This window comes from Saccostrea cucullata, unplaced genomic scaffold (assembly GCF_032062105.1).
Source record: "Saccostrea cucullata isolate Sc308-1 unplaced genomic scaffold, CSIRO_AGI_Scuc_v1 ctg464, whole genome shotgun sequence".
Taxonomy (NCBI): domain Eukaryota; kingdom Metazoa; phylum Mollusca; class Bivalvia; order Ostreida; family Ostreidae; genus Saccostrea; species Saccostrea cuccullata.
The window spans coordinates 1,437-123,332 of NW_026924659.1; the positions used below are offsets into that span (position 1 = coordinate 1,437).

Consider the following 121,896-nt stretch of genomic DNA (forward strand, 5'->3'; position numbering starts at 1 on the left):
GGAGACTAAGAAATCAATATCACTTGTTTATACAAAGCTTGTATGTCCTATATGTACATGGAAATTTTCTACAATTCGTGTACATTTTAGACACATTTGAAAGCTTTTTAATCATTTGCTCATATTAATTTTATTAACAGCATTCCCAGTAAAGGACAAATCCACCTATCTTTCAGTTATATTCCAAGTTAAGTGTTGTCATAAATTAACAGTACTGGTAGTACTTAAACTTACTAGGTTTGTTGAACTCTTTACGTCTTTATTTTCTGCTTCGATACCATCTCGTCGTGTCTTTGAGTCCTCTGAAACAATATCTTTGAAACTAGCGGTTGTCCCTGTTCGTTTTGAAATCAATAAAAATTTTCTTGTGAAATTCGTTTTTAGTTCACCTGTTCCAATTGCTTGTTTGATCTTTTTTTAAATCCAAGAATATTCATGAACACGTACATCTGCCTACCTGTCTTTCTTTCGTCAATCGAGTGTTGTTTGTAATACATGTGTATTTTTAATTACAAACTTGTTTTTAACCTACCTTACCATAGGTTATCCTCGACTGCAAGGAATTCAGTAATACCGATTTTTTTTTTCGAGAGGAGATTATAAAATAATAGTGAAATGTTTTGAAATCTAAAATCCTGTTGAACAGTTTGCATTATCTTTATGTACATGTACAATGTAGTAGAATGTACATGTATGGTCAAAGATGGGGTAATAACTAATAGTCATGTAATAATGTATATATGAAAAATACTTGTCAAAATCTAAAACTCCTATTAAAAAATCTTACCTTTGTTAACAGTAACCTGTCTTTCTCGTAGTTGGTATAGAACCACCTCGTGGTTTTTAGTTTTCAGATTCTTCTGGTGTTCAGATTTGCATTGTTTACACATTTGTTTCTGACAAGTGTTGCAGAAAAATTCACATTTTCTGACACAGTCTTCAATGCCACACTTTAAAACGTGTTGGGCCGTGCTGGGTTTCTTCGAATTAGATAAGGCCATCTACATAAGTATTTTTTTAAAGTAAGAAATAGAAGCATTAAATTCCAAAGAAGAAATACAGTGGAAATTGGAAAACATTTTTCTTACAAGGAGAAATCATAAATATTACTTGAGCCTACAATAATTTAGCTAGGATGCTCTGGATTCCATATCTCTTGAGATGCCATGGCTTTAGAAGATTTATAATGATTTTTCTATATATTTTTATATATACGAGGATTGTCTCAAAATCGCCAATAGACAAGCGTTGTTTTTTTTAGAAACCAAACGTCATATAGTAACCCCCCGTTCACACATACCCTATGGACGCCGCTTCTACTACGATCAAAGTGTGGCCGATCCTGACATATCGCAGGAAAAACGTAGTAGTCGTCATAAGCGCAGTATGATCGCGGTAGGATCTTCGTGATCGGCGAGTTCTACGCTCTCGCCACGCTTATTTTGAACATGCTCAAAACAGGTGTTGTGGGATCGTGGCTGACATAAATCTGGATAAAGTCGTAAAAAGAGCGTAGAAGAAGCGCCGTAATCGTGCGAGCAGAGCGGAAGCATCGTGGAGAGATCTCCGTGATCGTAGTAAAAGCGCAGTGAAAGCAGTACGCTCCTACAACGCTCCCACTTCGTTCTCATTACGATCTCTCTATGATCTTAACTATCCTACGAAAACCTATTATGGCCTTGGCTTACGCCGATCATACCACGACCTATCAGGCAGCAGTTTGCTTTTATAACGCTGATATATGACCAAGCATCATCTGTCAACTAAAAATGTAGGGTGACACTATACTTGACGATCATTTGCACTTGAGACTTCGAACAAGAGCAAGAACTTTATATGTTCCCTTTGTTCTCGAAACTATGTCTATGTCTTCCATATGACAAGAACAATCCAGAAGAACTTGTTCCTAGAACAAAATTTTGCACCACCTCAGTTGCAGGAACCTGGAGAACAATTAGTGTGGTGTTTGGGATGAGAGGAATTCCGAGAGAATTGGCAATGGAAAATAGAAATTAACATCTGTACATTACATTTAATTTGTTGGGGTTGACTAAAAATGGTCCTGATTAAAGAATTTCCATTTTGTACAAATTGACAAGACGATCCATTGAATTTCATAGGAAAATGTCTACAGGAACTTATCTCTCTTATCAGATTAACTTAAACATCTTAAATACATAGAATTGATAAAAGAGAGAAATTTTAAAATTTGACCATCAAGAAAATTATAGGGGTCCCTTAATTCATTCAGAAAATGGAATTACATAGCTTTACAAACTCTGAAGTGTCTTCTTAACTCCTTTTTCCGACTATATATTAATAACGAAAAAGGTCACGATAGAGTAATTACAGATTCGGTTAGATGGTGATTTTTTTGGCCTTGAAAGGTAAGCATTGCAAATAAAAGGCATAATTGTAAGCAATTAACTAGTAAATGGATTTTAGGATTTTTAAATTTTTGAAATAATAAAAGTGGGGACTTAGAAATTTTGACAATTATATATCTATAATAGTTTTCTGATTCTTTAAAAGATATTAGCTCAGTCTTCGAAATATTGGGACAACCCTCGTATTAACATTTTTTTTTCTTTTATAATTAATCACTGTTTAAGCAAATCCTATCACTGTTTAAACAAAGGCTTCTTACGTTATAAACGTTCGACGTAATTTCTAAATAACTACATAAAGTGTCCACACATTTTCAATGGATCAAATTTGTGTTGAGATTTAAAAAATAAAACATTTCATAGGTTAGAGTTTAAAATCACGCAAAAAAAAAATGTTATAAATCAGTCACAAATGTAAATATAAGTAAGAAAGTTATATTTTTAAAACAGCTGACGGGTTGGGCTACATAATTATGTGAAAACTTGATCACCTACCAACTCGTAATAATATAACGATAGATGTTCAAATATGATACCTAATTTTTTAAAAGTAAAAATTTGATTTTCAAAAGTAGTCCACCCTACCCCAAGGTTATGAGTTCAACAATTTTGAAAGTATATTACCAGAGAATTATTAACCATTTCAAACAGACCAAATATCTTATTGTTTTAGGACTTCAGCAAAAAAAAATAATTTTTAAGATGAAAGTATTAAATTGATTTACATTGTTGACAAGCTACACCCAACGCTAGCCCTATGTATTAATTAAGTAGACGGAACATATACCGTGGTCAATTCTTGTATAAAAACAAAAATTTACCCATTTGTGTGAAACAAGTCAATTAAAATGCGACACAGTGATGGAGATTAAAGAACTATATGCGGTATACTGCATATCTTTGCCCCCACAAAAGTCAAATTTTGAAAAATTCTTGAAATGTGCTGAATTCTAAAATTTTTTTAAGAAATACAAATTTGCATAAGATATAGTTTCAAAGTATTTTATTGACAATTTTTGTTTTTACGACGTGACAAACTAGTCCCATTTTATATCATTTTTAGAAAGAAGGCAAAATGGACAAAATTTCAACAATTTTAGCTTTAAAAATTATAGAGCACAAGTTTGCTCAGGAACAATATTTACATATTTGATATTATCATTCTTCACATTATATCAAAATATTGAGCCTGATTAGACCTACGCTCGGTTATTTTTACTAAAAATATCGATGTAATTTATACATTCTTCTGTAGAAATCATGGAAATTTTTAATTTACTTCATTATCGTGATGTCATTTCAAACAGATGACATCATTGCTTATGACAATATCCCGTCCTTTGAAGTCAGCATATATCCCCCCGTTAAAGAACATAATTAAATATTTCTCCGTCAAAGCACAGGAGTTCGCGTACTTATCAATTATACCGAAATTTTCATGAAATAAAAAAATACGTAATACGTATTATAATAACAGAGTTATTATTATAGGTATTACGTATCTTTTTTATTTACCGAAAATTTCGACAAAATTGATAGGTACGCGAACTCCTGTGGTCAAAGTTTTATTGGGGGGGGGGGGGGCAAATACTGGTTTTAAACAAATAAAGTTCTTTGCTCACTGCTCAGCTTCCTAATTTACTTGATCTTACCTTATGTAGTTCTTACTTTGCCTGCCACTCTGTTCAAACCCTGCAAAATCGAGGATGGTTTTGTGGTGTATTTTTTTTAAATCTAGCAATTTCTAATGAGTGTATAAGGAATTTAGGTATGCTTTGTAGGTCTATTGGGTGGTAATTGGAAGCAATTAACTAGTAAATGGATTTTAGGATTTTAAATTTTTGAAATAACTAAAGTGGACACTTAGAAATTTGAAAAGTATGTATGTTTAATCGTTTTGACTAATTAAAGAATTTGATTCTGGTAATTGAGATATTCTCAATAAAACTTTGATCCGTTGACTTTGTCTTTTTTTTTTTTTTTTTTTTTTTTTTTTGACGTTGCAGATTGCTCCTGGTGTTAGCGAACGATTTCGCTTCAAATCTTATAACAGTTCTCGAATTGTTTTTCTTGAAACATGATAAAACTTCTTAATTTATCTGCCGGGAACACGCTTTATCCACTGCAGAAAATTTTTATAAAGATACATTAATTTCTTTAAAAGTTATGAGCTTAACTTCTAAGTGACGCGATAGTCCATGCACTTTCAATGAATCAAATTTGTGTCGTTGAAAAATAAAACATTTCATATGTTAAAGTTTGAAATCACGCAAACATGTGTTATAAATCAGTCACAAATGTAAATATAAGTAAGAAAGTTATATTTTTAAAACAGCTAACGGGTTGGCCTTCAAAATTATGTGTAAATTTGATCACTTACCAACCCGTATTAATATCGCCATAGATGTTCAAATATGATACCTAATTTTTAAAAGTAAAAATTTGATTTTCAAAAGTAGTCCACCCTACCCCAAGGTCATGATTTGAACAAATTTGAACGTACATTGCCTGAGAATAATAAACTATTTTAAACAGACCAAATGTCTTAGGACCTCGGCAAAAAAATATTAAATTTTAACATGAAAGTATTAAATTTACATTGCTGACTAGCTACACCCACAGTTAGCCCTATGTATTAATCAAGCAGACGGAACATATACTGTGGTCAATTCTAGTTCAAAAACAAAAATTTAACTATTTGTGTGAAACAAGTCAGTTAAAATGCGACACAGTGATGGAGATTAAATTTGCTAATTGCTCAGATTCTTAATTTACATGATTTTACCATATGGAATTCTTACTTTGCCTTGACTCTGCAAAATCCAGGATGGTTTTGTGGTGTTTATTAAAACTCTAGCGATTTCTAATGAATGTATAAGGAATTTAAGTACATGCTTTGTTGGACTTTTGGGGGGTAATTGTAAGCAATTAGCTAGTTAATGGATTTTAGGATTTTTAAATTTTTGAAATAATTAAAGTGGGGACTTAGAAATTTTGACAAGTATATATCTATAATCTTTTTCTGATTCTTTAAAAGATATGAACTCAGTCTTCGAAATTTTGTGCAACCATCGTGTCCAAAAAGTTCGTGGACAATGACTTTTTTGTGAAAATATATGGATCTATGTATATCTTTTGTATATAAAAATATTTCTTATGAAATGCAAGTCAGATAGATTCCATTTTTATCGATGTAATTTTATATTTTTGTAAAAATCGGGGTCTTTAAAGGTCGCGGGTGGTGCGCACGGACGAAGATTAAAATGCCATGAACTTTAAAATGAAGTATTCGGATTAAAATGATTATTTTTTAAATAAAACAAGTCAAAAATCAATAGAAATTATATGTAACACAAATAAAGAGGCTATAATCATTTTTTGTTATCTTAAGCATCGGTTACTACATACACCCCTACTAATGTGTTCGGAACCTTTTATTTTTCGGTGTTCTGCAAATTATAAAACCCGATGAGTTCAGAGTAGCTCTGGCAGTGGCTCTGGCGAGAGTTAGCGAGACTTCAGCGAGATAGGGTAAATTATTCACGGAAATCTGGCTAGGAAATGACTAGCACGTGGAGACATGATAAACAGAAAAGTTATGTTGCGTTTCAGTTTTCACCACCCTGGAATCAGCTGATAATGTCTGTAGATATGTACTTCAATCAATCGATCTCTTTTACATTCATTCAAACTTCAATAAGTATTCTCTATAATACAATTGTCTGCAGTCATGAATTAAAATGTCTTTTTGGGCAACTATTTTTGAATGGGAACCGGGACTATATTTTTGGCGTCAGATTAGCAAATGAGGCACCAGCTTGAATTTAACTGACCAATCAGCTGAATGGGTATTGCATTATGGGTTACTACGAATACTACTGGAATTTTACGCTTGAAAAAAAGGAAAATCTTATGGTAAATGAAAAACATTTTTAAAAATATTTATTTTCATGCTCATAATGACAAACAATTCATTTGTTAAATAAACGGTGGAAGTCTAGGTTTCTGAAAGTCATACTGCAAAAGCGATTTGCTTCTGTATTAATTCCTTTGTTGTACTATCGGTGAATACAATTGCCAGGTGAATTCCCTGGCCGAACACGTGATCACGAATGTAAACAAAGTCTAGTCCATTTAAATGCACAAGAGATACTGCTCGTTTCCCTTACCCTTGAAGAACATTTTATTTTTATTTTGCAGTCCATTAACATGATCATAGATTGACCTGAACTACGTGTTCGAAGTAAAATATGTAAACATGCATTTGGCGTAAATGTTGCAATTCATTCAACGATTGGTCAGTTGCTCGTGGTAAGATCCTCTGTGCGCATTTATAACAATAGCCATATAAGGCAAACAAAGGTTTGTCAGTGTAGATGATAATGCACATTTTTTACCAGCGAATCGGTCACTAGTGAGTCCTTATTTTCGCGGAAAAGTATAAGATATATTGTTATTTTAACACCCCTCCTTAAGACACCCTTTTTCTGTTGAAAATCATGAAAGTCTTTGAGAAAGGTCTGGAAACATTTATTATAGGACATGTTTTCAAAAGAAACAGGCTATAGCAATATCATGTTTACTGCCAATTTTATTTATAAAACCGGTTCTACCCTATAACCTTTGAATAGATCAACCTAAACCACGTGTCTTGAATTTAAATCACAATAACATTAGTAGGGGTGACATAGACAGTGAAAATACTAAACAAAAACCCTAACGAATATGTGTCAAAACTCGACAGAAAAAGCGACGTCTGCCGTCCGAACGGGACAGCGTCCCATCAAAAAATTATATTTTAATACGGTTAAAACGACGTCAGAGACAAAATATTTGTTTAAAGAACTCAACGTTATTAGAATGTATTTAGTTTATTGATTTGAGTTAGAAATATACGATTTTTCAACTTTGCGTACAAATTCAAAGATACTACAAGAATTTGAAAACACATGTTATTTGATGAAAATGGATATTTGTTTTTAGTGCAACATCAGACTGGAATGTGCAGCCTGTGTATAACGAATTGTTCAAATTGTGATGATGCTCGTAAATTATTGTGTATTGTTTTGAATTTTAAAAATTAAATAAATTATAATGTATATTTAAAGATTATTGCTAGCACTTTGCAGTGTGACATAATAAAGAAAATGGAGTGTGTCCATGAACATGAAATCCAAATGTTTGACGTAATATGAAAATAGCTTAACGTTAGACTGGTCCGTGCGCACTATCCGCGACCTCCGATTTTTACAAAAGTATAAAGTTCCGTCAGCATACAGTTAAAGTATATCACTGAGGGAGTCAGCAAGATTCCAGTTCCCCAAGAGTAAGTCTATTTCCCGAGGCGCTTGCGCCGAGCGAAATAGGCTTGCTCGAGGGGAACTGGAATCTTGCTGACTCCCTCAGTGATATACTTTAACTGTTTTATTATACCGATACAAACAAGACATTTGAAAAAGTTATATTCAATACTGTATTCTGTAACAATGTTTAATTCCAACAGAAATAAATAAAAAAAATAACAACAAACAGAATACAGACATGAATAGAATTCCATTTTATCAATAAATCAGTTCATTGTCCGAGTTTTTACCTACTAAAATGGAAAGTAACATTACGCAAATCTTGAGATCGCCATTTCTGTTGTCATTTGCTACCAGTAAACTGGTTCTTTCTGATTGATATGGGATCAGTTGACTCGCGATGCATTTCGATTCATTAATGAATATTCATGAGTTTATTCGGAACATTTCTAAGTTTGTCGTAAGTTGAAAAAAAATGCCAAGTGTTCCGAATAGGTGTGTATCAGTTCATCAAAAAAACGTACTTTTTTTGCAGGGAATCAGTCTGTTTTGCAGGGAATCGGTTTATTCACGGTGATTTTCAGGAAATCAGCAAAATATATCGATTAACTTTTAAATAGTGAAAAATCAGTAGAGGTATAATAATAAAAATTAAATCTTTCGGACTTGGTTTTTTATAAAAAAAATATTTTGATATACAATAGATATATATGTATAAATAAAAGTATTTATTTCAACAAAATCGTCATTGTTCACGAACTTTTTGGACAACTCTCGTATAAATACAGGTTTCTCACATTATAAACGTTCGACGTAATTTCTAGGTAATGACATAAAGGGTCCATGCATTTTCAATGGATCAAATTTGTGTCGTTGAGATTTGAAAAATAAACATTTCATATTTTAGAGTTTAAAATCACGCAAAAATATGTTATAAATCAGTCACAAATATAAATATAAGTAACAAAGTTATTGTTTTAAAACAGCTTACGGGTTGGGCTTCATTATTATGTGTAAATTTGATCACCTAACAACCCGTAATAATATCGCGATAGATGTTCAAATATGATATAATTTTTAAAAGTAAAAATCTGATTTTCAAAAGTAGTCCAATCTACCCCAAGGTTATGATTTGAACAATTTTGAATGTACATTACCTGAGAATTATAACTATTATAGATAGACTAAATATCTTATTGTTTTAGGATGTCTGCAAATAAAAAATTAAATTTTAACATGAAAGTATTAAATTGATTTACATTGTTGACTAGCTACACCCACAGTTAGCCCTATGTATTAATCAAGTATACCGAACATATACTGTGGTCAATTCTAGTTCAAAAACAAAAATTTAACTATTTGTGTGAAACAAGTCAGTTAAAATGCGACACAGTGATGGAGATTAAATTTGTTAACTGCTCAGCTTCTTTTTTTTACATGATCTTACCGTATGTAGTTCTTACTTTGTCTGGACTGTTCAAATCCTGCAAAACTGAAACGAGGACAGACGACAAATGGGCGATTTAATGCGTCGAATCGTAGATTTGACACTGTTTAAAATAGTCTTTTGAGAATATCGATTTACATATAATTGTAGGATATTAATTCAGGGTAATGCTCTGTTTGAATTCTATAGAGTTCCGAAATTAAGGGAAATTTGCAAAAGTGTAACAACGAGTTATAAGAACAACGCGCTAGTGCAAGGTGAAAAGGCGCTAAATAGCGCGTTGTTTACAAGATGCCATCAATCGCGCTAACACACGAACAAGCCTTCGCGCTAATGCAAGCGATGTCACTAAATAAATGCATTGTTGCATTTTTGTATGTGACAAGTCACGTGCGCAAAGTGACAATTCGCCATCGTGTTGTGAACAGGGCGCTAGAACCACTTCACGATATGTTTTCCTTTTGAAATAAGATGAATGGGAAATAAAATGAATTTGAAGATTTTTCGTGTACATGTATATAACACTATATAGTAGTGATAGCGTTCCTAGGGAGGGATTTTTAAACTGGCGTTTTCTTGGCACGTAAAATATAAAAATCGCAAAAAAATTCCGTGAAAACGTCAGATATATCGGACTATTCGAAAACGTTAATCAATAGCTAACAATTTAAGTTATATTAGGAATTTTTTTACGTGCTTGATTGTTTAAACTTTGAACCTTAACTAGTTCATTGTTCGGCAGTAATTTTGAAAAACAGAAAAAGAGATATTTTTAATTCATATGCTGCAATTAAAAGCGTGCACAGAAAAGTTTGAATAAGTTACCATACGTACCATGGTTTCAAGTACCCACGAATTAATGTAAGTAGACCAAGAATTTTGACGTAATTTTTATTAAGTTGTTAGAACATATTTTCTCACATTTGCATGCTCCAGTTAAATGTTGTTTACAAGTTTGAGCTAAAGATATATTGACATACATGTACACAAAAACAACGAAACGGTTTACAGTGCAGTTTAGTTGTCATACTTTTGCTATATACTCATAATTTAAGTGTGCAATGTGAATGTAAATTTAAAAAATCCCAAACTTTAAAGGCAAACCAATGGGGTTTATGACGATCATTTTGTTTCTTTCTGTTTGCCCCCATCCCCCAATCTAAACATGCCTAGGGGATGAACAACGCATAAATTTTCTCTTAGTTTTGCACTCTTAAAGAGGAATTCAAGTTCCCAATTTGTAGTATATGATGACGCAGAGTGGATTGAGTGAGTGAATATCGGTTACGTTCTCAGTCACTAAACCCTCTCAGTGCCATTGGTGATTGAGGCGGTTAAAAAGGATTTCCACCTGGCTCGGTCTGCTACTGCTCAAGGTGCTGTCTCCATGGTTATAGTCCTCTGCTCTTCAGGTCTTTGAGGACAACTCTTCTCCATGTCTCTTTTAGTCTGGCCTCTAGTCTATTTTTTTTTCCAGGAGTGTCCATCTAAGGACAAGCTTGGGCAGTGGGGGGGGGGGTGGGGAGGGGGGTATGTGCGGGACATGATCGAGCCAATGCGTCTGATTTGAATGGTCTTTGATACTAGTATTCTTCACATCCCATCCCAGTTCTTTTCAATAGTTCGTTAGAGAGATTTAGAATGTCAGTTTCAACTACTACCACTCTTTGCTCCAAAATAGGCACCACTCCCATTCTCAATATAAGGGCGCAAATAATGTCGCCTCGTTTTCATTTAGAAGAAATACCACTGATGTAATTTTTAAATCAACATTATAAATAGTCATATAACAATGAATAAGAATTCATATAATTATCGATCTGAAAGGGTATTTAAGGAGTTCAAAATTCAAATATAGTAGCCTATTTGAAATGTACGTTACTGTCGCCGAGGCAAATATTATGCTGAATTCCCTCTGTGTAATATATAGTTTTGATTCTCAAGTAAAAATTTTCTGATAAGTTAAACCTTGTAGGATATATACTTCTTTTCATAACAATAAATACATTTTCTTTGTGATAATAAATAATTTTTATTGTGCAATGTCCCTGTCGCTTAATTCTATTTTAACCACATTACAAGCAAACACAAAGATTATACACCTGATAGTTTTGTTCTCCTTTATTTATTGATGGGCTAAATTTGAAATTTCAAAGGGTTAATTACTCCTACATAGATAAAGTAACATGAAATTGAACAATTTGAGCAACTTTTATAAATATGTTTACGGAATGAAAGACATTTTCAATCGTAGAGATAAGAAAGAAATGTACGTTACCTATATTCTTCCATTAAGAATATATATTAAGTAGAAAATATGAGACGACTCTGAATAAGCAACCCCTTGTGTTCTGTAAACTGGCAAAGACGTTTTGCTTAACACAATTAAAAATTATTTTTTACATGAAAAGTGATCATTTGAAATGTACGTGACTGAAATGTACGTTACCATGAAATTCGAATTAAGTGAATCTCGCACGAATTTTCATGTATTCTCATACTTTCACACACTCGAATGTGTACACAAAGTAAAGTTTCAAAGGTTGAAGGTCGGCTAAATCCCAAAATTAATGAAAAGAAACGTTTCTGCTGAGGAAAAAAAATATATTAAGGTCAATTATATGTAATATAATTTTGATACCTGGTATATATTTCTGAATACGAAACCTGTATGATGCATTTCTTATGATATGCAAGTTCAAATAGTATCAATATATTGCGTGTCTAACGTACGCTTGTGGAAGAGAATTGATTTTTATATTTGAAATGTACGTTACGAATGGTAACGTACATTTTGCACATTTCTAACTGACATTTTTTTTTATTATTTAGTCAATTAATTGCGTTTACATGAGCGAAACAAAATTATCGTTACAATCCATTTGACAAATGACCACATAAGTCCATCTAAATGCACCCCAATCCTCGTAAATGTGGTGGACTGTTACCACTTGCTAGAAAATTTATTTCTATGTGTCTTAAATTCATCTTTAGCAACCTTTTTGCAGTTTGTTTACTTTTAATATGCGACTTTTCGTCAGTATAAATTTAATTGTTGTTGATTATTTAAAACAAAGTATTCATAGGCTTATAATTGGTAAAAAAAACCAAAACGAAACAAAAAGAAAAAGGAAAAAGCAACAAAACAAATGAATCCAGAACACAAGACGGTCACGTACATTTCAAATACTGAAAGGCACACAATACTCAGTTTTATTTGAATCATTGCATTTTAGGTTGTATTTTTCCAGATCTGCTGAAAATTACGTATGTTTGTGTTTTGACAAACGATGTTGCAACATACTATTAAAATGAAATTGTTAACAAGACTGTCGATGGATATATTCGGAATAGATTTATGTTAAGTTTCAATGGCCAAACACAAGCATTTGTTAGATCATAGCAAAATACGTCTAACTCTTTTTTTTTGTCTGTACCCTTGCACACAGGTAGAAGTAACTAGGCTACGACCGGTGTCAATTTCAGCGAAACAGCACAAAAGAATGGTAATGAACTGAGATGGAGGGGACTCCCCAATAATATGTGAAATGAACGTTACCGAAGTGACGTGACATTCATGTAGTTGATGACAAATAACCACGTTTGTTACCATATTATTTCTTATATTACTGCGTTAAAACGCTTCATTGAAATGATTTTTATGTCAATAATTGTTTTTTTTTCCAATATTTTCTTATTACTAATTTACGTACATTACAAGCTTGAAATGTACGTTACCTACTCATATTCTGAGGCAATCGTGTCTTTATAGTGATGATTGTGACATATAACACAATGTGATTACATAGAGAATCTTTTTTGGAATAAACTGAAACAAAACTATGAATTTTTAGATGAATTTTAAGCTTTTTATTTAACAGAAATATATCTTGAAATGTACGTTACATTTACGTAGTTGTCTAAATCGGCATGGATATATGTTAAAATAGACAGTAACTACAAAATATAATTTTACTACATGTACATGTTAAGTTCCACTATCTATAGAAAATGACAAGATTCTAAACTGATCGCTCTAAACAAAACAGAGAGAAGAATTTAAAGCATATATTTAAAAAAATGTTTTTATACATCTGGGTCAAAAAGTAACCTTTGTTTTTTGAAAGGAAAAATCAAGCGCACGTTCGTATGCCGAGAAAATATGTTGCTGACAGAGTTGGTAGGATGTGCTGGTGTTAAGATGAGATATTCCAATTGTGATTTTAATGACTACATTTTTTTTACATATATTTTTGGACATTGAAGAAAGAGTAACGTACATTTCAAGCTACATTTCTGAATAAAATCACCCTCTACTTTACCGTCTTGTCATTATTCCACGTATTAAAATTTGATGAAAAAAAACCTGGAAACAAAATCTTCAGATACTTTCTTTCAAAGGTAATTGATAGAAAAATTGTTATCTTGAACTTCATTTTTTTAAAAATCAGAGAGGCATTTGTGCCCTTATATTGAGAATGGGTGACCATTGAAATATAACAATGTTTCATAAGGCCTCCTAGGCGCCTGGCCCCACATCTGGAATTTTCAGTGGTTCTTGCTTATGCCTTGTTTCACTTTGTATTGTTTGAATTTTGAGCGAAAAGGTTAAACTTACATAGCTTTAATTTAATTTATGTAAACCATCACCATTTGGATAATTTTTTTTTTTGCTGACAAATAAAAGTGTTTCGAGATTAGCTATATACACTATGGGTGCATTCAGCATGTATTTTTGCGTTGTTTCAGATATAAATGTACGTTTTAATGGGTTCTATTTCAAGTTTTGAACCTGAACGATAATTCCTAAAGCATGATAGTAGATAACACAATGTTTGGTGCATGTACAAACCGCGGGGATTATTCTATTCATATCTTCTTCATTACCAAAAAGCATGATAGCAGACAATACAACACATGTTGCATGAGCATACCGTGGGGCATATACACGTCTTTTTTCTTATAATTGAGCTCCTCCAAAAGAAGGGCACACACATTGTCAGCTAGCATAATACCAATATTAACCGGGTGGTCCGTTCAAACTTTCTCAATAGGATATTTACTCTGGGGTCATTTTACTGAGTGGAAAGTCTTACTATTTAGCCAGTCTTCCGGGATGGATGGGTATTTCAGAATGTAGGCAGTCTTCTTTGAAACTTGATACTTTGAAACTTTTATTTCATAAAGCTCCCACATGGGGTGTGTTAGTACTATAAGAGTTTAACAATAAAACAGATCAATATATGAACAGATAACATAATGGTCTTTAACATGGACAGTACTGACAATTGTCAAAAATTCATTTAATGTTTACATTGTAGGAGGTTCACGTACACTGTAAGAAATGTGTTTAGAATCCAAACACTTTTTTTTTCACTTCGTTGTCACCTTCTTTTTTATATTTTAAATCCGAAACATGTAAAATTTCTAAATATGGATGAAAATTCTAAACACTTGTGTGCTTCATTTGAGGTATATATAAAAAAAAATTAAGAACAGTTTTAGCTAAGCTTTTAGTTCATGTATATCAGAAATATTCATCTTCAGAGGGAGGTTTCGCTTGACCACTTATTCTGGGAACATTGCACAATAAAAGTTTTTTTTCAAAATTAAACTCGATAGAATTGTGTTTAACTGCTAAATAGACTATAAATTTTGTGGTCAAGGGACTTGAAAAATTACAGCTGCTGCGTCCGATAATGTGCGTCCGATAGTAAATAATCAGGTTGACAAGAGGGTATTTTAATACTTTTTAATTCGTAGAAGGCTAAGAATAGAAAAGAAAAATAGAAAAGGAATTTTCTTGAAACTCTAAATTTATAATAAAACAATGCATGGGCGTCGTAACCACTTTCACTCATTCATAAACAAACAACGGACCACATTTGCAGCTGTAAAGCATATTCAAAACATACTGGTTTGAAATTCTTTTCAAATTTTATTCACTATGTACTTTTACCACGTCATTATTACCGGTATCCGGTATATATATTTGTGGTTGTGTTAGAAAGTGCACATCGGGAACTGAGACTTTAATTTTTATTAGTTCATTAACATAAGTCTGAAATGATAACAAGTAAAAATCTAAGAAAAATATTTTTTAAAACTTGCTTTAAACTGAGTATTAATTGTTGTTATTTTATCTTAATTTCATTATCATTTTTCATAAGATAATTGATAATTTATGGTTATATTAAAAGAGTTTACAATATATACTCCCAAGCGTGGGCGTGTGTAAGATATGAAAAAAAATCGTCATGATTTTCCGGATACCGGTAATAATGACGTGGTAAAAGTATATGGTGAATAAAATTTGAAACGTTTTACAAACCAGTATGTTTTGAATATGCTCTACAGCTGCAAATGACACAAACATATGTTTCTTAAACCGCGGCTTCTTGCAACATAACCTAATCTGCAGAAACCATGGGCATTATGATGTGATCAAGATCCATGGTATCAGCACTTTGTTCATCTTGAGAGGACTACATCATCATTCTTATCATTCATCATTGACTTTTTTTTCCATCGATGAATCTATTTATGAGCAAATGAGGTAAAATGTATTTTTAATTTTTTTTTTTAAAATGGACGAGAGAAGTTGTTAGACAAGGTTCAGTTCCCAATGAAATAGCACAATAACTTCATGATGTGTGATCCAAACTGTTGCAGATACACTGTCTCTTGTTTCTTCTTCAACTCTCGTTTAATAACGATATCTAAAAAAGGACATTTTGTAAATTCATTTCAATATGTTTTGAACTTATTTGACTAAAACCGAAAGAAAAAATCAAATATTTCAATGTTCATAAAGATATAATTTAATGTTGCAAGCGAAGACGTGTTTTTTTCCTAGAGAAATTGTACTTTTATTACAAATTTCCGTTCAAAAAAATCAATTGAAACTGCTTCATGATCAGATCATTGTAGATACCCATATATTTGTTTCTTTGTAATATTCCATATACATGCTAAGGTTTTAAAACATGGTAATACAAAAAAGATCTAAGGACTTTGTATTTGGACAAGTTTAGAATTAAGGACAGATGATACAAACAAACTTTTGTCAAAAATATGAAAATTACGACTTGAGTCAGGTTTAATACGTAAAATGAATAACTTTCACCGAGAAGTTTTAATTTTCACAAGAACGGGATTTAAAGTAAAAAAATATTTGTATAGATAAATAAGGATGGTTTCAGAGAGGCAGAATTTTGAACATCACAGAAGGTTTACGAATTCTTTATAATTATTCTAGTTATTCATTTTTTGCCACATTTTCAATGAAATTAAGAAAAAAATATATATACCAATCCAGGCATCCATTTTTTTGTTTGCATCATTTGTCCTTAAAATTAAACAATAAAACTTGCGATAATTACTTTCCAAACTTAATAAAAGCACTTGGATCCAGGGCTATTAAACTAAGATGAATTCACTTTTTATCTAAGTTTAAATTTTCCAGTTTATTATACTTTGTGTAAAGCGAGACGAAAATCAAAAGTGAACTCAACTTAGTTTTATGGCCCTTGAGTTATGTCAAACTAAAGCAAAAATCTTTTACTTAGGTGATGGTATAAGAAGTATAAAAAATAGTTTTTTGTATGTGTTACCTCTTTTTATTATACCTGTCACGGGTGCGTTGTGTTACTGCAGGGTCCTCTAAGACTGACTTTCCTTGACAGACATGGACTGTGTCTTGTATTGCAAATTTTCTGTTTCAAGCTGTACAATCCTTTCTTTCTGCTCATTGAGAGGATAGGTGTAAAGCAAGCTTAAGATTTTAGAAAAGTTAAATTTAGTTTAATGATGGGCTGTTGTTAATTTTTCTTTGACTGTTCTTGAATAGTCTCTCTCTCTCTTTTAGGTCACATGAGTAAACTCAGGTTTCCTATTGCTATCCGTTTTCGTCTGTCGACGTGCGGTGTGCGTCGTGTGTCCTGTGTTAACATTTGAAAATTTTCCGCGTCTTTGGGTGAATGAACAAAAATTGTTAATTTCATGGGGCCTGAGTGAAGGGGCCAAGAACCACTAAAAATAATGCAATCTTTAAAACGCTTCTGCTTTACTCCTGAAAATCAAGCAGTCAAACTGTTGGCATGATTGTAATAAGCCAAAATTGTGAAATTCATAGCCCCAGGGTCAGGGATTCTAGTGCTAGGCGGGGCTGTATTGATTATATAGTAAAAATGCACTATTTCTTTGAATATCTTCTTCTCTGCTCCTGGGTATTAAATAAACAAACTAAGTATATAGTTATGATGAGCAAGATGCCACTTCCCAAACTGTGAATTTCATGGCCCCAGGGTCAGGGGTCCTGGTGTTAGGGTAAGGCTCTATTATTAATTATATAGTGCAAATACATTAATTCTTTAAAAATCTTTTTTTCCCCTTGGTATTCAATAAACTAAGTACATAGTTATGATGAGCAAGAATGCTTCTTCCAAAAATTGTGAAATTTATGGCCCCAGGTTCAGGGGTTCTGGTGTTAGGGCGGGGCTCTATTATTGACTATATAGTGAAAATACATTAATTCTTTAAAAATCTTCTCTGCTCCTTGGTATTCAATAACTAAGTGCATACTAACTAGTAGTTATGATGAGCAAGGATACCTCTTCCAAAATTGTGAAATTGATAGCCCCAGGATCAGGGGTTCCGATGTTAAGACGTGGGCTTTATTGATTATATATATAGTGAAAATACATGTACGTTCATTCTTTGAAAATCTTCTCTGCTCCTGGGTATTCAATAAACTAACTAAGTACATAGTTATAATGAGCAAGGGTGCCTCTTCCAAAATTGTGAATTTTATGGCCCCAGGGTCAGGAGTTCTGGTGTAAGTTAGTGCGGGGCTCTATTGATTATAGAGTGAAAATACATTAATTCTTTGAAAATCTTCTTCTCTGCTCCTGGTTATTAAATAAACAAAGTACATAGTTATAATGAGCAAGAATGCCTCTTCCAAATTTGTAAATTTTATGGCTCCAGGGTCAGGAGTTCTGGTGTTAGGGCAAGGCTCTATTGATTATATAGTGAAAATATATTAATTCTTTGAAAATCCTCTCTGCTCCTGGGTACATGTATTAAGCCAATAAACTACCTATATAGCTATGAGCAAGGGCCCTTCTTCTAGAATTATGAATTTCAAGGCCCCTGGGTCAGGGGTACCATAGAGGGGAGGAGCTCTACTTATCTACTGAAAATGAATTGTTTGAAATTTGCTCCTTTGTATTAATCAAAAATTTTTAAGCAAGGGTACCTTTTTTCAAAATTGTGAAATTTGTGGACCTGGGGTCAGGGGTTCATATGTGGTAGGGATACTATTGTTTATTGCATCGTCGGAAACCCACGGGTGATCTCGTCTTTACTTATCACAAGTAAAGACGAGATCACCCGTGGGTTTCCGACGATGGATTATTGCTGAATATAACTGATTAGTTGAAAATGCATTTTTGTTACCCTACCTTGCCTATAGTTATTAAGTAACCAAACTAAGGAATTGCTAAATGTATAGTTATGATGAGCAATGTTGCCTCGTTCAAAATTGTGAATACCATGGCGTCTAGTTTAAATCATGTTTCAAAACCAATCATTGGAAATTTGTTGCATGATGCTCAAGTGACCTATAAGGCCCATGGGCCTCTTGTTATAATTACTTTCACTGTATATCAGACTAACAATTAAATTAGCATTAGTTATGGTTATCATAGATTAAATGAAGTAAATATTTGTATGATAAATCAATGATTATGGTTTTAGGGGAAATATTTGTTGACCTTAATCAATAAATATCGGCACTCTATCTCATTTAACTCAATAATATTTAATAACTCACCGCTTCCTTTAACTGCTCTCGGAGTTGTTCAATCATTTCATCTTTTTCCTCAGTTGATTTGCTTTTTTCCTGAGTTTTATGAGCTTTCAACCACGCTAAAATTACACCATGTAAAATAGAGATTTCATAGGATCACATGTTTTTAGTTTAAATTGTAAAGGCTAATGATGCATAAGATGATGTGATCTAATACACACATGTATATCAGGAATACTTGCGCTGTGTTGCTTTTTTTTCAGGATATTATGACATCAAAACGACATATTTGGGGTAAATTTGTATATAGTAACTATAACACTAGCATAGTTTGAAAAATAAAGGATAAGAAGCTTAAGGTATGTAAAATTTTCAAATGAAGAAAAGCAATTCTATTTTAATCAAAAGTTTTTTTACAATCGCTGCAATCGTCGGAAACCCACAGCTGATTACGCTTCGTCCGTGAATTTCCGACGATGAATCGCTAGATATAATACATTATTATGCATAAGTTTATCATAACTAATAGTTGCTATAAGTTGCATTTTGTTTGTCTTTTAAAATTGCAGTACCAACCATCTAATCTAAAACTCGAAATGTACATAACATTCAGTTTCGGTACGTTGTCTAACCGTTTTACTTCATGTGATAAAATGCAAGGTGAAAGTATCAAACGAGAAGCACTGTGTGCAGTAAGCTCTCAATATGATACCCCTGCTCCCAATAGATTATAATTGCTAAGTCCAATCACATTACAAGATATAAAGAAGCTGCAAGATAGACCTTTGTCATAAATTTGTGTAAAAGTTTCATTATATTTTATTAAGGGCTATAGGCCTGGGGGAGTTGCATATAAGAAAAAGGTACGCTTGATAATATAGAAAATGGCAATGACAATGTTATTTATTGGGAAACCCAAAATAAGTGACGATCAAAAAGTAAATTATAAGGTGCATAATGACACTATGTTACCAGATTCGGGGAAAATTTCATTATGATTTTATTCGATGATATAGTAGAAGTTGCGAATAAAAGGTGGGTATACAAAGCGTAACAGACGGTCGTACGGACATCCCCATCATTTTACACATTTTTCAAGCGGGGGATACAAATGCCAGGTACAGACAGATTTAAAATAACATGTCAGAAGGTTTAAAAGTTCTAAATTTTTACTTACGATCCCCTTCCAGATATAGGTATGTAGACATGCATTCTTCGGGGTCGTAGTTACACTGCCGTAGGAGGGCGAGGATATCATGCCTATCCCCCCAGGTCGGGAAAGCTTCGTCAATTTGATCCACCAGTTTTCCCACCATCTCATGATGGAGTTCCCAGCCAATCGGCAGCCGCATCCATTGACCTTGTGTGTGGTCATAGTAACAGTGGATGTTGTGTTTTCTCTAAGGATTAGCAACATATTTATCGTTGAGAGCAAGCAAACTTATTTACCCACGAATATCAAATATTGAAAGATAGTTCTTCATCTTTATTTATTTTTTCTCAGTTAACTCCAGACATACCTGAAATATATAGGTGGGAATGCGGCCCCTTTTGGGGTGATTAAGCACCCCCTCCCTGTCGTCTTGATGACTGGACGATTGTTGTTGACGACCCCCGGAGGCCCCGGCTCCAGACGACTGCTGCGACTGTTGTTGTTGTTGTCGTTGACGACGTCTGTTCTCCTGAAAAAAAAACCCAAATGTATAAAAACAATTTTGTGACAAACAGAAATTCTTTATTACATTGTAAATAAATTGTCTTGGATCACTCTTCCGGTAACTTGTATAAAATTCCCGTGTGGAGCCCCTGGGTACTTTTGGTTCTCATGGTAACATAAAACCCTTGTGGGGAGCCCCTTGTTTTACTTTAAATAGTAATGTTAAAGCGTGTTCTGGTTAGTACTCGTGAAAAACATCAGCCGATAGACGTGCTCGTCCAGTGCTTCCAGGGGGCCTGTCCATAGAAAACCACCAGGGTCTTGTGCATTCTTTTTCATGCCTGTAAAGTCTCTCTACAGAATGAAGTTATAGATGATCTGTGAGCTGTCGAGTACAGAAATTACTTCAACGTATCACACCTGTAATTGACCAATCAAAATGACATACTGTATACAGGGTTATTTTCGCCCCGTCATATTTTCGCCCTTTCACTCTTGCAAACAATTTTGCTCCGTTTTAAATTCGCCGAGTCATAGTTTAAGAGAAATTATACTGTATTCTTTGAATTCACCCCGTTTTAAATTCGCCCAAATGAGGGTAGGGCGAAAGGGGCGAAAATAAAACGGGGGCGAAAATTTCCCTGTATACAGTATTTAAGAGAAATATGGAAGATGATGAGAATTAATCATTGAAGTAATTAAGAGGGTCACGGAAAAGGACAAGAATTAGTCATCGAAGTTAAGAGGGATTAGAAGTCAAATGTAGGTCTATACATATAAAATTGATTTTCTTTTCTTTTGAGACGTTTTTCTATTTTCTTCCAAGCCATTTTTACAATTTTTGTACCTGTGCCTAGTAAATTTTATGTACTTTGAGAATAAATAAAGGTTTTTGACAGGAACTATTTTTTTCAGGGCATAGAAGGCTACTTTCTGTGGTGAACTCGAGGTGTTTATGAACACAGTGAAAACACGTGGATTTGAGGGTAGCCCTGTTTGCAGATGAAAAAGGTCCGAAAATGCCGTGTAGGTATCCTGTTTTTTGGTGTTAGCTAATGTGACAGGTAATGTTTAACACCTCCTGCTAAATATTTTTTTCATGTAAACAAATACCTGATTTTAACGATTTTTTATTCTATATAGAATTAAATAGTGAAAACAATTACCGGTGTGATACCTTTATTGAAGCCATACAGAGACTGTAGAGTGCGAGTGAACTATGGCGGCCCGTACGACACATCTCTAAAAACCAGTTTTGTGTTATATCACCTGGCGATGACCCACGTAGAACCTTTTATTATCTGATTTAAAGTCAATATATGAACAAAACATTGTGAAAGTTTGATAATTATTTATATTGTGAATTTGGAAATTATTTTGAATATTTAGTTTCATTGAAAGACATTTCAAAGTGTTGAGCCTGGCGTCGGACCATTAACTCTCGTACCTGAGAGGAACCCAGTGTGCCACGTAGCCGTTTTACAATAAACATTGTTCCGTGCAGCCTTATTAAAAGAAACTGTACAAGTCCATTCCAAAAAGGAATATCCGCGCTTACTCAAGGACCAGGGCTAACGGAACCAATCTATACTAAAGGGATATGCACACTTCCTGATGTGGACCAGGGCAAACTAAACAAAAACATTCTTTCGATTTATTTTATTATACTCCCCGCTTGAAAAGTGGGAGGGTATACTGTAATCGGTATGTTCGTCCGTCCGTCCGTCTGTCTGTTACGCTTTTGGGTACCCATCTCTTATCCGCAACTCCTCTTAAACCACGGAGTGAAATTTAAAGAAACTTTCATCACAAAATCTTTATTATACTCCCCGCTTGGAAAGTGGGAGGGTATATAGTAATCGGTATGTCCGTCCGTCTATTTGTTACGCTTTGGGGTACCCATCTCTTATCCGCAACTCCTCTCATACCACTGAAGGAAATTTAATTAAACTTTCACAGAATCCTTATTACATATTGCCATTGTGCACCTCCTATTTTACTTTTTTGACATATATTTTGGATTTTCCAAAGCAAAACATGGATACTGCCATCATATTCATATGGGAGGCGGGGGTATTATTTAGTGAGCTCATTTCTCACAGTACCTCTAGTTAAATATTGCCATTGTGCACCTCCTATTTTACTCTCTGATCCGACACATATTTTGGGTTTCCCGGCCACAGCAAAACATGGACCATATGGGAGGCGGGGGTATCATTTAGTGAGCTCATTTGCTCACAGTACCTCTAGTTTTGTATATTTTTTGGTTAATTTTCTTTGTTAAGAATTTCTATTTATTTTGTTCTTTAATTTTGTTATTAAATATTATTAAAATTTTAAAGTTCTTCTTTTGATTAATGTAAGTTCATCAGGGTGTATAACCCAGCTCACAAAAAGATTAACACTTTATTACTTTCCTGATGCTCAGCTTGCCATTGTACTTTATATCAAGTTTTCCTGCTTAAATAATTTCTTTTTTCTGTTCAAAGCACAACTTGTGTATGCAAAATCTACTTTTAATATAAAAATATTGTAATAAGGCAAATTTTCGGGCTGTGGGGCTTTTTTTGCATGAAGATACCCACAAGTTCATGTCCACTACGAAATGTTAAAATTTAAAACATAAACAATCTGAAACTACAAAAAATGAACAAATATAGAGGATCATGGTTATGTTTATAAAAATATCGGAAAATGAAAGAAAAAGTGAGCAAGCTCACATACCCCACGCTCCCCCAAAGCTCAAAGAGCTGAAAATCCCGGAAAAAATAAAAGAATCGGAATTTTCCGGTAATATGCACATCTACAAAATGTGTCCTAAATATCTGCAAAGTTTGATGAAATTCTGTGCAGGTTTTATGAAGAGTAAAATGCGCTGACAAACTGTTCACCACTATATTCAAGATACCCCCAAAAATCTAAGTTGTAAAGTGCCGTAATTCCCAGAAAAATAAAGGAATCGGAATTTCCTGGTAAAATGCACATCTATACATTGTGTCCTATATATCTGCAAAGTCTGACGAAATTCTGTGCAGTGGTTTATGAGGAGTTGCGCTGACAAACTATTCATCTCTATATAAAAGGTATGGCAAAATGCCTAAGTTAAAAAGTGCGGAAATTCCCGGAAAAAATAATGAAATCGGAATTTCCTGGTAATATGCACATCTACACATTGTGTCCTAAATATCTCCAAAGTTTGACGAAATTCTGTGCAGCAGTTTATGAGGAGTTGCGCTGACAAACTGTTCATCTCTATATTCTAGGTATGGCCAAATGCCTAAGTTAAAAAGTGCGGAAATTCCCGGAAAAAATAATGGAATCGGAATTTCCTGGTAATATGCACATCTACACATTGTGTCCTAAATACCTGCAAAGTTTGACGAAATTCTGTGCAGCGGTTTATGAGGAGTTGCGCTGACAAACTGTTCATCTCTATATTCAAGGTATGGCCAAATGTCTAAGTTAAAAAGTGCGGAAATTCCCGGAAAAAATAATGGAATCGGAATTTTCTGGTAATATGCACATTTATACATTGTGTCCTAAATACCTGCAAAGTTTGACGAAATTCTGTGCAGCGGTTTATGAGGAGTTGCGCTGACAAACTGTTCATCTCTATATTCAAGGTATGGCCAAATGTCTAAGTTAAAAAGTGCGGAAATTCCCGGAAAAAATAATGGAATCGGAATTTTCTGGTAATATGCACATTTATACATTGTGTCCTAAATACCTGCAAAGTTTGACGAAATTCTGTGCAGCGGTTTATGAGGAGTTGCGCTGACAAAAAAAAGGACTGACTGACTGACATTCTGACGGACGAGTCAAAAACATACCTCACGCAACTAGTTGCGTAGGGTATAACAAAACACAATGTCTAAATGTAAATTTATCTGATGTATTTAAAAACAAAAAAATATTTTTAAATCTTAAATTTAAATTTTATATCTAAGAGGGAAAAAACTACAATTCCTATTATATACCAGGACAAGATAGATTTACATCTTTTTTTACTGCACTTACCTTTCATTAAAAGCAATAGGGCTTATAATACATCTTACATTCAATAAGCGATTACTTACTACTTCCCTACCGGTGAAGCCGGCGGAACTAGAGGTTTTCTTCTTGTCTGTCCGTATGTCTTTTTCTCCATCTGTCAATCTTTCTATGTAGCTGTGTGTCTGTCTATAAATCCAGCCAACTTAGCATTCTGATTTTTTTCTTCGTAAGCGCTAACAAGTATTGAGCTAACTTTCGGAAAATGAAACCGGTTGGGACTATATATTTCCTCCTTATATGTTTGTCTGTCTATCTCAGTATCTGTCAGTCTGTAACTCTTGGTTTTTTCCGCACCTTTTCCTAAATACGTGCAGGTATTAAGCTTATGTCCGTTATGTGATTGTATCTTGATGAGTTACAGATCAAATTTTTATTTTGTTCCAGTTCAATGATTTTTTCAATAGAATTATGGTATTTTCAATTTTCAATGGAAACAGATTATACTTATCGGTAGAGAACTAGTATTGCTAACGCAACATTGGTCTGAGGATGAATGTTGAAATAGCTTTCTTTAGAAAGAAATTTCTTGTGACTCTGGAAATGTACATTTGCACATGGTTCCCAAATACCCTTAGTCGAAGTCATGGGATTACAATGTACGTATGGACATGATAAAATTTTGCATCTGAGACTACGTCATGTTGTAAACTTATGAAACTTCCTTCTTCATTTTTCTAATGTATACTCTGAACAAGGTTTTAATAAATTCTGCTTCATAGAAATATAAAAACATGTAAAGTAATAAAGGAGCAGAATTAATGCCCATTTGAACTCTCACAGTTTGTTGGAAAATGTGGTCAAAACATTGTTGTGCAAATGATTTTAAGATATGCACATTTTCTCATAAAATTTATAAAAAAAAAAATCTTTTTTAAAATATTTGTTATCAAGTGATACTTTCTATCTATTAATCAATGATATATTTATAAACTGTAAATGTTTTAATCTTATACCACACATAGTTTTGGAGCTATTGTAAAAATTATCTTTTTGACACATTGACCTTTGACGAAACCTTAAAGATGTAAATTAATTTTATTATTTATTACAAGTTTCATAGTTCATATTTACCTACAAAGAAAAAAATCACGGATAGTTAGACTGCGATACAATATAATTCACATAGTTGAAAGGTTTAAATCTTACTATGGGACAGATACAAGACTGGAAACTATACAGAAAGGTAGACCATGTTCGTTTATTGACAGCAGCTGTCTGATGCTCTCTCTGCTCTGGATTCTCGAAGAAGATTGTAGATGAAAAAAGACCATTCATTATTGGCTTCTCATAGGTGTCGATATGGAGGGATCGGTTTCCTGAATCTTTATATTTCTATCACAAGGTGATATGATATTAATATATAGTTAGATAATATCATTGAGGGTGTCAGCAAGATTCCAGTTCCCGGAGAACAAGCCTATCTATTTCCCAAGGCAAAGCCTTATTTATTGAAAAATCTGTTGAGATTCCTGGATTTGTCACCAAACTGGAAGAGGATACCTTAGATCTAAGCTGGAAATTTTTGGATGTTATTATCAACCATGGTACTTCTTATAGAAATGTTACGCTCTTTTATTTCCATGGGCAGTTTATAATCTCCTTACAACGGAGTTGGAGGGGATATAGTTAAGCAACCGTGTTTGTATGTTTGTTTGTGAGTGTGTTATGTCCTGTGTGAAATTAAAGTGACGTCATTTACATCGGGCTCGATGTCGAATGCTGTACATGTCTTGATTTATAGATATGCTCTTTGCGAGGGGATGTGGTGCCAGAGTACATACTAGAAAAATGAAGAAGGAAATTTCGCATAAGTTTACAATATGACGTAGTTTCAGATGCAAATTTTTACTTGTTGTGTCCTTCAATTCGACATTCAGTGTTTTATCAATTAATAATACATGTAATTATTTTCATTCATTTGCTGACTCGATCGATATATCCTAGTGAACTTAATTGAAACAAAAGACAACACATAGCCTACAGCATCTGTTTCATGGTTTGTTGTTTTACTGACTATAGACGTCAAGGCCAACTAACAACTAAATTGCATGACAGACAAGATGACTTCAGCTTTTTCTTCGTCAACTTTTCTTATTTATGTAGTAATATTCCACTATCACCTGCGTATGGTGTTTGTGTTTTCCAGCTTATTCGCTATACTCAGGAGCTGGCTCTTTTTACGGTCCGCTTTTAAAGCAGGGCATGGTACTCACTGATAATCTGATGCTACAGAGATTTCAACAACCTCGTTTAAAGTCATCATTGTGTAAATTCTATGGTCTCTATGGCCTCGTTAGAAAATATTACCTATCACTGGGTGGTATTTCAGCTACTTGTTTCATACCCATTGTTAGGCCTTTGTTTTATGCTGAATTTGACAACGGAATGCTGCGTCAACATAGGACTCACAGAGGGAGACAGGTCAACAGGGGATGCTTACTCTTCCTCGGCACCTATGCCACCTCTTGGAATTTCCAATGATCCGTGTTCAATGCCCTCTCCAAAAAGTTGTATTGTTAAAAGATTTTTGAGATCGATCAATGTTAGTAATGTTCACCCTATCAGACACAAAAGTACAAAACTATCATATTCATGAAAACTATTTATTTCTAAGAAAGCTTTAAGGTAAACAAAATGTGAATTTTTCTAGTTAGAATTCTTACTTGGTCTTTGGCGATAGAATTGGTGATAAGTAGTCCTTCGTTATACCATCTCTTAGGAAAGGGTTCCCATTTCTGCAAATATTAAATGATTGCTGATTGCAATTCTGTGCGGTATTTCTGACCAACTGAATTTGAATAATAAATTGTTAGTTTTATTGATATCCTCTTATATTCTGAAAATAGAAAAACGGTCATGATACATGTTTTATTCTTTTACTTGTACTTATTTCTAAGGTGAAATCATTCTTTATTGATGGATAAGTAAAATACTGATTTTAGGGGAAAAAAAATTACCTTTGATCCCCAATCGTCTAGGTAAAATCTCATTCCATCCAGGTACATACATTGGAACTCCTTCCCGCTCTTGTGGTATAACGTCTCAAAGATTATGTCTTCACGTCCCTATAAAGAACAAACAACCAGTCATTAACTTATGTGAAGGCTTCATCACAAAGTGTAGATTCATATTTGTTCAAATCATGACACCCATAGTTAAAATCTCATTCCATCCAGGTACATAAAATGAAACTCCTTCCCACTATTGTGGTAAAACGTCTCAAAGATTATGTCTTCATGTTCCAAAGGAATAACTAAAGTTTATTATTTCTTTTTAAGACTAAGAAACCAGTATCTCATTTATACACAGCTTGTATGTTATATATTTACATGTAATCTTTACACCTTGTATTTATTTAGGATACATTTTTTATCTTTTGTTCATATTAATTTCATTAACAGCATTCCGAATAAAGGACCTAACCACTTTTCTTTCTGATATCTTAACTTATAATTAACAGTAATTGTAGTATCTGAGCTTACTTGAATAGTTGAACTTTCTATGTGTGTATTTTCTGCTTTAGTATCATCTCCTCTAGTTTTTGAGTCCTCAGAAACAAAGTCTTTGGAAATATTGGTTGCCCCTATTTGTTAAATAATTTAATCCACATTATCTAAATTAAATGTATAATTCAAACAGACTGCACTAAACGTTTTCTTGAATAATGAGGATTCAAGCTTCCTCTAATAAGTCTCTCTCTTCAGGGAAAGTTGTTTATAGCGTATATTGAAAATCTTGTCATCAACTAAAGCCAAAAAAAAACCACTTAAACAAATGCATATGTATCCATTGAGAAAATACAGTAAACGAGGGTTGTCCCAGAAAAACGCGAAGTTTTTAAATATTTCTAATATTATTCAACCAAAATTAATTAATTTTTGCATGCTTTTGAAAAATTACATGTATCTGTTTTTTATCTGTATAAAAACAGCATTTAAAGGATGTTAAATATTGGTCGCCGGGTGGAACGACGAAAAGTGACCCCCGTAGAATATTGACCGGGGGTCATTTTTCTACGTACAAATTTGACCCCCTGGTCAATATTCTACGTAGAAAAATGACCCACTTTTCTATAGAAATCATGGCCTTGGGGTCGTTTTTCTCAGTGTGCATTGTAGAAAAATGACGCCCTAGAATAAGGACCCCTTGTCATTTTTTGATGCAAAAACATTCGTTTTGGTAGGAATATACTTGTTAGAAGAATGCATACGGGTAATATCAAGCAGCCATATGATATGAATTGTTCATCTCTGAAAGCTTTAAGCTTAAATAAGATAACAAAATGAAAGCTATACTACACCTTACATTAATAATACAAACCGTCTTATCCCCATCAAATTAAAGAAAAACAATATCTGTTAAAATGTTCTAAGGCTATTAGATAAAAAATACGCGCATTTATTTGTTTATTACATTTTATAAAGTAAATTTCCACAGTTTTCATTTTCTGGTTGATGTCAGTAAAAGAATCCGAAAAAGTTTCCATGATTGTAAATCTCTTTGATTTTTACCTTGGATAAATAATTTGCAAAAATCATGCAAATAAAATTTTATTTTTTAAAACTTAAACGTTTTTAGATCCCTATTTTTAAAACTGGCACAAAAGGGAGCTTGCTTGGAAAATTTTATCTTAACAAAAATATCTAATTTTATTTTCTATGATTGAAATTCAAACTTCTCATAAAAAATAGGGATGGCTTAATTTGTTAAAATTAATACTAAATTAAATTGCCTCAGACCTATGATGCCAAGGAAACAAAAAGTGGTTTGCTCAAAACCTTTAAAATGTCTTGTCGCTTGCTAGTATCAACAAAACCTTAACAAAATGGGGGTTTTAGCATAAAATGTTTAACTGAAGAAAGAAGTTTTCGTCATACCAAAAATTGGCACATGTGTTTCTAAATGTACTTACCTGTGATGATTTTAAAAGGTTTTTTTTACCAATTAAAAAAATGTTGGATTATGAAAAAGTCCTCAGTTTACATATTATATTTATGTCCCGTATAAAAGAAGTTTCGGGGGTATATAGTTTTGTAATTGTCCCTCCGTCTGTCTGTTTGTCTGCAAAAACTTTAACATTGCCCATAACTTTTGACTGGATGAGACTATGGCTTTCATATGTCATGATCACAGGTGCATTTTTGTGACAAGACCTTTCTTTGGGTACAACCAATTTCACCTTTTGACCTTGGAATTTGACACACTTTTACACAAAAATTCCAAACTTTTACTTTGGCCTCAGGTTTTGGACGGTATGTGCTAGGACTTTAGATATCGTTGTAATGACATGATAGACTTCATAGAGTTCAGCCTAGTGGTAGAGCGTTCGCTTCTTGATCGGGAGGCCCGGGTTCGATTCTCGTTCGCGACGCCGCGTCATACCTAAGACGTAAACAAAGGTAGTGACTGTTCCTTCACCAAGCGCTCGGCACTAGAAGTGAAAGTCACGGGTATTTCGGATATGACCTTAAAAACGTAGGTCCCGAGTCACGGTAGGCGCTGGCACGATAAAGAACCCTCACTGCTCAATGGCCCTGAGTGCCAAGTACAGGTCTAAATTTGAAGCCCTTCATCGGCATAGGGTGACGTCTCCATATGAGTGAAAAATCCTCGAGAGGGACGTTAAACAATACACAATCAATCAATCAATCAATCATAGAGTTCATTTGTATTTGCAAAGTTAGTGTCTAAGAAAATCTCAGAATAGATATATGTGTAGTATTCACTCAGATGTAAATTTTTGTCCGTTTTGAGGAATTTTTATATCATTATAAGAACGTTCTCGATGTGTATGGTATTTCCCGTATATACAGAAAAAACTGTAGTACTTTATACAAGGTAGTTAAAAAATATGTAATGTAAAGCAGAATGCATACAAATATATGTAAGTTGAAATGTTAGAGCTAAGGGAATTGAATTTATATAGTTAAATTACGTTGTTTTTCTTGCTTTTATGCTATGTTTTTGGATTTGTAAAACCTTTCGAAAATGAATTAAGATGGTTAAAAGTGCTAACTTCGAGGGCCTCCCTACAAGTTTATGGTTATCAGAAACATATCATGCCATTTTTAGATTAAAACCTTCGAAAGAAAAAAGAACACCCAAAAGTATAACCATAAATTTATGCTCCTCAATGAATAATTTAATATTCGTTGGGATTCTGCAAGCCAAAATAAAATATCCATACCAGACACAATATGATGCTACTATTAAGATATGTAATCAAATATATGTTGAAAGGAGTAAAATACATAAAAAATTCCCCCTCCTTACATTTAAAAGTATAACAAGATGTGTTTGTGAAACACTGATGCCCCCGTATGGCAACATAGCAAAGATTGAACTTTTCTTAAATGCAAATTTATTTATTTGGTACCAAAAGTAGGGTATTCTCACTGGAAAACAATTGTGAAATTTGAAAGTAGGCCAATGTTAAAGATTTCAATGAGTACAAACATCTCCTAGGTCAAAAGGTCAAGGTAAATGGTATCCCATGAAAGGTCTTGCCACATAGAATACTTACTGTATACAGGGTTATTTTCGCCCTTTCACAATGTAAAACAAATTTGCCCCGTTTTAAATTCGCCCATTCGTGAGTTTTGTTTAAGAAATTGTACTGAATATTTTGAATTCGCCCCGTTTTAAATTCGCCCTATTGAGGGTAGGGCGAAAGCGGCGAAAATAAAACGGGGGCGAAAATTTCCCTGTATACAGTATGTAGAGTATGGAAGCCCTAGTCCTAACCGTTCAGAAGTTATAGCCAAGGTTAAAAATTTTTTAAAGTAAGTCATACTCCAAGGTCAAGGTCAAAGGGTCAAAGTTCTTGTTAGCAAATGGAATGTCTTGTCACAAGGATTAAATATGTATAGTATGAAAGCACTAGCCCTAACCCTTCAAAAGTTATGGTCAAGGTTTGCTTTATTAAAGTAGGTCAAACTCAAAGGTCAAAGTCAAAGGGTAAAAGTGCTTGGTATCGGAAGAAGGGTCTTCTCACAAGGATTAAATAAATGAAGTATGAAAGCCCTATCCCTTACCATTCAAAAGTTATGGCCAAGGTTAAATTTTTTTCACAGGAACGGAAATCTACAAGGTGAAGGTCAAAGGGTCAAGGTTGTTGGTATCCAATGAAAGGTCTTTCAACAAAGAACACATATGTGAAGTATAATGTCCTAGTGTCTACTCTTCAAAAGATATGGCCTAGTAAGTAAAAGTTTAAAATTTTCATGTAAAAGTGGGTCAAACTCCAAGGTCAAGGTCAAAAGGTCAAATTTGGTGGTACTCAAAGAAAGGTCTTATCACAAGGAATACACATGTGAAATATGAAAGCCATGGCTTCACTAAATCAAAAGTTATATGGGCAAGGTTAAAGTTTTTGAGGACAAACAGACAGACAGAGAGACAGCTAGACAGACAGACAGAGAGAAGAGAGACAGACAGACGGAATGACACGACAAAAACTATATTACCCCGAAACTTCGTTTACGGAAGCATAAAAAGTATCAGGAGACACAGATATCAGGTTTCATTGTATAAAAAAGTAGGGGGGCAAATTTCTATGAGGGTCATTTTTCAACATGTGTTGAGTCGTAGAATTACTGGTCTGGAATGTTTTTCTTCGGTCAAAAAATGACCCCATTTGTCGTAGAATCTTGACCCTGGGTCATTTTTCTACGTGGAAAAATGACTCCCTGGTCAATATTCTACGGGGGTCACTTTTGGTCGTTACATCGGCGCATGACAATTATTTGACTTTTACAAATAGCATCGTCAATGAATTTTACTTTGTTATCAGGTTATACGGCAAGATGATGTCAACATTTTTACCAGGCACGTAGCAACAGTCCCACTCTTGTCTTTTCAGTTTGTCTTCGATTTATTGAAGTGGAAAAGTGTAATTTGGTTTCCAACAATTTAAAGTCTTCCTAACTTTCATTTCGAAATCAATGAATCTTATAGCTCACCTGAGCCAAATGCTCTGGTGATTTTTTTTATTAGTCCCACTTGGTTTTCCAAACTTTTTTCTAAACGCTTGCAGATATTAAACTGTGATTTCTGGTGTGAAAATGTATCTTGATAAGTTACAGATCAAGTTTGCATTTCGTCACGCTTCAATGATTTTGACGGAATTACGGCGTTTTTTTTTTGTTCTATTTTTAAGAGTCTGCAATTTTTTTCTGAACGGTTGAGATACTGAGCTGGTGTTTTGGAATGTTAAGACCGTGATGACTTAAAGATCAAATATGAATTTTGTTCCGCTTCAATAGTTTTGATGGAATTGTGACATTTTCAGTTTTAGTGGGTACCAGATTAAACTTGCCGGTAGCAGACTAATATTGGTCATGCTATATACTCTCAGAATGCTTGTTAGTCTCCTACCGGTGAAATCGGAGGGGACAATAGTTTTCCTCTGAGTCTTACTGTCCAGCTGTCCCTCTGTCTCTCTGTTCAACTTGGTTTTCCGCACTTTTGTCCTAAACGCTTGCAGATATTGAGCAGATTTTTGGTATATGAGTGTACCTTGATGAGTTCCAGATCAAGTTTGCATTAAGTTCAAATTAAATGATTTTTCGACGGAATTACTGTATTTTTATTTTTTATGGGAACCAGATTAAACCTTGACGGTATAGGACTAGTATTACTAATTCGACTCTCTCAGAATGCTTGTTATTATTGTTATCTATTGACAAGAACATTCATGATCATCTCCCGTCTTCCTTTCGTCAGTCGAGTATTGTTTTTAATTTTCAGCCCCCCCCCCCCCCGGTGAATTCCTCGGAGTCTTCCGTCCTCTGTCTGTCCGGTGTAACGTTGAATTTTGAACCGGGTTGAAAATTGACCCGGGGGTCATTTTTCAACGTTGAATAGTGAGACCAAAGGTGTTGAATTTAGACCCTAGTCTGTTGAAAACTGAGCCGGGTCGTGGAATTTTGATCTTGAAACCGGTTCAAAATTCAACAGCATAAAAGCACATATTTATGACTTGGTTTTCACAACTGTGATTTAATCCATAGGCGTTGGGAACGGGGGAAGGGGGCTAGGGATGCTTACCCCATTTTTGCAAAGATAGACAAAGTATAGGCATTGAACAATGTGAAATTGGTTTAGTCCCCCCCTCCCCCCTCTGCTTTCAACAGGCACCTTACAGTGTATTGAAGGAAAGAAGAGCAAGTGGTAGTGCTTTAAAAAAAAGAAATTGGATCCTATCCCCAATAGGATTTTTGGGTTTGGACTACTAGTTTTGACAATGGACAATTTTTTTTCTTCCTGTCATTTTTTTTCAGATTTGAATTTTTCTTTCTTTTTCAATTAGCCCCCTCCCCGCGCAATTTCAATTTCAACACCAATGTAATCAATGCACACTTAATTCAGTAATTCAGTTATATTCTTAAAATAAAACGTTTTATAAATTAAATATCTTAGATTTCAAAGTTATATGACGTTGTAGCTTAATATTGCAATATTTCGTGTGATATCTTTTTTAATAGAAGTACATTTTTATATGTTAATCCTGAATATTAGTAAACATAGTTACACAGTATACAGTTTAGTCCATAAATTTGTCAATTTATATTTTTTTGCTAACAAAACTTCATTTATTTCAATTTTAAAATTCCCAAAATTAGTACTTGGTAAATGATGTGAGTTTAAGACATGATGCACGTAAGATTTGATGCTTATTTAGTTATGCACAACATTAATAACTTATAATGTCTAACTTGAACACGGAATTTTTTTTTCAAAATAAAACGTGTAGCGATCTTTTTCGCATAGTTAATCAAACATTTCAAGAACGAACCTCACAATTAATACATATTTATTTTGTTAGTTAGAGGATGTAAAAGGGGGTGATCTCCCTTTTTTGGGATTTGTACCATATATATTTGAAGAATTTTTTTTTTTTGTTTTTTGCTTTTTTGTATCTGTGACTGGGCTGTTTTCTTCATTTTTGTATTTTTTTAATCAAAAAATATTTGCATTAGATACACAACCCTACATAATATTCAGCATTATATCATTTTTGTAATAAAGTATCCAAAATATAACACTGAACTCTCTCTCTCTCTCTGTTTCTTTGAAGGGGAATGCGATTTTTTGTTGTTGAGGTCAAAAGAAGTTGCAGAGACTGTCAGTTGTTGATATCAAAGATGGTAGGAAGTGCAGCTTCTAGTCCATCCCAAAGTCTAACTCTAGTTCTCATTCTCAAGGTTATGCTCCGAAAACGATCGACTTTTAGGCCAAGGCAGGCTACTGACAGATAAGTTTGTTACAGGGATTTCACCAACCTTGTTTAAAGTCAGCATTACTTACATGTTATGGTTGCTTTATTGTTCTTTTCACAAATGTAACCTATCATTGGATTCATTTTGACCGATGTGTTTAATTCTAATTTTTAGGCTCTTAATTTTGTTAATTTTTATACTGAATTTGACTAGATGGGTTGTTCTGCCCACCTGATCAATATAATATTATATATAGGGCTCACTCTCTAGACACCAGATTTCCAGGATTTTTGTTTTATGCCCTACTCTTAGTTTTGTTGTTATTTATGGATGTGGATTTTAGAAAGTATTGTCAAAAAAAAATTCATGCTTGAAGATAACTGAAATTGTGTACTGAACAAAATGTACATATATACATGGGATGATAAGTTTATTTCTATTATTATGAAAAGGGAAAAAAATTGAAACCGAAGTATAAAAAATATAGAGATACTGATAAATCCCATAAAACCACTTCCCAGTTCAAAAAATGTTCAAACTCTGAGGTGGGGTCATTTTTCCACAGGGTCTATATTCAACTTGTTGAGGTCATCGGGGATGAGAAAGAAAAATATCAAGCTGTTGAAAAATGACCCCGGGTATAAATTTAACGACTTTTGGTCTCAATTTTCAACGTTGAAAAAACACCCCTGGTTCAATATTCAACGTTGAAAAATGACCCCCGGGTCAATTTTCAACTTGGGTCAATATTCAACGTTACACCGGCTATCCCTCTGCCTGTCTGTTAGTCTGTCCCATTTGGTTTTCCGCACTTTTTTTCTAAATGCTTACAGATATTGATTGCTGGTTTGTAAATTTATCTGGAGGAGTCACAGATTATGTTTACATTTTCTTACACTTCAATGATTTTTGACGGAATTACAAACTTATTATTTGTAAAGACTTTTCTGCAATTTTTTTTTTTTTTGAACGCTTGCAGATTTTGAGCTGATATTTGGTATGTTATAAGATCTTTGTGAGTTATAGATCAAGTTTGGATTTTGTAAAAATGTAGCAATTCAATTTTTACCGGGAACCAGATTACACTTACCGGTAGGAGACAAGTATTGCTAATGCAATATTCTCTTATCATAGAGCATCCTTGAATAAAAGGAATTCATAATATTCATATTTTTCCCGAGGAAAAATCATTGAAAGCATTGTCCTTATGAGTTAAAAATCTTGATTTTAAAGAAATGTGAATCAAGTTCAAAGATGAGACCATAACGGAGAGCCATGTAGTAAACTATACCGAAAGGAAAAAGAAACGCAGGGTAAACTTTTGAGGTGAATTCAATTTGTTTTTATTTTTACTTTTTTTTTAGTATTCCTATCTAACTTTTAAAATCATCTTTAAAGAAAATGTAAGCAAAAATCTCATTTGATTCTGTCTAATAATTAATGAGTTATTGAAACTTATATGACGACACACCCAAAAGTGAAAATCGAAAACTCTCATTATCTTCAATATTTCCCCCCGCACATCTGTCACAGCCTTGATTCTCCTTTGCATGGAATTCATCAAAGTGTTTATCTTTCAAACCCTGGCTATTTTGGGCATGGGTAACCACGCCGAAAAATGTTTGGTAGTAAGGTGGCGGTTAAACTGATGGAAGGACAAATAATCCGATCGTAACGTGATTCTGTTTATCGTTAACGTCATCGTCACGATTGGTTGGAAACCATTCCAGGCCCTCTCTGACAACAGGTAACACGTTCTGACGATTTTCCGTAATTTTCGGTCATGCTTTAAAAAAAATTCGAATATTATGTTACCCTGCGTTTCTTTTTCCTTTCAGTATATATAGGGAAACCTTTTTTTAATACTAGTATCAGGGCACTGCTTGTCTTCTTGATGAATCTTGGGTCTTACCCTCTTTAACAGGAGGAATTTGTCTGTCTCGTAGTTGGTATAGAACCACTTCGTGGTTTTTTGCTTCTAAGTTCCTCAGATGCTCATTTTTGCATTGTTTACACATCTGTTTGTGGCAAGTGTTGCAGAAAAATTCACAGTTTCTGTCACAGTCTTCAATGCCACACTCTAAAAAGTGCTGGGCTGTACTGGGTATCCTGGGATGTGATAGGGCCATCCAGAGTTATTCCATGAAAAACTAAATTATATTTAACATATTTTAGAAATAAAAAATAGAGACAAGTAAAAGTAAATGGTAATGGGGAAATAATGGATAAATGGGATTATTTTTCAATCGATTTCACATAAGATAGAATCATAAATAATTCTTGAACCAATACAAACTGAGGATCCTCTGAATTCCATATTTCGTCATGGCTTAAGAAGATTTTATTATGATTTTTCCTACATACTTTATTTTTATCGTAAAATTTGATCTTCAAATGCCATCCACCCATCCCTGGGGTCATGATTTGAACAAACTTGATCTGCACTACCTGAGAATGCATCTTAAGGACAAGTAGTATGACTTATCTTGGTCTTGCTGTTCCTGTGACGGTTTTTAAAAGATATTTCCTATTTGAATTCCTTTACAAAAATTTGACCAACCTGTTGCGTCTTCGCCATACCTCAAGGGGTCAAGATTTTACATTTAAATCTAATCTACAAGATGATGTTTCTGTATTAACATGACTAATCATGACCTTGTTGTTTCTGAGAAAATCTTTTAAAGTATTTCCTTTATAGTAATTCCTGTATAAGATTTCTATAACTTATTCTCCGTTGAGGTTTCACCTTACCCCTGAGGTTCAAGATGTAAAAAAAAAAAACTTCTAACACAGAAACTACCTGGAAATGAAAATGTTTTATATGAAAAACATGGCTTTGATGTTCTTGTGGGTTTTTTTTTTTACATATTCATGATCGTATGTCAATCTGATTAAAATCAGATACATTGATCCGCTCACACGAGATCACTATATATATATAACGATCTTTGTGAACGGATCAAAGGGTCTGATTTTAATCATATTGAATTATATGTATAAATTCAATTCCCTGTTAATATCTATCCTTACCCAAGGGGTCATGTTTTCAGAAGACCTGAATTTGCACTATGTGTTAAAACTTGACTGACAGTTTCATCTTTTCTGGATTAATGACTTTTGAGGAGATTTTGAAAGGATGTCATTTCCTTTTCAATAGTTCTTATAATTGGAGGATCCAGAGGTGGGGATGTTTCGGGTGTTGGAGCACCATTTTCTTTTTGCCGAGTGGAGAAAGAGAGAGAAGGATGATAAAACATTTTCTTGAACAAATATTTGCTCTTAGAACTTATTTATAAACGAACAGGTAGTTCTAAACAGTTCGATCCATTACTGTGAACCACCTTTTATTTGCGTGCGAGAAATGTTCCCGAGTTTCGCGACCTACTTAAACTCGCGAATATAAATCATCGAGATCGAAGCACTTATATTCTGCATTCAGTTTGTAAAGAAAACTTCCTTCGTCTCGAAAATTAATCGTTGCCTATTGATCTCAAACTGACAAATCGCAAACAAGAGGCCCATGGGCCACATCGTTCACCTGAGCATATTGGTTAGAAAAAGGCACAAATCAAATAAGTATTGAAAAGTAGGGCTTGAATTTTTAACTTCCATTGCGCAAGACACGATAATCATGATCATTATTTCTATACGTCAGAAGTATGAACGTGTATGCAAAACAAAAAAGTCTTAAAATTTCTATCACATTGGTACCCGGTGTAGGGAAAGTTTTTGTTTTGTACTTCAGCAAATTTCACAATATGAACAGCAAAATGAATTGCCTTCAAATACTTCGCTACCTAGTGTCCATTAGTGAGCCTTCTTTTTATTTGTATCCTCTTGATATTGTGATATGCAGTATAGAAGAAGATTTTTAAAGATTTGTCCTACATATTCCAATGTAAAACTGATTTTACGTTGTGACAACGCTCTACCCCCAGGAGTCATGATTTAAACAAACTTGATTCTATAATACCCGAGGATGCTTCCACATAAGTTTTATCTTTCCTGGCCAAGTAGTTCTTGAGAAGAAGACGTTTTAAATACTTTTACTATCTATTTCTATGTTAAACTTTGATTCCCCAGTGTGGCCCCACCCTACCGCCGGGTGTCATGATTTGAACAAACTTGAATTTACACTACCTGTGGATGCTTCCGCATTAGTTTCATCTTTCCTGGCCCAGTGGTTCTTGAGAAGAAGATTTTTAAAAGATGCCACCATTTGAACAAACTTGAATCCCCATCACCTAGGGATACTTTGAGGCAAGTATGCCACAAAGTATCCTTAGATGATGGGGATTCAATAAATTTGCTTTTCAAAAAGCTACCTAAATCTAGTCGTGAACGATATATGTAGTTAGCCCAAGTCCATGTTAATACAACATTGCCATAGCGCAAGACACGATAATTATGATCATTATTTCTATACGTCAGAAGTATGAACGTGTATACAAAACAAAAAAGTCTTAAAATTTCTATCACATTGGTACCCGGTGTAGGGAAAGTTTTTGTTTTGTACTTCAGCAAATTTCACAATATGAACAGCAAAATGAATTGCCTTCAAATACTTCGCTACCTAGTGTCCATTAGTGAGCCTTCTTTTTATTTGTATCCTCTTGATATTGTGATATGCAGTATAGAAAACAATTGCAGTACCTGGTCATAATTGCATTTTTATACTACATATTTCATTGAAAAACTGTTTTTTATAAAAAATTTGTTTTGCCTTAAATTTCTTTCTTTTTTTCAAATTAGGGTCTGAAAGTTTTTATTTTGCACGCGATGATACTTTAGAAAAATGCATTTTTCATTGAAATATATAGTGGAGAAGTAAAATTTTAACTCACTTATGGCCAGGTACTGTAGATAAATTAATATGCAATTGTCTTTGGTGTGAGTTCTTTGAAAATCTTTGCTTTCCAGGGGTGGTTAACTCCTAGAGCAAGTGATTTCTGTCATATTGCCTTTTTTTGGCTTTCACTTCTGAGACATTTTCCGCGACAATATGTCGAACACATACTATTTTTAATTACATATCTTTGAATGTCTGTTTGGAACTACCTTCTTAGTTCTTTCTACAATCAGACATCCACAGTGTTCTCCTTCTTGACAGCAACGACACGTATTCTACACTTTATGTATTTTTCCTAGTGGAAAACGCAATGCATTCCCCGTTTTCTTTTCAGTGTTTCTCAAGGTCAGAATGACTGGAGGTTAACGTTGGGAAGAAAATTTTGTTATTTCATATTTTCTCTCTCGTCTCTTTTTATTTTCTTAAGTTAACGGGCATATCGGATGTTTCCAAAGTATTTGAAATTAAAAGGCTATTACGTTCCTTATAAGCATAATGTATGTATTTTTTGTCCTTGATGTGAAAAACCCCGGTAATTAACCAATTATTGACTGAAGTGAAAAAAAAAACCTAGATAGCGATCACGTGACCCTGTGACGTCAAAGACGATAATGGTTGTTCAAGTTAATCTTACTTAAATATACTGTAGATTCCTAAATAAACGCGTAGAATAATTTATTGCGTAATTTCGCGAGAAGAACCACATGCGAAATAAAATTACTCGCCTTTATTTTTATGGTGCTGAAATCTATGTAAAATCTCTTGATAAACCATCCATTCCCAAATTATTATTCTCACGATTTGCCATTGAAGAGCCCATTCGCCATAATAAGTACTCGCGAAAAATAAGGAATCTACAGTACTTGATATCATATGAATTTTTTTTCTGCGCTTTAAACTGATTTTTCTATATAAAATCGAATTTCAACCCTTATAAAGAACTATATGCGATATATTGCATATATTTGCCCCAACAAAAGTCATATTTTGAAAACTTCCTGAAATGTGCTGAATTCAATAAATTGTATGAGAAATATAAATTAACAGAAAATATCATAGTGTCAAAGCAGTGTATTCACAATTTTTGTTTTTATGACGTCACAAACTAGTCCGATTTTATATCCTTTTTCAGAAAGAGGACAAAATGGACAAAATTTCAACAATTTTAGCTTTAAAATTTATAGAGCGCAAGTTTGTTCAGGGACAATATTGACATATTTCATTGATATTATCATTCTACACATTATATCAAAATATTGATCCTGAACACACATGCGCTCGGTGACCTTTACTCAAAATATAGACGAAATATGTACATTTTTCTGTAAAATTCATGAAAAAACTGAAATTTACATCATGTTTGTGACGTCATTACGTACATATGGCGTCATTACTTATGAAAATATTCAGTGCTTTGAAGTCAGCATATACTCCCCTGTTTAAGAACTTAATTGAATATACTCCATCAAAGTTTGATTTGGGGGGCAAATATTGGTTATTGCCGAATAAAGTTCTTTGAACTGTCAGCAAGAAAACATCATCAAAAATCTGCAACCATTGTAAAATAGCAGCGAAGATAGTGAGGGAGACGCGGCGAAGAAGAAGGAACTCGCCATATTTCATCATATTAACCTTATCAACCTATTTAACATCAAATAACTTTGTTGTTTTTTTTTTTTTTTTGGTATTCTTAACGTAATACTTATGCATGGTCGCCCGCATGGCGCAGTGGTTAGAGCGTCCGCTCTAAGATCGCAAAGTAAGGAGTTGATTCTTAAGTCACGAATCCCACTGGAGACAGGTCCTTCGGATGAGACGGTATAACCGAGATCCCGTGTTGCAGTACGTGCTGAAAAAGATCCCTCCCTGCTCAACAGTCCTAAGCTAGTGCCAAGTATAGGACAAAATTTTCAGCTCTCCGCTGGCAAGTGGCGGCGTCTCCATATGAGTGAAAAATTCTCGAGAGGGACGTTAAACAATATAAAAATTAAGGTATTCAATGACCATATTCGATACCTCATAAATGAATGGTCCAATATTTTAAATCATTGTAGCATTCTGAAGACATGTGATCAAATAAAAATTGCTCCACCAAAGGAATTTACAAAATTTTGATTTTTGTCCACATAATTGCCCCTTGTTGAAGTCTACGGGTGGTGCATGTTTTACAAGATGTTGTTTTAAAAGTAATATGAATTTCTAACAATTTCTTGGTGAAAATATGCATAAACTTCCTCTTTACTGAAATATTAAATAAAATGAATTATTCACCGCAGAAATTTTGAGAAATTGAAAATTTTCTTCCTTTCATCAAGGGCAGATAACTCTTCAAAAATTTTTAACGTTCAAAATGACCGTCTCTCTACATGTTATAAGTCGCGTGAATTTGGTTCATTTCACTTTTATCTTTATCTAGCAATGCATTTTTGACTAGTTTAAAATTATTTAAAATTGTTCAAAATCGCTTCATTATATTGAATACCTTAATGAAAAATTGTTTTACGATCACGAAACATGGCCGTCAGAGCTACAGATTGTAAATGTTTTGAATAAAAACAAACATACATGTATATCTCAAAAACCTTCTCATCTCTCCATCACTCAGTTGTCGCCTATGACGTCTGAGCAGTATTTCACCGATTCCCACTGAAATATGGAACCTTGAAAGTAATATGCATATTGCGATATTTGACTCTCAATATGGCTAAAGATACTAGTAGCTATCAACGACGTTAATTGCAGTCAGTATTCTATTTATTTATGCATTTACTTTCTCTGTATCCAGTTTAAACATTTCCTGGGCTTATACCACTTTTTTTTCAGGGGCAAAAGTGTATTCTTAGCTATTCCAACTTTAATTTGAGCTTTTCCTTAGTTTTTCCTTTGTTTTAAATTATTACCAGCTTTATTAATGTAAAATAAACATTGAAAATAGATTGGTTAGCAATATACTTTATTAATCTTTGCAATCAAGGGAGAGGGGTCGAAAGGGGGGGGGGGGCACTCTAAGAATGGTGGACGGGGCCCTTGGGAGTTACATATATGGTATAAAACTTTGAAAATGCAAAATAAATACTGGTTCATTGAAATAAATTGGTGAGCACTTTTTATCTGTGTATTTTTTTTTTAAATCCTGAACTTCCCTATGACCTAACTTAAAACTTCCAACTTTTAATTTAGAAATCCTTATACGAGGGGTGATCAAAAAGTTCGCGAGCTATCTCTATATTTACTAAACCACAATTTAGATGAGAATGAAATTTGGCACACATAGAGTCATACATGTTCTATAGATAGCATATGTAATAGAACTTTTTGCCTCATGTTTTTGACGTCACAATGTCAAAATTACGTCATTATGTAGATCACTTGTGACAAAAAAATGGTTGACTCCGTCGTATTCGAGAAACGAACATTTGTAAAGTTAAACGTACTTTTCAGAAGCTTGTAATCACAGGTGCCAGTAACATGCTAAATTTGAATTTATGCAATGAATATATATGCAGATGTGTATATATATAGTCATTGCATAAATTCAAATTTAGCATGTTACTGGCCCCTGTGCTTGTAATAATTTCGACACGCTTTATGAAAACGAAAGACTTGTCAGAAATTTTGTAATTGATTGGATTGACAAATTTAGTGAAGGAAGGGAGATGTTAAAAATAATGATTGTTCTGTTGCCCGGTGAAAGCAAGCTGGGGAAGAGGCGTGTCCCTTGTTAAGCAATTTGATATGAAAGATCGCCAAATAACAGTTGGAAAAATAGGCTTCCGTAGTAGACGGAACATACCGTGGTCAATTCTGGTACAAAAACAAAAGTTTAAGTTCAGACGACACGTTCCTCAAATATCTGTTTTGGATCTCTTGGTATTATATCAAAAATAATTCATTTTTGTCATTCTCTTCTGATTTTTACATTGTTTTCAAAATGTTTTATTTAGAAGAACACCAAAAATTGTGATATAGGCAATTCAGAAGATTATCCATAAGGGTTATATAAGAAATATGACCCTGTGGTATCTTGTCCAAATGCCTGGTAAAGTACCCTAATTTTTTGTGAGGAAACGTGTTTAAGTACCTATATTTCAATAACAAATTCTAAGAGAAAATTATATATTTTTGAGGAACGTGTCTTCTGACCTTAACCATTTTTGTAAAACGTCAATTATAATACGGCCCAGTGATAGGTTAACTTTGCTCATTGCTGATTAAGTTTTTTTCTTATGTACATGATCTTATTATGTGTTATTCTTACTTTGAGCTGACTCTGTTCAAAACCTCCAGAATCGAAATCAGGACTGACAACAGTCGGGTGATTTAATATGTCGAATTGTATTGGCACTGCATGTTTAAAATAGTCCTTGACGATACTGATTTAAGATATTGATTGAATGCAATGCTCTGATTGAATTCTATGGTGTTCCAACAGGGCCATTTGCAAAGTTAACAGCGAGATAGAAACAACGCGCTAGTGCAAGTTGAAAAGCACCAGCGCGTTGTTTGTTATTGCGCTAGTTAACACACAACTTACCATGCGCGGATCTAGAGGGATGGGGATTTTGCGGGGTATTAAATGTATATACTTAACCAAGTAAAAGTGACCTTGGACCCCCCTAGAAAACACGGACCCCTCCTCGGAAAGACGGATCTATGTGAAATTTGTATGAAAATTCATTAGTATGTATAGCTTTAAAAGCCGAAACTTATTGTAACACAACCCCTCACCCACGTAATACTATAGTAGTTTTTTTACGTATGGGAAATGAGTTAACGTTTTTCCCTTGTTTTTCGGTTCGGAAATTTTTTTAACTGGAGTTGACCACCCCCTGGAAAAAATTCCTGGATCCGCGCTTACATGCCGTCGCGCTTATGCAAGTGTTGTTACTGTCACATACAATTTATCTGCAATTTTTATATTTTAACATATTTTCATTCAGTCACAAATAAAGCATTGTTTTGGAATTTATTATAAATATTTGATATAAATCTAAAGTTATTTTGTTTTTGAAAACTGTGTAAAACTATTAAGAAAAAACTGGTATTGTAAATTATGTCTATTTCTAAATCAATTTTATTCAAATGTGTGAAATTCCTAAAGATAATTCTCATAGTCCAGATTTATGTACCAAGCTAATTTTTGTTTGCGACATTTGTTGTTTGTATATAGTGTAAGTCATATTGTGTCTTATTATGCTCATTTTCTTTGATGTTACTGATTTCTTTGTTACTTAGGTGTCATTCAATTAAATGTTCAAACACCAGGTGTCATACCTGAGACTCTTATTTACTCAAGTTAAGCCTAGTAGCAAAGAGTAGTTACTTCCCCATGGTGAATTATTATCACGCTTTTATTGTCTTTTTACTTATATTTGTCTAGACATCCGCAATTTTAACAATTTTCATTGGTCACTTTTTCAAGACCTAACTTTTTACGACAGGCAAGAGTTGGGCGATGCGCAATCATTCAAGATTGCGCTCTTCTTCCAGCTACCTGAACTTTGACCTTTCAAATATATACCTTACTTCAGCTCAAAAGAATTAAGATTCTTTTGGATTTCCTACAAAAACACAGGAACTCTTTTGCATCAGACTTAGGTGAACTTGGAAAACAGCTAACTACAAACACAAATTGACACTGTGCTTCGTATTCGTCCTGTCCGCTTACCATATTACCGAACAACACCTGAAAACCTGAAAGAAATCGACAGACAAGTACAAGAACTACTTCAAAATGATATCATAGAAACGTCCAGCTCTGAGTGGCATTCACCTGTACTTATGAAAAAGCCAACTGGTGAATTTCGATTTGTGGTGGACTATAGGAAATTAAACAAGTCTACAATACCTATGTTCTTTCCACTTCCACAACTTTAGGATGAGTTTGATTCTCTAGGTGCATCATCACCACAGTATTTTACCTCCCTTGACCTCAAGAGTGGCTTTTGGCAACTTGAAATGGACCCTTCCACTAAACACAAGGCTGCATTTATCACTCAAAGTGGAATTTATGAGTGGAAGAGGATGCCCTTTGGTCTCATGAATGCCGTTATTTCCTTTCAAACTCTTATGACAAGTGTTCTCCGCAGCATTCATTGGAAATTCGTCTTGTGTTACATTGATGACATTTTAATTTTCTCTACATCATTTGAAGTCCATTTGCAGCATCTCTCAGAAATCTTTGCTCGTCTACAACAAGCCAGCTTGAAACTCCATCCTTCAAAGTGCCATTTTGCAATGAAAGAACTCAAATTCCTTGGCCACATAATCACTCGCAAAGGAGTAGAGGTTGATTCTACAAAAACAGACATCATTAGTCAATAGCCAACACCAACAACGCCAAAACAAGTGGGAAGCTTGTTGGGTGTGTCTAATTACTACAGAAAATTTATCGAAGGATTTTCCAACATAGCTGGACCACTCAATGCTCTCCTTGCCAAAAATGTTAAATTCTCCTGGACTCCAGAATGTCAACAATCCTTTGACACCTTAAAACGTGCCTTATCCACCTCTCCAGTACTCTCATACCCAGATCCTTCATTCTTTCCTGTGATGCCTCCGATACAGCAGTTAGATATTCCCTAGTACAGAGAACTACGGATAACAAGGAGGTTGTCATTGCTTATGGTGGAAAATCTCTGACCAAAGAAGAAAAGAAATACCCAACATCTGAGAAAGAGCTGCTTGCTGTTGTTCATGGTGTTCAAGTGTATCGTCCATGCCTAGCCGGTAACAAATTTACCATCTACACTGACCACAAGGCCGTCATTTGGTTAAAGACAGCAAAGCATACTGGCAGGCTTGAACGTTGGGCTCCTAAGCTTCAATAGTACAATTTTGACATTGTCCACAAACCTGGAAAGAAAAATTGTGTTGCCGATGCCCTTAGCCGCATTCCAAGTTCTACTATAACACCAGAGCCAAAGGTATACACTGTCTCTATCCATCATTCCTCAGAGCCCTTACCACACCATCCTGCCCCACTCCTACAAGAGAATGATGTACAGGAAGGAGTCCAAATTATGTTCTCCTATGAAGTACCAGAAACCTTCATTATGGCCATAGAGGACGACGAAATACATCAAATACTACAAGACAAAGACACTCTATTTCGCCTACAGTCTGAATGCCCTGACTATGCTAGTATAGTGAAATATCTTACTGATGGCTCTGTACCAGAGGATCGCAAACTTCGAGATAAAGTTGTTTCTGTATCTCAACACTACTGCATCATTGATCAACTTCTTTATCAACGACGCTGCAAACGCCAACCAGTTAGCTCTTCCACGAGATCTTCGGAAAAATGCACTATTTGCCTACATGTACCATGACTACGAGTACATCCTCCTTTGTATTGATTCCTTTACTCGGTGGCCTGAAGCCTTTGCCCTGAAGTCTCAAGATGCTCGAGGGGTTGCAGAATGTCTCTTCAAAGAAATATTTGCCAGATATGGATCTCCCATAATACAGATGTCAGACCGTGGTCGTAATTTCATGTCTAGGCTCATCAATGCGTTGTGTGAAATATTTGAAATTACACAATACCACACATCATCCTACCACCCCAACACCAATGGTTTAGTGGAGAAGCAAAACAGCACCATAGCTCAATCTCTGCGAGCATACTATAACAATGACCAGGATATATGGCCTAAGCTATTACCAGGGATCATGATATCGTTTCGCAAGTCTCCTCATCTTGGATCCACTGAGTGTTCACCCTTTCAGTTATTGTTTGGACAGGAAATGCGCATACCATTTGATGCATTTCTTCAACCAAAAGACAACTTACAACGAGATGCCAAATAATAATGAAGGAACTATTGGCCAGACTTAAAATTTCCACTGAAATTGCCAAGGCTAATGATCTCCACAACCAATCGAAAAACAAAGACTATCATGACCAACATGTCAGGATCCCTGATTTCAACATAGGAGACCTTGTCCTACTGAAAAATTATAAAGTTCCTACTGGATTTTCGCACAAGCTGTACGACAAATCCAATGGACCCTATCGCATTGTTGGGAGAGGAAAAAATTTCACTTCCAGAGTGTGCCGAGTCTCTGATAACAAAGTACATGCATCATTGATAAATGCCACTAATCTAAAGTGGTATTATTCCCCAGAGGATGTTCAAGTCCGTCAACAACTCATGCCTCCTAATGACCCTGCTCCTAGAGATATCCCTGCTGACCAAGCTACTGAGGCAAACCCTCCTCAAGATCAAGACACTGATCATCCAACTGCCACTTCCTGGTCCACCAGTGAATCCGCCATCACCAAATGTAAATAACACTCAGCCTCTCCCTCAACACACTCCTGAATTGCAAACCCAAGACCCGCCTCATCCCACTCCTGCCAAAACATGGAACTATGAGAAAGTTCTGCGAGGGAAGATGAAAAATGGTGTTCGACATTTCCGTGTCAAGTGGTTAGATGGAACCACAACCTAGGAACCAGATACATGTTTTAACCCAGATGTTCTGCGAGATCTTAATCGCCGATTCACAAAAGCTGGAAAACTTCGCAAATCTAATTTCAAACGTAAAATCGAATCGACATAAACAAACCCCAGGAAACCTTACAGGCACTCTATCTTAGCGACACTTACATGCCTGATTATGCTTCCTGCACTTGCATATCTCGGACAGTGGTTTCTTTTACTTTTGCAATTTTGACTTGTACTGAATTTCTTCTTTTTGTGACTTTATAGACCAGTTGTAGTTCAAATACAGGTTGAGGTACATGTACACTGTAAAAAATGTGTTTAGAATTCAAACACTTTTCTAAACACTTTTTTGTCATCTTCTTTTTTATACGTTTAATTCCTAAACATGTTTAGTTTCTAAACACGTCTCAGAAAGTGTTTAGAATTGAAGCACATAAGTGTTTAGATTCTAAACACTTTCTCATACATGTTTAGAAATTTTACATGTTTAGAAATTAAACATATAAAAAAGAAGGTGACAAAAAAGTGCTTAGAAAAGTGTTTGAATTTTAAACACATTTCTTAAATATGTGCTTAGAAATTAAACATATCGAGATTTAACATATTAAAACAAGTGTAACTGCAGAAAAACTATAAACACTTGTAAATTTTTTTTCACAAAGAGCATTTTACTTAATACACATAATGTTGTCAAAATTTTCAAAATATTAACCGATATAAATTATTCATCATAAGGCCTCTGATTGTTTAGATATGTAGATACTTTACAATTGTGTGATGTTCTTTTTACACAAATTTAATATTTTGATCTCTATAAGTTCAATCAGCATGTCATACATTATATTTATAACGCAGGGATGAGCAACAAAATTAAAATAAGCTAGCAATTTTATATCAAAACTTCCTTTAATATTTTTAATAATGTATTATCAAAGATATTTCAAATAAAATTATAAAATATTGTTTTTATATAATATTTTGCATATGATTAATTACAGTTTCAATCGGTTGCAGAGTGTTCCATATGTCAGTCATCAAAATGTCAAACTTAATTAACTTTCACCAGTCCTAAAGCACTACATAGCACCACATGATATAATATCCCATCAGTAACTGCCGAAAAGTAATCCATTTCAAATGCACAAGGATAATCACAAAATGATGATTTAATGTACATGTATTCAAATCCATCAAACATTGTCGAATTAAGGGTAAGCCAATACACTTCATAAAAATGCGTTTCTTGGTGTTGATCACGGAACAACAATTTGCACTTGAAGATGACGCCATGCACAGATGCAGCTTCTTTGATACATACATGCTTTTAGTTCAATCAGGACTACTCACATAACCTGTAGGAAAGAAAGTTAAATTTAAGTAAAAGTACCCTATGCTGCCCATTGATGATGACATCCTTTTTTCAAGTTGCATTGGAACTACACATGTATACTTAAATTAAAATAGTTATCTTTAATGAAATTCAATATAACCTCAAGTCTATAAACGACCTCAAAGGCACTGTTTACATTGCTCATCATGGTTTAATAATGTAAATCTGAATAAAAAGAAAACATACCTTTAATATATTGCGGTAAAAAGATGCCTTTCAAATGATTTTCAATATTTCTTCATGGTTATCCGTTGGGTTGTCAGTATCTCTCCTTGATACGTCCCTTTTGTGATTTACTTTGTTTCGATGGCCGCTCAAATTAACGTTTAAATATACGAGTATTTGTGTCATTTCCGGGAAGATAACTCTGCATTTTACAGCAGAACGTGTTTAATTTCTAAACACGTTTAGATATAAAACATGTTTAGACATAAGTGTTTAGTTGTTAAACATATTTCTATACATGTTTAGATCTAAACACGTCATGGAAGTGTTTAAATCCTAAACACAATTTCTTAAGCACTTTGTCTACCCAAACCATGTGAGATATTACTTTGCGCTAGCGCGTTGTCACTAAATAAATGCTTTGTAGCAACGTGACACGGCACAATCGTACAGTGAACATGGCGCTAGAAACACTTTGCGAAATGTTTTACTTTTCAAATAAGATTAATGCAAATAACGGGAAAGATTTTCTGTGCAATTTTGATAAATGTATCTGATTGTATTGGACATGTTGGAAGCACGGGAATAAAGCATTAAAAAAGAAGATTAATGCCAATAACGGGAAATTAATTTGAAAATTTTTGTATTTATGTATCACAATCGAGTGGTGATAGCGTCCCTAAGGAAGGATTCTATAGTCATATTTCTTGTATTAAAAATTGATGAAATTTTAGCAGATCCAATTGTAAGAAGACAGTATCACTTACTTTCACATAGTAATTATATACTGAAAGGAAAAAGAAACGCATATTTTTTTTTTTAAATTAAATTAAAACTATTATTTCGAAAATGTTTTCCAGTATTGTTATCAAACATTTTAATTCATCTTTAATCTACAAGTTATCAAATTCTTCTGTGACTTTGACTGGTAATTCTTGAGTTATTGAAATTGCTATGTCGATACCCCCCAAAATTAAAATAAAAATTCTCATCATCTCCCTTGCACATTGGTAACATCCTTGATTTTCCTGTGAATTGAGTTCACCAGAGCATTTATTATTCTCATTTGATTATTATTATTCAACTCTTCCGACAATAGTCTTAATGGTTGATAGAAGCTGTATTATTCCAAAGCCAACAAATCCCCCCGCCAAATGAGTGCCATGAATTTTCATTTTAGGATAGAATTTACAGAATCCAGCTGGTTTGGTACACGTGAATGTTTGTGAAGAAGTCTCGACAAACACTGGCTACATTTTCCCAGTGTGAACATGCTAAAAACATTACGCACACGACGCGTACGTGCGCGCGTGATAGTAAAATCGACGTAAAATTTGCCAAGCTCGCGGACCAAATTGGAGCAGAGAATTTCTGTCAATTTTAGGATGAGAATATTGGTATGATAGTTTGCTGTATAAATATCGGTTTCAGTGATAATACCTTGACAACAACCGAGGTGACATGATGAAAAGCCCTGTCTTGATGTGACGTTGTTACGCGTCAACGTCACCGCCATGGTTGGTTGGAAACCTTTTAATTTACTCTCTGACAACTAAAAAACCCTTTTTTGTTGAAAAGTTTAAAACAAACTGCACAGCAACATCTTGTTGCCTTTTTATTCACTTACGCAATTCAATTACTGGAACCAGTGTAACTTCCGTCAGTCATACCATGATTGCACGAAATTTATACTGATTGCAAATGCGGAAAGCGATGTCTATAACTCTAATGCATCGATTAGCACCACAAACTGTGATCATATAATTTTCATCATCAACATGCACGTGTTTTTGGCTTTTTATCATTTCCCCTACCTGACGCCATACATTTCATGGTTGAATAATTTTGACCAGCAATTTTAGTGCACAGTAATCAAAATACATATTTGACCAATTTACATAATTTTCGGCCATATAGTTAAATATATTTCGCTATTATGCTATTATGCGTTTCTTTTTCCTTTCAGTATAAAAAGACGTTCAATAAGTAATGTCATTAGCTCGATGACATACAACATAGAAATCATATGACATTAAGCTTGGCTTTCTCTCATTGTTGAATCTTTAATGAATTGATAATAGTTTATGTGCCCAATTTTCATCGCACTATTTCACTGTGGGAAGCTGGAAAACAAGGGCTATTCGAAACCCTGCATTAAAAATGATTAGTATGCTTCCTGTCAGTTTGTCTCTATATAACCCATACCCTACTATTTTCGCATAGTGGTCTAAGGATTTATATAGCGTAATCATACTATGCCGAAATAGTGCACGGCTTTATTTACTGAATAAAATTCTTCCATGCACATGCCGGGAATCGAACTCACGACCATAAGATTGTTAGTCCATGCCTTATCGATTACGCCATAGAGACGATCATTGATTGCCGCAATTTTATTAAATATATAAACTTAATTTACACAATTGAAACAAGAAGGAGAAAATAGACAAATATTATTTGAAAACAGTTATATTATTCTAAGAACTTTAGATTAATGTGTACAACAAACTTTCAAACTAATTACATACAGATCGTTAGATGAACTGATTTTATAGGGTCATTAAAACGCTTTTTTATAAGAAGCTTGATCACCCCTACTAATGTGTTCGGAACCTTTTATTTTTCGGTGTTCTGCAAATTATAAAACCCGATGAGTTCAGAGTAGCTCTGGCAGTGGCTCTGGCGAGAGTTAGCGAGACTTCAGCGAGATAGGGTAAATTATTCACGGAAATCTGGCTAGGAAATGACTAGCACGTGGAGACATGATAAACAGAAAAGTTATGTTGCGTTTCAGTTTTCACCACCCTGGAATCAGCTGATAATGTCTGTAGATATGTACTTCAATCAATCGATCTCTTTTACATTCATTCAAACTTCAATAAGTATTCTCTATAATACAATTGTCTGCAGTCATGAATTAAAATGTCTTTTTGGGCAACTATTTTTGAATGGGAACCGGGACTATATTTTTGGCGTCAGATTAGCAAATGAGGCACCAGCTTGAATTTAACTGACCAATCAGCTGAATGGGTATTGCATTATGGGTTACTACGAATACTACTGGAATTTTACGCTTGAAAAAAAGGAAAATCTTATGGTAAATGAAAAACATTTTTAAAAATATTTATTTTCATGCTCATAATGACAAACAATTCATTTGTTAAATAAACGGTGGAAGTCTAGGTTTCTGAAAGTCATACTGCAAAAGCGATTTGCTTCTGTATTAATTCCTTTGTTGTACTATCGGTGAATACAATTGCCAGGTGAATTCCCTGGCCGAACACGTGATCACGAATGTAAACAAAGTCTAGTCCATTTAAATGCACAAGAGATACTGCTCGTTTCCCTTACCCTTGAAGAACATTTTATTTTTATTTTGCAGTCCATTAACATGATCATAGATTGACCTGAACTACGTGTTCGAAGTAAAATATGTAAACATGCATTTGGCGTAAATGTTGCAATTCATTCAACGATTGGTCAGTTGCTCGTGGTAAGATCCTCTGTGCGCATTTATAACAATAGCCATATAAGGCAAACAAAGGTTTGTCAGTGTAGATGATAATGCACATTTTTTACCAGCGAATCGGTCACTAGTGAGTCCTTATTTTCGCGGAAAAGTATAAGATATATTGTTATTTTAACACCCCTCCTTAAGACACCCTTTTTCTGTTGAAAATCATGAAAGTCTTTGAGAAAGGTCTGGAAACATTTATTATAGGACATGTTTTCAAAAGAAACAGGCTATAGCAATATCATGTTTACTGCCAATTTTATTTATAAAACCGGTTCTACCCTATAACCTTTGAATAGATCAACCTAAACCACGTGTCTTGAATTTAAATCACAATAACATTAGTAGGGGTGTTGATTGAAGGATGTAAAAGAAAATTATCAATGAGAATCGACGTCTGCAAACAAATAAGGCTTACTAACATAACAGAAAATAAAGATGTGTTGCTTTGGGACAGAAAATCCCGACTTATTTAGAGAAAATACTAGTAACCAAAATAACTAAGCATGCAAACAATTTTAGCATGAATATTTTGAATGAGTTCTTGCAAGTGCGCTGTTTAAGCATCGATATTTTCAGGGAAAAAGTCAAATAGATTGCCGCATAAATAATTACAACAGTCAGCATAATAATAACAATAGTGTTGCATTATGCATGTACTATGCCTAAATAGTAGGCAGGGTTTGACACATAGTGCACTCGCCTCCGGCTCGTGCACCATGTGTCAAACCCTGCCTACTATTTAGGCATAGTACATGCATAATGCAACACTATTATATAAATGGTCAAGAATCTGTAAACTACTGTAGAGTAAAATTAAACGTTTCAGTTTAAGCAGCTTAAAACTTGTTAATTATTATCCCAAAAATATATTAGCTAAAATATGTGAAATTTACAGCAAGCAATGTCAGGTGGATTTCAATAAATAAATATTATATAATGGGCATCAAATAATGGTTACCGTCCTTGGCAATCAATGACTTACAACAACCAATGTGTATTTGCGAAAATTCAAACAATTATTTCTGATTATGTTTTATTTACTTTAAGACACATAGCAAAATTGATAGAAATCAATTATTTAAAGAAACATTTGACAGTAAAAATGTTTAATACTCAAAGGCAACCCTATATTTTGAAAAATGAGTGAAAACGATCGACAGCGTGTAGGAATATCTAAACAATTATTTTAAAGAAATAAAAAATCGTACTTATCCACGTTTGTCTGAAATTCAAACAGATAATGAAACTTGAAACAATCTGGCTTTAAATCCTAAAAAAAAAAACTTACAATAAGATGCACTTGACAAAACTGCAAAGGCCTAAAAAAGCAAAGAATTGCAAGATCACAAAACAGTTTTATATGCTATTTTCTTAAATATTAGCGGTCTTGTTGTTCAAATTCATAATAGGGGAGGAAGTTCAATTTCTGGAGGAGTCTAGGAAAGATTTTTTTGCAAAAAAATGAAAGGTTAATGAGAAGAAGGAAACTGAATAAGGAATTCACTACATTAAATTTTTTCATGTCAGCGTCCAAACCCATAGACCATGAAGAGTAAAGGAGCTTTGGGGATAAACAGAAAGTTAAGGTTTTGTCACACCAAAACATTTTGCCAGATCTTTCAACCTTTGACTTGTTTCATTTCCCAAACTTAGATAAACATCTATCAGAAAGAAAAGCACAAGTACAGCAAATCATAGGATCTGCCATATTCCAGTATACCAAGGGTCATACTCAAAAATGTGTTCTAAAAACAATTAGAAATTGAATAAAAATGTTACAGACATGTTTTTTTTTAATTAAAAGAGAATATTTTAGTTAAATCATTCAGACTAAATCATAGAAAAGCGTGTTTTTGTTTCTTTCCGAGCCCCAATGACATTATTTATTGAACTCCCCTCGTATATATAACCCCTGCTCGATTTCAAACTCGGTTTACCATTCCCATTTCTAACTTTCAAATTGTATAATAATAAAAAGGAAAGAAAAATATGATCTTTTAAATCCCTTACTTCCAAATATATAAAATATAAATGTATAAGCAACAAAAATCTTATTGATTATTTCATCTAGTCAGAAACCAGAGAAGAATCCCTCCTTAAACAATAAAGGAGGAAAAAGTACCAAAAAAAGGTTGCCTAAAAGATTTTTTGAAGATTTGTGAAAGGATTTGGCTGTGTGACCATATTCGATATAGTCCATATATATGCAACCTCCACTTAATGTTAAAGTAACATGTAAATAAAGTGTGTCATATTAATGCATTCAAAAACAAGAGGCCCAGGGGCTACAACGCTCACCTGAGCTAGGAAAAAGCACAAATCAGATCCGAATTGAAAAGTTTACTGAGGGGGTGGGGGAATGGGGCTTGAATCCTAATACTACTTGAGAATGCCTCCATATCAATACTGCATATAACTTCTTGAGAAGAAGATTTTTAAAGATTTTTTTAACATTTTATCTGTAAATATTACTTTGTAATAATTTGAATTTGACTCTCCATTGTTTTAATCCCTACCCCAAAGGGTACTTAAATCATTTAAATCTTCAATACATGAGGATGCTTATATGTCAATATGACTAAACATGGCTTTTCTGTTTTTGGAATTTTTTCCATTATTTTCCTATGTAAAACTTTGATCCACCCTTCCCTACCCGTGGGGGTTACAGTATGATTTGAACAAATTTAATTATACACTACCTGAGGATGCTTCCATATAAATATCACTAATTATGGCTTTGCTATTCTTTAGAAGATGATTTTTTAAAATATATTTTAATGTAAAACTTGGATCCCCCATTGTGGCCCCACCATATCCCTGGGAGGTTATGATTTGAATAAACTAGAATCTACACTACCTGAGGATGCTTCCATATAAATATCACTAATCATGGCTTTGCAGCTTGAGAAGAAAATTTCTAAAGATTTCCCTATACATTCCTATGTAAAACTTTGATCGGCCATTGTGGCCTCACCCAATCCCCGGGGGTCATGATTTGAACAAACTTGAATGTACACTACCCCGGATGATTCAACATGAGTTTTATCTTTCCTGGGCTAGTGGTTTTTGAGAAGAAGATTTTTTAATAATGCCATTACTTTTTCACTAATTCACAATTATCTCCCCTTGGAAGAGGGTGTGGCTCTTCATTTGAACAAACTTGAATTCCCTTTACCCTAGCAAGGATACTTTTTTTTTGTAGCAAGTTTGGTTGAAATTGGTCCAATGGTTCTTGAGAAGATGAAAATGTGAAAAGTTTACAACAACGCAATGACAGACAATGGACAAATTTTGATCAGAAAAGCTCACTTGAGCTTTTGGCTTAGGTGAACTAAAAATCCAAAAATTTAAAGGAAAACCAATGGGGTTTAATTTGCCACGATCATTTTGTTTTCTTTCTGTTTGCCCCCATTCCCCATGCAATCTAAACATGCATAGGGGGGAATGACGCATACATTTTCCGACATTTTACACTCATATAAAGGAAATAAAGTTCCCAATATGTAGCACATGATTGAGTAACTGAGTATCAGTAACCAACTCACTCGCTCAATCTTCTACAGGTAAGCACCATCACCAGGTGCTTGAGGCAGCTACAACGGATTTCCTCCTAGTTCGGTCTGCAGCAGCTCTTGGTGCTGTCTCCATGATCAGACCTCTGCTCTTCAGCTCTTTGGGAACAGTTCTTCTCGACGTCTTTTTTGGTTTATTGAACAAGAAAGAAAGAGATCAAAACTGAAAATGACTTTATTGCATCAAAAATAAAACCTACCCAATCTGTAAACAAACATATCACAGTCATACAGTGTAGGGGGAAGTCATCAAATATCAAACAGCTAAAATCATATCGGGATCAAGGAACCTGACAAAGGCATTCCGAATGGATTTTTCTTTGAATCATGGGATTGATCACATGGTGTTGGATACTGCACAGGGATCGTGTCTATATACAGTACAGTATAAAAATAAGCTGACTGACAAACATTGATAATGACTAACTTATATCAATTCATATTTACTAAGCAGTGTGACATGAAAATGCTCTGTTAAGCAAACCCGCATTTGATACATATTATAATACATGATAAGGAAATTATACTATCAATTAAGTACAATTACTTAATGAATTTATATTTTTCAAAAAATTTAAAAATGAAACAGAAACTGTAACTATACATACGTGAAAATGTAAGAATTATCTTTATCAATTTAATAAAAATGTACGTTTTATTTTTTTTTTTTAATTACATTGAAGAAATTGAATTTTGGGGTATGATATATTATTACACTTAAAACAGAGAAATAAAAGCAATAATATGTTTACACAATGCTATAAATCTGACGTTTATTTAGCTTTATGTTGATACATGTAACTGGTTCTGAAATATTTATGTGAAGTTGAAAATAGGAAATGTAAAATGAACACAAAAGAACAAAAAATGCATCACATCACAGAACATAATGGATAGTTCTTTTTCTAATGAATACTTTTGTTGAAGTGTCCATGTCCATAAGCATATATGTAAATATATGGGTTAATATATTGGTATATGGACACAAAATAATAAATAAAAATGACAACAAAATGATATAACAATATACGTAATCCCTGTACAGTAATTAATTCATCCCTCCATATCCTTTGTAAAGTTTAATTTCTTTTACTTTGTTTTTTAAAATAAGGGATAGCACATCAGATAGTCTGTATTGAAGATTTTGTCTGCCTCTAATGTTTCATGAACACATACACATTTTCATTGGCAATCATCCCTGTACCAATCTTCTAAAAGCTGAATACACAGGTACTTTAACAATGATTTATATTTACCATTGATTTCAAAATATAAATAAAATTTGTACATTCCTTTCAATAAATCAGAAATAAACAGTATCTTGAAACATATATCTATGTCTTTTTACAGAAAACATGATCCAAGTCCATTTAAAGGTTTTATATATCAAGTTATTTTAAAATTAACAACATTTACAACAAATTGAGGGAAGGGCATGTACAAAAGGACGGAATAAAATAAATGTATTCAAAAAATAAATCTGTTATCACAGTTTGGGGATATACATATAACTATATACATGTATCATAAATACCCAGCAAAAATGGAGAAAATGTACAAATATACAGTTATATATTAAGCTGTATGCAGCAATAAATATGTATATATGTGACCCGAAATTGAAACAAGAACAAAAATGAGATTTTATACCTTCTTAAACATGTTAAAGGGGATCGTGGATAAACACCAAATCTCCAATTTAAATGCAATACATTAAGATTTTTTTTATTTGCACATCTATGGAGAGTTCAGTAGATGGGGCACTAGCTGTTATGGAGAAGATCAAATGCCTCATTGTGTATCCTTGATATAAATCAGGACAAATTAAACAAAATGTCTTAAAATAATCTAGTATATAAATAAAGGGATTTTTATGATAAATGTAAATTCTCCATACATTTTTAGAACATTAGAATCGAGGTTCTAGCTATATTACAAGAAAGACCAAACACCAGCATGAACCTGAGATTAAATTCATATTCATTCCAACTGCAGATTTTATGAAACTTCAGCACAAATAATATTTTAACTTAGACATGATATTATGATAAAATTTCCATCACTGTAAAGAAGTACATGTAGATCATATTGGGAATGATCTCTTCTTTATTTGCACCATGACACACAAAGACAAGGAATTTCTGAAACAAAAAATTGGTCTATAATACTGAAGAATAAAGGCAGATACAGTTTATCTTTTATAGAAATACCACAGACATTAAGGCAATAAGACAATATGTTCAATGTAGCAAGATGTTGAAAAAATATCCTTTATATGATTCTTAATCCTTTGAAAAATCCAAACATTTAGCAAAAGAAAAAATTGTTTATGTTGTAATTTTGAAGAAAAAAAATTAGTGCTGTTTTGAATTCCTTTAAAATTCAGTATCAAGTCAACATTGCAAGAAATTTAAGAACATTTTTTTAAAACCATTTCTTCAAATAATTGAACTCTAATGATTAAAAATGTTTAACATTCATCAAATTGAAACAGTATACAAGTGAAAACATGTACCACTTCCATCTTAAAATTACATTTATCAAATTCAATGCCACAAAAACAATCAGTTCAAAAATACAAAGAAAATTTAATACATCAACACCAATTCATAATATAATGCCTCTTCATAAGTTTCGATATCAAATCAAAATTGCTTATCATAATTCTTGTACCATGGGGAATGATACACTATTTTTCTCCTTATAACTCTTAGAAGTGGGGACCTGCCTTTCCTCTAATAAGAGTTTCAAATAATGCATTACATTTCAAAAAAGTACAACTATTCTGTCTGACTCAAGAACAGATGCCCAATAAACAATAAAGAAAGTCTCAATAAATAATTAATAGTTAAAATTTAACATTGGTGTTTTTTTTTTTTTTTGTCCATTCCCTATAAATAACCAGTCTATGATCAAGACCCTTTTCTCTGTCCATTCCCTATAAATGACCAGTCTAAGACTATGGCCCTTTTTTTTAGTCCATTCCCTGTAAATGACCAGTCTCTGACTACGGCCCTTTGCGGATGTTCTGTTTAGCCTGTCCCAGGGCTATCTGCTTAGCATTCGATCCAAAGTTCAATGTGCTCACAGTCTCAGAGAAGTTATTTACATCCGGACTGACATTAACAAACAAACAAGCCTGAAACAAGACAATTCAAAAAACATAAATCCTCTGATATGGTGTTATTTCCAAATTTGGAAAACAGAGCAAACTAATTCAGATATACCATGAAAGCAGAATTTTTAGCGAAGATTTAATTTTGGCATTATTAGGGAGGATGCTGAGATCACTAAAATTGAATATCAGTAATGAAAATTAATTTTGTTTTTTTTGTAATAGCACCTTTAGTGACCATTTTTAAATCATTAAAATTACATCTTGCTAAAAATAAAATACCAATTAAGGGCAAATCACTAAATTTTCCACTTATATGGTACTTGAAAATTTGAAAGCTCACATGTCTGTAGTATGTTGATATTAAATTTGATGTTATGTTAACTTTTCATTTAAGTGAACATTTAGACAACTAAATCTTTGAACAAGTGCCAGTCACCAATTTCCTTTGTTTGAGAGAAGATTGTTACTTACCTTAGCATCCCCTCCCAGGGAAGGCTGTAAGATCTGGGTCAGTTTAGAGTTTCTGTACGGTATATGTAGCTGACTGGTTCTTAGGGCTGTGAACACCTGTACATAAAAAGCCCATTTTTACACACAACAGACAAATACATCTGTACCTTGAAACAATGCAGATAAAACATTAATGAAGCAAATGGCAAATTTGTGTAAAATATGTTAAGATGATTTCTCTAACATTAAATGATACCTAAACAGCATTTCGATCATATGCACAGAATTATCGCTATCAATTTTTCATTCCTACTCAAGGATTTCTTACCTGCCCTAGGGCTGACAGTGACTTGTTGATGGCAGCAGCCTCCACTAACCTCTGACCTTCGGCCTCGGTTTTAGATATGCGCTCTGACCCAGCTAAATCACACAGAGTCAGCGTACCTTTGGTTATTGCACCTGTGACCTTGTCTTGACCTTCAACACTCAGCATCAACAGTAGATGTGAACGAGAACTGTAAGGAAGCAGGTGAACCCAATTTAAACATTTGAGTAATAACTACATTGAATTCAACCCTTACACGATCCAATACTTATTTTGCAAACTTTTAATTATCCATGAACTGAAATGTGAAAACTAAATTTTGTGTTGCTATAAATCACGTTCTATTCGCGTGAACTTTATTTTTGCGTTATTACGGAGGCAGTGTGCTTGGAAAAATTTCATTCTCGCGTATAAGTATTCCTTTGGGCTATACAAAGTAAAAACCACAATTAAAATTTTGTCTTGCTAAAAAAAAGTAAATGACTATATCTCGCAGAAACAAGGTGTCGCGAAAAATTAAGTGATCTACAGTATTTTTTACCTGGTTGAGTTCATTTTGGTGGACGCCACCGTTCGGTTTTTGTCTCCCTGAGCCATGGTTTTCTTGATGTCGTCCAGATTCTTAATCACGACCTCCTTAAGGTTTGGAATGGACACCTTATTCCCCGCGGTCCTCAGGTCCAGTGACTTGGCATCCGAGGTGAGCAGGTCCTGTATCGTCTCATTGTATATCTCGATCAGAGAGACCTGAATAAAATCAACAACTCAGTGAGACCTAAATAAAATCAACAACTCAGTGAGACCGAAATAAAACCAACAACTCAGTGAGACCTAAATAAAATCAAAATCTCAGCCTATGGATAAGGGTTTCATTTAAAAAATATGATTGAAGCTGTAAAATTTTTCTTGGCTCTCACTCTTTAGGTTACCTTTAATGTATAAGAGACTGTGTCCACTCTCTCTTTACAAACATCAAACAACTCCTTCATAGCCCTGTAAATGAGAAATACATCAATAAGATAACTGAAATAATTAAAGAGATTCATAAATACATGTGAGTAATTTGAGATATAATACTACTACTGACTGGTTAAAGATATATATTACTAATTTTAAAAGTTGACAGTAGAGATACATAAAAACAGATGATGTAGAAATGATGATCTACATACATGTACAGGTAATCTGACTGACTTACATTCACAAGTGTGATGAAGAGAATGATGATATAACATAACTATAGACAAACAAGAATACAGCCAAGTTAGTGTAAGAGGTACATTAATACAAGTGACTGACCTGATGTTTATTCCCGGGTTGTTCTCCGGTCCCATCATGGTGAACGTTTTACCTGATCCCGTCTGTCCGTAAGCCATCAGACAGACATTGTAACCGTCTACACAGGAAGAGATTATGGCTTTAGTGTCACCAAAGATCTGAAAGACAAAATGAAAGTGAAAGTAGGAATCTGGAGTAGAAGGTAATAATTAAGTCATAATATTTCAGGAAAATTTGAATGCAAATAATCAAAGTGAGAATATTTAAATAACAAAGCTCTCAATTTTTTTAATGTGATAATGCAACTGAAATTGTAATTTCATAGCTAGACTTATAGTAATAAGAGTTGGCATTTCCACCCTAATCCCCTCCCCCCACCTCGATCCTTCAAAGTTATCACTTTCCACAAACCTGTTCCTGTGTGGAGTTAGGTTCATACACCTTGTCAAAAGAGAACATTTTCTTCTGCCCATTGTTGTCCATAGCGACAATGTCCGAGTCTGTGGGGAACTTCAAACAACAGCTCACTCTGTCATCTCGTCTGGCGCGACAGAAAACGCGAATGTTACCCCGCAGCTCTTGTAGCTGTAAGAGACAATAAACATATAAGTTGAATGTATGTGTAAGAATGTTCACGATATATTAAAGTTTTTCAAAAGTGAAATATGTTATCAATGTATTTTTGATTTTGCAATTTACTAATCTCTGTAGAAAGTCATGCATGCTTTTAATTACACAATTTTTGTGACACAGTTTACACATACATGTATATAGTGAAAAGCAGAATATAATTACTTTTCTTCCCTACAATTTATTGTCACCTTTACTCTTAATATAACCATTTAATACATAAAAGTTTGACCTTCTGACCTAATTATAGACATGTTTGACCTACTGACCTGATTATACAGCAGCTTTCTCTGCATGGCTTCCTTTCGGTAGAGAGCCCGAATTTCCTCCATCTCCTCCATACTTCCACTGCTGGTAGATTTTATATTCTTCACACCATCTTTGGCCTGTACACAAAAGTATAAGCATTAGCAGAAACCATAATCAAAATGGTTTTTTTTATAAGGAAAAAGCAATTTTTTTGTAAACATTTACTGCAGAAGTCATTTTTTTCCATGTGGTATGTATTAATTTATGCTAATGTACGGGGTCAACAATTTTCCAAAGAAATTTTCCCCAGTCTACCTTCAATATATTTAACACATATAGTGGCAATCTAGGATATCCACTTAATTTTCTACCTGATGATTGAATAGTAACTGCAAATCCATGGAATTATGACCTAGCGGAAAAAATTATGTTTACAATTACCTTGGTAATCTGGCCTCGTAGGACATCAAAGTAACGCTGAACCTCCATTTTGAGGTGAACCTGAGCCTTTCGGAGCTCTTTCGCAGTGTTGTTAAGCAGCACAATGTCATCTGGATTTACTGTCTCCTCCTTTACAACTTGAGTAACCACCTTCAAGAGAATTAAATGAAATTATTCGTAAATAACGTGTCCCCTCTAAACTGACAGGCAATGTATTGAAATCTGCTTAACGCAGCTTGGGAAAATTACACCATCCTTCAATAAGTATATTTATATGGACATTTTTTTAATATGAACAAAATAATACTTAGCATGAAGTTGCTGCATGTACATGTATAAGTCTTTTTAAACATACCTGAGGTGTTTTTGGTCGTTGCATGGCCGTCTTGGGTCGGTTTTGTTGTAGAGACATTAACTGGGCCTCATGTTGTTTGTTTTCTACCTCTAATTCTGTTATCTTCTCTTCCTGATCTTTGACCTGGGATGGGAAATATTGTAAAATTTATATTAATTATTTTAATGAATATATTCATGTGAATGCCTTAGACTGAAACAAAGATGCCTTTGGGCCTTTTAATCATGTTAATCCAAATTAGCCACAAAGGTTTTGCTAAAAATGTTAACCTTTGAAAAAAAATTAATTGCACATAAAATTTTTCTATATTTTGTTGAAAATACATTATTGAATTAATTCCCAGTCTTTAGAGACACCTACCACTTTTTCTGCTTCTACTCTGGCTATTTTTTCTTGTTTTAGTGACTCCTCCTACAATCCAAGAATTTCAGAATGTCATAGAGTTATCTCCTCTTATATCACCATAAACACAAACATATCTGCATGAATATTTCACAAGAAATGGAAAAATGAAAAATATGATTTGAAATTTCACATTACAAGACTAAAATAAACATGTTTGCATACATGTATGATAAATAATAAACTGAATGAAATTTAATTTCTTTAAAAAAAAATTCTTAAAGAAATTGATTTTTTAGCATTTTCAGAATTAATTTTAAAATTCATATTGTTTGTTTATCTACAATTATACACTGTCAGATAAGAAATTAATTAAAGTATAATTATCTTCCTTTAAACCTTTATTCACATTCTTTAATCAAAGCAGATTAAGTCACAACTCACGGCTTCCTTTAACTGCTGTCGGAGTTGTTCTATCGTCTCATCTTTTTCCTCGGCTGCTTTCGCTTCTTTGTGGGTTTTAGGGGCTTTCAGCCATGCTGTAATAAAATAAACATTGATGTTTAAAAAGCATTAAGCTTCATTCTCATGTTTTTCTCTCTGCTAGGTACACTGTAGAAGAAGATTTGAGGTACAAATGTTCTATATTAATTTTTTTTTTTCAAATTGACTTTTTTTTTTAAATTTGCATACTCTATTATTTTTATTATTTACACTTGATTTTTATGAAATCTTGGTTTATTTCACTTACGATCCCCTTCCAGATGTAGGTAAGTAGACATGCATTCGTCGGGGTCGTAGTTACACTGCCTCAGTAGGGCCAGGATATCCTGCCTGTCCCCCCAGGTCGGGAGGGCCTCCTCTACCTGGTCCACCAGTTTTCCCACCATCTCATGATGAAGTTCCCAACCAATCGGTAGCCGCATCCACTGACCTTGAGTGTGGTCATAGAAACAGTGGATGTTGTGTTTTCTCTGGAGAATTAAATATCATTAGATAATTAATAAAGATATTGATGTCCTAAAAGAAAAGCTTAAACTGAAGAAAACCCTTACCTTTTTTATAAATTTTAGCTTCGAAAAAGTTCTTGTGCAAGTTCTTGTGCACTAATATTAATACAAAGTGGTGCTTTTATAGTTATTCTTCATTGTAATTTAAATTAGTAATATTTTCTATCATCCAAATAAGGCATTCCACAAAGATGGACATTTTTCATATACAAATCCTATATAGGACATACCTGGAATATGTAGGTGGGAATGCGGCCCCTTTTGGGGTGATTAAGCACCCCCTCCCTGTCGTCCTGACCGCTGGACGATTGTTGTTGATACCCGGGCTGTTGTTGTCGACCCCCCGAGGCTCCTGCTCCAGACGACTGCTGGGACTGTTGTTGTTGTTGTTGACGACGTCGATTCTCCTGAAAGACAACAACACAACAAAGTTGAACAAGGGCACTACAAAGCCCTCTCAAAAGGGCACTTTGTCATTGACACACACTCTCTCTCACACACACAATAGGTGTATTACTATATTCCCCTTACTTTGTTATGGGGGAATAACAAAGTAAATTCTAAAACAATTCTGTTTGATAGATCTATGCATTGTCTTAATTAATTTACACAGTGACTTTATTTTGCAATATAAGAAATATGCTCTCTCAGTTTTTCAAAAAGTGGAGACAATAAAATGGTCAATGAGGCATTCAAAACAAATTGTGGAAATAAAACACTAATATTTGAAAATATATTCTGGTTATAAAAATCAATCTTACATTTTCCTGGTCTTTGACGACTGAGTTAGTGATGAGTAGACCTTCATTGTACCATCTCTTAGGAAAGGGCTGCCACTCCTGAAAAATACAAGGTAAATACAATACCGGTAACAGCATTTGTTTGATTTTTACATAAATCTTTCTGAACAACTAAAACAGTCATTCATGGAATCAAAAAACTTAACTGAGTTGAAATTTAACATCTCATCATGAGTACCAAATATGTAGATATTATATAATGCTTTTATGCAGTGTTGACCCTAAGAATTGAATTAACAGAGAACATGAAAAAAATAGGTGGTTTTGGCTTCTTCTAAAACCAAGAATTTATAAGGTAGACTGCCAGAATAACCAGTTGATTATGCCATTACTGTATACAGGGAAATTTTCGCCCCCGTTTTATTTTCGCCCTACTTTCAATTGGGCGAATTTAAAACGGGGCGAATTAAAAGAACGCAGTATAATTTCTTATTTAAAACTGTGCCTGGGCGAATTTAAAACGGGGCAAAATTGTTTGCAAGTGTAAAAGGGCGAAAATTACACAAGGCAAAAATAACCCTGTATACAGTATAAGCGGGAAAATTCTCTTGCCCCTAAGTCTTAGGGACAACCCTTATCATGGGTATTCAAACCTTGAAGTGGTAAATTGGAAGTCCAAAGCATTTGTTCTTCAACAAATTTATTTAACCTCAGTATCTCAAATATCTAAAACAAAATTTCTATGTCCCTTCATTGACAACATCAACACAACCAGGTTTGACTGTATAAATGTGTTCTCCATCTTTCATTAAGAAAAAAAATCAGTTACCTTTGATCCCCAGTCATCAAGGTAAAACCTCATTCCATCCAGGTACATACATTGGAACTCCTTCCCACTCTTGTGGTAAAACGTCTCAAAGATTATGTCTTCACGTCCCTATAAAAAAAATAACCATGGTCAGTAATGCTGGTCTTAAATTATATCTATAGATGTAAAGCTTCAATGTCCAGGTATTTTTTTCAAATTGATTTATCTCCTCAAATGAAAATGTTCATTTAATTTTCATTGAAGTGAATTTGAACATTTCAATTGCAGTTACTGATATACAATAACTAGAAGTCTGAATTACAATATAAGAAAGTTCACCTGATCATTTATGAAAATTATGACAAAAATGTAGCTATATGTGTTGTTTTTTTTTGGACCATACTTTTGCCAATCAAAATTTAAAGTCAACTGCACTCTTTATCACTGAAACCAGAAACTGTATGTAAAAAAAAAAAATTCTTTCATTTCGACATGTGTGAATTTAAATGAACTTAAAGAATGAAAATGTGGATTCATAAACATTTTTATACTATAGCTGGTATTTATAAGCAAATCAAGCAATAATACATTCATTTACAAGGTACTTTAAATCTGAAATATGAGATTCAAAGTCATAAACATAAGTCATTATCTCACATCGTGTACAATAAGTCATGAGGTTTCTGAATTAAGTTCACGAACCTGAAATAAACCAGGATGTTTACAATACTTTTTTATAAGTAAGGCTATATGATCTTCAAATACAGGAGTTGTATATTTTAATTTATACCTGCACCTTTAACAAATGGACACCAATGAATTTGTGTTTCCTGAGGAATCTAAAATGATTATAATGTGTATTGCTATTGCAAATGGTGCATTTTAACTATCTGTCATTTATTCTTGATCTTTTCATTAAAAAAAATTTTAATTTTCATTCAGAAGTTTATCCCATCATGCTTCAGTAGCATCTTTCAGTTAAAGCATCACTTTAAATAAAAATTTCAAAACATCAAAGCATGCAGTGTGAAAGAAACTCCTGGATTATAACCTTGGGAAAAGAAAGAAATCGATGATCAAGAAATTGACTTGATATTTTTTTCCTTCCTATCCACGCAGAAATCAGTCACCCATAACGACTCTCAATGATCTCTGCAGGACTAAAGATGATGGATATGGATTTTATGAAACTTTCAAAAGGCCCGCAGCTTGCGAGAGAGTGTATTATAATTGCTGTAGTGTTAATGACTAAATCAATTGAAATCGATACCAGACACAGGCAAGACCACCTAACGAGTGAAAAAAATATCAATCATATAGACGGACGGCATATATTTATCTATAATATTGAGTAGGAAATATTTGGTTAAAAACCACTGAAAGGTGAGAGGCCAGGGGATTAGATGGATTATCAATATCTCGGGTGTTTTTGCGTTTCAGAGTGGTAGACTTGTTTACATGGATGACAATACTTTTCCTGGGTAGAAATGGGAAAAACAAAAGAACGTAATGGCATGACAATTCAAACTTCAAAACAGATTTATACATGTACTTAGCCAACAATTTAAAGTAGTCTAGAGATATATTTCCTTTTTTATTTCTTCATTTACTCATTACATGAAGAAGCTTAATATTATCATACTCAGTAATGGTGCTGTATAGACTTATTAGAACTTGGTTCCTGAGTTTATTTGACTTCCAGACTTACTATAAGTCTTGAGTTTTCTTGACTGAGAGATCAAGGTCCTGAGATAACTCACAAAGCTAACACAGACTCCTTTCTTAATGCACTACAGAAATCTATAAAACTGAAATGCTCAAAGTACCTACATTACTTATCATTAAAGATGATTTCAGGACTCCTTTCTCTATGTTTACAAAATTAGATCTAAAATGAACCTACCAGTTGATGAATCAACACAACACATAAAGACTATTACTATGCCTAGCTTCCCTAAGACTTAAAAATTGCTGGACTAACACACAAATAGATATATAGATAGAAACTTGCAATCCATGACCATTACAAGACATAGAGATACATGTAGGACTTAATACAGCCAAAAGCTTACCAAACTTAGGCTTCTATCATAGATTTTGGATATCATAGGATCTAGGATTAAATGCCAATAACTTATCAAACTATCACGGATTCACAGTCCCTAAGCATATTAGAAATAAACAAAGACTTAAAATCCATATGATAACCTTACAAGACAGAGAGATATAGAACTTTGTATCCATTACAGTCGATCCCTAGGCTTACTGAAGAATGTAATTATATAATGCATGTATATATTTTAACCTTACAAGCACACACTATATATTTAGGACCTACAGCGAAGAGCTTACCAAACTGGGGCATCTATCATAGATTTAGAGGCCCTAAGTTTATTAGAATCTAACATATATAGGCTTACAGTCCCTGAGCTCTGCTGAGCAGCTGTGTTTCCAAAACCAGATGCAGCCTCCATTCTAGTTTGACCCTGCTGACCTCTCTGTCCTGATCTCTGATTGTTTGACCCTTGTCCCTGATTCACCTGTACTGCTGAGTTATCCCCTTTTTTAGAGACAACCTGGTTTGGTTCCCCCCTTTTCTTGGTTCCCAGTAATTGTTCTACTGAGCTCTTTCCTATTTCTCTTTGTCCTGGGTTTTCACCTGCTCTAACACTGGTTGATCCCTGGTTTGAACTCTGACCTCCTTGGCTCGTCACCTGATTTGCGTTTGAACTCTGACCTTCTTGGCTCGTCTCCTGTTTTGGATTACCACGGGTCGATCCTGTTGCTTCTTTATCCCTGTCTGTTTCTTCTTTAGTTTTTGATGGAGGTTTGGAAGCTCCAGACCCCATGTTTTATCCTAATATTTGACCCTCCACTCATAGTCTTAGTTTTATCACTTAGTGACACAAGTACAAGTAAATCTTAAAAAGAACAAACCACTTTAGGTCCTTTTCCAAAGAAATCCACAAATGAAGAAGATTATATAATTTCTCTCCAATAAATCCTGATTTAATATAAGGAAGTTCCTGGTTTAAGTCAAAGAAAAATGTAAGATTCTCCTTCAATTAGTCCAGACAGGTGAGTGTCTGTATACTGTTATATAAAAGTATTGATTGCTCAATTCCTTACCAGGCATTTAAACCATTCTTACCAACAGAAGAAAAATTCTGTTGTTATACACCCTTCCTTTTGCAATCACTGTTCTGCATCGAAGCCATTTAATTCTGACCTTAAAATGTAAGGGCATGCATAACGATGAAATTTTCATGCATTCATAAAATTTGGAAAAGATATACATATAATTAGGGAATTTCTTAAAATAAATGCACATTCAGCAGAATATTTAGTTAACATATTATTTGTTGAAATTGTTGTTGAATAAGTATTCATTTAGATAATTTGGATTATAGGATATATATATACATAATTCAGATCTAAATTTTTAATTAGGTTTTAGCCCATGTTTAGTTTTTTCAGTACATCTCAGCTCATAGCTCCTATGTAATGGTTTTAACAATGTACCTAACCAAATTTGAACTTGGAAGTTCTTCATTGTTTTAGAATCCAGAGCCAGTTTTTTAAATGGCTTTTGTATTTAAGATCTGGGTCAAATAAATTGATCATTAATCCCCCCTAAAAGTGTTACACAGCCATACAGATATTGAACTTGGGACTCGCGCGCGACATAACATCATGATTAGGGGGTTATTGTTGTGTATTTTTAAGTTTATTTGTAGAATTGTTGCCAGGTTTTTACATCGACTGAGAGACACGAGGTCATTGTGCAATATATGTAAAAGTTCAATTGAATGACATATTATATCTCAATCAAATGAAGCCATGCACTTATAATCAATGCACATCATAACTGGTCATGTATGTGTACTATCATAACATTGTAAAAATGTGTGTTTCAATGCAAAAAAAAAACTTGCAAGTACAACAATGTATAAACATTTCAGAAGATGAATTTTGTCTTTCTGAATCAATTAAAAAATGTATAATTCCAATCATAAAATAGAGGTACAATATTGCACAGGAAATACTTGAAAAGATGACAGAAAAAAGGAGGGAAAAAAGCATAAAATTGTACAGAAACAGAGAAAAGGGTCTTATGCATACATTTTATATTTCTAACAGTATATTGTCTAGATAAGAGGATATAGATACAGTTTACTTATATGAACATGAACAGATTTATAAACATAAAGACGCTATATAAGCTTGCTTTACTGTATTTCAGGAACTCATGGTATCAGCAGTGCTTTACAGGAATTTTTAAGATAACAAGCAAATTCAAAGAATTGTGGTCCCCTGCTCTTGAAGGCAACAGTGATTAAATTACAGAAACTCTTGGGATCATCACTGACAGAAACTCTTGGGATCAACACTGATTACATTACATTACAGGACTCTTAGGATCAATAATGATTATATTACAGAAACTTTTGGGATCAACACTGATTACATTACAGAAACTCTTGGGATCAACACTGATTACATTACAGAAACTCTTGGGATCAACGCTGATTACATTACATTACAGGACTTTTGGAATCAACACTGATTACACTACATTACAGGACTCTTGGGATCAATAATGATTACATTACTGAAACTCTTGGAATCAACACTGATTTTGTTACAGAAACTCTTGGGATCAACACTGATTACAATACATTACAGGACTCTTGGGATCAACACTGATTACATTACAGAAACTTTTGGGATCAACACTGATTACATTACATTACAGGACTTTTGGAATCAACACTGATTACACTAAATTACAGGACTCTTGGGATCAATAATGATTACATTACTGAAACTCTTGGAATCAACACTGATTTTGTTACAGAAACTCTTGGGATCAACACTGATTACAATACAGTAACTCTTGGAATTATATGAACATTACAGTACTCTTGGGATCAATAATTATTACATTACTGAAACTCTTGGGAACAACACTGATTGCAATACAGAAACTCTTGGAATCAACACTGATTATATTACATTACAGGACTCTTGGGATCAATAATTATTACATTACTGAAACTCTTGGGATTAACACTGATTACATTACATTACAGGACTCTTGGTATCTGACTGAATATATTTGGAGCATAAGAAACTCATTTGAGCAATAGTGAATATATTACAAGAACTCTTGGGAACAATATTGATAGAAACCCATGGGAGAACTACTGTGATTGCATTACAATAACTCTTGTGATCAACACCAATTATATTATGGAAACTCTTGAGAGCAATAGTGATTACATTACAGGAACTCTTGGGATCAATATTGATTATGTTACAGAAACTATTGGGAGCAACAGTGATTATATTTCAGGAACTCTGATGGGAACAACATTGATGACATAACAGAAACTCTTAGGATGCAACAGTGATTACATAACAGAAACTCTTGGGATGCAACGGGAACTCATGGGATCAGCAAAGAGTGTTTATAATAGAGGATCAACAAAGTAGGATTTATCATAAGGACTAACAGGATCAATAGGAAGTAATAATATTACAGGGACATGATAGATCAACAGATACTGATTTTATTATGGGATCTCATAAGATCAACAGATTGATTATATTTCAGGGACTCATGGGATCAACCATGCGAGATTATATTACAGGGACTCATGGGATCAACAAGGAGTGATTACATTTCAGGGACTTATGGGATCAGCAAGGAGTGATTACATTTCACGGACTTATGGGATCAGCAAAGATTATATAACAGGGACTTAAAGGATCAACAGAGTGATTATATAAGGACTCATGGGATCAACAATGAGTAATTATAACATATCATAGATTCATGGGATTTTGTTACAGGCATTCACAGAATCAACAAAGAGTGGTTATAACAAACATACTACATATCATGCAAACTGTGATAACTGATCAAGTGTCAGGTCCAAATTCAAGTCCAAAAGTTGCAGCATGCAAAAAACTGAAATGTGAGTAAAAAAAATAGAACTCCCTGGGGATTACCAAAAAGCACACAATGGTAAACACGGTTAAAAACAATAAAGCATCTCACCGATTCCTCTGAAGCAGCATTCTGGGATGACTAGAAAAATCAAGCGAGGCATAAAAACTACTAGGTGTACTGTGAGCTAAACTATCCTCTACAGTCTATGTACTTAAGCTCTCTAATAAAAAAAACTTACCCTTAATATTTTTTTTTATTAATTTATATTTAATAAAAATTGATAAGAAATTTCTGAAATTCTTTTTATAATACACTGTATTCATTCTTATTTTTTCCTTTGACTAAAAGTTTTGATATTTAAAAAGCATGTGCAAGCACATATAAATATTAATTTTGTTAAACATGTACTTGACATTTATGGACCTCCTTTAAGCTCAATGATTCAAACCATAATCTTGACAAAATGCCTAAATATACTACAAACATTTAACTCTGTATAGTGAAAAACTACAAAATATTATCCAAAAAGCAGTTAGGCATTATTCTTCATCTACAGGTATCAATATTGTTGATATAAAAATATGCTTAAAAATTAGCAAACTAATCTATCCTCTACTTTTAAATTCTACTGCATACAGAGATTTATAGAAACTCTGCCTTACCCCTCGCTGGTTTGACTGTCTAGGGGTGCTACCCCCCGGGGCTTGTCCCTGCCTCTGGGTACTTCCCCCTGCTTGACCCTGTCGCTGGCTCCGCCCCTCTGAACTCTGACCCTGCTGACCTTGTCTGACTGAGTTTTGAGATTTTCCCTGTCTAGGAGTCTCTTGAATTTCTACTTCCTGAAAACCTCCCCCTTTCCGTCTGGACCTTTCCGGTGGTCCCCCATTTTGAGTCCGGCTGTCGCGGGGATTTTGAGTTCTGTTGTCTCGGGGGGTGGGAGTTGCCTGAACTCGGATTGTGTTGGGACTCTCATCTGCAGAAGCTCCATTCCCCATTTCTTATACACCTTTAAATCAAAAGTACAAAAATTAAAGGACATATACAGGCAAACATCTATATTTCAAACTGAATGACACGCAAGCTTATATACTTGGAGATATCTGAGGAGTTCAGATAAAGAGAGTAGAAAATATGAAGAAAGAATGATTGCAATCAAACTAAAATTAGATCTTTTGCTCCAACCTACCACTGCTACACAAATTGTGTAGCGCATTCTAATCAGAGCGGATCACTGATCTAATTTGGAATGATTGAGACTGGTAATTTTTTAATGAACTTCTAATCCTGTTGCGGAGTCCTACTTTTTTCCAAATTTTATCTTCATAAAAGAAATGACAAAATTTTAATGTATATTTTGTACCAAAAATAAATGTTTACATGCCATTGTGATGTAACCAGATCAATTTCAAGTGGAAAAGTCTGCTAGAGTAAGCTATAGTTGTCCTAATATTGACTTAATTTTGAAATTGAGAGGATTTCCTTGTACCACTTCTTCAACGTAAGTCTGACATAACTGTACTGAAGTTTAAATGTTTGATTTATTACGACTTTATGCTCAATTTCATTCTAAAACACAATAGTTCTAGTCTCTGAGTAAATATTCAAACAATTTCAAACCCACATGGACATAGAATTCATTTTAAAGTAAATGTCTAATGAGTTTTGCCTACAATGCTAAAGGCATATATATACAAGTGTATATATCAATGTATATTGATTATTTTTCCCTCTAAAGGCGACAAATAATGTCATTTTTCGGCTTAATACACATTCCTAGTCAAGAAACAAATACAGTAGATTTATTAATTACTGTATACGGGGTTATTTCCGCTCTGTGTTATTTTTGCCCTTTCACATATGAAAACAATTTTGTCCCATTTTAAATTCGCCCTGTCATAGTTTTGTCTAAGAAATTATACTGCATTCTTTGAATTCGCCCCGTTTTAAATTCGCCCAAAGGAGGATAGGGTGAAAATAAAATGGGGGCAAAGATTTCCCTGTATAATACAGTAATTATAGTGAACATGCTTATAACAAAGTGATTTTATTACCCTAGACCGTAAAATACAAGTAAGTAAATGACATTGAATATTTCCAAAAATAGTCAAATATGGTCCCATTCCCACCAATAACATATTCATGTACGTCCCCCACACCAGATTTTACAAAATGATAAAATTCTAACAGATATCCTTTTTAGAGGTAACACAGATTGATTTTTTCCTTTGTATTATTAATGGATCAATTACACTGCATGCATTAAAGGGTCAGGTTACCTGCACTTGAAATAAAACACTTAAATGGGAAATTACACAACAATTACAAAATCACTTTCGTTTGACATGCAGAGGGAAACATGGCTGTAAAAAGACCATATCAAACCATTAGGTCTATTTCTGAACTCTTTTACTACCTAAAACACTTCTAAATATGGCCATAAGATTGTTTTTTTTATTGATTTACAATTTTTAAAGGACATTTTAAGTTAATTTAAAGGAAACTGTAGTATGTTTAGACACCAAAACAAAGGTACTCAATATAATTATTAAACAAAGAAAAAAGATTACACAAACAAAAAAAAGATTACACGTACATGTATACTCCAACATTGATGTAGAGGTGCTTTGCACTACCAGCTAAATCTTTATCAATGCGTTCAAAAAGATTTCATGACAGATTATCGAGTCAATAGATACATTGAATGCATCGTCCTCCACCTTTTAGGCAAAGAATTTATTAAGGAATGCAATGAAGCATCTTTTAACATGTTTTAGAACTTTTAAATGCTAGGTTTGTACATATTTCATGTAGGAGTAATCAAAAAAATAAAAAAGAAAGTGTGTGCATTGACATTTTTTATCGTTTACCTTAAAACTTAAATATGAAAGGTATAAATCATTTTGAACAGAAAATGAATCAGAACTTCATCATTTGGTCTCTGCAAGATTCATCTCAATAGCTGAAGAATCCATTTAAACATTAATTATCCTCAATTCAGGTCAATGATCTTACGGAATTGAAATATGGAATCTCTATTAAGATGTAAGCTGACGTACATTTCAGAAATTGAATATCGGATCGAATATATAATGCCATATACTGGATATACATGTATAATAGGACGTAAAAATAACAAATTTCAACCAATCGATAGCAGCTCAATTTGGATAAAAATTTTGCAGTCCAATCCCCACACAGCTGCAGCAATAACACAAAGAGATGAAAATCAGTGCAACATTCCTTATATGGAGATCACACCATATAAGATCTTAAATAATAGCTCTATAGCTCCAGAAACGGAGCATGCAGCCTCCATTCTGTCCTATCTTAAATTCCACACATCTCACCTGTATGTTATTGTAGACAATATCAGATTTCAGAGCTTAAAATATTAGTATATTGACACTGTTTGACATGCAATTCCCTAGATGGAATCCAGTATACAAAACCTTTAGTTCTTCTTCATCAAAAATTTAACATGTCAAATTCACAGTTCAATGTACTTTTGATAAAACAAAAAATACTGTCCATCAATCAACTCTTGCAAAGTTATCACACCTTTATCATACATGTTAACTCTCCCGATTTAGGCGGGAGTCTACCGCTTTTTCACTCCATCTCCCGCCTACCGATTTAATTCAGAAATCTACCGCTTTTCTACAAAAGCTGCGTCTAAAGTATTTTTGGTTCGCTTGGGTATCCATTTTTGAAGCCACTCTCATAAAATCTCGCTAGATATCGCGTGATTTGACTCGGAATCATACAAAGTTTAACGCTTTTTTGTGCATAGTTTTCAAGCACGGATTTGACAACGACAACAACATAAGACTACCAGTAATTACATTGGTTACGATAAATTAATCAACATCCCTGCCATGAAAAAGGAGATACAGCTTTTAAGAATTAGATGAAAACACGTCCCAAATGAAAAAAAGGGGGAAACAAAATACTATAACAAACTACTTACAAAACATATGTTTTGAAAGTGTTTTGATAGTATAGCAAATCACATGCAAATGAGCTAACAAAACACTATAACAAGTTACTTTGAAAACACTCTAACAAACTACTAACAAAACGCTTTAACAAAATACTTACGAAACACTCTAACAAACTACTAACAAAACACTGTGTTTTGATAGTATTCCATTAGTATAGAAAATCACATGCAAATGAGGCTAACAAAACACTCTAACAAAACACTAACAAAGCATAAGTAACAAATCATCAATAAACCACTAAATTTGAATTTTTAAAATTATAATTAGCAAATTCACAAGTCTTTGAAAACATCTAAACACAGTCTCATATTGAAACATATTATAAACATCTTGTTTCACAGTATTTTGAATTCCATGTTCAACACACACCATTCCAACATTTAAAAACACCAATTAAGTTCGATTCATGATCACTCTCTTATATCGATCATTCTCTGCAGTGAAATCCTTTGGTTTAAGAGATATAATTCTCAATCCATTGACCATTTCTCCATTCACATACATTTTCACAGAATTTTCAAGTATAATTATATTTAACCCAGTGCTTATAAAATGGATTAAAGGTCAATCTTAAAATAATAAAAACAGGCCATATACACATCCACATTCACAGATTGAAGGTTTAACTGTATAGTCCAGTTTAAAAGAACTTTATGTCATGCAATAAATAAATACCTCTGTTATATCCTGATTCATCCTGATTCTGCTTTTTCCAATCAGGGATCAATATATATACTAACACTTTACATGTCCCTTCACCAATCTCTATGTTTCTCTCTGACCTAAATTAGTGCTGGTGGTTTGAAAATTGGCGCAAAACTAGTAACACAGGATATAAATAGATAAGTTGTTCTTGGAAGATTTTACTGCTCTTAGATAAGTCAACCCTTAACATGTCTGTTAATCAAATGAAATTAACAAAATATTAATTTGAAGTATAATGAAACACTTTCAAAATGCAATTTCATTCTGCAGAGTGTAATGAAACATTAATAAAACACCAACATTGTAATGAAACATTAACAAAATTTCCTGTAAAGTATAGCATTGATGTTTCGTTTGCAACACTTTCAAAACATACTAAGAAAATATAAAAGTATGATTTGGTAGTGTTTTGAAGATATTTTGAAAGTATTTTGTTAGATTTCTTTTTCATTTGGGACTTGACATCGTCTTTAGAAGCACAGAAGCTCACAACTTTATCAATAAAGTCAATAAAAATCACTCAATTGACCAAGCCATGTGGCACATCTCTACTTTCGTTTTCGATCATCGCGGGAAATCTGATTTATATAACGAAAGATACGAACTTATTTTAGATCTATATTAAACCATGCCATTAAAAACTGAATGAACATTCATAATTATTGCTTCTAGGCTATTTCAGCAAAGATCACTGTTCAAAAGGCTAGCGCTATAGGTAAAGCAGCCAATCCAAGCAAAATGATGAGCATGAAAAATATTTGAATTTGTACAATTTATGTCAAACTTAAGGTGCTTCTGTCTTCTTCTTTGCTGTTGATATTTAAGATTAATTAGTGTAGGTACCTGATTTCAATTAAGGCTTATAACTGTATAATATACATGTATATTGCATGAAAGATATCGATAATCCAAGCGTTAAACAACACGCGCGCAATGCTACCGCTTTTGAGGTCTAAATCTCCCTTTTTTTCATCACAATAGGTTAACATGTATGCCTTTATGAACCTGTCATTCAGATCTAAAAATATATATGCACATACTTCCTAAATTGTGCACTGCACAATTACTCTCTTTTGCTCTGCACATCTAATATATATCAAATTTTAATATTTAGTAAATATTTCATCACTATTTCCTGAAAATAATTAAGCAGGACTTTACAAGATTTTTTACTCATCATTTAACACACACCACAAACAATAATCATGAAAATGAATTAATCCTGTAAATTAATTGACAATTACAGTAACTATTTCTTTAATTAACATAAGTGTCTATAGTTTCATTTTTTTTTTCATAGTTCTTTCACATGTTGAAACAATAGGAATTCAAGAACTTGCCTCCTTATTCGGAACGAATGAAAATTTCCCATTTAATACTCCAGCATGTCCATTCTAATTTCCGTCACTTGTACGTGATCTGAGTCAAATTAGTCTCATTTTCCTAATTGGTCAGTGTAATTTTAGCACCAGTGTTAAGGAACCCACAATTTCTTATTGATCCAGCTTATTAAAACCTGCCTGCCAAAATTTAGACCTGCAACAATCAATATTGATTTTTTCAATGGCTGTGAATGACTTAGAGTCAAAAGACCCCCGATTAAAAAATACATGGCTAAATGGTTCCGTCATGTCATAGGAGCATGAAATATACTTGAAAACATTTTAGTGTAAAGGGTCCCGTTGAATACCTTGTGCCCATTAATCAGGGGAAAAGCTGTTGGTTTTTCAAATTGGAAGAGTGGCTATATAAGATAAAATGAACACACAGTTCAAACAAATCATTTAGGCCAAAGTGCATGGCCATTTTCTCCCCCCACACCCATCAACACATTCTTACAAGCATACATCAATACCTAGATAAGATTCATTCAAGTAGTCATAGAAGATAATAAATCATAAAGCTTATTAATGAAAAAATCAATATCTCTCTTCAATTAAATGTACTCTTACTTTATGGGAATGAATATGTTTACCTGGTAATTTAAGAAGACAATTTTTTAAAAAGAATTTTTAAGTTATTCTGAAAGCAGTTAATGTTCACATTAATCAGTTACACATTAACACATGACAAATTTTGAATTTGATATTAATGAACAAAATCTAGCAAAGCAAAATAAAATCCTAAATTAATATTAAATTACTAATTTAATTTGAAAGACACAAAGTTCCAGTGAAATTTGAAAAAAGAACTACTGCATGAGGAAAAAATCATGTGAAAGGCTTAGAACTGTTAAATCTATTTTCAGGTAACCTATCAGTCGAGATAACAAAACAATACACAAGGAAAACTAAATTTTAATTTGAGACCAGAAAAAGTGGGGAGGCTATTGATCATAGGATTCCCTCATAGGAAGAGTAAATGGATTTTTTCTTTGGGCCACATTTCCTATGAGCAGTAAAACTTTTCATATACCATAAATATTCAAGTTCTTAACATTTAATTCTGTTCTATGCATTGCATGTGTGCCCACCTAAAAATGCATTTAAAGACCCCCCACTCTGTTTGAGTCCTTTATATATATAACAAAAATGAGCAAAATATATTACAATAATTATCAAATATTCATATTATTTTAAAGATTTTTTTTCCTTTCTAGTTAGCATCATTTTAATAATACATCAAAAACAGCATTTTGAAGAAAAAAAATACATTCAGAAAACAGGGATTATATACTGAAAGGAAAAAGAAACGCAGGGTAGCATAATTGTCGATAAAAATTTTACCACATGACCGAAGATTACGAAAATTGGTCAGATGGGAAATTTAGTTACTGTGCATCAAAATCAGTATTCAGAATTACTCAACCGTAAAATTTATTATGTAACGTAGGGAAAACGCTAAAAAGCCCAAAACACGTGCAATTTGATAACGACGTGTTTGTTCACAAATCTTGTTGCATTATTTGATGCAGATGAGGTATCCACATCGTTTTTCAATATTAAAAGACATTATGAATTTATTGCAATCTTGGCACAGTTTACGGAAGTTCAATGGGGTCTTGTTTACGAATTGCCTCATTAATGAAAAAGCTAACAACAGTTTACTAAGCAGTCTCTTGTAAATTTTCCCCCATAAAACTTTTTAGCCGTTGTCAGAGAGGGTCTGGAGTGAATTTCAATCAACCGTGACGCTGACGTTAACGCAATACAGAGCCATATTACGAGTGGGTTATTCATCCTGCCATCTCTTAAATCGCCACCTTACTACCACAAAAACATCCATTTATAGTGTACACGATTATAATCATTACATTCATACGAAATTTGAAAGAAAACAATTCCTCAATTTGGTTTTTTGAGCCAGTCAACTTACTGTTGTATTCCTCTCACTGGCGCATGCGCGCGTCGTTTGACTTATTTTTTTGCGTGGTTACTCATGCTAAATATAGCCAGGGTTTAAAAGATAAACACTCTGATGAAATTACATGCAAAGGAGAAATAAGACTCTGACAGGTGCACGAGATGGACATTGAAGATAATGAGAGTTTTCAATTTTCCCTTTTGAGGGGTATCGTCATTTGAACTTCAATAACTCATGAATAATTACACAAAATCATACGAGAATTTGGTTATATCTTTTTGAAAGATGATTTTAAAAGTTAGATAGGAAAACTAAAAAGTATTTTAAGAAAAACAAATTTAATTCACCTCAAAAGTTTTCCCTGCGTTTCTTTTTCCCTTCAGTATATGTTTAAAATTTGAGATATCTGTGAATTCAATATAAAGTTAAAAATCGGACTACAAAATCACATTGACATATCCCTGGTATTCAAGAATTCAGCCAAGAAACAAATTTCAACTGTATTAATTTTATAAATATTGCAGAATTAAACAGTGGTTTATATGATGTTCAATAATCAGTTATGTTTATTATTTTTAGGGGATGGAAAATTTTATATTTAGAAATCATAATAATACATTCATAATGGACAGAATATTTCAAAGAGTAATGGCCCAAACGGAAAAGATTTTTAACAAACTACTATTAAACTATCAACAAACTACCAACAAACTATATTTTTGTGGTTTGTTAAAGTAGTTTGATAGTATAGCATTTAATGAACCACTAACAAACCACTTTTTCTAAAAATAGCTGCAGTGGTTTGTTAGTCTTTCATTTCTGGTGATTGTGATTTCTTTATAGTTTGTTAGACTTGGTATCTTGCAACAGTGTTTTATTAGTATAGCATTTGCATCTAACCACATGGGAAATTACTTTACAGACGTGTTTAGGGTTGAATTATCTAGAATTGTTGAAGTTTCCAAGAACAGCTTAATCTTTACATCCGGTGTTAGCTATTTGCGCCAATTTTCAAACCACCAAGCAGGTCAGAAACAAAGGAACTGGTGAAGGGACATTCAAATTGTTAGTATCATTCTCTAAGATCTCTGACTGGAAAAAGCAGCATTTAACATTATTAAAAGATGGATCTGGATACAGAAGAGGTATTTAATGCATGTCATGAAGTTCCTTTTTACCTAAAGTAAGGCTGGACTACAGTAACCTTCTGTGAATGTGGATGCGTATGCTTTTTACTAGCTTTGGGTTTTTATTTATTTTCAGATTGACCTAATTAATTCCTATACTAGTTCAGATCAGTTATGCATTGGATTATGGGAAGTATACTTGAAAATAAGACAAAAAAAAAATGTTTTTCAAAGTTGCAATGAGGCCAGAAAAAAAGGAAATATATTGCAGCATTTTCCATGCCAGATGAAGCAGGGAATATTTAAATGTCAGCTTGAAGAACATTTTTTTGGAAAAATTACTATGAAAATGTACGCAACATGAAGGAGAATATGTGACAAGTACATAGACATTGACTTGGAAATGCATCTCCTAAACAAAAGGGAACATGTTGGAATGTTGCACTTGCATTGGCTAAACTTGTGAATCCTGGAATTTAAATACTCTGAAACAAGACTTGTTGAATACTAGTATTTCAAAATGTGATTGTTTTAGGTGTTTTCAAAGACTTGTGGATTTGTAAAGGAAAATTCAAATCTAGTGTTTTGCTGATGGATTTGTTACCAGTGATTTGTTAGTAGTTTGTTAGAGTGGTTTGATAGTAGTTTGTTAGCGTGGTTTGATAGTAGTTTGTTAGAATGGTTTGATAGTAGTTTGTAAGAGTGGTTTGATAGTAGTTTGTTAGAGTGGTTTGATAGTAGTTTGTTAAGAGTGGTTTGATAGTAGTTTGTTAGAGTATACTTTGTTAGCTCATTTGCATGTGATTTGCTATACTATTAAACTACTTTCAAACCATAGTGGTTTGTTAGTAATTTGTTATAGTAGTTTGTTTGCCCTTTTTTTCCGTATGGGGGACATTAACTGGAAAATCATTAATTGCTTTGTAATTGATTCCATCCTTTGGGCTTTCTACTTACACAAACCTTAATAACATTGTCCTCCCCTAGCGCTTACAAAACAACATCAAATCAAATTTCTTAACTTTCCCTAATTTAAAAAACTCATCAAACATGACAGTACTGTTGTCCCTCATTTGGATATTAATACAGTTTGTTATGGTACATAATTTACATATGAAATATTTGAAGATAGCAATAGTTTTCAAGCTCAGAAAGTCCATTAAACAATACAATATCTGTTGAACTGTTAATGGAAATCTGACAGATAGGACATATATGAATTAAATGTAACTCTTTAATGTAATGACTCTCAGGACATATATCGATATTCAGATTTAATAAAATTGCGAATAGTGTTACTTTCCTATTATTAATTTGACATAAAAGATTGTGATCGTTTGTTTAATTTTACCCACCTATATTTCCTTTTCAGTTTGGACTGATTGATAAAATAGCCTGATCAAAAATTAGGTACAGTAGATCCGTCGAAGCAACACATTCATTAAATCAGCTCTTTTTCAACATTCTACACCGCTGATTTCTAATTCCTTGTAGAAAACAGCCACTATATTCCAATCCATTCTTTTTAAAAGAAACAAATCACATACCGTTTGAAACAATGCGCTAAGAAAGATGACAAATGACTTTTAACAGTTTAAAACTAGAGTTAGATTGGGTACAAATCCGACCCCCATTCAAATTTTATGACAGAAAGTTCACAGGAAGCTTCCATTTAAATGACCTTGCGTTACAGTTAAAAAGAATTACGTATACATTTGTGTTGACATTGCTTAAACGTCATATATTGAATGATTGATTAAAATTCGCCGAATCGCTTGCCGCTACCTAGCAAGAGCCAAACATTCCATCGTGATCAAACAAACGTTTCACAGGTACCTTTGTTTAGATTTCACATTCATACATTTCAGCGATACTGATTAAATTTAAAACTAAATGAAAACACGCGCTAGATCGAATTTGTTGGAGACGGAATAAGAATCTCCAAAGAGGTACACGAAGGGAAATGTCCCAAATACATTTAAAGTTATTAAATTTCTAACTGCATGCCCAAAGACGTACGCATGGACACAGATTTAGATTTAGAATTTTTCCTAAAATTTTAAGTACAATAATAATGAATTATATGTTGCTAGAGTGTTTCACACAAAAATATTATAAAAACGTGTTTTAAAAAACTTATTTTATTACAATACAGAGACGTACTTTCTGAAAGTAAGGGGGGATTCAACTTACCTGAGGAAAAAATTAACAAGCAAAAAAGGAGAGGGGGATTTTCAAACTCGAAAAACATATTTCGCTTGGGGGGGGGGGGGGTCCAGCTTCTTTTAGTACCAATTTTTTAGACACAAACACTGAATTACCCTTATATATTACCTTGATTTGACAATATATAACAACCAGAAGTTCGGGGGGGGGGGGGCTTTCTATGAACATTTCCTCCAGAAAAATATATATCTGGGAAAAAATGAGAGCGTGTCTGCAGTATAATTCCTGGAATCAGGCTCAGTGGAAATTGAATTGATTGATACACATCCTTGCACCACTATCACGGATTTTAAGAGGTCATATTTTAGAAATATTTTTACCTTTGAATTATATCAAGTTCCATCGGTGTTTAAAAAGTTGAATTTTCATTAATTTTGTCTCGATTTAAAAAAAAAAATAAAAAGAGAAAAACTTCTAATTATATTTTTTTTTAAGCAAAAAAAGGAAAGAAAAAGCAATGCTTCTGTGTCTCGATCCAGATAATAAACCGTTACTCCAAGTCGAGTTGACAGGTCAAACGAGATCGACGCGAAGATATGTAGATCTAAAACAAAGGCCCATAGTTATACATAATCAACATTGGTCCGTGTAACACTTAACAACTCAAATTTCTATCAAATGATTTTGAATTTTAAAACACATGCATTAATATATTGGTTCAAATTTCTAACTTTCAAAAACTCAAACTGATTTGGTATATTGAAATTTAATATTTTAGTTTAAAAATCTAAATTTTCAAATTTCCAAACCGGTTTTTGAATTTTAAGTTTCTAGATTTTTACCTTAAAAAATCAAAATTCAAATGTCCAAAAACGATTTTTGTAATTTAAACGTTTTAGTTTTTAGTCTACCGTTTGTTCAGAAAGTTAACACTTAACAATCTATAGTTCAGTGATATTTTTCGTCTTCTGATTATAAAAAAAATAGCTTCAAACTTCTAAAATCAATTTTGAATTTTGATTCAAATGTTCTAATTTCAAATAACCCAAGCAATTTGAGTGTTAGAATTTTATTTTAAATATCCAAATTTCAAATTTCCAAACCCAAATTGAATTTTGAATATCAGTTCAATATTCTAATTGTCTAAAAGCTCTTTTGCTAAACCAAAAGTGTTTTTGAAATAGTTTCGAAATTCAAACCAGGTTTGGAATTTGATATTTTGGATATTTGAAGTAAATATCTGAAAATTTCAGGTGTTTTGGTTATTTGAAATTTGAATGTTTAAATCAAAATTCTAAATTTCAAAAAATCTAAAACGTTTTGAAAGTTGAAATATAGAAGTTTGAAGTAAATTTTGAAATATTAAAAGTCGTAAAACTGTACTGAACTTTAGAATGTTAAGCGTAAACTTTCTAAACAGACGGTAGATTAAAAACTCAAAAGTTTAAAATACAAATTTTTTTTTTTTGGAAATTTGAATTTTGAATGTTTAAGGTAAAAATCTAAAATCTTAAAATTCTAAAACTTGTTTGGAAATTTGAAAATTTAGATTTTTGAACTAAAATATTAAATTTCAATATACCAAATCAGTTTGAGTTTTTGAAAGTTAGAAATTTGAACTAATATATTAACATTCTAAAACTCAAAACCATTTTAGAAATTTGAATTGTTAAGTGTTACACGGACCAACATTACTTTCTCTATTTAAACAGGATTAGTTGTATTTGTTTTAAACTAAAGAGACTTTTAGAAATTGCTTAAAAATATAATGATTTTTTTTTTAAAAAGACGGTTAGAGAATACTATAACGAGATTAATGAAAGCATAGGCATAGGAACCGGAGGGGGGTGGGGGGGGGGTAGGGGGGCTTTTTGAGTTATGATAATTGGAAATTACAATAAAAAAAATATGTGCAAGCCAAGGTGTTCGAATTAATTTGGATAATTTTCCTCTTTTTTTTTTCTTGTCAAGTTAACTTTGTTTTGTTTGTTTTTTTGTTGTTGTTGAAAAAATTCCCCTGGTTGCCCCCTTTCAAAAACATGAAAAACGATGCTATGTCACTGTCATAAAAAAGGGGAGATGCATCCGATTTTCGACCTTTGCGTCAATATGTTTCTCGTCTGTTGATCATTCCCACCCCCAACCTAGAAAAAAATCTTGATCCGCGCCTATAGCTGATAGAAGTACGACTAGGAAAGATAACTCCTTCTTTTTTTTATGTTGTGTATTTATGTGCCTGATCCCCGATTCTTGCTTTGGGGTTATTTAGAAACTGGGGGAAAGGATGTGTACCACACCATTCTCGATGGAATGCTCATTAACTGAATCAGCGGTTTGTTCTATTTAATTTTTTTTAAAATTTTACTTTATATTAAAATTTAATCAAATTTAATTATTTATCTATTGTTTCCTATATTTTCCAAAGAATGCTATGTTTTCTGATAATGATACAGTCTTTTTCTCCACAAATAAAATGCATTGTTTATATGAGAAAAAAATCATTAGCCGATCATCACGAAACTGGCGAAAGAAATGTCCAGCAGCATTTGAAAGTCGCGTGAAATAAGAATCAAAACCACAGATCCAGTCAAAAATGAAACAAGTTTCACTTTCTAACTCTGCTTGTTAGCATCGAGTTTTCTGATCACAAAATAACAATGCTGTGGACAGGAATTTTGAATAAATGTAACTTCTCTTTAACCATTAAGGTTAAAAGACTTTCTCGGAACAAATGTCCTCGTCCGTTGTCTCTTTTTAGAATAATATTTTTCCGTGTGCAAAGTGTCGTGTGCAAAACAGCAAAATTGAGCGCCAAGGAGAAACGTGGTCTACAGGGTTGAGGAGGCGAGGAGCGGTGAGGAGAGATTATTGGTGAGAAAAAGACAATTATTTTGTTTTATGATAGATTCTATTATCAAATACATGTTATTTTATTCCTCGTTGATGAACCTTTTGTGTTGTTAATTGGCAATTTTGTACGACATTACGTACTAGAAATGGCGTGGTGTGGAATGGCGTCGAAGCACGTGGTCTGTACTATGACTGCGCAGTTGTAATAAAACGAGATCTGTGACAATGTTTCGATTCTAGTATTGAAATGAATTAATTTGTTCGTGTAAATCATAGGTGTTTAATTTTTCTCTTTGTTCTTTTTGGGTGGTTTTATAAATCTTTTTTTTTTTAATAAAGTTCTCTGTTAAAAGTTTTTGTATTGAAACTAGGCTAAATACTATAATCACAGAAGAAATAAGTTTTAAGACAAAATTGGATCTGTCTATATAGATTATAGATTTTTTTTTCTGTGAACATTTTGAAATAGGCCTAATTGCTCAAAGATGAAACATCACATTTCTTGTAATACTGATTTTTTGTAAACATTTTCAAGTTTTTGGATGAAATAATGAAGATGACAAACAAAAATTTAATCAAAATCGCATTAAAAATTGGGAGCAGAGCAAACACATCAGAGGTGGGATCAGATGCTAGAGAGGAGAAAGCATCCCCAATGACTCAAACTATAACCTAAAAAGTGGACCCAATGCATTAACTTCAGTGTGGAAACAAAATAAACATTGATAAAAGTGATGTTTAATCAACATTCAATTCTGTAGCCACACGGTTTACATAATACCGTATAAACCCTAACAACCGCCCCGGGCGCTTAGAAAATTGCAAAAAGGGGGCGGTTATTTTGGTATTCTCTTTATGATATTTAATGTCATATTTTAACTTCAAAAAATCTTTTGAAAAAAAAAATAAATACAAGGAACCACTAAAATAATGTCTAACTTTACTTAAAGTGAAGATAATCCATCCAATCTATGCTAATTATTCATTTTCCTACTGAGAAATTGGATAATGGACAGGTTTCATTTTCACTTTCTTCAATTTTTTGATAACATTCTTGTTGATTTTAATCACTGTACAGGGGGCCCTTATTTCCTGATGGTTGAAAAAGATGTAAGGGGGCGCTTATAGGGGTAGGGGCGGTTAATAAGGATTATACGGTACTCAACTAGATTGTCACGAGTAGATTTTTTTTCTCTTAAAAATGATTCCGAGTTTATTCATAAGCTATACAGTGCAGCAGCAAGTTTTTGATCTGAACAATGTTTTTGTAATTTTTCAGAGAGAGGTGAGGTGCAAAGTGGTGTGGTTTTTACAATCCAGTTTGCAAGAGAAACAAGAACAAGCCCGGACACTATGGGTGACAGCAGCTGCTACAAGTGTGGAAAGCCAGGCCACTTTGCCCGGGAGTGTCGAAGTGGAGGAGGAGGAGGAGGTGGAGGTGGCAGAGGGGGATTCAGAGGAGGAAGAAGAGGGGGTGGTGGTGGTAAGTATCGGAGAAGAGGGGGAGGGAGAGGGGGTGATGGTGGTGAGTATCTGAGGGGGAGAGAGAGATGGTGGTGGTGGTGGAGGGGTCAGTGGGATTCAGAGGAGAAAGAAGAGGGGTGGTGATAAGTATCTGAGAGGTAGGGGGTGGGGAGGTTAGAAGAGGAAGAAAGGGGGTATTTGTTAGGAAGGGGGAGGTGGCAATAAGTGTTTGTGAAATGGCATCCTGATTGATGATAGCATTCCATATATATAATATATAATAATAACAATGGGTTGGGAAAAGTCCCGTGGATACAGAAGAATTGTACTGTGTCTCTTTAACAGGGTTTTAAACTAACTTGTAATCCTTGATCGCCATGTGGGCTACTAAGGCCATAATAAAAATATTCCTAGATTCTAATCCCCGCCCGCCCCGATTTTATACCCCCGCCTTGATTTTTTTTATTTCTGTTTTTCTTCGTCTTAATTCTGATCGGAATCGGTATTCATCTACCATTCTACTTTCGTTTTAAATCCCGCGAAAGTCGACATGATTTTGACAGCTGAAAAGTTGGTAATTGCTACAAGTAGAGCTTTTCAAATTAGCAACAATTTTAAACAGTAAACAGATCTATACTTAACAGGCCGTGTAATTCTTTTGAATTTCTTGATTTTGTATTTCTAAATTAGCTTTTTACGGGCATTAGCCCTACCAGTACGGTTGTCGCACGGTCATCTCCGTAAACTTTTCAATTGGCAATCCTCGGCTGACTCCGCTACGCTCCATTCAATGTGTGCGAGGTACGAGTCATCCGAGGAAATCCGAGTGTAAACTTTTACTGGCCGAGAGCTTTCGGCAAACCTCGGCTGATTCCCATGCACTCTTCAAACAAGAAAGGGGAAAAGAATAATAATAAATTGTAATGCCTGCAAGCAATAACTATCAAATTTTATTTATAATGAAATTAAAAAGACTTTTTAATTTATTGCTATAAAAGATGTCATGTTATTAAGAAATAATTACTGCTGATTTTGTTGTTCGTTTTGTCATTTTTTTTAAGATTGGAAATCTTGCAAAATTGTTACGTCGTACGAAAAATAGATCATCAGAAAGTTATCTCCCTTGCCTTGAACAGCATTTCAACCAATGAAATAATTGAAAATTTTCTCATCATGCAATTTCTACCAATCACAAAAGAGAGGAAGTGGAAGACTGTAAAAAACTTCAACTATACAATACCGTCTTCCAAGGAAGACGGTATTAATAATAAATGCGTATATATTTAAACAAGGGTCATTGGTTGAGAAAGATCGGTGATGATGTGAAGTAAGAGATAATTGAACCTTTACTATGACTTTTATTCGGGTATAGTAAATAAAATTACATCGATTGACCAGGTCAATAAAAAATCTGCAAAATTGAAAAAATAAAAAATATAAAATAAAAGCCGCCCGCCCGCCTCGATTTTTTTAAAAATTCGGATGAGAATCTAGCTTATTATTTATTATGGCCTAAACCTTGCAATTCTGGGGCCCACATCAAAATTTATTCGCCCACAAATTTTCACACCTTCTATTGAATAGAAATACAACCCCATTTTTCGTTTTTTTTTTTTTTTTTTTTTATCATATGCTTCGTGTTTCTTTTCTATCCGTAAAAACATTATGCACGATTTATCTAAATTTGAAGTTGAACTCTTGTTTAAAAAGATTGATATGGTTATTAAACATCATATATTCAAGCACATGGCAGGTTTTTTCATAGATACAACCAAAAATTTTGGTTTGTTGGGCTCATTTACGCATTCGATGCAACATTGTGTCCGTCACAATCACTCAGACGCTTTATGTATTAAGTATTTCTCACTGGTAAATATAAAGCACTTTACTGATTACGAAATTTTTCAAGAGAAAAAAAGGAACAGAGAGACCTGGTAATCGCCATGTGGGCTACTTGAACGTAATTTTAAGTTGCCCACAAGGAATATTGGTCGCAAATTGCGAGTGGGCGACTGTTCTTTTTTTTGAGAGAGCAAGAGAGAGAAAATCCTTTTGAATGTCCAGTTCTTAAAAGAGAACAATAATCCTTTTAATATGCATACATAAACTAAAAGGAACCAGAAATCCAATATGATTTGGCAAGTTAAGAAGAAGACTTAAAAGTTTTCCTTTGTAACAGGTGAAAGGTGTTACAACTGTGGAAAGTCTGGACACTTTGCCAGGGAATGCACCAACGAGCCCCAGGAGCGCCGCAGTGGTGGCGGCGGAGGTGGTGGGGGTGGTGCCTGCTATACGTGCGGAGAGGAGGGCCATATAGCTCGAGAGTGCCCCGACAGAGAGACCCGAGGCGGTGGTGGTGGTGGTGGTGGTGGAGACAGGGAATGTTACAACTGTAACAGGACCGGACATCTGGCCAGGGACTGCCCAGACGGGCGCCGCGGTGGTGGTGGCCGGGATCAGACGTGTTACAAGTGAGGAACTGCCTTCTTAAAATATTGTGTCATTTGCATGTATTAAGTGAATATCTTTTGACATGGTGTTTTCAATGTCCAAAAAGTTTGAAAGTTAGTAATGGTTGTAAATGATAAGGCCCAAAAAAATAATAGTCTCGTTTCCTGCTACCAGCCTGAAAAAAATAGGATAGGTAGGTAGGAAAATTATTTTATTTTTCTTTTTTATTTTATTTTTTACGACAGTGTTTCTTTGGAAATGAACTAATACAAGATCAAATTAAACATGCCATATAGGTCAATATTGTCTTTTAAAATTAAATTTCATGTCTTTTGAAGCACAACTCAAGTTGTATTTTATCAAAGTCCATATTTAAAACAAAGAATTTTATGAAATACCAATTAAGTATATATTTTTCTCAGTTTTGGAACATGAAATTCCAAAAATTCCTGATTTTTTTCCCAAAACTTAAAAAAAAAAACTTTAAGGTCGGGTGCAAAAAAATAAGGTAGGTCGGGTAGCAGGAAACAAGACTATTTTTATTTTTGGCCTAAGTGTTATAAACGTAATTGATAAGATTCAAAACTTCCTTGCAAGTTTTAGTACCTGAAGGTAAGGATTTAGAAAGGTAGTTATTTCCTTCGAGAGATTAAGCTATCCACTAATTCTACAGTAAGCATAAAGCACTCCTGTTGATACCTTCATGTGATGTTTACCTAATGGAATGCATTCTATGTTACAGCTGCGGTGAAGCCGGACATCTCTCCCGAGAATGTAGAAGCAGCAGTAAGAACGTCAAATGTTACAACTGTAACGAGATGGGACACTACGCCCGCGACTGCCCCGCCGAAGATTAGAGTCCATGCAGCCTGCAAATCGCGACCTTCGTGGAAACTTCTAGCAACTTTGTGAAAAAAATTCAAATTCTTATAATGTACATGAATCTTGTGTAAAGGCGCATCAATTTTGTTTTGTTTGGTAGTGGATATTAATTACGAAGCCTTGATATGATTTACTTTGTCTAAAGATTGTGAAGACAAGTAAATTAAGTTTTGTTTTGTACTTTGTTGTAGAGATGAAGACATTGTGAATCATATTTAGGATCTATTTGTGATGAGAACAGTATATCATTTTGTAATGTTAATCCATTTCTGATATTGTGTAGCAATGAGGAGACACTGTCTATGGTAAACAGATTGTATTTAACTGTTTTTTGATTGTTTGCCCTTTTCTCACTATATCAGAACCAAGAGAAGATAACTTTCAAGAGAAATTGTTAGAGAAAATTACTTTACTTAAAAGTTTGTGTTAGATGTTATAACTTTTGAATTTTTGAAGCATAATGTGAATCTAAGGGGGTATTTTTTTTTTTTTTTTTTTTTTTTTTTTTTTTTTTGATCTTTGTTCAAAGAAGAAAAATGTGTCAAAATATTTGAAAAAATTTTGAAATATTTCCAAAATTCTAGAAAGTTATCATAGTTATCTGCTCTTGAGTTGCCCTCCAAGTTGTTATGAATTATAAATAAGATCATTTTTTTTCCCGAGTGATTTAAGGTGTTTACTGTGATGGTGATCACAACTTGGAGGGTTTATGGAATCTGTACATAATGATTTTCTATGTTAATTATAACTCCAGAGGTCGTGCGATGTTGTAGATTTGGTTGGGGAGACATCCATTCCAATCTCGAGTTTTCCACCTATAAATGGCTCGCTTGTGTAGTCTGTGGACCTGTCCGATTTATCGTGGGAGGGAGAAAATAATCTTTGTGGCACTCAGATGAAATCGTTACACGAAACGGGGATGTAAAAAGAGTTGTTTGGTCTTGTGAAAATTCAGATAGGTCCAATTGTTTTCTAAGGGTTGGTCAAGTCTTGTTTTATTGGCATCAGAGGTACATGTGTTTAGCTGTTAACGATTATAGTATACAATGGATTAGAGGTGTATTCCAAGTTTTGAAAAATTTAATTCAACATGTAAATATCTGAAGGTAGAAAAGACAAATCGGAACTTTTTTTTTACCAATAGTGAGAACATCTTGGAAAGTGTTTTGAGTAATTTACAGGGGAAGTTGTTATTTTTGTACAATTTTTGTTATTGAAGGTTGAAGTTTTTTTTTTTTTAATCTGTGGAAGTCGAGTACAAAGTATCTAGTGTACGAGGGAAGTTCACCTTGTACGCACCAAAAAAATAGTAAAATGTGCAATTCTCATAATACATATATTCCAATCACATATTCAAGGGGAAAAAAAATGGGGAACCTCGAATAAAAAAGGAGCCCAGCTTTTTTTTTTCCCTTGAAGATCAAAAAGAATTTTGCCCAATGAAACCAATATCATTATGAAATTTTTAAACTGCCAAATGCAGAATTCGTGTTCAGTGACGGAGGGTTGTTGACGGTTGTTCATTGGGCAAAGTTCTGAACGTTGAGGTGGTGAGCGTGGCGGGAGATAATGTGGTCTCCGGATGGGCGACGGGCGGTGGCTACTTGGTGGTTCCGCCCGGTCGCCCATCACACTGTAGAGGAGGAGTCAAGGAAACACACTCTCAAAGGCAGCTGAATCAGTGACCCAATTAGAAGGAGTTTTTGTATATTTATGATGTATTCTTTTTTATTTTTTAAGTAGCCTGAATTGGCTTGCGAATTAATTTTTTAATCAACTTTGTTTGCTGATATGTATTATCATCATGAAATTGTTTAAAGGAAAATGCATGCAAAATTTATTACTCGTAGCCTTAAAGGTGTTGTGTGTAACGAGTATATTTTAGACGGCTAACTTTTGGATCATGCGCTCAAAGCGAATTACAGAGGCATTCAAGGTTGATTTTGTGCTCACTGCTGCAGAAGAAATTGTTTTAATGTTTTTGGCAGTATTGTGTAAGCAGCAGATATATTTAGTTGATTAAGATTGGAAGTGATCGAAAATAAATATATTAACAAAGGAAGATGTTTTTGTGCTTTATAAGTTGGAGATGAATAATTTGCAGGCTGTAAAATTCTGAAATCTGCAGTAGGAAAGGATTGCATTAGTTACATAAAGAAAATGCTTGGCTGCACTGGGAATCCAACCTGAAACCCTTGTCTTGTTAGGTGCTCTACCACAGAGCTACCCAGGCCAATAACCATGATCCATATAGCATAACTAGATACCCCGATCTCTTCATCCTCAAAGATGCAGGACTTGCTGATTTGCACATGTAAATCTATTAAAACGGTCACCAAATGGAGGAGGAATGCATAAAGAAAGTGCATGGCTGTATTAATTACTAGCTCAACCCAGGCTGAATCCTGTATTGTTTGATGGTCTACCTGGGAGCCACCAATGCTGATATATATAGAGTCCATAAAACCAAACCTCTACATTCCTATGCTATGCTTTTGACATTTATTATGCCCCTAATGAATATAGCTGGGACATAAGGTTTGTCTTGTGTCCTTTCGTCGGCTTTGCATTTCACTCACTTTTAAAGAAACTACAAAAGATCTCGAACTTCATATGTTGATACATGAAAGAGACCTATTCTACATTAACATGACCTTCACCTTTCTTTTGACCTTGACATCACTAGCTCACCTAAGCTAAAGCTCAATTGAGTTTTCCTCACCACCCATCATCCATCCATCTGTGAACTTATTCTCAAGAACCACTGCTCAATTGAGTTTTCCTGACCACCCATCATCCATCCATCTGTGAACTTATTCTCAAGAACTACTGAGCCAATTTTATTACCGGTAATCAAACTTAGTACAAAGCATCCTTGGGTAAAAGGGAGTTTAAATTGTTAAAATGAAGGGCCACAACAGAGAATTCAAGATTTACATTGAAATAGTTACAAAAACTCTTTAAAAATGCAAAGATTTTTTAAAATCATGTATTCGAAAACCATTGGGGAGATGGAAATCCTGGGGTAGTGTAAAAGACAAAATAGGGTGGGTGTAACATAAATATACAAAAACTCTTTAAAGGAAGAACCACTTGGCCAGAAAAGCTGAAACTTATGTGGAAGCATCCTGAGGAAGTGTAGATTCTAAATTATTTGAATCATAACCACAGGGATAGTACAAGGGGGAAGGCAGGGCCAAACTCAGGTCTCATGGGCCTCTTGTCTCCAGTTAGTGTTTAGCTCAGATTTAGATCAGATATTTTTATGTAAGCTGATGCACTTGTGCATAATTTAGTGAGAATTAAATACATTTTAGTGAGAATTAATTAAAGGTCTATATGAAATTTTCGAGATATCAATTTCAAGGAAACTATTCATTGACAAGATATTCTCATCAAACTTCATATACTAATACAAATTTTCATGTTGCACATTACTGTTGCCTGCTTGGCGCCATGGTAGACTGCTCTAGAGTCGTGAAGTAAAGAGTTGATCCTAAAGTCCCAGATACGAATTCCGCTTTGGGTCATGGAAACCTGTCCTTTGGATGAGACTGTATAAACTTCCCCTATGAAAAGTTCCTAGATTTTTGTATGCACTGAAATGAAATTGGGAAGAACACTACATCTCTCTTTGCAGACCTTCAGTACATATACTGTGGTTTCATAAATTTTTGTTGGCGTCAAATTTCGTGGATTTTGTAAAATGGACATTTCCAAGGATACATAATTTCGAGGACAAAAGCATTGTCTGTACAAATGAATAACACATTTCTTCATTCAATGAACATTGAATTTCGTGGATCTGCTCAACAATGAAATCCTCGAAAATTGGTGCTCATGCAACGAATATTGATAAAACCACAATATACATTGTACATGTAGTATATATATATACATACATGCATGTATCTTCAATCTCAACCTGCTCAGTATGTAACCTTGAAATTCAAAATCTTGTAGGAAAAAGAAGCAGACATGTTTAAAGTAACATTTAATAAATTATTCATAATATATATATAGCATACAAATATTTAAATGAGGTCCAAATGTCTTACAGAACGTAATACTATAAAATGCGTGGTTTTTGGATAGAATCTGACACAACAGAACAAATTTTAGCTCTAACTGGCTGTAAGCCACATGTCACAAAACATTTACACAACAGAAAAAGGACAACATTTATAAAAGAAAAATATTTCTTCGATTTTGAAGGGGGGGGGGGTTACTGGAAGGATACCCCATTATATAGTATCTGTTTTAATTTTTTTTCTAGCTCTAAGCATGTACATTGTATGTAGCACCAAATGATGTGATATGTGGGAAAACACTCAAATCTGCAGATTTCTACCATGTACCGTAGAAAAATATTTTTTATCTTATTATTATAAAATCAGGGGGAAAAAAGTAAAGGAGAAAATTTAGAGAAAAAGAAGTTTCTGAAAATACAACTTATAGTTTACATAAAATATACTGACATGATTAGGGCATATTGAACAGAAGTGTTTTATATATCTGCAACTACCATGATCATATGCCCAGTTGACCTTGTCTTTGACCCGACGATGATCTGCAGCTGTTTTGTAATCATCGGTAAGACTTTTATTTTAAAATAACACAAGTTAAGTCACTAAATGCCTCTGGACAGGTTTTTACACAGTAATGGAAGACATCAAATTTTCACCTTAGTTTTTCAGGTAAAATTAAATTGTAGAAAAAGTGCATCTCACATTTTAAATGATGATTGTTTTCCTAATAATCTTGACAAATAATTAACCATTTACTAAATCTGAGTAAAGAAAAATGGACTGTCAATCTGAATCAAAATGAGGCTTGATTACAAGTAGTCTAGTGAGTTACAACTTCAAGTTAACATTGATAGAAATTGTACTAATGTTGCCATAAAAATTCCCTATAATCAATTCCTTGTTAACTTTTGTCAAATAAAGGCTGTTACAAGATTAACAAATACAATCTTTAAACACAAGAACGTGTACAAAATATATATACTAGTATTGACAATCTCGCAAGTGTATATTTACATGTACCTAGTAATATTATAAATTGTATTCTTCACCCCTAAATATATCTTATAGCGATGCAATATAATTCTTTTGAATTGAACCTGCAAACAATTGACACATCTTTTAGATAGGAAATGTCATCCAAATAGCATCTGTTAACATTCAGGACCATCATTGTTATGACTAAACTAAGGAGGACAAATTATGCTGCTGAATGTACCACACTTAATGCCATACATATATGTAGTATTTTGATTGAAAAAAAAATTTGATGACTGAAAAATGTTCTATATTAAAATAATGACTACAGTTATATTGATTGGAAATGAAAATAATGATAATTGGTCAAATATGATAAATGATGCCAAACATTTACAAATGTGCAATGATAACATTTTAAAAATATCACTGAAATTGTACATGTTGTAAATGTAAGACAACTTTATCAACCTTTAATGATAAAAGAATGCTACAATTTCAATTTACATTGAAGTCATTCCCAAAAATTAATTATTATTAGAAATTCTGTATAAATCAAATGCAATACAGATGTACAAAATACAAAAAGTAAATCATCTGAATAATAGCACACTTTTTTTTCATATCACAATGTAAACTTGGTCACTTTTTATATAGTCAAGGGGAGATAATGCTAAATGCAACACAATTTGCACACAGTCTCACTACATTTATGTACATGTACTTGGTTTTATCTATGATTGACTTTTTAATATTAAGTATTTTAACAGCTGATCCAATACAGAGTACTTTGGCTGGTGAAACATATTACTAAATGCATCTTACAACACAAATAGCCACCAACAGCCCATATTTTCTCAGCATTTTTTAAATCAAATGATTAAATTTTTCATGAAGTTGTTTTGAAATATACAGTATAAATTCTTTAAAATATTAAATGGAAACAAGACATAATTTGAAATTCATGCATACACTTTATCTGGTATGATTGTTAACAAAATGGACATCTTCCAAACCAGATGAATTCAAAAATATTGACAATAAGAAAAAAATTCACTTCAATCATACAAAAATGTGGGCATATATCTTTCTTTTTCATCTTTGAATTCATTCTCTACAGATGACTTGTGGCGATGAAACTTGACAAGTATGGAGGATTTCAGAGTTCGGCTGTTCGCTATTTAACCGTGGAACCATTCATGGATCGACTGAGAATTTTGGATTGCATTCGTGAAAGTTCAGACTCACTCTCATTCTTTTCTTTGACTGGTTTCAGAGTTTCTTCTTGCTGCAATAAGACAACAGAGAAAATTAATGTTTTGCTCTGACTTTCATAGTTTTACTGCATTTAGAAATGTGAGATATTTTCTAGTGACAAGTTGATTTCTATGGTTACCAATGAGTGACAATTGTTTATTCAAAATGATAGACAGAAGATTATTTAATGACTCTTCATAGTTATCCACCAGAACCAATAGCAGATCACCATGACAATATCAAATATACGCATAGTACAGAGGACTACAAACACCCAAGAGCTCTACAAAGTGGACCATCCTACTATATAACACTATACATGTGTATTAAATAAACTTTATGGTTTTAATTGATAGTTCTGGGTGGCTTCAGGTTGTCAAGAAAACTCATTAAAGAGTCATTTTGTGCTACATCTTCACAGGCATCTGAAGCTTTATTTATTAATCCTCATCAAAACAAAGATTCGGTTTCATTTCAATTTCCCAAGCGATGCTGCCTGAACACTCTTAGTGGAAAAAATAAATCGTCACATTTTGACTGTCGTGAAATTTTTCCAGCATTCCAGCCTCTGTAGCGGCCCTATTAGTCCTCAGTGTCGGGTGACAAGTCATACAATATTATGTAACTCACTCAAGAGACATTGATTTTTCTGCTGCATTCTCATGCAGTCTGACAACTGTATTGTTTACTGTGCAATCTTCTACAGACATTCCACCAATTATAGTCACATGGGATTATTCATTTTTTGTTCCAGACTGTTTTGTTATACAATCAGGGGCCAAAAGCCCTTTGATCCAAAGCCTTTTTGTTTTATCAAAAAACTGCATTTCAGAATCATACCAAAAACAGACAAATTCTTGATGATATAATAATTTTAGGGCAGTAATCTGCTACTGATAATTTATTCGGGCTATGAACATTATCATTTTTATGAGTCACATGAGACATGCAGAACAACTGATCCACGCTTGGTGAACTTTTCCACCCAATTTTATTTATCAACTTGACAATTGTTTGAAACATGGCTAAAATTGTTCCCCTTTTGAAAACAACAAAGAAAATAAATTCATCCATTTCTAAAATAATGATCATTATAAATTGAACCTACAGTTGCAAATCACAAATTAAGCCATGGCAAAAACGAGTGAAACGAAATAGTGAAAACTAAAGTCAAAACTTTTAAATTAAACCAGCTAGAATACATACCACATTTCATACTAGCTATTTTACTGAAGCGCTGGTGTAATTTTGTTTTCAAAAATCTAATAGTAGATGACAATGCAAAGTGCACCCTTATATTCATGGGGAAACACTGTCAATTTGAAATCGGCCATTCTATCAAATATATGCAAGCAATAATGTTTATATATCAATTTGGTCAGAATCATGGCCCTAAATTAACCTTCTTGTTATTTAAAACATGCTCTGAAATCATCAGTTCAATCTAATCAATTAATAAAGAAATATAATTTTTGCCTCAGGAGTAATATGAAATCTTTCTTTGGGGACCCATTGGTACGTACAGCATCTTCATTTTGCATGGTTTTGAGTATGTTGAGTATATGATATCATATGCCACATGACTTCCAAACTAACTTATTCTCAAGTTAAAGTTGCATATGGCTTGCTCAAATTAGTTTGACAAAATGACATATTGCGAATCAAATACAAATGGATGTTATTTTAAAGCAAGACCAGATACAGTAATTATATTATATTACATGTATGTCCACTTTTTTATGCAAAAACTTCTTGAAGATGATTGGATATATCAAGACATTTATACCTCTTTTAACCTTGATGCCTGCTGTTCTAACTTAAGCTCTAAACTGGTCCTCTTGTTTGGTTTCTTTTGCGATTCCCATTCCTGAACCCTTTGCTTCTCCTTGACTTTATCAAACACTTTGTTTAGCTCTGGTTTTTCCAAGATGTTCTTACCCCTAAAATGCAATATAAAGCCAATACATGTTTATTTATTGTCAACATGAATATATGTGTCATGAAATATCAAAAGTCTAATTTCCCATGATTTCTCTGTGTATTGACTACATGAAAGATCAAATCTTTATAGCCATCTTTTTGAATGTACATGTACAGTATAACAAATGCAGGAGAGTAAAGTTCATTAAAAAACAATACCATTTCTTAAATATTACAAAGCAAGAACCAAAAAAAAGTTCAACTCTGAAAAATAAAATTCTATGAAAATGCTTATTAAGAATTTAGCTGTAACCTATTTTTGAATCTGACCTACTTTAAACTTGACCTACATTTTATAGTTGAGAAGCAGCTCTTTATGAACGGCCATCCGAGCAGGGGAGGCAATACAGGGGTTGGCTAGCTTCTTCGGTTTTATGAGTAAATCGTCATTTCCTGGATCGGACAGTCTTTTGTCTATCTCTGAATTGGAGGATTTCCGTTCACGTAAAATCACTTTCTCCTTCAGCGAGTGTGATAACATGTCTATGGTGTTTTCTTTTTCCGTGGGAGCGTCGATCACGTCTTCGTCCTGGTAATCGGGCTCTGGCTCGGGCAGGTCGTAGCTGTCATCTGTAACAACAACGTGACCAGTGCTATAGTTAGTACGTGACCAGGTGATTTACGGCATCAATCAATTATAAAATCATTAAGCCCTCACTTCATTTGGGGCATCAATAAAAGTAGACTACATGTAGTATACACATGTAATCACCTCTATTTCTCAAATTTATAAAAATTAATCAAACATGCAAGGGATTTTATCATGTATTTGTAACAGTTGCTAAATTAGTTATTTATATAATTAGTGTTAAAAGGAATTACAGGTAAGCAGAAAGTTATCATTGATCATGCTCATTATATTGACAATAAATAATCAGCTAGCTTAAAATGATGAATGTGATATACATGTATATGAAATATATTGTTACCAGGCAAGATAATTCTGTCTTAATTAAAATGAATTTGAACAATTCACAGCCAAAATACCTGGATACAAAATTTGCAAAGTCCTGCAGCACTATTTCCTTAAAATTGTACTATAATATGCATGTAAACAATAAATCAAGTTCAAATTATTCTCAAGTATATCTTCTACAAAAAGACTTGTCAACATAATATCATTTCTATTTTCTGAGAAGTAATCATGATACAGAGTCAATAAATTTTTATCCCGTTTTTTCTCTCCAGCAGAAGATTGAGTAATTCCAGATAATTAACTGTTACTAGATGTCAATGAAGAAATCATTTCCCTCCCCATGGCAATTCATCCCTAAGACATCTTTTTCTCCTCAGATCAAATCCCCCTGACTTACTACACTGAAGCCCGAACTCAGAGGGAGGAAAAACAGAGGAGAACTCACAAAGAGGGGCTTGTTCTTCAACCAGGGAAAGCACTGCACACCCAACAAAGGACGCTTTGTCAGAAATCAAAATGAACTTTAATGTTCTTCTCAGGAGGTCTTACAATATCTGTTCATTTGATCACCCCTGTGCATTTCTTTGGTGGGGTAACTACCGGTGGTAGATCGTGGTGATAAGGACAATGTTGTGTGACAGTGTAACATATTGTTTATACTCAGGCTCTCAGATTCAAACATGTTTATATGACTGGTGTTGAACTGAATCATTATATTTATAAAACAATTAATGAATAATGTTTTGAAATGCAACTGTTGAAATTTTTAAACATAATTTAGTTATTGTTAAAAAAAAAATTTCATGAGTTTATTTCCATTATATCAAGAGGTAGATTAGATTTCATCTGACACCTGCATAAACCCACCACCCTGATCCCCCTTTACAATTGTTCTGTATCCATAATATATTACATATTTTTTTGAATTGTATATATTATGTTGGCAATACATCAAATTATTAGAAATGGTTAGTACTTTAGTCACAGTTGAAACCACAAATATTGTCAATTTTCAAACCAAATACAGATTAATTACAAGTGCTTATACCATCCACCAATCACAGGGTTAGAAGAGCTAGCAGTTTCATTGAATGTTGTCTATCTGTCTGTCTATTCATTTTGATGCCTGTTGGTCTCTCTTATAGTATGTTTATCTGTCTTTCTGTTTGTCCATCTGTTTATCTATTTAGCTATCTATCTAGCTATTTATCTATCTGTCTGTCTAGCAGTTTGCATGTCTGTCTGTCTGTTTATCTGCTAGCAGGACTGCTGAAGACCAACCAGATTTCAGTGAAATGTTAATAAAAAATGTACCAATGGGTTAAGAATATTTGAAAATTGAGTTTAGTATGCAAGTAATTTTTCTTATTTTCTTGCACTTATGGATTAAATTCAGTTAGACAACATATAATTAAAAGTAGGAGATGTCTAAAGAAAAGTCAAACTGCTAGCATTATGCTTTTTTTTCTAGGTGCTTCTACTAATTATAAGTCCTAGTTCAGTGCTTAGTACAGGACGGCACACTATGCACTTGGTACCTATAGATATGATACTGCTGATAACATTGCTGAACTGTCGGACGAATCGAAATCGCTTCTGTCGGAGTTCTACGCCCTCGGTCTCGTCCTCGTAGTCGGGGAGTGGAGTCTCGGGGGCGGTGTCACCTTATAACAGCCCAAAGCAACAAGCATGCACCACAAAATAACTAATACATGCATATGAATTTAGAATACATGCAACCCACATTAAAGGCAATATGTCAACTGAATAATCATAAACAGTGTCAAAGTAACTAAATATCTTTATGACCTAATATCTGGAGCAATTGTATTTTTTAGAAAATCTACAATACTTAAAAAACCTTGATAAATAAAAAAGGCATTATGTTGGGTTTTTTTTCTTCCAACTATGCTATATTTAGATGTTCTGGGATGCCTGTATTTAACTTTCACAGGTAAATTTACTGGGGTGGGGGGTTACCTGCATGCTTTATGATATTACCTGTAAGTTTTGGTCTCTCCACTGTCTGCATATCTGTCACCAATTTATCTGGAACTGCAGTTGTGCTCTGAAAAAGAAAGAAGAAAAAATCATGAGAAAACACTGAAACTTTAATATATTTTGTTCAATATACCATAAGGATGCCTCAGAGTTAATATTGTTTGAACTGATGAATGAAAATCATAATTTACTCAAATTAACAGAATTAGGTGTCTGGAGGAAAAATAATGTACATGTTATGCCAAATTCCTCTAAAATTGCTCAATTTCATGTAAATCATCTGTTAAATATTTTGTAAAAATTCTCCACAGGGCACCAATTCAAAGACTTTATTTTATGTCCTAATTGCAATGGACTAGAATACATTTTATAGTTAGGGGGTGATGGACTTCATGCTTTTTATGCTTAGATTGTTCAAACTCATTTTCTGTGTTGTCAATATTGCTCATGCTAGCTACAGGCAAATCACAGTGAATTCATATGACATTGCTTTTGATGGCTTATTATTATAATACTGTTGGTTAACCTGAACCAATTATAGATGCAATAACGTACGAGCTATAAGCCATAGTCACCTTAAGACATATACATGTATCTGTTCATATTGCCTTTTTATAGTTTATACCTTAATTGACCAGCAGCACAAACACCCTTTCAGTTACCGGGGGTATTTCAAATGTGATTCATATTTCAACAACAATGACACAGCTTTTGCAAAGGAAAATTTAACTCAGTTCAACTGATTACCCAGTACATTATATGAAAAATTCTTTCTTAAAATTCCTATTTTCCAGGCGATATGATAATCACAGTATATAGTATTTCCACAATTTCTAGTTATTATAAGTCAATCCGTCCATGCAGATTTATTCAGTTTACATTCACAAACACAGCCATACATAAAAGTCCCACGAGACTCGAGTTAATTACAGAGGAAATAAACATACCTTAAAATTTACGGGAGGACCATCAAATTGTAATTTCTACCTGTAGTTAAATCTATCCTCTAGACTATATACCTGAGATATAGCTTGGCTTTTGATGATGGCTGCTTTATCAGTAGTCCTTGATCAGCCAGACCATAAGGTGACTCTGTATTACGCAGTGACATTTAGGAGGGGGCCCAGAGGCTGGGAGAGAGTTGCCCAGGCTGGCAGTGAGTGGTGTTCACACAAGACAGAAGGCTAAGGGGCAGGTAAACCAGGTACAAGTTTGTAGTGCCTGGTGACTATTAATTATTCTGTGGGAACATAACATTTGGATTCCGATCACCAACAGCGCTAGCTGAATTGATTTTAATATTATACATTAACATGGATGTGTGGAATATTTGGGGTATGTTAAAGTGAGTCAAAGATCCTGACCTTACAATGAATCTCTCTCGGACTTAAGAATATCTCAAATTGTTGAAATCGATACCAAGACAAATCAACTCAGAATCAAGAATGTCTCAATAAAGCACAGTAACTGCGGAGTCTCGCAGTGTTCCAAAATGAGATTTGACTGTAATTTCTTTGCTTACTTGAATCCCAAAGATGAAATGAAATCAGTGTTACAGGCATGTATGCATCTCTTTTTCTCCTCTCCTACTGCCCAAATTTACCATCAGCCCCTTGGGAGGGTATAACATTATAATTGATAGGCTATTCATCAAATTTTATCGTTAACCTCTCATCCTTTGTAGGAATTTATACTGACAAAACTAACTGTGTTAATTTGTAGTCAATATCATAAACCACTCTACCCTCTCTATTCTGATAAGAACAAAATGAACAGATGAATGGACTCATCAAGGATTGATACATCGTCATGCATGACTATAATAACAGGAGGATATGAGCTCCTAGTATATTGTTTGTAAATATTGCTGTCAGCATTACAGAAGGGAGGATATCAAATCCCTTCAGCCACGACCTGCTGACCTTATATAAACTTTAGCATCACCACTAGAATCATTTCAAAATTCATGGAGATGAATTTTAGTGCAATTAAATTTATACACTCAGGTGTACAGAGACACAACTTCATGGGCAAGTAACTGATTATCATATGAATGATAGGGCAATATGATAAATGCCACAGGCACTTGTTTTGTATATGGGGTACCCCCTACGAAACAAATGCCTGTGATAAATACTTTTTGAAACTAAATTCATAGGGAATTTATATCCACTAATTACACAAAAACCTAGAAACTAATGACAAATAGTCTAAGAAAATACAAATATATCATGTCTGAATTGGAGAACCACCAACCTTTAAGTGAGTTTAGTGACTGAAGCTCCCTAATACCACTTGGCCTGTCAGTGTGTCTGTATAAATAGTTGTATGGTATTTTGTTTAAAAATTTCAGGTCCTTGACTGATAACTTTACGCTGATAAAAAGGTGGCGCTCTTTACATAACTGAGTACACTGAAGTATTTACCCCATCATATGGGTCGAATGTTTCTAGATAAATAATAAAATCTATCCTAAAAATAAACCATCCCCTTTTAACTTACAAACATATATCTAAGTATTTTTTTTATAAATATTTAATTGTGTACTGTTGACTTACACATTTATTTTGATTGAGGTCCACTAATTGCAGGTTGTGATACTTATGTCAAAGTAGTCTGTCACATTTGAATACTAGAAAGTTCTTTTTTTCTCTTTGATTTTTCAAGTGTTTACAAAGTCAGTCCACTGTGAGAATTTGTACTCTCAGCTATAAACACCTGATAACACAGTTAAATCCTCTATATATAACAGATTCCATAGATATATAATCAGATTTTACGAAACATCAACATTATATAACACAGTACTGACAGATACGTGTCATAATACTCTCGCTGACTCTGTCAGCCGGACCTCGTTCTATTTATATCTCACCTTCAGCCCTGGCACCTCCTTGTCTCTCGCCCCTCTGTCCCTGAGAGAATTCACAGCCCCTTTACCCAATGAAAAACTTGTTTATAGGTCAGGGTTCACAAACAGGAAGTAACTCTTTAAGCCTCCTTCAAATTGGCACCAGCAACCTTAAAGCTGCTTTTTACACAAACAGTCCACAATATATATTTTTTTATGAATTTTCATCAGCTGAGTCTAAAATTTTGGCACTTATATCCAGGTAAAAGTGTATAGGGTCCAGGACAGTTAAAATTCATCAGGTGTAGCTCATTAATTCAGAATCAGTCACCTGTGAAGGTATTTATCAATGAGCTTTACTATAATGACATTTCTTGCAGAAAATTTAAACCACAAACATAAACAGTGGTCAATACCTGCCTGATACAGGCCTATTAAACCATGTTCCACCACTGTATAACCCTCAAATGAAGCTTAATTTATCACACGAACCACATGCAAATTAGTTTTTGTTGTTTTTTTACTCCTTTGACACAAGTCCAAGCCAAGGTTGTAACACACAGGTAATGAATGGGGTCTATAAATAGGTCAATACCTAAGATCAATACACAGCAAACAGACAGTAGGTCCAGATTCTGTCAATCTGTACTGTGCCATGTCATGGCAGTTACAAGTTATACTGTCTTTTAATTATACAGCAGAGTTACTCCCCTTGAATTGTAAACTAATAGTGACAGTGTCAACAAGTATTTGCAGGTATTTAAAACTGGGAATCAAGTCAAACTTATCTGAAAATGGGGAAAACTAACAAAAGCTATTGGAAATAGGAGCTAGGCTTTGTGGTGATTCAATCATAACACTCCTTTAAAAAAGATTAATATAAATTCAATATTATCCATTTTATGTATTATGTTAAGAAAATACAAATATATCAGCTCCCCCCCCCCCCCCCCCCCCCCCCCGCCATTTCAGTGCTGGTCCCAGTTAGCAACTGTGGCCTGTCAGTGTGTCAGAAAAGTTTAAAGGCATGCTTTAAAAATTTATAGGGATGTGAAAAATGCTAACCCCTCCTTAAAAACATTTTTACATATATTTGATTACTGTATTAAACCTATAGCTTTATATGGCTGTGAGAATGGAGCATTATTAATGTTACTCCAAAAAGGAAAAATATCCCTCTTTTTGATATATTTAAAGATTGGGAAGTTGAAAAACTCAATATGAAATTCTGTAAATACATTATGGGTGTATCTAAATCTTGTACAAATATTCATGTACTGGTATAGACTAGAACATACATCATCTAACCTACTGAAAGCAGCTCTCAATGAGTGCAAATCAAACATCATCAACAGTGATCCTCTATATATACTCCAGTATATTATTCTACAGTGAAAAACTTATATATTAATTTGTCCCTTTGTAAAAAACTAAGTGAAAACAAATTTAAATTGTACATGAAAAGACAACTCAGTAATAGTTTTTTAAACATTTGGATTTATATTCTGGTACCTGAGAGAATTATTTGGAAGGCTTTGGTAAATTAAATACATATTTTAAGTATAAAAGGTATTTTTATTTTGAAAAATACTTGAATATGAAAAACCGAGACAATCGGGTAATTCTCACAAAATTCAGAATATATATTGTTTAAGGGTGGAAACGGGTAGATATGAAAGGAAAATTAATAAATGTGGTAAAAATGTAAATTCTTCCAGGTGTGAGGACAGTTACTGCACCTCAAGTCCAACTGAGGATGAATTGCATTTTTTGTGAATGTTACTTTATAATGACTCAAGAAGAGAGTTTTTGATAAAATCTTTAAAACCTTTCCTAATTTGATACTGCTTAACAATGTTGACCTGTTTACATGGATTATGTCAAATGAAGATTCTGAGTTTGTTGTTTTATTATGCCAACTTTTAAATGCAAATTTTAATAAGAGAAAACAACATAGTTCAATATAGGCATATTGCAGATATTATACATAGGCCACTTATAATGTACATTCTATACAGTCCTAAAAGAAGATAACTAACTCTCTGTTCATTATACAATGTTTGTTTTGTTCTGTTTTGTATATGTATAACTGTGATGATTTTGGACACTGTTCTGTATGCTCCACTGTGGGCCCAAATTGGTTGAATAAATATTCTAAATGTAATGTAGCTCACTGGTCTAGAAAATGGGGGGAAAACTGTGAACCAGAGGGATTGATCATTTCAATACTTGCAGGTAACCAACCTCCCCCCCCCCCAATCCACACACACACACACCTAGGCAAGTCAAGGCAAAGTGCCTCCTGACATCACTGTCAACAACAGTATTTAATCCCACCTTAGAATGACAAGTCCCCTTAGCAGTGAAGAATTAAAACATTGTACAGCAGGGTTACTCCATTTACTGGCAACATCAAAGATAGTCTCATGCATGTAGCCAATAACCTTGTCCTCTGTAAAAAATTTTTTTGACTTCTCCATTCTAGTCAATCAAAGGAAAGTTGGCTCACCAAATTAGTCTGTTTACGGTATCAATGCCTGTTAACATCATTACTGCCTTTCTTACCCTAGATACATTAACATGACGTGAGGAAAAGAGGAAGTGGTTGACATATTATACATAAGCAGTAAAATTAAGCAAAGATGACAAAAGACGTACTGTATATACATGCATATGAATATTGGAGTCATGTTCACTCATAAACAAAGAGGAATAACGACTGAAACCCCTGAAGGGCTCTCCTTTCCTCCCCAGACTTATGTGAAATCTATGACTGTATGGAAGGATCTCAAGTAAACCTGGCAACATATTGAAATATGATAATCGTATACTAAATTTTTATATTCAGCAAGCTACTGGAGACTTTCCTTGAAGACTTCAGCTGAAATCAGTAAATGAAAAGCTTTTTGTCAGATTTCAACTGATCATATTAGTGGCCTAAATGTTTCAATGTACCCCAGGTATGTATTATATTATTTCAAAATGCTACATACAGACTTGCTGTGTTCTTATTGCTATTAAATGACTTAATTCTTTCTCCATCTTTTAACATGAACACTGTATTGCTAAGACAATAACCCCTATGTTAAATAGTTCATGTCAGCAAGGTAAAAATTAGGTACATTGGTGACCTGTAACCTTAAAATTTTAACTGGACACAAAGAAATTTTTCAGATTCCTTTTACACAAATAAATTTTTCAGATTCTATTTAGACAGTGTTACCCTGTGTTTCAGCCTACTTTAGCATAACAACCTCTTGACCATGTCACATACCTTGTAACATCTATAGATTTCCTGTGGTCAGAACAGTTAGTTAATCCACTTCAATCCTTGTGTAAGTTAATTATAATCCACTGAACTAAACAAGCACCTGTCTGCTCTAGAAGCTTAGTATATCTTATAATCACAAGGGAGACTTTATATTGACTATATAAGTACTACAGAGTAACCATTCCTACCCTTTATAAAGTACTTCCTTCCTCTATACCAGCCTGTTGATCAGTCAAGACTTATAAAGATCATAAACAACAATTAGTACAACATATATAGAACCTTATATATATAGTTACATCTGTATAAGAGAGTCGAAGATCAATCCCATTAAAATTTAAACCCAGTTTTATTTTTTTTCCTACCTCAAATCTTGATTTTATCTGACATGATAAAATGTGTTCTTAGTTATTGCTGTTAGTGAGCCCAAAATCAATCTCATTTGAATTTGAACTGCGTTTATATATTTTTTCCACACTCTAGGTTTTGAAATTAATTATAAAGCTCTGACATCAAATCTTGTGTGTGTATTTTTTGGCTTAATTTTGAGAACATCGTGTACTCAGTAAGTGAAAGAAGCAGTATGTTGAACAGTTCCCAGCATTATAAATGCAGAGTAATAATTTTGATTTATCAATGTGTTAGATAACACAAAACATCAATAATCCTATGCTGGCATACATTATCAGGTAATTCAGTTATATGTGTATTGATGACTTCCTGATGGACAGACCAGACATGCATGTCCATCACCTGCGTTGTCATGCATGCATCAGTCATCTTGTAGAACCAGGAAAGAGTTATAAGTAAAAGACTGGTCAAGTTTGTGTAGAAACTGCCTATAATGCACACCTAACCCTGTGTAACAATCATATAGCACCTGTGGGTTTTTTTCATCATGCATGCATGGTCAGTATCTTGTAGAACAGCTATGTAAAGCCCAGTTTACACGCTCTGCTTTAGCAGCTGCATTTTTGGTCTGCATTTTACTCTGCAAAGCAGACAGAGAGTTTACACCAACTGCTTACCTTGCCTGCTCTCACTTTTTAGCCATATTGCACAGAATGGTCAGTTAACCTGCTTTGTGTAAGCAAGTTCATATTCTGTCTGCTTGCATGCCTGCAGTGCAAAACCCTTGTTTACACGCTCTGCTTTTGCAGCTCTGCTTCAAAGCAGCTGCAAAAGCAGAGCGTGTAAACCGGGCTTAACAGTTTTCTGTCCATAGAAGAGCCAGTTTTGTGTTGAGCGAATCATAATGCATCCTAGAAGGAAGACCATAATGTCCACCGTACCCTGTGTAACAATCATATAACACCTGTGTCATCATGCACACATGGTCAATATTTTGTGGAGCTGGGGTCATTTTTCTGTAAAATAGTGGTCGGTTTTGTGTAAAGTGGACTATAAAGCACACCTAAACACCATGTAACAATCATATAACACTGTGTAAAACATCATGTCCTCTGATCTAATTGTCACACAGCAGGAAATAGAAGAGAGAATTTAAAACCTGACAAACACTGATCCATCATTCATAGGAAACAGTCCTTATCTACACTTCACGTCCCAGTAATAATCACCAACTTATCACAGCACTTATGCTTTGTTTACATCAGTTCATCATTTCATTCACTGCATTTAATCATATACTTCCACAAGGTTTATCACACAAGCTAATTAACAAGTTTGAGGAATTTGTATGTTGAACACATGAAGTTTCACTTTTGATTAAAGAGGCCAAAGCAAACTTTATCAAACTCTGTCTGTTTTGCCCAACACCTTTCATAACATTTTGCAGTAAAATTCAGTAACCATTAGCATGACCTCAGCCAAAAAGAGAAAGAAAGAATGACAGCATTGTATTAATTTGCTCCTGAAAAAAATATTTGTCTTATTAACAATATCTGTTGTCAACCATTTGTTCCTCATATTGCAATCAAGTACCCACAGATAACACTAAAATCATAAACACTTTACTACAGATTACATGCAATATATTGGTTCCTGCATGTTGGGGGTTACTTTGATCAGTTCTGTCTCTTAAACAGTACAGGGGCCTTTATAGATGCCACCTAGTATAATTTGGGGGACAGATTTTGAGCAGCTCTATCACAAATATGAGAGGAATCTATATGAATGCCTCCTGCAGTCAGTTTGGGGGGACAGACTTTGACTAACTGTAGGAATCTATATGGATGCCTCCTGCAGTCTGTTAGGGACAGACTTTGACTAACTGTAGGAATCTATATGGATGCCTCCTGCAGTCTGTTAGGGACAGACTTTGACCAGCTCTGTCACAAATACCAGAGGAATCTATATGGATGCCTCCTGCAGTCTGTTAGGGACAGACTTTGACCAGCTCTGTCACAAATACCAGAGGAATCTATATGGATGCCTCCTGCAGTCTGTTAGGGACAGACTTTGACCAGCTCTGTCACAAATACCAGAGGAATCTATATGGATGCCTCCTGCAGTCAGTTTGGAGGACAGACTTTGACCAGATTAAATCTTCATTACAAACACTAGTCTACTGTTTTCTTCAGATAAGCCCCCCTCTCCTGGTGCCTGTATCAGCCACTTAATCCCCCAGCTATCTGTGTCTATCATGTTATTCCATCAGGAGGAAGGAGTCATCAGAAGTTATCTAAAACAAGCAGTGCAGCACCCGATCCCACAGATAAAGAGTCACATCAACAACCCAATCAAACAGCCCTCAATCAGGGAAAATTAGGGGGGTCACAGGTAAAGGGATCAGATGGAGGGATAAAAATAGATTACAGGTGAGTTGTCTCTCCCCCAGAGTGTGGGAAGATTTAGAAGAAACGGGAGCCAGTATACTGTACATGTACATATCTAATCCAAAGTTTAGTGCAATCACTGGGTATTGAGTGGTTAGTGCTATCATAGCAATACAGTATTTCGTAAATCTTGGAAGGATAAACATAGGTTGTTTGAACCAATATTCTCATCAGAAAATAGTTAAAGGCATTAAGTTCCTGGCAGAAGAATTTATGGATTATATACTTCAACAATTATAATATGCATTAATTTTTATGAAGCTCTCGGGATAATATTGGAAAATTAATGGATAAGATAGTTTTAGCCTGAGAATTCATCCATTACATTAATTGATCAATGTAATAATTAAAACCACACTATTCAATTAAAGAACTTAGGTTATCAAAAGCTACTTAAGATTTGTTACCATCTAGGTGAGTCATTGTTGCATGATTTATGTATTGTGTCACCTCAATACATAATTTTGATCAACGAGACCTTTATGTTTTTTTTAATACTTAATGCACAATTTTTTTCCCTTCTTCAAAACATGCATCAAAATCCATGGAAATAAATCCTGTTCAATAATTTATCTGTCCTGTTATCTAAGTGTTAGCTGAAAATCTGTGGCGATGATCGAATGAAAAAAAAAAAGTTCTTTGGTTCGCACTCGCGCAGGTTTATTAACAATCTGTACTCGATATTGATTCTTCTGAAGGAAAAAAAAACTATCTGGCCTCTTTAAAATAACGTCCTCCTGATTGTGGTAATCAATAATTTTATCCGTTTTAACACCGCTAAGCCTTTCTTTGATACGTTGTCTCAAAATCCGAGAAAGAAAAGATGTCCTCAAATTTTGGTTTTAAATGCCTACAGGCACAAATTCTGTACAAATTTAGTTAAAGGTTTTAAATATTTTAAAAGAGTTCCTGAGAAAAAAAATTTAAAAGTTGAATAAAAAATTTGCAAAATGATTATTCTATCAATATTGTCATAAAAATTTCACATATCTCATAAAAATTTCACAGCAGGAAATAGCATTATTTTAATCGCCACATTCGCGACAATTTAACTTGTATAAATTGCCCTTCTCGGGAAGAAAGGAAGTAGGAATTCCGATTTTTTTATGTAATTTTTCCTTTTGTTCAGGAAGAGCCTCTAGTCTTTTATCAGTGAGGTACAATAAAATTTGGATTAGTAGGACTTCCCTTTTAAAATTGTCACTGTTATTTACCAAGATTTATGTATATAATTCAGCTCAAGAGGACTTGACATAGTCACATTGTAAAATATGCCGAACATTTTTGTGCATCTCACAGGACTTCTGGGAAAGCTAGCTCTCCATCAATTTAAAAGAGCAGTTATAAATATCAAAGGGGAAATTTGTAATGCTTTGTAATGGGCTACTTAAAAAATCACAAGTTTGAGAGTAGAGTCAGGCATTAATTTATCAGTATCAAACTCCATATTCAAATTTCCCAATGTAAATTTTTAATGAGACATCATTAAAGTGTACCATTGATTTGCTAAAAAAAAATCTTATACAATCTGTCAAAATGAGATTTGTAGTTTGATAATGGGCAATGCCTACCAAAGTGTTAAATATTGAACTGATCGTTTCATTATTCAGTGATATTTCAGAGAGAGACAAATGCTTACAATAATTATTATAATTTATATTGTACCTTAGATCGACCTCGAACGACCTTGCCCTTGACTCGTCCTCCACCGATTTGGACAATATTCAGGTTCCCTGCTTGAATCATGGTCACTGCGAATATTCTTCACATTTAATCCCCAAGAAATAACAAAAAATGTCAACACAGGATTATGCCACTGTTTTTCTAAGAACTACATCCCAGAATTAACATACTAGCTGGTATAAAAACATTGAACACTGTGTCACCTTGTACCTTCTGAATTAAGAAATAAATGAAATGTCAACAGTTATTCGGTAGGTTTGCACAGTCCAATTTACAGTTTGCTTTCTCCTGTTTGAGTATATATAGACTCTGTGCCAGCCTATCTTGGAGGTAAAAACCGTTTATCGGTTTGGTCTCGGAGACAGAACAAGTATACCTGTCCTTATCTTTTCTGACCTGCTGATACCTAATGAGATAAAATTTAAATTTCCAGGGCTCGTCTTAATAGGTAAACAAATACAGCTCAGGTATTGTTTTAACACTTTATGTAAAAAAAAAATTCTACACAATTTACAAGTCCCCGTTTATAAATGGAGCAATAAAACTCCTGCAACTTTTATACCTTGTGTATCCAAATAATTCAGAAGTAGCTGTAAAATAAATATTCCCGTTTAAGAATGGGCAAGCGACCTGAAATTGATACACCTCTCCAACGCTTCAACTCCCATGAAATATTCAGGATATTCAAAAACAACATTTAATTTGACATGGTACCTGCACTTAGCAAATCTTCAATCACACACATATTCCACAATAGAAAAGGTGACACATGAATTTATATTGCGAGATGAAATCTCCGAAATCCAGCTTGATCATAGACGTGTCAGATCTATATCACTCAGTACAAATTAATCAATATACAAGTAAACAATTGAAAGATGTCTTTTTTTGTCCTTTTCTATGGTACATCAACATGGCCAATTAAACGTTTGTATGCGTAAAAGTCCTCACAAAAATTTGATGTTCAAAAAAAGCAGTGAAAAACCACAGGAATCTAGCACCTACACAATGTTATTACTTATCCCAGCCTGAAGAATTTGCTTTAATTTTCTTCCTAAAAAGGAAATTCAATTCCCTCCACATACAAAAATTCTCCACAGGTACAAATTCTTGCGAGATTTTAAAAAAAAAACTTTCTCCCTGCTTTAATCGGTGTGCCCTCCAGGCATAAAAAATATATACCGTGACATCTGCTCATTAATTGTAACAGGTTTACCGAAAAATCAAGGGACATCATTCTAAATAATAAATGTCTAGGCTAAGGGGGACAACTGCTTTAAAAAAAAAAACTATTGCAGTCAAAATTCATAGGGGTTGTAAGAGACTAACAAAGTCAAGAGTACTGAAAAAATTCAAGCTTCAAAATCTAATCTGTTCATTATATAATTTCATCATTACATGTTTTCAGAGTTAAAAAAAGAAGATCTGATCATGCATACATAATTAATATGTGAAGTATCATAACATAACAATTTTAAATCTATAATAATTCTTTTGATTCAAAAGCTTTTAAGATTTTAGAAGTCAATCTCCTCGTCAACAGTTACTAAACTTAACGTGATCAGTGAAGTTACATTGCAAAATAAATTGAGTGACTCAATGAAACCCTTAGCATGAATAAAGATCAGTCCGACAGTCACTTCAAAACTGATTTTTTTTTTTCAAAATTACACTGTACTTAAACTGATAGGTAGAAACAATAGAAAACACCTGGGATTTCACTTAGCCCAGATTTCAGTCCTTGGCATTTGTAAAACACATTTTCTCAATCTTGACAGTTAAAAACCGTCATCTACATATATCAACCCTTTGTGTGCTGACTTGATTTTAAGTGATTGTACATGATGTCTATTAAATAAATAATGAATTTCTTTGACATCACTTTAATTAAGAAGACCATTTTTTTAGCCTTAATTTATTTATTTCAATATAGATCAAGTTTTTAAAGAAGAGTTTAATTCTATTTCCAAGCATACAGAAGCAATCCTGAGATTTGTGAAGCATCCATTATGTCCATGTATTTGCATTGAATAATTGTATTTTTGCTCAAAAATCCATCAAAGAGGTCTGCAAGTCTATTACGAAAGTCAGACCTTTTGGGTGATTCATATTGCTCTGTTACATGTACGTAATATTCACACAGTATACCTACAAAAGCCATTAGCTTTTTATCTTAATAGAAATGGCCGTCTATTTCTATAACTTCATGGTGTGATTTTAACTGGAAATTCTGCAACCAGTAGTGATTTTTTTTTCATAGTAATCACAGACATTGCTTCATTATGTCTGCAATTTATGTGCTAAAATAATGATACCGTGTCTACAAGCTGTTATAACTACTTAATGAACAAAAACAGACCGACACACTTTGTCATAACCGCAAACCACCTAACAAACACTGACACAAATCACAAGCTTTGGTCTGACAGTGACTGTGTACGGGAAATATTGTGACAGACACGTGACTATAACTAACTCATAGTGTTACTAATGACAATAATGTCCCAGTCTTAATGAAATTCCATAGGACAATGACACACAAAAACTACTGTATCAAAAATTTAATTTTATGATTCATTTTTCCCATTTTCTTTAAGCCATTTTAGGTTTCACCCCCCCCCTTTTCTAAGCCATCTGTTTCTCTCCCTTTCGTATTCTTTTTTTTATTTCTTGCTTTTAACAAACTTTTTGATTTCATTCAATTCAACACATCAAAAATTAATTTTAAGTTTCATCCTACTTTTCTAATCCATTTGCTTCTCTCCCTTTCCTATTTTTTTTCTGGGCAAAAATAAGATGTTACACTGCTTTCTTGAACTTTTAAAATACATTCAATTTGTTTAAAGCAACAGATCATACACCCAACAGCATCTGAATTACAAAACCTTGTCTACATAGCCATCAGCCCTGTAACATCGCTCAACCATGTCTGAATTAGAACCAGAGACAAGAGGCATGTGTGTAGAAAACTCTTCTCAAACTAATTCAATTTTAAAGCAGGATCACCAAGGTCAAGTAAAAAGATATCAACTCTTAAAAGACCTCAATTGGCTTCCTCCCCACAATTAAAAAAACCCTTCTGTGATACTTGATAAAGGAATTACTTCTGATCCAGCTACTGCAAGCTACTCTCTCTCTTTCTCCATTTCTTTCTTTCTTTCTGAGTCTCTCTCTATTTCTTTCTTTCTATCTAAGTTTCTCTCTTTCTCTCTGATAAACATTCACACACAAACAGCTGGTAAAATTTCTCTGCCATAAAACCTGGAGAATAATTAACATCAAAGTTCTTTTCTTCACCCCTCCCTGCCACAGTATATATGTATATATCAGAACCCCCCTCTTCCGTAAACTTTTCCCCCTCTATAACACTTAGCCCAGCTCCTGACTTCCATCTGGCCTCCTCTACTGAAGACACCCCATGGCATCCATCATAATTACTTAGAGGTATCACTTCCTCTCAGATTTAAGAACATTCCATAAGACCCGACAAGATTTTGAGTAAAACCTCCTGTGCAGATAATTAAACAGACAACGTTTTTTGTAAATAAATCATTCTCCTGCATTATATATTTCACTGAACAAAAATAGAAGGTAAAGAAAGATGGCAACCACTTCTGAGATTTTTCATCCTAAAGGATTTTGGTTTCTTACAGTCATATATACTGTCATGTAAAATCTGCCTTTATGCAAGTGAATAACCCCTATAATTTCATCACACGATCCCCAAATTAGGTTTGTTGTTCCACCTACAAGATTGCTAATGTGCCCCCTCCACATGACCTACCCACCACACATCAAATCAAAATGCCCCCTCCACATGCCATACTGCACAGATCATAGTCAATACATGTATGTTGTTTTCAGTTGAACACGCTCAATAGCTGACGTCACATAAACATTAAACGACATCACAATGTAAACAATTGTAACAGAATGGTTTGCTATCTCAGGAAAAGTGTAAACTTCATTAATAAATCTTCGACAGGATAAATTCATTATGTAGACACTTAGAGGGGTAATACGGAAATATGTGGGGTCCTTGAAAAAATGTATGTATTAGTGTCTACATAACTAATAATGTACATGTAAAAGATGGCAGTTTACACACCATGTCGCCTGCATGGCAAAGTGGTAGAGCATCTACAGAATAAAAAGTTGATCCTTATGTTGCAGGTTCAAATCTATATGTGGGACGTGGAGTCTGGTCCTTCAGCTAAGACCATATGTACACACCAAGGTCCCCTATTGCAGTAGATGCTGGCAAAAAAAGCCTCAATGGCCCTGAGTGCCAAGTAAAGGTGGTGTCCTCTCCATATGAGTGAAAAATTCTTGAGTGGGATGTTAAACAACAAACAAACACCCCCCCCCCAAAAAAAAGTGAATTTAGACCATTAAAAATCAGTTTTATGAATGAAATTGTTGAAACATGATAAAATGTCCCCAATAATTATGCTCTAATGAAAAATGATTAAACATCCTCAATAATGCCCTAACTTTAAAATGATCAAAAACATTAAAAGTTTCCTCAATTCTTCTACCTGTGACCCATTGTGTTTTAACTAACAACCTTAGGCCAGACTTCAAACACATTTCTAGTGAAAAGCTATTTCCTTCAACATTGACTTCAATTTAAGGTTTTATGTCAACTAAAGACCGCAAGGCATCTGAAAACAAACACTGTGTGTTTACTCCAACTTCCTTTCTCAAATATGACTTCTTGGTTGTCCTAATATGTTCAAATCAGAACACCCAGTCACAAAAGTATCTCAATGAATGACCCAGCTCTAATGATTAACAGGGACTTAATTTCTATTTTATCATTAAACGTGTCAACATCAGAACGTTCATCTTCACCAGCATACCTATGCTAGGCTGAGTGGTCTTGCATCTGCAATGATGGCATGAATTGATGGTCATGCCTGCCATGGAATATGGAGATGCAATCAAGATATCATTTTGGTTTTATCATATAGACCAGTGGCGGATTTAAGGGGGGGCGCACCCGGCGCGCGCCCCCCCTAAAATTGTTAAAGTTAGCGTAAATCAAATATGTCTACTTGGTAGACCTCATTTTCACCCTTCAAAATCTCTAGAATCCAGGAGCTTCCGGGGGCTTCGCCCCCTGGGCCCCCACCAGGGCTTTGGTAGACCTCATATTTAACCCTTCAAAATCTCTAGAATCCAGGAGCTTATTGGGGCTTTGCCCACCTGGGCCCCCACCAGGGCTTTGCCCTGGACCCACTTGGGGCCTCAAGGCAGCCCCCAGACCCCTTGCCTAATTTTGGCGCCCCCCCTAACTCCAAATCCTGGATCCGCGCCTGTAGACTGCTGGAAATATTTTATCACCAGTCATAATGTGACCCATTTTTAATTCCACTGACAAAATGACATGCATGCTTGCAACAACTGCTCAGATACTTATGTTGCAAAACTGAAATATATCTTTTCACATTAATTGTTTGTGTGTACAGTGGACCCTCAGATATCTGGACCCCAGGTATCCGGATGCTTCAGTATCCGGACGATTTTTCATCAGGACGAAATTTTTAAATGTTATATTGTCTTGTTTAACAGGTGCTTCAGGTTACGGATGCTTCACATATCCGGACAAATTGACTAGGAACCAAAGCGTCCGGATAAATGAGGCTCCACTGTATACCTTAATCTCTTCATGGCATGCTCACATTTTCTGGATTAAATTCAAAGGTTAATAGATCTGTTGTTGAATCTTACTAAAAATGAATAACACCAGATTGCCAGACAGATAAACTTCTGGTCAGAAGAGCTCAATTAACTTAATAAAAACTCATCTATATTAACCTTGGTGCCTTTTTGGTCAGGAGTTAAAAATAGTCTTACTTAAATAAATATACTTTCACTTAAGTAGATTTTGGAATTCTTTCTTCAGAAATGTTTATCTGTACAGTCAGTTCCTGATTCAAGAGTTTCCTTAATTTCATGAATTATATTTCTAACAATTTTGAAAATGTTTTTTTGTGGAGGTCAGCCGGGTTTGATTGCCAGTGGCCAGATACCTCAGTTGACCGAGACCTAACCTGAGATTCAGGGGGCCCCGGCCAGTTCAAATCTCAGTCTGTTCCGCTGCATTGTTCTCCTCTCCCATTCCATTTTATTGTAGAATGTCCAGAAGTTTTATTCTCATACTTTTTTGTACAAACTTTACTGTTTATGTTCTGTGTTTTAATTACACTATTTTAATTAACAAATGAAAAAGATACCAGATCACTTCTAAGTTCTCTAAGGTGAGAGTTCACATACATTACACAGGTACAGTTTAATATCAACGTACTCACCATGCAGTCTTCCAATAGGGCACTTTCAACCCCCCTTTCGTCATGCTGAAAGTTAAAAAAAAAAAATTCTGAAGTAATATGATATGTCACTTAATGCATGCAATTTAACTTCACGTATTACGCATGTTTTTTTTTAACAAAATACAACAGCTTTGCTGTGAAATTTTGCTATCACAGGCATATTTTTTTTTTTCTTGTTCGTACTAAAGAAATACAGATGCAATTGGGTGTTTGGAAAATATATAGCTAGCTAATTTATATGATTGTAAAATGTTTTTGATGGAGTACAAGCATATGGCATTCAAACTATACTCTTAATTTATTTAACCATTTAAATATTAAAATATTACAACAAAAGAATCGCTGATGAGGAACATTTAATGCCTTTAAAAATTAAAATCAAAACAACTCATACAAATGTAAACTAAATTTACATAAAAATGTCTTAATTTATGAGAACAGTAACTTCACATAATGACATTAAGATTTCACATAACGATCGACACTACGAAAGCAGGTTTAACAAGTAAGAGTACCCAGAAATTCTGATCGAGGGTTTTGAAGTGCTTCATAAATGGGGCTTCTTCTGTCAGTTTGTCAGAAATATATGACAGGCTTTTATGTGTTCCTGTTAGAAGTTTTCCCCCTCAATAAGTGGGTACTTTAGACCTGTTATCAACATGCTAGTAGGAAGTTACACCAAACATTAAGTCCCGATATGGTAACAGAAAATATTATTGTACTGATTTTATAACATTGAAAATTTTGCCTCAGAAGTGTGAAATGAGCATGAATTTCTTTTGTGACCTCTTCACACGTAAAGATGCGGTCATTGGTACGAAGTAATTTTGATTGTCAGCGAGGTTCTAGTCGGGCCAGTTACAGGGTGATATTTACGGAACCAGTGTCCATTACAGAGTCTATAGGGGTCACTGTCATTGTTGAAATATATTGGTCACACTCTGCTTATTTCTATACAAAACAGATTTGGCAATTTTTTTTCTTCACCGAGTTTTTCAGTATGGTACGAATTAAGGCTGATCTAATTTATGGAGAAAGATTGAAAGAGAAATGAAAACAAGGAAGATGTATAAAATTAAGATTATTGATAAATAAATGATTTTTTCCATGAAAATATTATAAGCCTAATATTTAGCATGTTTAAGCACTTCAAAATAAATAAAATGATTAATTAACAACAATTTTTCAATAATGAATTTTTAAAAATTCACATTAATACAATTACATTAAAGTAATGGAACCTGTAATACGTTTTTCTATAAACACAAACCTTCATATATTTGGAGGGAACATACCCCACACAGCTATCTCTCAGGGCTCTAGCCCCCCACCACTCACAATTATTTTTGTGACAATCATAAATTTCAAATCTGTCTCCTTTTTCAAAACTCAAAATATTCTCAGAACCCTCGCCCTGTGGGGCATCAAACGCAGACACTGCATAATAAATTTCCATGCCAGTAAAATGCTTCTACACACAGTAACCATCACATGGTTAATGAACAATTTCCTTGCGTCAGTTTGTGTTTATATCAACGTGGATTACAGAGTTATGCCCCTTGAAAACACAGCGTGCATGGAAGACAGTCTAGGCCTATTAACTCTGCTGCAAACATAAGCTTTATGCAAAACTGTAGACTTGCAAAACATTGCGCTCGTACCAGTAAATGTTGTTTTAAATATTCATCAACTCGTAATCAGTTATCGATGGTGTCTGCAGCTCACATGCTCACACAACGGAACAAGACCTACTTGTACTTTCGATATTGATCCATGAGGATGCTGCGACTAATCAACGAAAACAAGGCGTGTCTATCTCTCTAAATAGAAATAACTGTTACTCCTGCAAATAATTAGCCAAGAATTGTTTTGATATTCTTTTTTAACTTTTGTCTACCATTTTCATGATAAGAGAATGTACATTTTTTCATACTGGCCATAAGTGAGTCACAAGGTTAGCTTTTTTAAAAAAGCTGAGTGTCAGCCACTGGAATACAGAAAGTTTCTTTCTTGTTTTGTAATGGTTTATGATTTGATCTATCCATCATGTTGGGTTCCTTAAATGTAATAAATGCCATTGTAAGATATGGAAGGGAATTACCGCCAAAAGTCTATGTATCTTGCTTTAATTCTTATTCTGCCTACTTCTTTATGCTTTGTTATTATTGTAATTATATGTCACTTTATTGTTTTCATATTCGTCTTTATTACATTTCACTTTGACTTTTATCCTTCTTCATTTTGTCCTTACTTCTATGTTGCTTTATTCTTGTAAATTCATTTTACTTTCTTTTAAATTGATACAGTTTCTTAATGATTATATCTATTA

The 121,896-nt window shown here is 33.9% G+C and overlaps 3 protein-coding genes across 7 annotated transcripts; 1 reads left to right on the plus strand and 2 right to left on the minus strand.

Moving 5' to 3' along the window:
- Positions 1-59,292: 59,292 nt before the first annotated feature.
- Positions 59,293-83,502, minus strand: LOC134266986 (kinesin-like protein klp-3). 4 transcript variants are annotated; one of them, XM_062749210.1, is made up of 19 exons: positions 83,207-83,502; positions 73,186-73,529; positions 72,632-72,661; positions 66,589-66,696; positions 65,781-65,858; positions 65,250-65,426; positions 64,761-64,983; positions 64,454-64,548; positions 64,028-64,078; positions 63,668-63,790; positions 63,313-63,462; positions 62,892-63,008; positions 62,404-62,577; positions 62,014-62,150; positions 61,644-61,707; positions 61,256-61,461; positions 60,718-60,904; positions 60,411-60,506; positions 59,293-59,960 (listed from the first exon to the last, which is right to left on the minus strand). In XM_062749210.1, exons 2-19 carry the CDS (start codon positions 73,516-73,518, stop codon positions 59,829-59,831), a joined length of 2,481 nt encoding a protein of 826 aa, XP_062605194.1. In that variant the 5' UTR covers positions 73,519-73,529; positions 83,207-83,502; the 3' UTR covers positions 59,293-59,828. The 4 variants fall into 4 exon arrangements, with proteins under 4 accessions (XP_062605194.1, XP_062605193.1, XP_062605195.1 ...); XM_062749209.1 differs by having other exon boundaries at positions 83,015-83,502; XM_062749211.1 differs by lacking the exon at positions 72,632-72,661 and having other exon boundaries at positions 83,015-83,502.
- Positions 83,503-86,559: 3,057 nt separating this feature from the next.
- Positions 86,560-93,534, plus strand: LOC134266987 (DNA-binding protein HEXBP-like). Its single transcript, XM_062749212.1, has 4 exons — positions 86,560-86,696; positions 87,957-88,158; positions 90,319-90,610; positions 91,333-93,534. Exons 2-4 carry the CDS (start codon positions 88,029-88,031, stop codon positions 91,445-91,447), a joined length of 537 nt encoding a protein of 178 aa, XP_062605196.1. The 5' UTR covers positions 86,560-86,696; positions 87,957-88,028; the 3' UTR covers positions 91,448-93,534.
- A 1,915-nt stretch (positions 93,535-95,449) lies between these two features.
- Positions 95,450-121,184, minus strand: LOC134266988 (uncharacterized). 2 transcript variants are annotated; one of them, XM_062749213.1, is made up of 6 exons: positions 120,838-121,184; positions 119,547-119,591; positions 102,630-102,696; positions 100,003-100,282; positions 99,519-99,672; positions 95,450-97,763 (listed from the first exon to the last, which is right to left on the minus strand). In XM_062749213.1, exons 1-6 carry the CDS (start codon positions 121,021-121,023, stop codon positions 97,653-97,655), a joined length of 843 nt encoding a protein of 280 aa, XP_062605197.1. In that variant the 5' UTR covers positions 121,024-121,184; the 3' UTR covers positions 95,450-97,652. The 2 variants fall into 2 exon arrangements, with proteins under 2 accessions (XP_062605197.1, XP_062605198.1); XM_062749214.1 differs by lacking the exons at positions 119,547-119,591; positions 120,838-121,184 and adding an exon at positions 113,215-113,684.
- Positions 121,185-121,896: the final 712 nt, after the last annotated feature.

Coding starts and splice junctions, on each gene's coding strand:
- LOC134266986 (XM_062749208.1), bottom strand. CDS start 69,416: ATGGGGTCTGGAGCTTCCAAACCTCCATCAAAAACTAAAGAAGAAACA. Junction 63,463..63,667: donor AACGACCAAAAACACCTCAG/GTATGTTTAAAA, acceptor ATTCTCTTGAAG/GTGGTTACTCAAGTTGTAAA. Junction 61,462..61,643: donor CAGTCTCTTATACATTAAAG/GTAACCTAAAGA, acceptor GATTTTATTCAG/GTCTCTCTGATCGAGATATA.
- LOC134266987 (XM_062749212.1), top strand. CDS start 88,029: ATGGGTGACAGCAGCTGCTACAAGTGTGGAAAGCCAGGCCACTTTGCC. Junction 88,159..90,318: donor AAGAAGAGGGGGTGGTGGTG/GTAAGTATCGGA, acceptor CCTTTGTAACAG/GTGAAAGGTGTTACAACTGT. Junction 90,611..91,332: donor CGGGATCAGACGTGTTACAA/GTGAGGAACTGC, acceptor TCTATGTTACAG/CTGCGGTGAAGCCGGACATC.
- LOC134266988 (XM_062749213.1), bottom strand. CDS start 121,023: ATGGAAATTTATTATGCAGTGTCTGCGTTTGATGCCCCACAGGGCGAG. Junction 119,592..120,837: donor TTCCCTCCAAATATATGAAG/GTTTGTGTTTAT, acceptor TTTAACTTTCAG/CATGACGAAAGGGGGGTTGA. Junction 102,697..119,546: donor CCCTATTGGAAGACTGCATG/GTGAGTACGTTG, acceptor TTTCTTTTTCAG/AGCACAACTGCAGTTCCAGA.